The sequence below is a fragment of the Carassius auratus genome, chromosome 22 (assembly GCF_003368295.1).
Source record: "Carassius auratus strain Wakin chromosome 22, ASM336829v1, whole genome shotgun sequence".
NCBI lineage: Eukaryota > Metazoa > Chordata > Actinopteri > Cypriniformes > Cyprinidae > Carassius > Carassius auratus.
The window spans coordinates 26,430,732-26,574,910 of NC_039264.1; the positions used below are offsets into that span (position 1 = coordinate 26,430,732).

The window sequence follows — 144,179 nt, forward strand, 5'->3', positions numbered from 1 at the left end:
CAACACTATATGGATGATAGAAAATTAAAAAACTAACCATACATCTGACTGTCACTCTGTCCCTCTGTCACTGTGGGTAATGTGTGTGTGTGTGTGTTTGTGTGTTTAAGTGTGTGTGCTGAGTTTTGTGTGAATGTGTGGGAGAGGGGATGGGCTTGGTGTCAGAGAGAGAGAGAGAGAGAGAGAGAGAGAGAGAGAGAGGGAGGGAGACTTAATCATCTCTTTAATCACCAGCAGAAAAAAAAAGCAATTTTGTGTTGTTGTTGTTTTTTTCATCATTACAGCTTAAGAAATATCTTAGGCCTCAACATCAACTGTTGCTGCTTTATATAGCCATCTCCCAAAATTAATAGTCATTAGTAAGCATTTTATAAATACAGCTATAATTAAATTGTTCATGGTTTATATGCACATTTATTTTGAGGAGATTAAAGGCTGTAATCTTCCTAAAAAAATAAAAAAATAAAAATAAAAAAATAAACAAACACAGAACTCAGAAACATTTATTTCAAGATGCAATAAAAGAAAACTGTACACTATATATACATATATATACAATTGCATAAGTTTATATTTAATTTTTTTTATCAAGTGTACAGCTAATAATAATAATAATAATAATAATAATAATAATAATAATAATGCATTTTATTTAAGGCGCCTTTCAAACCTCTCAAGGTCACCGTACAACAAGTAACAACAGTAACAATATTAAAACAAAAAATAACAGCAAATAACAATGTCAATAAAAAACCACAATAATATTAGAATAGCACAACATATTGTGGAATACTATATTAAGACTTTATATATAGGCTTTATGAACAGATAGGTTTTGAGAGATGCTTGAAGTACTAGCATCACCTCCTCTTGTACGACGGTTTGAGGAATATATCTTCCAGATAGTACCGCCGCTCCCTATATGCAGAATACGCAGTCTTCGTAGGGCACCAACTCCCAGAGGAGGCACCATCCCAGTAAAATAAAACATGCGCCATTCTCCCATCCGCGCTCGCGACCGCTCGGACATTTGCGGATGAATGTTCGTAATTGATGGATGGACATCTATGCCCGGGTAAAAGTCATCAGCAATCCGGCACAGAGAAAAGAAAAATAAAGTAAAAAACAAAACAAAAACAGGCATAAAGTTGGCTTGACATTGGACATTCGAGAGTCTCAAATTTAGGGACCGTCTCTTAAGTTACATGTGATATTGTTATACAATTTTCTAACGTCAGTAGCATTTGAAGAGAATGACTTACAGTCATAAAAACAACTGTAATTGTTCATCTAGGTGACAGCTATAATGCACCATTAAATTGAATGTTTGATATTTATTAAAACAAACTGTAAGTCATATGTAAATTATGCTACTTTTTCACATGGACTCAAAAGCAAATTTGAAGCTCAATAGCATTTGAGGAGAAAGACTTGCAGTCATAAAACAATTTTAATGTGTTAATTTAGGTGTCAGCTACAATGTACACCTTATACATTTATATATATATTAAAATAAAGTGTTACTAAAGTTATATATATTGTTCTGTGTATGTGATTTCAAAGTCTAGACGGGTCGGATTAACCCTTTAACTGCCATATCCCTTAAAATTTGATTGCCAGAGGGTTACTGTAAATGCTTATGCCCGCTGGGCACAGTTTTCCCGATCCCACCGGGGTGGCGTTGCACTGACGGCTTGAGCCCGCCATCGCTGCTTGCAGCTATATTTCTTCTTCTTCTTATTATTTTTTTTATTTTTTATTAAACCTTCCGGGGGTTTTTGGAGGCCTTAACATGCTCAAAAACTCTTGAAAATTGGCACACACATTGGAATCTGCGGCCATCAGGACGCCACAGAGACTGGGACCCGGGCGTGGCACAGGGGCTCTACAGCGCCCCCTGGAACACAGTCAGAAATCTTGAACCATAGCTCACACACACTTTCATGTATTTATATGAAACTCAGTACACTTATAGATCTCATTGAGCCGAACAACTTTCGCACTCTATGTCATAGGCTCCGCCCAACAGGAAGTCAGCTATTTAGGGCTGTTTATAAAAAGCATGCTCTGGAATTTGATATACTTGTCATAGGTCTTTTACTTGATTGCCACCAAACTCGGTCAACATGATCTCAAGACATTGGGGATGGAAAATTGCGAGGGGATTTTTGATATCTCGAACGGTTTGCCCGTGGCGAGGCGTTGAAATTATGGCGAGAAATGAGAAACAGGAAATGTCTAATAACATCCACATACATTTCCTGAATTTGATCAAACTTCATTGGTTTGTTCGTTGTATGATACTGATCGTATATATGTGACTATTAAGAGTCAACATTATAGCGCCACCAACTGGCAGCAGGAAGTGTGTCATTTTCCAAATGCTTTGAATTCAGCATCTTATTTTTACTCTATTTACTTAAAACTTCATCAGAATAATGACAAAACACGGCCGATGTAAATCTGTTGTGGGGATATTGATATCTGGTATAGTGTTGCCATGGCAACGTGTCAAACTTGAATGTTCTGTTGTGGTGAGTTTAAGGCAGACAACAAGCTCAGATTTACATGAAACTCAAAACACATATCAGTATTAGTGATAGCTAGACAATGGCAAAAGCTTTTAAAAGGGCGTGAAGGAGGCACTCTATAGCGCCACCTTTTGTCAAAAGTGGGGGGGTTAGTTTTAGCTACAGACACCAAACTTGGTACATAAATTGTTCTTTTCAAGACGGACAACTTTCTAATTCACAGTCATCAGCTACGACCAACAGGAAGTCGGCTATTTTGATTTGAATATTTAAATTGAGCTCTGATTTAATGCATACTCCTCACAGGAAATGTTCACTATACTCACCAAACTTTGTCTACATGTTGAAAAAACATTGAGGAACTTAAATTGCGAACGGATTTTGGTTAGCTTGAACGGTTTTGTCGTGGTGATTTTTTGAAATGACAGTAAAAAGGGAATCATTAATTGTCTTGTATTTTTAAATTGCAGCTTCCAAACACTTAAAAAAAAAATCATACAGAGATCAAATCATTCTGAGGACATATGCATAGTTTCATGACTTTACAACACTGTATGACTAAAAGAAAATAAAAAAACTGTCAGACATCTCAACTCACTCTGTCCCTCTGTTTGAGCAATGTATGTGTGATGACTGAGTGTGTGTGTGTGTGTCTGTAAGTGGGGGATGGGCATGAGCTGAGTGGCAGACACAATGAGAGAGAGAAAGAGAGAGAGAGAGAGAGAGAGAGAGAGAGAGACTTAATCATCTCTTTAATCACCAGAAAAAAAATGTATTTTAAATTGTTATTTTTTGTTGCTTTTGCTAACATTGCTGTTTTCATTGCAGCTTAAGAAATCTCTTAGGCCTTATCCTTTTCTGACAGTTTCAGGAATTAAAAACAAAATTCTAAAAATACTTATTTGTGCTGCAAATAATAATTTCAATCTCATTTGATACTGACCTATTCCATCCTGTGACATGACATTTATCTTAATTTACATAATCTCATGGATGTAACAGTAAAACTGTTCAGTACACAGATCAAGACTAAGCTGTAATGCAAGCAGAACTTTAACAAATGCTTATAAGTCATTAAAGGATTTTATAACACTGTAAAATAATGTCTAATTTGTTAACATTAGTAAATGCATTGGTAACACTTTATAATAACTGCACTCATTAGTAAATAGTCAGTTCATGCTTTATAAAGTCTTGTCCCAACTTAAATAGTCATTAATAAGCAGCTTATAAATACAGCTATAAATAGCTTGATCTTGGTTTATAAGCACATTTATTAAAAAGGAGAGTAAAGGGTCAGTTATCTTCCTATGAAAAATAAAAAAATGAAAATAAACAAACAACAACACAGATTGATACAGAACTCAGAAATTTTATTGTGGATTTATGATCAAATCAGCCTGTAAATGAATCATACTCCTCCAAGAAGACACAAGTAGTTCACACCAAACTTTTTCAACATGATGCCAATATACTGAAGATGTTAAATTGCGAATGGGTTTAGGATACCTTAAATGGTGTGGCCATACCGATTTATTAAAGTAACATAAAAAAATACAATAGTTATTTTACTATATCTTTAACATTCTTCATTCCAACTCTTCATAATTTTTTATATACGTAGAAGTCATCATTTGAAAGAAGCACAGCAAGTTTCATAGCTTTATCATTTTCAAGAGCCAGCTTAAAATTTAAACTATCATAACATATAAATCAAGCTTGCAATTCTTAGTACCAATAATGGCCACCAGATGGCGCTATATGATTACTTTTAAATAATTATTGTAGAAACAAGTATGATTTAAATCATTTATAGAAATCTTTCAAAGAAAAATAATATGTATTTTACTGATAAAATGACCCTCACTTAATTAGAATAATATGCTGAAGTATTCTGTAATACTGTGTATTAAGAATAATTCTTTATAGGCTTTATGGACAGATAAGTTTGGAGTGACTCTTGAAGGATCAGCACCACATCCTCTTTTACCACTGTTTAAAGAATTTATCTTACAGAACAGCTGCGAATTAATTTTGGATAGCTTGAATGGTTTTGTCATGGTGATTTTTTGAAATAACAGTAAAAAAGTAACCAGTAAATGTCTTTTATTTTTTAAAGTGCAGCTTCTAAACACTTCAACAAAATGTACACATAGAAGTCATGCTGAGGAAATATGCATAGTTTCATGACTATACAACACTATATGGATGATAGAAAATTAAAAAACTACCATACATCTGATGTCACTCTGTCCCTCTGGGTAATGTGTATGTGTGTGTGTGTGTTTGTGTGTTAAGTGTGTGTGTGTTAAGTGTGTGTGCTGAGTTTGTGTGAATGTGTGGGAGAGGGGATGGGCTTGGTGTCAGAGAGAGAGAGAGAGAGAGAGAGAGAGAGGGAGACTTAATCATCTCTTTAATCACCAGCAGAAAAAAAAGCAATTTTGTGTTGTTGTTGTTGTTTTTTCATCATTACAGCTTAAAAAATATCTTAGGCCTCAACATCAACTGTTGCTAGCCTACTCCCAAAATTAATAGTCATTAGTAAGCATTTTATAAATACAGCTATAATTAAATTGTTCATGGTTTATATGCACATTTATTTTGAGGAGATTAAAGGCTGTAATCTTCCTAAAAAAAAAATAAAAAATAAAAAATAAAAAAAATAAAAATAAACACAGAACTCAGAAACATTTATTTCAAGATGCAATAAAAGAAAACTGTACACTATATATATATATATATATATATATATATATATATATATATATATATATATATATACAATTGCATAAGTTTATATTTAATTTTTTTATCAAGTGTACAGCTAATAATAATAATAATAATAATAATGCATTTTATTTAAGGCGCCTTTCAAACCACTCAAGGGTCACCGTACAACAAGTAAACAACAGTAACAATATTAAAACAAAAAATAACAGCAAATAACAATGTCAGTAAAAAACCACAATAATATTAGAATAGCACAACATATTGTGGAATACTATATTAAGACTTTATATATAGGCTTTATGAACAGATAGGTTTGAGAGATTCTTGAAGTACTAGCATCACCTCCTCTTGTATGATGGTTTGAGGAATATATTTTCCAGATAGTACCGCCGCTCCCTATATGCAGAATACGCAGTCTTCGTAGGGCACCAACTCCCAGAGGGGGCACCATCCCAGTAGCTCAAAAAAAATAAAACATGCGCCATTCTCCCATCCGCGCTCGCGACCGCTCTGACATTTGCGGATGAATGTTCGTAATTGATGGACGGACATCTATGCCCGGGTAAAAGACATCAGCAATCCGGCACAGAGAAAAGAAAAATAAAGTAAAAAAACAAAACAAAAACAGGCATAACCGGATTAACCCTTTAACTGCCATATCCCTTAAAATTTGATTGCCAGAGGGTTACTGTAAATGCTTATGCCCGCTGGGCACAGTTTTCCCGATGCCACCGGGGTGGTGTTGCACTGACGGCTTGAGCCCGCCATCGCTGCTTGCAGCTATATTTATTATTATTTTCCCCCAATTTTTAAATTTAAATGTATAGAATAATTAATCAATTAATTAATACAAATTATGGGAATGAACTTAACATTTGTTTTTCCATAATTTATAAATTAAATGCATAAATAGGATAATTACTAAATAAAGGAAGGAAAATATGTGATAAAACTAAAATCTACAAATGTTTTGTTTAATGTTAGTTTATTTTCATATTTTGTATCACTTCACTTATTGCCTTTATCATTTTACTTTTTTTTAATTTTGTTTTTCCATAATTTATTAATTAAATGTTTAGGATAGTTAATAAATAAATGTATTCAAAATATGGGAATAAATGTTCTATTGATGCTTTTAGTTAATTTTCATATTTTGTATTACTTTATTATTTAGATTATTATTATTAAAAAATTTTCCCCATCATTTATAAATTAAATGCATAAATAGGATAATTAAATAAAGGAATGGAAAATATGAGAATAAACTAAAATGTTTATGTTAGTTTTTTTCCGTATTTTGTATTACTTCAACTTATTATCTTTTTATTTAAATTTGTTTAATTTTTTTGTTGTATTTCTATATTTTATAAATTAAATGCTTAAATGGGATAATTAAGAGAATGCAAAACATGGCAATAAACTAAAATACCTAAATGTGATTACAAATATATATATATATATATATATATATATATATATATATATATATATATATATATATATTGTACTATGTTCATTTAGTATCTCTTTTGTTGTTGTTGTTCTTATAGTTATTTATTTTATTGATTAATTGCAGGTTTGGTCCTTTACAAGATCTGTCATATACACTGAAGATGTTTCACTGATCTGATTGTCTGGTGTCTGCTGTAAATATGATATCTCTGAGATCTCTGTTCTTTTGTTACAGGTCTCAAATCTCCCTGAAAGGTGGGTTTCACATATATAGCTTGATTTTTATATTGAATATTAATCTGCTGCTCAGATGACTGATTATTAACATTGGTGATGGCACAGTAATTGTGATGAAGTTGTCCTGAATGTCCAGCAGAGGGAGGCAGAGGTTTGTGTGTACTCTGACTTCACCTCTTGCTTTCCTTTTGCCTCAAAATGATTCTGTGTGTGGAGTTTTCAATGCGCTTTGTTGACATGTACACATCAGAAACTGATTTATGTAACTGAAATTGCAAGAGCCTTCGGATTTAGTCTAAGAACACTTTTTTGTGTTTAAGTTTTGTGGAGTGATTTATTGGACTGAAGCCATGTGTGATTGAGAGGTGAAGTGTGTGTGAAAAAGGAGGTCGCTATGTAGTGTCTACTTAAGAGGACTTGTTCTCTCAAATATCATTTCTGGTCAAATATAATGTTTTGAAACTTTATATAAAAGTTTATATTTTATAATAAAATGTATAAATTCAATACCAAATATATATATATATATATATATATATATATATATATATATATATATATATATATATATATATATATATACATATACATATATATATATATATATACATATACATATATATATATATATATATATATATATATATATATATATATACATATATACATATATATATATATATATACATATATACATATATATATATGTATGTATATGTATGTGTATATATATATATATATATATATATATATATATATATGTATATATATAATTATTTAAAAGTAGTTAATTTATCATTTATTTGTTAAAATAAATCATATTTATTTGCATTTTAATTGAACAAAAAATATTTCAACTTAAATATAATATTCATTTAATTTAATTTAACTGTATATGTAATGAAAAATGGTGTCGAATTAATTTGTATTTATTTTATAATCAATTTAATTAAAATAAATGCAATTGTAATTTAATTATGAGGTAAATGATGAAATAAATAAAAATTTACATTTTGATTTAATAGTTTAAAAAATATTTTATTTTTTTATTTTGTAAATTATGTATTTAATTTTAATGAACGCATTTTATTGAATTTATTTTACAATTTATAATACATAAATAAATATAATCTGTTTATATTTTAATATAATGAAACTAATGTCATCTAAAATGAATTTGTATATATTTAATTATATTAAAGTGAGGATTTTAATTCATTTAAATAAAATTTGATCTCAACTGATTTAAAAAGTGACTAATAGGAAGAATTGGTGAACAACAGATATCCGTCTTAATGTTTATAATGTCAGTCAAATTAAGTACATTAAATTAAATACACTCCTTAAGTATTTTAAATGAAATTGAACTCATTTTCTTTCAACTGAATAAATAGTCAACAATTAATAAAAATAATAGTTTAGTTGCATGTTGATACCATGGTGCTCTAATTATAAAAAATAAAATTCAAATCACATTTAATACTTAATCTTACTTTGAGAGGTTTGATTGATTTAAATGACTTGTAGTTAACTTTAATGTAGTAAAAAGGTGACTATTAATGATAAGAGTGGTCAACAATAGCTATTAGTGTTGAGTTGTGTTGCTAACTGTCAGTTAAATGCTGTTCTGTAAGCATTTGACTGAAGAAAGAGGCGAAGCTGTTTCAGAAACACGAGGGATCCACCCCTCCCTCTCTCTCGCTCCCTCGCTCGTGTCCGAGGTGACTTCAGAGCGCGAGATGTGTTCACGGTTAGTGTACGGCGCTATGGCTCAGAGTCAGAGCTGCTCTCCAAGCATGGGCGAGTATTACTGCCTCGTTCGCAGGAGGTTCAAGAGAAGACGCAAGAAACGATCCGAACGCAAAGGTAAACCCTTTTTCTTTCCACACTTTTGAGTCGCTCTGGATCAAAGTTCATTTGTGTGGACGTTTACTCGTGAACATGGACTCACAAATGTTTGTTGACGTTTTTTTTTTTTTTGCCACTTGTTTTTCTCGTTTTGATTTGATTGTTGTTATTTGTGATTTATCAATGCCATTAATAGAGTTCATCAAGGTTTACAATACTGGGAAACCTAAAAAAAATGTTTCGGAATTTTGAAACTTTTGGTTCCACAAAGAACCATTCTGTCAAAGGTTCTTTACAGAAGCATCTCTTTCATAACTTTTTAAAATCTGAAGAACCTTCTTTCAGCACAAGAACCTTTTGTCAAACAGAAATGTTTAAGGTTCTTTATGGAACCATTTAGACAGAAAGGTTCTTCTATGGCATCTTGAAGCACCTTTATTTGTAAGAGTCTATATATAAATGATGTAATCCTAAAAAGAGTTTTTCTTTTGTTAATAATGCGCAGCAAACATAACATTTAGAGTTGAGTGTACTTGATTTCTGTTTTGTGTTGTGCTTGTTAATTTTATTTCTGACACTTTATATCAGGATCAGTAACAATGCAAATAAAACTTGGTTTCAACTGCCATGACAATGCATATTAAATTAAAGTAAATTCAATTCAGTCAAGAAGTCAATTTGTCTTTGTGTAAGAAATTTATTTACATTTTAATTTAACAAAATTATATTTAATTTAAATGTTTAATGTTAATTTAAATGTATTTAATTTCTTTGTGATGAATTTCTTTTAAATAAATGTAATAATAAAATTAATAAAAAAGGCAGTTTTTAATTTGAATTGAAAATTTTATTATTTACCTCCTGACTTAATAAAAATACATTTTTAATGTAAATGCGTTTAATTGTATTTATTTTCTATTTATAGATATATATATTAATAAAATGAATTATACATTTAATTTATAAATGCCTTTTGTTTATTAATAAAAAAATCTCTTTGATAATCTACTAGAATGAGAAAAGTGAAATTCTAAAGGAAAAGACAAAAGCGTGTCTGAAGCGGAGAAAGCTGTTGTTGCTGTCAGTGACAGTATCAGGTCTCAGACTGTACACACTGTACTAGTTCCTCCGTTATTTCCATCTATCAGCGTTCTTTTCCTGTGTGACTCAAGGTTGGTACGGCGCGTGTGCTGTGGGCGCTGAAGGCAGCAGATAGCAGGTTCAATTCAGACAGCTCCTCATGTGTGAAGTTGAATCCGTCTCATTAGAGCGGCCGCTAATCTCTCTCACCGCGGCCACAGCCACGAGATAACAGATCGTTTAGTCAACAGATGACCTTTGAATGCAGATTCCTGATGCTTCTCTGCTCGTTTGTAGCTCACAGTCTCTTTAAGATTCCTGGACGGAGATCTTGATAAGCAACTGTTCAAATATAATACAACCCTTCTCTCGCCTTTCTTCCCACAATCCTCTTCCAGTGGCCAGCCTCTGTGGTCCAGGAACTCATTTTACAGCTTTCTAGCTGATAAAAGTGTTGTTAAGCAGTGTAAATCATAATAATAAATGTACATATAATAATATATAATACAATTATAAGTATATAAATAACAACTCTATATTTTAGGATTAGTATTATTAAATATTAATATTTATTATTAGTATTCTAATAATGGCTTATAATAATAAGTTAGTCATATTTTTATTTGAGATTGATTACTTTATACAGCCGTAATAATTCTGTTCATGACTAAATTAGTAGAAAACAAAGCCTGGTTATGACAAAATGTGGAAATTTCATATTTCAGTAATTCTTAGTTTATTAGATTATTATTATTTTTTTTTCTAAAGGCAAATTGAATTGATAAGATTCAATAAGATACAAGTTTATATTTGTTGTATATAGTAAAATATTTATATATTGTGTTTAGTATACATTTATTTTGTAATTCTAAAAAATAATTCGATTAATAAACGTATTATAAATAAAAAAAATGTTTTTTTCTGAAAAAAATACTCAGTTTTATATATATTATTAAAACTCTATTTATTGTGTGTGTATATATATATATATATATATATATATATATATATATATATAAACACACACACATATCTTTACTAAAACTATTTTTAATATTTTGTTGAGAAAACAGCTTTTTTTATGTATTTTTTTCCTTCTTTCTTTCTTTTCAGTTGACTGCTGTCTAGGAATAAGTCTGCGGTGGTAAATAATCCCCGAGCAAGGATTAGAAACTTTCTGGCATCAGCTGGGTGAAAATATTCACACACCAAAAATGCCAAATTATTTCTTTTTGGATGCCTGCTTGAAAATATTGAATTTTGAACAGAAATGGGGCAGAGTAAATGAGATAAACATGGTTACTTAAGCGTTCCCCACCCTGTGCCATCGTCTCTCATGCTCAAACATGGAGATAAAGAAACCCATTTCCTCCAGACCAAGTGTAGTGGAGTGAAGTGCTGAGGGACGGACTGTGAGTTTAATCTACTGGAGGGGGGAATAAATTGGGCATTAGCTGAAGCGGTTCAGGTTTGACCAGCCGTGTCCAGCCCACCTGTCTCCTCCTCTCACTTTCACCCGCTCTCGCTCTGATGGACTCGGCGATAGATCCGTCTCTGTGGCATGTGGTGTGGTCTGGAGCTCTGCTGATAAAGTGTGTTATCTGTCGCACCTGTGCTCGACCCGTAGCTTCAGTGGCACCTGTGTTTGCCCCTTCATGTGATAGGAATAATGCCTGCTTTTCACACACTTTTCAAGTTCGCTTCTAGTTTAAACCAAAATAAAAAGTGGTGTTGTTTGTCGCTCCTGTATGACTGACTTTCTTCTGCAGGACCCAAAAGAAGATCGTTTGAACAGTTTTATCTGCTTTAAGTCAATGGGGTCCAATATAAAACACAACACTGGACTCCATTGACTCCCACTGAAAGGGGGGGGGGGGGGGGGAATTTAGACTCGGTACAAACTTAATAGGAAAAAATTTCGGAGCATGAGTCCATTTTTCTAGCTCTCTCTATCACACTGCTGTTGTGTGTGTGTGTGTGTGTTTCAGTTCATGAGTGTTAAATGATGAAATCGCTTGATTGGCTTTACGAATTGACACGCAGCCCTGCCGCTGCCCGCCGAGTCCCTACGGAGTCGACACTAAACGAATGCTGTCATAAAGATTTTACAGGTCCTGCGGTGAAGACATGGCGATACTGGCAGCTGCTAATTGTCTGAAAGATAGCGAGCTTTATTTGATCAACTCTGATGCTAAAACCTGTGACTGGCTGTTAGCAGAGACCCTGACACATTTACAAAACTGGGCTCACAAATAAAGCAGAACTAGTTGTTTTTATATTACTGTATGTATAACTAATATTATGACATGTAAATAGGATGTATTGGTCTGACACTATCTATTTCTATGTTTATCTGTTTTTTTCCCCCCACAGGGATCATCAACAAGACAATGAATGAAGGTAGGCAGAATATCTTGTGTATTTATAAAAAATGTTATATTAGTTATATGTTGTGTTGGTTGAGTTCTCATGCATTTAAAACCTGTAAAAGTGGATCCTGTCAATGTTTTCAAAATTGATATTTATTAGTGCGGTGAAACGATGAATTGCATCCAAAATAAAAGTTTTTGCTTACATAATATATGTGTGTATATGTATATGTGTGTACTGTGTATATTTATTATGTGTATATTAATACACATACATGCATGTTTATATATTTAAGAAAAATATGTTATGTTTAAATATTATTAAATATATTTATATATAAATTATATGAATATAAATATATACACGTAAATACATGTCAATATTTTCTAAATATATATTGTACGTGTGTGTATTTATATATACATAAAAAAAATATATATATATATACACACACACACACACACACACACAGCACATACTTATATTACGTAAATTAAAAAAAGAAATATTTTGGATGCTATTAATCGCAATTAATAATTTGACAGGACTCATTTTATGCATTTTATTTTTTTAAAAAAGCCCTGGCCATAAAACTGCTCTTTAAAAGTTAAATGAAACCCTTTTCTAAGACTTCAAAATGTCTATAGAAATGTTCAGTCACCCTTGGTCAGTAAAAATGATTGGAAACACGTAATTTCAGTCTCACTAGTGTGACCAAACAGGTTTTCTGAACACTATTATTTTCTTTATTGGTCAGTCCAACAGAAAGCCACGCCCCCAAACTCACACCATTGGTTGAGCTTCTGTTGGACAGATCGAGATCTTAAAGGTATAGTTCACCCAAAAATAAACATTCTGTTGTTAATTACTCAACATCATGTCGTTCCAAAGCCGTAAATCCTGAAATCCGAGAGCTTTCTGACCCTCCATAGAGAGCAACACAACTGACACGTCTAAGGCCAAAAAAGGTAGTAAAGACATCATTAAAATAGTCCATGAGGCTTGGTACTCTTATGAATGTGCTTTGAAGACTGACAAGGAAAAGAACAAATAATTGAATAAAGTTGAATGAAGTATTGTTGTTTTCTTTGCGCACAAAAAGTATTCTCGTAGCTTCTTAACATTACATAACACATGGACTATTTTAACAATGTTTTTACTACTGTTCCTGGTCTTGACCATGTCAATTGCGTTTCTGTCTAGGGAGGGTCACAAAGCTCTCGGATTTCATCAAATATATTTTAATTTGTGTTCTGAAGATGAACGAAGGTTTTACGGGTTTGGAACGACATGACAGTGAGTAATTAATGACAGAATGTTCATTTTTGGGGGAACTATCTCTTTAAAACAGAGCAATGTTTGAGGTAGGATGAATGCAAGAATGAGTTTGCATTTCTGTTCGACGAAAGCCCTGTTAGTTGCGCTTTCCTTTAATCCAAGAAAACATGTAGTACTTGTGGAACGTAATACCTTATAGGCTGACACCGAAAGGTGGTTTCTTTACTTTTGCTGACACTTAGAAAGAATCAGGCCAAGTGTCTTTTTCTATCTGCACAGCACATGCACTCCACACACACGTTTCTCTGTCCAGATCTCTTTCTGCATTTCTTCAGCTCTCCCTTTGGTCTCTCTCACTCCTGCAGTGTTTCCTGATGAGCTGGAGGGTCGTAGAGCTGAGCTATTGCTCGCGTTCAGGCTGCGTCTTATGATCGTACATCTACCCTTCACTCAGAAATACCCGCTGTGCATTCTAAGCCGTCTGCTCTCCGTGGTCCTGAATTCATCTTTCTTAGCTCGCAGCTTTCCATGGTGCTGAACAAGAGGGGCGTTTAATGCACCGTCCCGTGCTGTTTTAAAGCCCCAAATGCAGTTTCCGACACGCTAACAGTGTCTGTGATGTCATTTCAACTTAGAAATGCCTTGAGCTGATAGCTGACATCTCCGATGCTCCGTTAAGAGAGCCAAGTGTTTTTATTTTTGTAACTTTAAGAACGGCGAGGATTAAGAGTTCAAGCCAAAAGTTCAGTTTTATGGTCAAAAGTAGTAGAAAATGCACAGAAAAACTGCTGTCAGGTAAAAAAGTCAATTAGTATAAGATGGAAACAATCCCATGAGGTTGATCTGTGTGCTTGTTCTCGTTTCTAAAAGCAGATGTCGAATGGTGAGTGGTGTTGGCCAATTTATCAATTCCGCTCACTAATGTGCTAGGCGTCACACTGTGAGAAATGCCTCCTATTATCCCACGGCTTTCATTTTCACGAGGGTTTGACATGGCTAACCCTTCTTTTATGGCATTGTAGCGTCGTCAACATCAATCGGTGATCGCCATCAACGAGCAGGTGCACTTATCTCCGAGTGAAACGTGGACCGATTTCGCATGCAGAATATGTGATTTTATCCAGCTCCCGACACCTTATTTTCCACTCCTTGCATTCATAATGGTTTCTAAGAGGGAAGGAATTTAGATTTCATGTTTATTCACCCAAGACATTTTCTCAGCTCAGTCCGGCATCAAATGGGACATTTCGGAAAGATTGAAAAGTTGCGATGACAGGAAATAAAATGGTGTTTATGTCTAGAGCGTCAGTATATCGGCTTTAAAAAGCTTCTGTTGAAGTGCCTGCGTGCGTCACTCACTTTAATAGCTTTGGTGATTTATCGAGCTTCTCAGGCTTGTTTATCATGGAGTCTCTTATCAACTGTATCCACTTCACTCAGCCCCTTCAAAGTCTCGTCTTGACGGCCCTGTCCTCGTTCAAGCCTTTACGTATGGACGCTTCCATATCTCCCTGCCTTTGGATTCAGTTATTTTGTTTCTGCCAATATTGGTTCCAAAATATGTTGCTACAGAGGTGTGGCAAAGCACGAGAAAGAAATATATATTTTTAATGCCGTTTCTAACTGGCATGACCACCGTTTTTAAGTATATTCAGGTACTGGGTTCAATTAAAAGACGTGCTCCTCCCCAACAGACGTTTAATTCCTCTAAAGTTTTGTCGGTTCTCACTCGAGCTGAGGCTTGAGTGCTAAAAGTGACTGTTTTCTCAAAGCGTGATGATCTGTCTGTCTCTTTCACTGATTCATTAGGGGAATGTTAGCATTTAATTGGGCAATAATTGCACCTGCACATTAGTTGTCTCCCGTCATTAAAGCTGGTTAATTAGCCTCATTAAGGGAGCAGGCGGAGGGTGTAAGTGGGAACAGATGACTTCAGTAAGCAGAAATCATGATTGGAGATGAATTTTAAATGTCCTTCCCTTGGTTTCTCTGCAATAGGAGCCGGTGGGCGGCCCAGGGGGCAGCAGAAGTTCTGCAGTCTGGAAGTGAATGAAGAAAAACACATGAGTGAGTGTTTTATCGTTTTTTTTTGTTTTGTGTGCGTGCGTTAGGTACAAAGCTAAGCCATTTTAATATTGGTTCCTTACTTCCTTAACAAATTCTACATATGTATTGTTTTGTTGCTGATGTGATAGCCTGTATACTCCAAAAACTGCAGTGTCACATTATTATTAGCAGTGTCATTGTCATTTTTTTGCGTTTAACTGTTAAAGATGATTAAAAACGAGGGGACCTGAAAGCTCTAAAAGAATCCGAGAATCTGCAACAGAATAGCAGATGTGCATTAATAGTGACAGCCCTCGAATTCTGCTCTCTTCTGCTTTTTTCCATCTTATCAGTGAGATCCTGTCACGTGTTTTCCACTCGCTTGTTGCCTTCGAGCTAGTGCACAATCCACAGTTTCCTCAGAAGTCTATAAGGGGGCATGGTCAGGAAGTTAACACCGTGCCCAGGAGGACGATTTGTAGACGGGCAGCGCAGAGGAAAAGTGAAGGTTGTTGACAACTCTGAAATTGGAGTGTGATGATTCAGTCTGGTGAGGATTATAAACTCTCCCGCTCCAAACGCAACACCTGTGTGGAGTTTTCAAGCATTATTTCAGCTTGCAGGTTATGTTCTGTGTCGTTCGTTTCAATGACGAAGGCCTTTCTTTAAATCTGTTACTGAATGTTTGCCAATGTTTGAAGTCAACTTTTTGTGATATATAGGGGCTTTTGCACTGGAGGAATAGTTCAAAGAACTCTTGGCGAAAATGTGCTTTTTGGTGGAACTAGGAACCACAGGAACAAGGAACGTATTTAGGAAACTAAATTACAGTAGCTGTGGGTGGTCATGTGTTCAATAGTTAGAAAGTTCAGGAGGATAGACTGAACTTTTGAGATGAATCACTTATTGTATTGGCTTTTTTTTTATTGTCTTTATTGAGATCGGACAGTATGTAGCCAGGAAAGTGGGGAAGAGAGAGGAGGATAGGATCGGGAAAGGTCCAGGAGCCCAAAGGCGCTGTATGTTGGCAGTTACAGAGAGATGAATGAACTTTTAAAATTCTTGGACCGAAGTTACTTTCTCTGGACATCACAGGTTTGTGTTGCTACTTGTACATATTCCATCGAAGATCCTGAAACTCCTTCTGGAGAAGGACGACGAGAGTTGTGTCTGCTCCACTTTCCAAGGCTAGTCTGGCTAAAACATTGTGTGATGGATCTTGATGAGACTGTACAACAACCTCAGTACAAATTGCTGTCTCAGGACATTCATTTATGTTCAGTGCGTGTCTAGAAGTTGCATGTTTGCGGATATAGGTTCAATGTAGAAGGAAGGCAAGATAAATGCTGTGGAAAACACGTTTACACTTTATAGTTATACCAGTGCATCTCAGACTCACATTTCCATGAATGCACATCACCTCCAAACATGCAGATCTTCCCAATCAGAATTTGGGAAGAACCTATTGACAAAATTGTCCCAAATTGACATCTGAGATTGATTTTCTGGTAGCACTGTCTACAGAATATCAGTTGTTTTTGTCTGTCTGTTCTCTCTCTTTTAACTTTTTTTTCCCCTGATCACCAAATAGAGTAACTTGTCAAGCTTTTACTGCAGGATGTTATAAATGAGAATTTACACTCATTTCCATCTGCTTTGGAAACTGGTTGATATGATGTCCTTTGTTTTGGTAGATTGCAGTTGTTCTTTAGTAAGGGTCAACAATGACCCTTAATGTATTTAGTAATATAATAAAAACATATATTTGGGGGAGAAAAAATCTGGATTACTAGGAAAATTCTATAAATATCTAAATAATGAAAATGTTAATGTCCTGCAAGTTTGGTGTACAATTTATATTTTTTAATTTTTTAATGTTAAAAAAGCAATTTGCCCTCAATCTAAGTGTTATATTAAAAAAAAATCTTTTGAAAGCAATATTCATATTTTTAAACCATATTTATATTATTTTACTATTTTAGATTAAATCTGCTTTTAGGATGGTATCATTCAATCCAGTTACAAAGAGAGATGAAAGAATCTCTAAATTTTACATTTACAAGGTCCTGCGTGGAAGGCATTGTAAGTTACTCTCTCTGGACATCACAGGTTCGTGTAGCATGGACGTTAAAGAAAACCGCAACCTGGACAACCTCTTCTCCAAAGAAGCGCTGGGGGAGGGGCCTCACTTAACCAATGGAAATGCTCGGGGATTGAGCAGGAAACGCCCTCTGGAGGAGGGCAACAAAGGCCACGGGCATTCCAAATTCCGGCCCAAGAAGCGCAGGAAACCCCAAGGGCCAGTCTTGCCAAAAAATGCTCTCATGCAACTGAACGAAATCAAGCCAGGACTGCAGTACAAGCTCCTGTCTCAGACGGGGCCGGTACATGCACCCGTGTTCGTCATGACCGTTGAGGTTAACGGACAGTTATTTGAGGGCTCAGGCCCAACGAAGAAGAAAGCCAAACTGAATGCGGCCGAAAAAGCTCTGCGCTCTTTCGTTCAGTTTCCCAATGCGTCCGAAGCTCATCTCGCGATGGGCCGCACGCTGACCGTTAACGCAGACTTCACTTCAGATCAAGCAGATTTCCCAGACATGCTATTTAACGGATTTGAGACGCCCGCACCGCCTGATGACACCTTCTACTTGAGTCTTGGCAGCAATGGGTCTCTCTGCTCCTTAAACGAATACCCTTTGCCCGTGGCGCTGAAAAACATCAACCGGTCACGTCCTGCTCTCCCAGTACCCCCTGCATTCACAATGCCCCCTACAGGCAGTGGCAAAAACGCTGTGATGATCCTAAATGAGCTTCGGCCTGGACTGAAGTATGAGTTTGTGGCTGAGAGCGGTGAAAGCCATGCCAAGAACTTTATAATGGCAGTGACTGTAGATACACAGATGTTCCAAGGTTCTGGACGGAATAAAAAGCTGGCGAAAGCGAGGGCAGCCCAAGCCGCTCTGTCAGGCCTTTTTAACATGCAACTGGACCAGACACCATCCCGGCAGCCAATCCCAAGAGAGGGACTTCAGCTACACCTTCCTCAGGTGAGAAATGTGTACCCCATCAATTTTTCCCCCTCTATGGTTTCAATCTCTTCCCCAGAATGTTAACATTGGGTGCCATTGTGTAAGTGATCATTGTTTGGTCAAAATTACCTCATGGTGGGCTAAGTTTAGACTACGATGAACGTAACTGATTACGCTATAAATTAATTCACTACGACCCCATACATAGGACTTCTGTCTTGCATTTTATCAAGCTTGATATTTGAAAAAGCAATTTTAATGCGATTTAAATGCCATGCTTCGGTAGCTTTACTTAACCATCATTTGTCCTTTATAAAGCTTCTGCCAGTCTTCATTTAACAGTTTTAATTAAATCAGAACCTACACGCGAACGTTTCAGCTGGATTTCAAATGAACTCAAGCATTAAACTTTTAATCGGTGCGCCAGTGTACACGGCATTATTTACACATTAGTTAATCCTGTTCATAATCCCTCCCATTCCCCCTTGATAACAACCGAAGAGAATAAACAGAATCTTAATTAAAATCAGATACAGAAGCACTCCTCAAACAGGAAAACACATCGCTCTCACCTCTCTGTCTAAAGAGATCTTTCAGTAAAAAGGTCTGTCACTCAAGCAGTTCATTTCTTTTGTGTTCAAGCATTTGCCATTTTGTCTGCCATTTTCAAATGGATACATGTTCTATTTTCAAAAGCATAAATTGAATGTGTCCTTGGAGTTTATTCCGTAATGCTGTAGTCTTATAGCAGTTGAATTCTTGCTGTTTAGCTTTATACAGTGCTTGCATGTCATTCAGGTGTTCACGAGTTCACATCTACGTATATTAATACCGTAAGTTTATGCGTATTTGGCGTGCTGTCCGGGTGGAGGGCTCCGAGCTCGGGATGTGGCCCGAACCCAGAGTACTCCCCCCGGTTGTGGTAAGAGTAGATGGATCTATAAGTGAGGAGAAATGGGGTGGAGGAGGGATGCTGAAAACTGTCAATGAACAGAGATATGTTCTGCTGTTATTTATACCTTGTCATGAGTTTGATTACTGATTGGTCTCCACTTGTGTTAATCAGGTTAATGAACTGCGACTGTTCCTCCCGAACTTTGTTATAAAACAGCATTTTGTACAGTTATGGTTGTGGGTTCTACAGGTCCTCGCAGATGCCGTCTCCCATTTAGTTGTTGAAAAGTTCAGTGAGCTGACGGATAACTTCACATCTCCACACGCACGGCGGAAAGTCCTTGCAGGTGTTGTCATGACAACCGGTAAGCACAATGCAAGCTTATGACTGGAATGTTGAACATGTCCTATATGGCTGAATGAATTTTTTTTTTTTATCAGGTACAGATGTGAAGGATGCTCAGGTGATTTGCGTCACCACAGGAACCAAGTGTATAAATGGAGAGTACATGAGTGATCGAGGACTGGCCCTTAACGACTGCCATGCTGAGATCATTGCACGTCGCTCCCTCATCAGATACCTGTACAGTCAGATGGAATACTTCCTCAGGTGAAACACATATACATATTTAGCTTACATTTGGAATTATATATTTGTAATCATTCTAAATTATAATAATAATGTTTTTTTATATAGTGCTTTCTAAAAACTCAAGGAAGCGTAACTATCATTCATTATTCACCGTGACAGAAGAAATAAAGGCATACATTTACACAATGTAGAGAACACAAAAAGCACAACCAGATCATATATGTTTTCAGGTGTTTAGTTGTGTGTCATCTGCATGAAAATTAAAGTTAAAGCCATGTTGACGGATGATGTGACCTAACAGAAGTAAATGATGAAAACTAGAGACCCGAGAACAGATCCCTGAGGAACACCATTAATGTCAAATTGACAGTAATGTATAATTTCCATGCTAGTATATCATATCTTAATGTTATTGCGGTTAAAATTTGAATTAAATTATTAACCAAATATACTTATAAAATAAATCTATAAATTATATATTTATAATAACAATAATAATAAAATATGTAATATTGTTTGTGTAACAATACTCTCTAATCATCCTTTAATTTTGATCATTAAAAAATGTCCACTCATTCACACTAGCCTGTGGATATGGACGATTATTTTTGGATCAATTTCTCAGATGCCGATTAGCATGAAATTATATAGACATGGATGTGTGTGTGTAATCAATTAGACACAACCTTTATTTGCTGTGAAATAATAAATGACAGATTTAATGACATGGGTGTCAGGCCAAGGACCTATTTTCAATTAGAGACATTTCAAAGCCCTCTTAATGGTCTCTGTTGACATCATAGATCTCACAAGTGTGTGTGTTTTGTCTTTAGCGACAGCACTGAGGAACATGAGAAATCCATATTCAGATGGTGTAGTGAACATGGCTACCGGCTAAAAGACGATATTCAGTTCCATCTGTATATCAGCACATCGCCCTGCGGAGACGCCCGGATCTTCTCCCCTCATGAGGCTGGTGCCGAGGGTATGTAAATTATGACGGATGGATGGATTTGCTCATTTTGTTGTTGTATGCCACAACAAAATATGGACCAGTTTTTAAAAAGTAGTAAATTCAATTCAACTCGCTCTTTCTAGACCAGGGCGACCGACATCCAAACCGCAAGGCTCGCGGACAACTGCGAACCAAGATTGAATCTGGAGAAGGTACAATACCTGTCCGTACGAGTAACACCATTCAGACCTGGGATGGAGTGTTGCAGGGAGAACGACTCCTAACCATGTCGTGTAGTGACAAGATTGCCAGGTATGATTAAAAATATTGTTTTCATAGAATATTTGTTTTCTCATGCCTCTTTAAAAATACATTTTCCCTAAAGCAGATATTTGTAAGTTTGTAACCCATTTCAATTCCATTGAAGGACATTTGTTTGATGCATTACGATGTATTTTCGAATCCAAATTTGTTTTTCGCAAAAATTCTGATTGTAAATAGGGGTGACCATAAACTGAATAAAAGAGCATTTTTTTTCCCTCTTTGCTTCGCCTTTTTTTTTTTGGAAACGATTTGGCTTTAATGATTAATTTTTCTTTTTTTGAGGAAAAAAAAAGCCTGCTAACATCAGGTGGCACACTTCTGTGGTGACACCTCTCCTTTATCTGCTCGATGTCGGATGCTTCCTATGACCATCTTACTCTTTTCTTAAGCCCCCTCCCCACAACTTTAATGAGTGTCGTTAGCATTCCGTTGCCTGCATCCAGTGGCACTCAAAAAGCAGCTGATTGGCTGTCGTCTTGGCTCTGAAACCCCAATCACTTCAGCTCTCTCCAGAGCGGGGGGCTCCCTGGAGCAGGGGCATTGGGCCCCTGATTAGGGCTCTGATTTTGGTCTCTAAAAAACAGCCGCCTGCTGAGGGAAGCCATACTGCCGCAAACACATCCGTATGCCTTGCATTGGATGCCAAGAAATACACTCCAGTTAAACACAGTCGTTATCATCCAGCTGTGAGCTAAGGCTTTTTGAAAGCTCAGATCTGATGCATCACCTTTGGAAAAAAAATCCCTCTGAAGGCTGAGGAAATCACAGTGATTGAGATTATAGACCGCAGGTGTTATTTTTCCGATCATTTCAGTGGTTGCCGTAAATATGACTGTGTGAGTGCACCCTTTTGACATCAGGATGTTGTTTTATTCCTTCATGATACTGTGGCATAAGTATCGTGCTGTATGTCCGCAGGGGGCACACCTGTACTTTTTAAAAACATCTGTGGTTTTCTTTCTCCTTTTGTAGATGGAACGTCATTGGAGTGCAGGGGTCTCTTCTGAGTTATTTTACAGAACCCATCTATTTCTCTAGTTTAATTTTGGGAAGTCTGTATCATGCCGACCATCTTTCCAGAGCCATGTACCAGCGCATCGCCGACATGGACGATCTGCCCAAGCCATTCGCCCTCAACAGACCTCTTCTTAGTGGTAAAACATCTCAAATAAATGATTGATTGTATCGGTTTTCTCAGCTCTTTGCCCAACCATGTCTGTTTTCTCCTTTCTCTGCAGGTATCAGTAACGCAGAAGCAAGGCAACCTGGGAAAGCTCCCAACTTCAGCGTCAACTGGACAGTCGGAGATCAGGGGTTGGAGATCATTAATGCCACCACAGGAAAAGATGATCTCGGAAGACCGTCTCAGCTTTGTAAACAAGCCCTCTACAGCCGCTGGGTCTGTCTACATGCCAAGGTAAAGCATTTCTGTAAAGGTGGATGATAGTTCATGGATGAATCTCAAGAATCAAGGTTGACTTTTTAGCAAGTATGGTAACTTATTCAACCCTCCACATTGCGAGTAAATCACTCACATATGCGACTAAATCTTCACTCTGGGTAATAAATTCTCAGAATTTACTCACCAATGTGTGAGTTGGAGGCTATAAAAGTGTAAGTATAGCACAGATATATTTTCACTCACCTAACACACTGACTGCATGATTTAAAGTTTCACTGTCCGTCAAGCGTTCTGTGCTATTTCTCAGTTAATCTCAATGGATGTGCACCGCACAACTCTCGTGTGAAGCCATGGCTTTGTCTCACGCACACGCAAAGAGAGAGAGCGAGAGAGACTTACTGTACATAACATGCAGAATTGACACGGTACATGTAAATGATATTGTTTCTTGTATTTTCCTGCCAAAATGACGGAGTTCCTTTGGAATTCTTCAGCTTTAAGAACTCTCAGTCGGGTTCTCTGGTAGTAGGCGGAGCTAACGTTCAAACAGCAATCTCATTGGCTGTTGCTCACCTATTATTGACCCTTTTTTTGCATACAACCTGATTAATATTCCTGAATCCAGTAACCCTTTATTTCTTAGTGTTTTTATATTGTTCTTATTAGTAGAATTTGTAGTATTATTTATTATTCAGTTAATACTGAATGACCAAAAAGGGGGGTAACAGTTTACAAAATTCAGTAAACTGAATTCGAATTCAGTTCGGTTCGATACGTCCTTTTAGGCTGCCTTGTTTGAGTGCAGTGGCACTGAGAACATTATATTTCACACACTTTAAGCTTTTTATTTTCCAAATGTAGTAGGATTAGTCCAACAAATAATTTGGTTTGTAATGCATACTGAACTGAACCGAAAGCCTCGTACCAAATGGTTCAATACGAAAAAATGTATTTTTCACCCATATCAGTCTGGCGAGTAAACTAAAAAATGTACTAGCCAGTGGCGATTCAATTGCTAAGGTGTTTGTAGAGGGTTGTTGGTATATTAAAAAGCAAATATCCTTCTACCTCTCTCAGCTCAGTGAGACTCTGCGGATCCGAGGATCTCGGCCAGGCTCCTACCACGAGGCAAAACAAGCGGCAGTGGAGTATCACGCAGCCAAACAGACTCTCTTCAAAGCTTTCTACAAAGCAGGACTTGGAGCATGGGTTGAAAAACCCATTGAACAAGACCAGTTTTCCCTTACTTCTTAAGATAAGCCAAGAGAAAGAGATTTTTGTACATTTACATGGAATGCAAGGTTTTAATCTAACCTCCATAGTTGTTGTTATTTTTTTTTAGCCTCTCTTATTACTGAGAGTTGCTTGGTTTCTTTTTATCTGTAAAAAAAACATGGTGTGTTTACTCAGAAAAAACGAAATGGCTGAGTTAAAAGTAACCCGGCTGAAATTTTACCTTTGGGTATGAACAAGACCTTGCTCTAATCCAATCAATCAAGGTGGCTTGCACAGTTAATCACATCGACTATAATGCTGCCTTAATTTTATCTCAAAATGATTTTAAGTTACATCTATAATTGCATTAGGTAGTGGATCACTGTTTTTACATTAAATGATTTCACCAAGGAAGTTCCCTGCAGGAAGTTTTCACTCAGGACAGGAGACAAACCGATCTATATTATGGTTGCTATAAACCAGCAGCTTGGTTGCACAAAAATACACATCATTGTGAAAATAACTATAGAGATGCGCAATACAACATGTATGTGCTAATACAGATTAAATAAAACCTCTTCTGACGCCGATAATTGGTACTTCTACCACCTTCTACCAGGTGCTTTCTGCCACCTTTTTAAACACCCTTACATTTAAATAACTTCTATTGGAATTGAATTATTTTATTCTCTACAGCATCTTTTTGACATTTAGCTAACTTAGGGTGCTTAAATAACAGTCAAGCTGTGATAATTATTATTAAGTGCTATTAATTAACAAACCGGAGATGTTTTATTCACTGCATGAGTTTTGTAATGGCCCACTTTTTCACCTCCCTTTTGATTAATAGGACATAATTAGCTGTTTAAATATTCAGCCGATGTCTAATAACTCCGATAGTTACAAATATAGGCCAATAGCAGTAATTGACCAATATGTGTAGCTAAAAACAATCCAACAAAAAGTTTTCTCAGCCCAGTTTTGGGTAAAGTCAAAACCTAGTGTTTTATTCTTTTTGTTGGTTTTTTTAATACTTATTAATGTATTCTAATGTACATGTTTTTTTTGTTGTTGCTGTTGTTGTTTTTTTTTTGTCTTAAACCACATTTCCACTTTATTGTAAATGTGACAATTTAGTTTTCTGTTTAATGTTAAGAATGTGATGCCATTTTTATTGAAAACAATAAAGACTGAACTGTATCATCCAAAATCAAAGTTAATCAGAGTGCGACTGGGAAACATTTATTGCTTTTAGAGAGAAAAAAGCGGTACGGTTGTTGTATGAAAATACTGAAAATACTGATCTGCAATATTACAGATTCCTGAAAATGACTTAAGATTTCATATTTATTACTTTGGTCTTGCCTCAAAAGGCTGCTTTGTGTTCCTGTTTGCATGTGTTCATGAAGCACACAAGACCGTAGGGTGTCTCATTCATCATTTTACATTTTAATAGGGAGTTTTTTAGCCACAAAGTGCACACTTTTTTTGCAAAGCACTGAAGTGAACTTCACAGTGGGTTTCAACCCAACAGTCTTTGCTGGATTACATCACCAAAGTGTTAAGTCTTCACTCCTCACTCCTCAGATGACTAAGAGCAACATTTGAGACCGGGCCTTTATTATTAAGTGTGTCTCTGCTCCGCAGGAGCTCTAGAATCAATGTAAACTCTAGTCCTCAACCTAGTTATGTCGAGAACATGTCCTGGAATATTCCCATGATGCCACTGTGTTCTACAATTCAGGATGCTCTTTGTTTTCTGAACTAGAGTCCCGCGTGAATTCAGTAAGTGCTGCATCTAAGCAAAGACTCGAACGTTAAAAGAGCTTTTACATGAGAGGAAAAGTATAAAAGGATCACAGTCTTTGTGGTATATCACTCTCTCAGATTTTGGTCTGTCAAACTTTTGTTTCACGAGTTCTAATGTGGTTCCCCAAACAACAAACGTGATTGCAACGTGTTTCTCTTATAATCCTGAAAGTTGTACTTCATTTCCCCCTCCCAAAAAACGGTATTTTGTGCAATTGTGCCGATTTATGAAAGCTTGAACGTTTTTAAATACCCAAACAATTTAATAGACTTGGTGAGGGATTAAAAACACATTATCAGTATTCTGTGGGTTCTTAAGAACAAAAGAGGTTCAAGTGGATTCGTTTCTGGAAGTCTAATTCCACTAAATTATGACCTTTTGTTTACCGGCAATAGCGACATAGGAAATGAAGCGATTAGCGGTGTGCTAATCGCAGTGACTAGAGTGAAATTGTGTTTATCTGAGCTCGCAGGCTCGTTGTGGTGGATTGGTCTTTGAACAATGGCACTTTCGACTAAAGTGCTTTTATCCGTGACTCCTTTAATTCATGTTCTAGAAATGCTTCCTCTCTTTTCTCTTTTTACATTACCATTCATCAGTTTTTGAGGGCTGAAGCCTTTGTTTCTCTAAAGAATGTGAAAAACGTCTAAAACATGCCTGTATCCTGTTTTATGTGCGTTTAGAGGCGTACAATTAATTTGAATCATCCCATTTCTAATACTTTACGATGTCCTTGAACATTGGATTTTTAAAAATGTTCACATTTATTTACAAATTTTTATTTTTTAGAGTTCAGGCAGGACTTTTTCAGAGTAATATTTTAAAGCGATTCATTTTTTTCTTCACCCATTCGTATGAAATGGAAATGGTCTGATCGTCTGTGCAAACCTGTGGCTTCCCTCTCACAGCTGTCCCGCTTCTTCCCATGGTGCATCGGGAGCATGTGGGTTTTTGGGCCATATCAGCTCTCCACACCTGTGCGAGGTGAGAAAGTGGAAGATAATCCCGGCACGGATTTGCCTCATCTCTACGCTTCACAGGAACCTGAACAAACAAAATAAAGTAACCTTATCGGCCATCAAAAGTTAAAAAAACTTTCACCATCTGTCAGCACCATCTTTTAACTTCAGAGAACTTCCAGCGCGAGAAAAAGAAAGCTGCCCTCCGTTGTGCGAACCGTGCGGATTTGTTTACGGTTCAGGGAAGAAACGAGAGATTTGCGGATGGTTTTCTGAGTTCGATCAGACTCAGGGTGAGGCAGGATTAGCGTTAGACGCCTTTCATGGCTTCCGGCTTCAACCTTTATCTCCAAATTGCCTTTCAGGAGGTGAAGTGTGTAAAAAGAGAAAAGCGGCGCTTTTTCTGCCCTTGTCGCTGGAGTCATAGATGTGCGTCTCACTCCACTTAAACTGTTTTTGTTAAGTGTAATTTGAAAGCATTGTGTGCGAGCACAACGTGTTGGTTGTTTTGGTTGCTTCAAATTGCCAAAGCGAGATAAGATGATTTGAAGCGTAAAAATAAAAAAATGTCAGGGCTTTTGGATGAAAGCATTTTACCTCAAAGAAAATTGACTCAAGTACTCCCGACAAAAATCTCGGACAAAGCACACAAAGTTCAATTTATGATGGACATCTCTATTTTTTGTTTCTTTTACTTCAAGTAAAAACGCAACTAACTAAAGTGATGCTAGTTAAAAGTTCACAAAGAATATAGTTTATAATAACTCGTTATATTCAATAGAATAACATAAATGAAGTTCAAACTGAAATTTCAGTTAGGAACGTAAGTAAAATTGGAGTAGAATTGTGCTGGTATTCGCTAATGCGATATATCACGGTTATGAATATGCATGATATTGTTATCGTGGGCACGTCAAAATACCGTGAATAGTTATATTACAAATTATTCTACATTTGGAATGCATTTTAAGAATACTATTCCCATCAACTATATATATATATATATATATATATATATATATATATATATATATATATATATATATATATATAATGTACACAAACACATATTTTAGTTTGGAAAAATTTCAGTATGCAACAGCGTACAAAGCAAAGTGGTTGCATTCAAGTTTTTGGCCCTAGTCAAGCTCTAGATGTCAGTGCTGAATGAGTTTGGCCTGCACTGTTGTGATAATGTATCGATTCGCCAGTGTCTTTGATTCAGAATGCACCTTGTTTCATTTGTCACAGCTCGTTTATTAGTTTGATTTGACACCATTAAACTACTAAATGGACCTTCCCGGGCCTTTTAACGTCAACAGATGGGAGAACAGACCTCAGAGCATCTTACCTGAGTTATAAGAGCATCAACGTCAATCTTTCACCTGGTGCTGCAAACGCGACCCACCTGCTCAACGTGTCGAGCTGAAGAAACCAGCTTCTGTCTAAGAAAGTGGAATCCAATGTGATAGTTCATAAACAGAGAGACCGTACAATTTAGTAGCACAGTTTCACCACAATGTCAGAAAGACATACTCATCATTAAAAACAAATATATATATATAGCATATCTTTAGCATAGACTGCATAAAAACAAGTCTTTAACGTTTAACATTTTGAAAATGGCCAAAGAATCTGCTCAAATTGAGATAAAGGTAAATCTATAACATAATAATAGTTTTTATACATTTATACATAGACCTATTGATTATTGCTGATAACTTCGGCACTGTTGACTATAGTATGGTTATTTTCAGAGGCAACTCAGGCAAGCCCTATTTCGCCTCAGATGCTGCGATATGGTATGTTTTCTTGTTGAGAAAATCATACTTATAATATTTTTAATTGGATAGTCTTTGTATTGCATATAATTGTAATTCTTATTCGGAAACAGCGTTCTACTTACGTTTCCCGCCTAGTTTAATCGTGTCGGTCACAGATTTTGGTCAACGAAAGAAGTAGCGCCTCAATTTGTGGGCGTGGCTTCTTTATCAACGGCTCAACAAAGGCGGCCTTTGGGCTTGTGATCGTTTGTTTTCAAACTGTAAACGTTATTAACGGTCTGTTTATGTTTTTCATATTGGTGTTTTATTACTTTATTTCATATGCAAAATGTTAGGCTTTAATATTAACCTTTTAAAATTAAAACAAGTTTAAAAAAAAAAACATTTATTATTGTTACTTTACTTTTTTGAATGTTTATTTGCTCGTATCCAGTTGGAAATTTTTAAGTTTGGTTTCTGGATATTATAAAATTAGGTTAAAAGACATGAAAAAACGGATGGTGAAAGCTTCGCTCTCTCAGATTCTCTTTCTTTTTCAGATAGACGTTTCATTTGCATGCTGACCTTCATCCGAATGTGAGTTTGCCCTTTCCAAACTAAGGCGGCACACTGCAGGAAGAGCAGCACGAGATGCCACAGAATCGGTGATTTTAGGAGCGCAGCGCCTGTGAAGTGAGATTAGAGCCTCAATCAGTGCTGTCTGTAACAACCGAAGCCACAGAAATGTTGGTTTGAAAGATTATGGAACTGATCTGTTGAGGTCTTGTTTGCATTATATGCATTTTTTTGTGTTCCACAGTAAATGGCAACTGTTTCTTTTGTAAAATATTATTATTAAATTATTCATAAATATAAATATTATTCTTGCATACCTTACAGTGTATTTACACAATATAAAATACCTAATTTTACATTTCTAGGTTGTCCAAATTCCAAAGCTCAGCCTCTGCAGCCATCTAGTGGCCACTAAGTAACACCACTAGTACTAAATAAAAAAATATAAAGAGGGAAACGCCTGTACTGAGGCACAAACGTGATGGGCGTGGCTTTTTTATTCTGTCTTCCTATTGGTCTAAACCCGGGAAGCGTTTTATTCGCGTCAGTTTCTGCTCTGTTTCATATTAAAGCCTAACATTTTGCATTTCTCGGTTCATAAAATGATGAATTGACGGTGGTGCTTTAAGGTATGGTATAAATGACTACAGCTTGAGACATTTGCTAATAAATTAAATTGAACCTGCGTTTGTAGTCACTGTTTGCCCTGCAGTATTTCTTACTGCTTATATTTTGTGTGTACTACAGTAATACCATGTTTTTGTACATTTTACCATTAGAATACCATGTTTTTTGGGCTTAATAAAAAAAACTTTGTGTATTTTTGTTCGTTGTTAAATCATTTACTTTCATAATATATTATCCAATGTGAAATTTAAAAAATGTATATGAAAATGTCAAGCAATTGATCCTTATAAAGCGTGACCAACTTCTAGTGTAAGTTCACGTTTTATTCATTTGCTAATTTTAACATTTAATTCCATGCATCAACTATCAAAATAATAATGTTCAATATTATGCAAGTTGTGTATCAAGTATTGCTCATTATTGTAAAGTGCATACTGATACAATTTATTGGTTCAGTTTGTGCAAGAACGGTTTAGGAAAAAAAGTAAAGCATATAGTTTTAACTTTTTAATTTAAAAGAACCTAAATTTGGAAATATGCGATTGCTTTGTCAAGTTGCAGGAGTGGGTTTCAGGAAACATTTTATTTTACCCCAAAAAGGCTCCTTTATTCATTTGTAAACTGCAGACAGTTGGTGTTTGTGTTGCATTTCACAGTCTCATCGTAAAGCTGAAGGAACATGAGGAATTCTTCCCGCTTTTCCACTCGTTCATTCTGGAACTTCTGCAATTGCTGGTAGAGGTCGAACCGTTTATCCAATAATATTCTATTGTACTAAAATCGTGATTTGTTTACCAAAAAATAAATAAAAAAATCTTGTTAGTCATTGTGGCACTGGTTGGGTTTCCTCTGTTTCAGATGTCCCGACTCTAGATGACGTTTTACACACAGTATGTTCTCTCAAAGGCTGCTGATGTTTTGTAAAGCACCATGTGGATTCACATCTGTGTTCAAATTATTTTTTTTTTAAATAAATTATAATTTTTGCTGTTTTTTTTAAATCCGCTCACAACCGCAGTTACTCTCAAAAGCTCATTTTGTAACATCACAACCAGCAAGTTTTATTCAAAAATCTCTTCTAAAAGAATCAGAACGTAGATTTGGCTCAGGTTTGCAAACGTCCATCAGTCCGTGTCCTCTGAGGCGCTGGCGTGTCCCTGAAGTTTCTCCATGATCAGACTGTTGGAAGGTGCGTTAGTGATGAGTGTTAAGACGAACGTGGACGTCTCCTTGAAGACGTGTCGTATGACCGTACACGCCGCCAGGTCCTCGATGTGAAAACCAGCGTGACGCTGTAGAATAGAGTCCGGCGTCTGAGCGCCAAAAAACTGCAACAGGAAACAATCAGGGTTTGATAAAGTTTGTAAATATTTGAAGTCACTCATGGACAGATAAAGATGAATTTGTCATCTGTTTGGACTGAGATGAAGGTACTTACAGCTTTTCCTGACAGTGGATTGATGAAATCGGCCCAGTATCCCCCTCTCCACAGCGTGAAGCAGATTTCTTTAGCACCTCTGACAAACTGCAATCAGATGTTTAAATCACACTTAAATACTTCGTTTTCTCATTATTATTTTCAGCAAGGATGCACTGAATTCACTGAAAGCGACAGTAAAGACACTTATAATGTTACAATAGATTTCTATTTCAAATAAACACTGTTCCATTAAACAAAAAAAATCCTAAAAGATTTCAACAAAAAATATTAAGCAGCATGACTGATTGAAACATTAATCAAATGTTTCTTGATCAATAATTCAGTATATCTGAAGGATTTCTGAAGGATCATGTGACGATATGGCGATATATCGTTGTCCGTCTCCATGCGATACGAGAATCGATATCTGGCACCAAAAATTTATATTTTAAATACTACAATAAGGCGCTCTATATAGATTTCCTGCACCCGGAATTCCACTTTACGAATATCCGTATTTTCTGACCTCAGTTGGTTGGATGTAAATTTGCATATTTTTTTTTATCTCGTTGGATGTAAATTTGCGTATTTTCTGACCTTGGAAGCATGCGTCGTCGACTTTTCATCCAGCCGGCAAACTGGATCAACCAGTGTTATCCATACATTGATTTATCAATGGCGACTCTCCACAATATCCACACTGACTTCCACAAATTTCCTCCACCCTTGACATCAGCTCCCGTGTCTCAGACACACGAGCGCAACTTTAGCACTAGATTTAGCAACTTTTTCCATAAAAGGTACATACTAACAAACCTAGCTATTGTTCAGTTGGAAGATTTCGTCAGTACTGGCCTATGAGAGTGAAGTCTGACTTTCCCGGCGAAGTATTGCTTCTCTCGGTGTCTGTTCTGTGCAGTGAGCCGCAGCAGAGACGAAGCGCGTTCAGTTTGCCGTACTGCAGCCGACTCGTCAATAAATGAGTATAAAACAGTGTTTCCAAGCACCTGTTGCTTAATGTATGGGCTTATAAATATCAGCATATTTCATCTGTTAATGTGCACATAGTTAGACGCATTATATAGACGTTCTTTATTGTAGATGTATGTGCATTTAATAAGATGATGTCGAGATTATAAATCAGGATTTAAGGAGTAAAGTGAGAGCGATTCCTGGCACGTAGTATTAATGGGTCAAGTTTAGTCACTATTTATACTTGTTTAATGTATGACTAAAGAAAATATGTAAATGAGAACAGTTTTGTTGGGCATTCAGTTGTATTACAGTATGTAACTGGTGCCGAACTTGTCTGAATGCAAACCCATAAATATGCTAATTAATATTGTGACATCACCTGCTGCCTCGTCTCACAAAATCCTGTGGGAAACACTGCATTCTGATATATAAGAAGGACATAAGAATATATTTAGAATTTTCTTCTCATTGATGATTTGAATTGTAATACGTTACTTTCAATAAAGATCAGCATAAAAATGGCTAAACATTTTTACATAGATACAACTATTTTAAACTATTTGAATCTGAGGGTGCAAAAAAATCTAAATACTGAGAAAATCACCTTTAATATTGTCCAAATTAAGTTCATGGCAATGCACATTACTAATCAAAATAAAGTTTTAATATATTTACGGTAGGAAATTTACAAGATATAAATATGCCATTTAATATAATAATGTAAATATTAAAAAAAAATGTTAATGTTAATTAATGTTTACTTCAGATGTTATCTGCAGTGTTTACAGTCTTTTGCGGCAGGATAAGCGATACATTTAAACCATTAAGGTGGGTGTGTCTGCTGCGCACTGATGACACAGGTAACTGATCAAACACAAAAAATGGCTTATTTCTTTATCAACATAATTATTTAGGAATTATTAATCATGAACGTATTAGTATCAGAAATTTATTTGAATATATTACAATGAATAATACAATTATGTTGTTAATATTGCTCTATACATGAAAAGCTTAACTTACTATCTTGTAAATAAAGCTTTATAAAGTTTATGTCTTTAAATCCATACTGTATATAGTCAGTTATTTCTCTGAATAAATTCAGATTTCAGAATGAGCAGTTTGTAGTTTGTTATACATGTTGAGGTCGTGTCAGTCTGATGTTTATCGTGTTCATGATGCTCACTACTGTAATGAATTTAGCTTTTTAATAAGTAGGGGAAATTCGCGACATTTAAAAAATAACCGTTTACATGCCTAGGGTGTTTGCATTGTAATAATGTACAGAAATACTTCAAATGTATAAATTCTGACTTGTTAGGTGATGTTTTCTAACTAAAATCATACAATTTCCTATTAATTCAATGGAATGTTTACGCACACTAGGGATTACCAATATGGCGGCGCAGCGGCTTCACTTTAATGACGTCATGAGCAATCCAGTTCTATATTATAGATCAGTGATCACAATACAGTTTAATAACTGATTACTAATATAATGCAACTTATATTTTATTTAGATTTACATTCTTTTGTTTGTTTGTTTTCGTATTTATGGATGATCCTCATTGCAATGCAATTATGTTCAATTTAAATCTGCATTAAAAATATAAAAAGTATCAATGCAATAACATATAATTTATAAAATGATGATTTTATGATGCATTATAATATTCTATAATTAATGATATAAGTATAATTGATAATCTATGATGAGAGAGAATGTGTGGTTGAATGTTCTAGTCTGACTCACATGATCTAGTAGTTTCTGTTGATCTTGGTTCTGATCTTCTGCGGCCGTCTTCTGCTTCCTCTGTGTTACGGTGACGACAGTGATGGGACTCGCAGGCAGCACTGGGAAAAACAGCTCCAGCTCTGTCCAAGACCAACAACCAATCGATTCAGAAACTGTCCGTGTGAAGAGGTTGGACATGTTGTATGAGACACAGTACCTTTCTTCAGCAGCTCTGGACAGGAACGCATGGAGCACTCCACATCTGACTGACTGAAATAGTGTTCAGCTTTACTGACTCTCTGCGCCGCACCCTGAACAAACAAACAAACAAACAGAAGAATCAGCACCACAACTGAAGAACCCAAGGATTCCTGAGCAGAGTTTTACCTGATACTCATTCACAAACTGAGAGAGGATGAACTCGTGTCTCTCTGTGCTGGATGGGGCGGTTAAAACATCCGGGACCGTCCTGTGTACCGGCCCTTTCATCTGTAACCCGGAACCCTTCAGGTGACAGTCGAAACCCACATTGCCTGGCAACTGGAAGCGCTGATCCTGAGGCCCGAACGGACCCATGGTCTCATCTGGCCACACTGTCCTGGGACCTGTCAGACAGACCAGTACTTTTACTTTCATTTCAAAGCACCGCAGGATAACAGTTGGCCATTTTAATCTATCCATCCATCTATCCATCCATCCATCCATCCATCCATCTATCTATCTATCTATCTACACAAAAAGACTTTCACACACATATCACATTATGTACTGTTACATTATAATATTAAACACATTTTTAACACTATACAGTATAACATTTTATAAATAAACATTAAGTACACGTATTAATAATATTAAAATACATCATATTTTATATTGTTGTATGCTATAATTAAAATATGAATAAATATAAATAAAATAAAAATAATCAAAAAATTTGAATGTTAATATCAACAAATTAGATATAGGCATTGTTACACTTTGGTATTAAACATTTAATGTTCAATGACATTAATAAACTATATATATATATATATATATATATATATATATATATATATATATATATATATATATATATATAAACAATATAATGTAAATATATTTATATTAATAATATTTTATAACACCTTTTATTATACATTTAATTGTATTATTTATGCATATTATATATATATATATATATATATATATATATATATATACACACATACATATACATACATACATACACACACACAAATAAAAAATACAATTAAAATATATATTTTATATTTTAAGCTACATTAAATTTAAAAAATAATAATAATAATCATGGTTACTATAGTTAAACCATAGTAACCACAAATTAACCACGGTTTTGCTTCACTAACCATAAACCAACGCTACTTTTGCGTCATCGAAGGTTAACGCCCCTTTTTGGGGGAAAACAAACGGATTCCCCTGATACAGAACTCGCTCTAATTTCTTGATAGCAAAAATGGCAGAAACATACACACTCTCTTTGCGGGCCGAGGACCGTGAGAGGTATTTAAAGAAGCTACTGGATACGGTGTTTACAGAGGTGTCCCTTTGAAATGGTCGAAAACTGGATTAATAACCCCACGCAGTGGCCAAATATGGACATCTAACGTTCCCATTATCTCGTGGAATCACCAAGTAGCCTACTTTTGTCATTAACATACTCACAGTATGATAAACTAGACGACGAGGCCATGTCAAGAGGAGTCGGTGGTTTACTTGGATCATATTTCACTTGATTTAAGCTATTGACAGTTTTGTTGTAGTTAGAAATACGAAGCTGCTAGTAGCTACGTGATTAACGTTAGCTCTCATTAGGCGTGCTACCTTGGCTGTTAACTGATTTTAAGTTTGAAATATTCGCAGGCTAGGACTAAACAATATAAATATTATACAATATCTGCTTGTAATTGTGTCTGACAGGCCTGTACACATCAGAAACAATGAAAAACAAAAGGTCCCTGGAGTGAGTTCTGTATCAGGAATCCGTTTGTTTTCCCCCAAAAAGGGGCGTTACCCTTCGATGACGCCAAAGTAGCGTTGGTCTATAGTTTAACCATGGTATTTGTAGTAAAACTGTGTTTATACAAATGGAAATCAATACTGCAAAAAAAAACACAGTTACTACACTTTTACTACAGAAAACCATGATGTTGTTGTAACAGGAGTGTTCATAATGTGAATTCCACACCTGAGTTTCGAGATGGCACAGCTATATACGGCTCATCTGATCCAGACGAACCCGCTGCTGAAAAACCTCTGACGGCCACGATCCTCTGAGCCAGTGTGTGACCCACAGACGACTGACTCACCTGTCTCACCCTCCTGCACAGCACCTGCATTAATAACACACACACACACACAGCGTTACAGCACACACACACACACACACACACACACGAAGGACTGGGGCTGCAGTCTGTGTAACACTCACACTCGCCATAATGTGTGCACAGCTTCACCTCACTGCAGTCTGCAACAAACAAATACAACACTCTTTACAAGAGAATAAGAAAAAATAGAATAATAAACAATTACAACAATAACTTACATATAGTCCAATATAAGTTATTATATACATAACTATAAATAAAAATATACATGTAAAATAGTTTTTTAATTAAGATGAGGATTCTCATAGTAGACTAATATTATTTAAAAGTTGCAAGATCCAAACCTAATTTTTATAATTCAGGACTGAAAACATTTTGTAACATGATTTTGATGTACCGTTTTCACTATAATGCAATGTTTGATTTTAAAATGGGTTTCAAAGGATGAATTTTGAGATTTTAGATTTCAAGTGATATATCATTTCTGATGATTTCTAAAGTGTGATAGAGAAAAAGGCAACACTGCCCCGTTATGATGTAGGTTTTTGAGGCACACTCCTGCCATAAATCAATCTATTACTTTTCCTACATAATTTTTAACAAAAAAAGATTGTTAATATGTCCATTTAATAGTCTTAGACCTTTCCAACGATATACAGTTTATCATGATTAGATTAGGATTTAATTGTAATATAGTGAAGTACACGTAGGTTACAGGTTAAATTATATTAAACATTATTTTAACAAAAAAAAATCCATAACAGCACCTTTACGTAACGTAAATAAACCTTACAAGACGTTATGCGTCTAAATCTGTCATATGCACAATGATTTAAGTAATTAATACGTGTAAACATGATCATGGAAGAGGTTGATTATGTTTGTCTTTTCATCATAAATCATCTTTTAATTAACGTTACGTCACACACCCTCCACTGTTATGATCCTCTCACTTTCACTTCAAACGCGATTGAAGAACGACACAAAACGCGACTTTAGGGTCAAACTGTGCTCGACACGCTCTTCTGGTATCATAGATCTACATGACACGGGTTTAATCGGGATCTGTCGTTGTTTTAAACGTGTTTTTAAGGTAAAGTACAGCGTGTCCTCCACTTAACGTTACTCACCCAGTTTGTCTTCACAAGGTTCTGCTGATCTCACGTTCGCACGCCGAGCGTCATGACGTCATGACGTCATGACGGAGCGCCGTAGAGCACGACATCTGATGAGGTCTCTGCCATAGACAGTAAAAGAAATGGACACAGCGACCCCATTGGAACTCAATTGAGACAAATGAAGCCCAGTTTTAGCGTTTTTTAGCACTTCCGTTTCTGACGCGCAGACTCAAACGAAGCTTGACGACGTCAGCAACCTTTCTGACAGATGTAAATCTTCTAGTAGCTGTGCGTGCAAACTGCCATCGTTAATCTTGCAGAGACGGCGAGCTTGAGCGGGGAGTTCTTTGTCGTGAGTGAGCAGGAGTAAGATCAGTATCAGTATTCTGATTAATTATTTTGAATAGTATTTTAAAATGTAACGCCAGTACGCCATATTAAGTTAATTGACTGCGAGCTTCTCCACCTGTCTGTACGGTAATGCGACAGAGAGCCGATTGGTTATGACGCAATCGTTAGCCTATTTTTTACAAAAACTGTTTATACGGGGCCATAATGTAACATAGAGGGTAATGGAGCCCTTTATACATTGTCGTGTATCTTTAGAAATAAATAATGGACAAACAGAGTCTTTAAACGCCTCAGATGTAAAGTTATTCGCTGTCAAATTGACGCCAAAATGAATGGGAGTCAATGGGAATGCTAACGCAAGTGAAGTTCTGCTAAAAGATGGCAGCCCCCACCCGACTTCAACTTCCGGTCGAGTTCCTTGCCCCTTGGTCTCTGCAGAGCATAAGTAGGCGTTTATATGATGTGTTTATCACCATGTGGGTGTTTTCAAACTGCTTGGTGTTTCTAAATCATGCAATCTAAATGACATGCAATGTCGAATATTAACCAACCCAACCCCTAAACCTAACGTCACTATGACGTCAACCAATCAGGCATCATGGTGTAAAAACACCCTGATCTGTTTCCAAAAGAATGTAAGTTTATTTTTGCACTTTTTATGTATCAATAATACTATAATTTTATATGCAAATCCAGAATGTCTATTTTATTTTATGTTTGCTTCTAATTGGAATGTATTTATATCTCGCTTCCCTGTGTTTTGTATATTTGTACAACTTTTTTTCTTGCAATAAAAAAAAAAAAAAAAAAAAAAAAAAAACACCCTGATCTGATAACTACTGTGGAACTCCCATTACTTTCCTGCAGAGACCCTGGCGACAGCTGCGAAACTCAATTCAATGCAATTCAAGTTTATTTGTATAGCGCTCTTTACAATACGAATCGTTACAAAGCAACTTTACAGAAAATTATGTTTCTACAATATTTCGTAGTAGCTTATGGTGGTCTGGTGACTGTCAGTTTGTGCACGTTTGACGGGATTTTTAGAAAAAATTAATACAAGACGTAGTCAGCTAGACGATGAACATTATTAATATTATTAATTAATAATTATTATATGGTGCGGTCACACTTGCAATAATTGTTAGTTCTGTTTGTTGATTCAGGGTCAGCATCATCTGGGGTCCTCTGAGGGTCAGCATCATCTCTTCTCAGGTGTTCTGATTCCAGACTGGAGCTTGTGTAAATCCTAGTTACCACGGGATGTGAAAACATCGAAAACATAGAAACAAAATACAGACATCATTAGCATAGCTGCTGATCCAACAAAGTAAAATTAGTTTAACCCAAGCTAATGAATAAAAATGCACCTTTGATCAGATGCAACTACACTCACAATTTAAAAGATACATTATTCGAATGCTTGGAGAAAGAGATGTGTTTTTAATCTAGATTTAAACAGAGAGAGTGTGTCTGAACCCCGAACATTATCAGGAAGGCTATTCCAGAGTTTGGGAGCCAAATGTGAGAAAGCTCTACCTCCTTTAGTGGGCTTTTCTATCCTAGGAATGACCAAAAGTCCAGCGTTTTGTGACCTTAGGATATGGGTTGTAACGTGGTAGAAGGCTAGTTAGGTACGCTGGAGCTAAACCATTTAGGGCCTTATAGGTAAGTAATGATAATTTGTAACTGATACGGAACTTAATAGGTAGCCAGTGCAGAGACTGTAAAATTGGGGTAATATGATCATATTTTCTTGACCTGGTAAGGACTCTAGCTGCTGCATTTTGGACGACCTGTAGCTTGTTTATTGAAGAAGCAGGACAACCACCTAGAAGTGCATTACAATAGTCCAGTCTAGAGGTCATGAATGCATGAACTAGCTTTTCTACATCAGAAACAGATAAAATGTTTCTAAGATGGAAGAATGCAGTTTTTGTAACATTGGAAATATGATTTTCAAAAGACAGTTTGATGTCTAATATAACCCAGATTTCCGACTGTAGAGGAAGTAACAGTACATCCGTCTAGTTGCAGATTGTAATCTACAAGATTCTGTGTAGTGTTTTTTGGTCCAATAATTAATATCTCCGTCTTATCCGAAAAAAATTGAATGTACATGTTGTGTCATTAAATGGTAAAAAAAAATTGTTCAACATATTAAATTAAAATATGTAAAATATGAAAATGTTAAAATAAATAAACAATTTTTTAAATGTTAAAAATATTCAAATTAATTTTAATAAACATTAAATAAACATATAACTAATAACAATAACACGTTAAAAGGTAGACATGTTATTATTTATATATGTATTTAATTGAAATATGTAAAGTTACTATATATTAAACATTTAATGTTGAACAAAATAAAAAATATATCAGTAAAACAGTAAAACAATATTACGATATTATATATATATATATATATATATATATATATATATATATATATATATATATATATATATATATATATATATATATATATATATATATATATAGTAATAATGGCGACTACTAATAATAGTACTGTAGACCAATGATATGATAGAAATGACAATAAAAAGTATTTTTATTTACTTTTATATTATGGAGGACTAAATACTAAAAATTAAATAATCAAATGTTGAAATAAATAAATAAATCGTTAAATACGTAAATAAATGAATACTTACTCATTCGTTTATTTATCTATTTATTGGTTTATTTAATTAAAGGAATGCATAAATGAATTAATATTTATTCATTTAATTTTATTTACATTCATTTATTTATTTCTTTATTGAATTATGCATTTAACGATTTATTTATACATTTCAACGTTTATTTAATGATTTACTTTTGAGCAGTTTGGCCCTCCACATTAAATAGTCTTGCCTTTATATTTAGTACACCAAGAAGACATTCTAATTATTGTAAATAATTTTATCGCAGCATCATTATATTTCATTATCCATAATTTCCTGTGACAGTCTTCAGCCATCGTGATGAAATCTCGCATGTGTTTACAGACCACGTCCACTAGGTGTCAGCAAAAGAGAAGCAAGCGCTTGCTATTCTGCAGCTGTGCCACTGATCTATAACAGAAATATTATTATACACATCACAGTGAGTTCTGCTAAAAATGTCATTTTAATGGCACTATAAGAAGACACAGACGAAACAAAAAAAAAAGCAAGAAAAAACTAAGAGCAAAGGAGAAAGATACAGCAGTGGCAGGGTTATAAAAGAGTGGGAAGCTGTCACATGAGGTGAATGTCGCTGCACAGGAAGGTTAGACGGGACGGGACGAATGTGTCAGCAGGCCAGAGAAATCCTGTTTGAAGGGCAGTGCTCCTCCTCCCTGAAGACTGACGTGTCCTCACGATGAGGCTTTAACTCTCTCAGATATTCACTCCCGCATCTGCATCACTAGCGGCCGCCCGCCATCTGGCACATGGACACGGCACGACGAGCAGGTCAGCAGGCCTTGGAGACCGGGGTTACCAGGTTTTTCACAAAAAAACTATTGCTGCCCAAACCAAAGCCACTAGAAGGCAAGCCCTTAACTATTGGCCAAAGAAAGCATGACATTATCACATCTTAAAAAAAAAAAAATTTACCTCAGGTTGTTAATCACATTTAAACATATCTTTCGTCCATGATATGAAAAAGAAAATCCGATAGGGGTTAATTTTCTGAGTTTTTCGCGTTAGCAAGCATTTTCTGAGTTTTTTTGACAACTCAGAGCCAACGTAGAAGCGAAAAGACAAAATTGTGTGCTGGTTTCAATGCCTGGCGTGAACCTTTATATACAGTATATATACTGCCAGTCTCTATTCAGGAACAACTGGTTCACGGTTAGTCTGCTTTTACAGTATTGCTAGTATTGAAGGGATGTTGATGGACGTGGGGCTTCACTATTCTGAATAAACAGCTTTTCTAGAGGAAACGGCTTATCGTCTAATGAATCGACAGACTGTAGGCTAATCTTCAACATGTTTTACACTAAACAATAATAAAAATGGATTGAGCCATTTTTAGAGTTTACGCTGAAAAAAAAAATGCTATTTAAAAAAAAAAAAAAGAGACGTCACTGACTTTATGTGACAGGTGGGATTCATCTTCCAGCACTTCTCATTTATTCCTATGGGATCTGTAAACGGCGACTGAGTGTTGCAACTTTGTCTGAAATTCAATATTAACTGTAATTTTTATGTAGCTGCTAGGGTATTCTCAAGGGTTTCAGGTGCTATGTGGCTCCTAAAGGCAGAATCAAACCGTACAGACAAACGCCAACAAACACAGTTGGCTGTTGGATTTTATTTTTAAAAAAACAAAACAACTGTCATGTTCACACTGCCCTAACAAACTCACAGAGTCACAGAGAGTCAAGTAACACTGTGTCTTTACAAAAATGTCTTTGCTTGTCATTCTTCGCCTGAAAAGACGTCAAATACAATGAAAGAGGCCGTGCTTGAAGCGCTTTAAGTGAAATATGCACATCATCATGGCAAGGGTTCGTGGTCACGTCAGAGTTTGTTGGAAAATCATTTCACACTACTCCGACATTACACAACCCAAAAACGTCAATTAAACATGTTCAGTCGTGTGAAAACAAACTCCACCTAACGCTTAATGGGATGAAGAGACTTCAGGGAACACTTCTGAGCCGGATGATTCACTGACTCGTTCATTAAAACCAACTGAACTGAATTCACCAAAATGAATCTGGAATGCCAACTTCTGTCATCCATGGGCTACTTTTTTCAACAAGAAGAAATAGCAAGGCCAGATGTTTCAAAGGGAAAACAATATGAGTGATATAAACAGGAGTGTGTGTGTGTGTGTGTGTGGAAGCGTCCTAATTCAGAGCCGTCGCCTGCTGCGCTCCAGTCTTAGAAAATGCGACATGGGAGCGGTTCTGAATCGTGTTCAGAATCTTAATTACTTGGCATTTGTCAATGGAAGATATTAAACTGTGTGTGATTATATCGGTCTTCTCATCACGCTAGAAACTGGAGTCTGAAGGACATGTTTAAGCTGTAGGTCACACAGTATTAAAACAAAAAACGGATTTAGTTGCTTCTGTGTGCTGAAAAAAAAAAAAGGAGTAGGAGATAACAGACAGCTTCCTCCTCCTTGGTCCATTCTCACACGTAAACATAATCAAATCAATGCTTGATGGATAGCATTCAAGTGCCCACATTCTCCACCGTAATTATCAAATTTTATGCAAAAATGTGTCACAGAACAGAAGTAAAATTGGCATTTAGCAAATCAAGTTATTTTTTATTTTTCCCAAATTCCGTTTTCTTCCATTTTAATTTTTCTGAATTCCATTTTTTCCCGTTTTATTTTTTCTCGACTATATTTTAAAGGTTAAATACAATTTTATTAAATCAAAAATACTTTCTAATTAGAGATCATGAAACTTGCAATACTAAACAGCTAATTTATTAAAAGGTTTAGCAAAAGATACAAATTTAAGTGCTAAATTAATTCTGCTAAATAATCTTTCTGCTAAATAATCTTTCTGCTAAATAATCTTTTAAAAATAATGTTTTAATAATCATTTTAGTAGTAACAGTAGTAGCGGTGGTATCATTACATTAGGTAATATTTCTGTCACATTCTCTTCAAGTTAAACCAAACTTTTATTTTGACATTAATGTTTCTGTTTGCATATGACATGACAATGGTTTTATTAAAAAGAAATGGTAAAATGCTCAGGAAGTGACTCTCAGATTATGTTCATGTGTTCATATTTAGAGTCGGTAGAGGCTGAAAACACAGTGAATGTCACGTGTGCTTCAGTAAGTGCGTAGTTTCGTAGTAAACGAAATCATGCGTCTGCGCCATTCATTCACACAGAGACACGCACAACATGCACCATTCATATTTAAATGGTATTTTAGCAGCTTAATATTCACAGACACTAGTTCATATCACATTTTTACTATAAATACTGTGATTGGATTCGGTCCGCATTGCTGAAACCATAGGGCCCTATCTATGGACACTACAGTAATAAAATGGGCGTTCAGCACAACCATTTTCCGAATGGAGCGTGTATTGAGGTCACTCTAATAGTTTAGACTTCAAACCCCTCGTATTTCTGGTCCGGAGCAGAAACGTGCGAGTCAGAACGGAGCCGTTTATTGCTGAGCTGTCAAGCTCCGAGAGCCCCAGTGCCAAGAATCAGCACTTTTCCAGGGCCGTTGCATTTCTCATCCTCCCTCTCGTCCTCTCTCAGGAGAGATGGTAGGGGGCTGCTGGAGCCTCATTAACTTGCCTGCTATGATTTCGCAGCCCTCAGAGGAGCGCGATGGTCGCTTGCTGAGAGAACTGACTGCATCTGTCACCTAAAACTCACAAGCGCCGCGGAGCCGCTAGAGAACTTTGGGACAAGTCTGATGTTGGTTTCACAAAGCTTAAAAAACAACAACTTTCCATGTCATTACATGTAAACAGAGCAATTGTAATTCCTGTTCGCCCCATGCAAGTAAAAGTGTAACCGCAGCTGGTCTTTGAACCAAAGCCGACTGACAGGAAACAAGTCTTTACTGTAATCTTCCCCCTCAGCAACAGGTTTTCCACACCCTGACTTGTTTAACCCTTCACTAGAAACTCTTGTGCTCTCAGAGAGATTTAGTAGGTGTTTGTGTGATGTTCATTGAGCTGGCTGCCGACGAAAGTTTACATTTTTGCAGTCTGGTCACCTCAGGACTGCCGGTCTAAACCGGGCCACTAGACTGCCATGAGTTCTTGGAGTTCAAGTTTGACATTCTTCTTTCATAGATCAATACATTATCTGATGACAGCATTTCTGGTTTTAACTCTTCCAAGGTATTCTGCCTTAAGCATGGTATAGGATTAAGAGGAATTTGACTATTCCAGTTCTAATAATAAGGGGGGGGGGGGGGGGGATGGGGAGTATATTATCAAAAATAATGATTAAAAATATATAAATATTTTTTATGGTCTTTTAGAGTCAGGTTTTGAGTTAGTAAAACGAACCGGTTCATAACACTGAATCATTCATAATCAGATTTCACTGATCGCGTTTCATGCTCGGAGTCACTAAAACGAAGTGTTTCATAAGAGTGATTCGTTCGGGATTCATAGACAATTAACTACAGAGACAACTCATGAGAGTCATTTTGTTCGGGATCTGAACTACACTGGTTGAGCTAAATGGGCTTAAAAGATGAATTGGTAACACTTTCTATGAAGCCCGTATTCATAATACATTATAAGGGTATTCTTAAGGCGTTATAATGAATGCATAATGCATTACTAAATAAAACAACTCGTATCATCTCATGAATATTCAAAAGAAACATTTAATATATTATAATATTTACTTATTTGTGGTTATATCTTTTAAGAGTATGATGTTTTATAACACAATGAGCATGTTGCATCCACTTTTACAATTAGTAAAGTAGTAATATAATAATAATAATACATCAGCTTATTAATCAGCTTAATAATACGTCAGCTTATTCTACCAAACTAGATTCTACCACACTTGAGCATACTGATACACTCATGAGAGTTAGTTGGGATGTATTGGCAAAGTTGCTTGTAATCGATTGATTAAGGGGACCATCAAAATAAAATGTAACCAAATAAAACATTGCATACATTTTTTTTTCAGTTGGAGTATTAAGCTGACATCAATTAATGAACATTAGCTCCACAGGAAACACTCAAGTAACACTCAACATCTAACCACTCACAAGCTGTAGTAAGATACTGTGCAGATCTTAAAAAAAACTATTTCAGGATATGATACAGTCCATTATACTGTAAATGAAGTAGATTTAATATGGTGTTCACTGGGTGTTATAAATAATCATACTCTTAAACGTATAACCACATATACATAAGTATTATGATGCACTATAATTGTAGCTATGATTATTCATGAACTGATAATACATATACGTTTTTTATAATGCATTATGCATTCATTATAAAGCCTTAAAAATACCATTATAATGTATTTTAAATATGGGCTTCAGTGGAAGTGTTACCAATGAGTTTCACATTTCACAAAGAGTCACGCGTTCATAATTGAGCTACACTAGCTGTGCTGCATCTCTCTGATTCACTGTAAAGAACGTTTCATAAGAGTGATTTGTTCAGGAATTGAACTGCGCTGGATGCACTGTAAGAGAGATTTACTAAAAATTGAAGACTCATAAGAGTCATTTTGTTTATTAGTACTGGTCGCACTGTATAGTTTTGATCTACAAAACGGCCTCAAAAGATGTATTCCTTCTGAACTGGACTATACTGATCACACTAATTATTATTTTTTAATTCAATAAGAAGTACCAGAGTTGTTCATTCAGGAATCAAACTGCACTACGCTTTTTATTTCATGCTGTAGATATATAAGCTGTGTCACGTCGCTGCTCAATGCAGAAACTCGTTCACAGTAGTACGAGTAAACACCATTGAAAACATTATAAAAGACTGTTTTTTTCCCCCCCAGTATAAACAGCCTAGGCAAAAAACCCACATAACACAATTCTGTGCTAGTCAGGACTTTATACTTTCTGTGAAAAAAAAAAAACTGCTGTCAGTTGAATTTGTGCAGAGTGCCGTGTCTCTGCTCCGGGGGCTGTCAGTTCAGCCGGTACCCAGAAGACCCCTCTCTGTCCCGGGGAACACAGCGCTCTGATCTGTGAGGGTTTGTTCTTTCCCCTGCTTTGATTCCGGAAGAAAAGCAGCGAGTATTTAATTTGAATTCTCTTAACAGTGAGGAACAGAAGAGATATATAGTGTGAGAGGAGGTGGGGAAGAGCGAGAGAACTCTGAAAAGAAATAGTTTGCATATAATTATGACTGATTCACTGCCCTCGTTCTGAACGTGGCTACAAAGTGTTGAAATATTGTTGTTAACTCTGTCCGACACAGCAAATACTCATTCAGAAAGAGAAGATGAAAGGGATAGAAACCCCAAAATGGAAATTCATGCAACTCATGCAGTGCATATAATGCATTATTATTCTGCTGTCACCTGCTTTCTGCTCTAATCACAAGGTTTCCTATGTGCTGGCAGGTTTGTGTGTGTGTACATCTGTGTGTGGCAGAACTGCCGTGAGCCAGATCTCTACCTCTAGCTTCACACACACACACACGCGCGTAGAGATGTGTTGAGGGAAAGAGAGCAGAACGGTGACATTTTGTAAGGCTGAAATCATTGTCACACTAAAGCATTCTGTCACTTTATGTCACACCAGCACAGAGAGAGAGCTAGACTGCGGAGAATAAATTGTTTTTCACAGATGGACGTTTACAGGTTTAGCCAGAACCAGAGCAACAGAAATAAACTATCGTGGACTCACATGTAGGATTCCCTGCACGGTTTTGACTTAAAGTAACCCACAGTCAGTACACCTGTTTGTACTTCGCTCCAAATTTGTTTGCGCTAGTAAATCTGCAAGTAAAACTTTAAATATTTTCTCCGGGAATGGTTGTTTTTATTTTATAAACTGCAGTGAGAATCCCAAACAAACAAAACATGTTTTAACAATTTGTTTTTTGTACTTTGTTCAGCATCTCACCATAATGTTTGAACAAAACGCTAAATATATGCATTTAACAATGTGTATTTTGTAAATTGTGGTAAGATTTCCAACGTACATCTGTTTTAAAAATAACAGTATTTTTACTTCGTTCATTATCCCTCTGCAATTTACTTTGTTCATTTTGCCAGCTCAATTTGTCAATAGAATTAGCAAATGAAGCACTACTGTATATATCCAATATAAAACATTCACTTATTATGAATTTTTTCGACTTCTTCCAACTATTTGCAAATAAAATGCTAAGCATCTGCCTTACCAGCATTAGTTTGTACTTCGCTTCACTTTTCAGGAGATGTTGCAAGCACCAAAAAATAAAAAAATGTGTTGGAGGCTTACTTAAAGTCTTTATGTATAATGCATTATAAAGATATTCATAATGTACATGGTAATGTATCTTTTCATAAATAATTTACAAGCAAGGTTTAATGCATTATACTTTCTAAATTAATAGATAATGTTTTATAATTTTGGTAAAAAATAATACAATGTATTATAAGGTGTATTTCAAGGCATAATTAATGCATTAAAACATACTTTTATAAACCATTATGCATAACGGTGTGTTACCGTAAAGTTACTGTAAAGTGTTACCGTATCCACTATAACAATATTAGAAATCCATGCAATCTTTAAATACATAACACATAGTTCACATATTGTAGTTGCTGTGATAATAATAAGCAAGTACTGCATAATTTGAATAGTACTGAAATAGTAAGCAGAATTGAGTGTTTGTGTGAGGGGTCTGATGGAGGCTTTGTGTTTGGTAGGAGAGGCAAGCCTTGTTTACCTGAGGGAGTTATTTAGACGGTGAAACTCTAACCCAGACACACAATGCAGCTGATGGCAGTGCTACTGTCAAAACACTCACCCATCCACACACACACACACAACCGCTTTAACCTCGCCTCTCAACATGCATCACGCACACACACGTTTCTGGGGTCCTAACCTGCCTCCATCAGCACGCATTATGCACGGCATGTATGTTTTGAACCCTGACAGATACAGGCGAGTGAGGCCGCCACACGACACCTCTGTACACACATCCCATAATAAATGCAGATTAGATTGACTGTCTCTTCCTCCAAGTGTGTCTACAAACAATGTAACACTTTGCGGACGTACAACAAGCGTCCCTCTGTGGCTATTGTCAACAGATATTTATTTTCCTTCAGCTAAACATGCGATTGTTTGGACAAGTCGAACAATGTCCAAACAAATGTTGAAACAAAACGGCTATTTAGTTTGTTTGCAAATTATTGTGACAAGATGAAAAAAAGTTGAACTGGATATTTAGTGTTGTAAAATAGTGCAACATGCGAACATTATTACAGGGGATTTTAAGAGCTTTGTTTAAAAGTTGTAGCGATAAATCAAGTACAAACAAACGTTTTTAAAAAAGATATTTAGCATTTTGTTTGTTTGTGGTGAGAAGTCCACAATGTTCAGTTACCGCATTTGTTACCACTGCAACAAAGCACAAAGAAATACTTTTAAAGGAGATCTGCTTTGTGCGCAAATTCTGTTGACAAATTTAACAACAACTTGAGAATAAACATCGTTAAAGCAGTTTTTGGAAAATTACGGGAAAAATTTAAAACAGTAGATGTTCAACGTTTGTTTGCACGTTTGTACTGAGAGATCAAATCAAGTACAAACAAACATTGTTAAAGAAGATATTCACCGTTTGTTTGTGACTTGTGGTAGTAAGTTCGATTACGTACAAGTACAAAAATGTCAAATGTTTTATTTGCAACCTGTGGTGACAAATTGGTTGAAGCACAAACAAACATTGTTAAAGTGGATATTTAGGGTTCATTCGCAAATTGTGGTAACTGAACAAATTACAACAAACAAGATTCAAGTGGATATTAAGTGCTTTGTTTGCAAGCTGTAGTGACAAACCAAACAATGAACAAACATAGATAAAGCAGATTTCTAAAGTGTTGCAAATTATGGAAAAGGCAGCCAAACATTGCAAAAGCAGATATTCATAGCATTTTGTTTGTTTGAGTCAGATGAAGGGCAAACAAACACTGTTACGGTTTTCTTCGTAAACTGCTGTTGCAATGTTGAAATACAACTATTGTTAAAAATAATAACTGGTGCTTGATTTTCAAATTGAACAAAATAAAAGCAAAAAAACAAACAAAACGACATTTTGTTTTTTTCAATACTTCTGTTGAAAATAATGGAAAAAGCACAAATTGTTAAGATTACTGTAGCTTAAGTGTTTTGTTGGTAAATTGTAATGACAGATCAAAGTGCAAACAAACATTGTCAAAGGACATACGAAGCATTTTGTTGGTAAATCGTGGTGCTGATTACAAACAATCGTTTGTTAAAGAAGATTTTTTAAAGTTTTTGATGTTTTGCAAGAAGGTATAAACAAATATTGCTAGATAAGATATAAAGCATTGTGTTGTTAAATTATGGTGATGATTTGAACGAAGTACAAACAAACATTAGAGTGAATGTTCAGTGTTTTGTATTGCGACAATGCTAGCAAATATACATCCTACTGAATGAACTGGAGTAAAGTTGAAGTACTGTAGACAGTAATATTTACTGAACTGGACTGCTCACCGTAACTCCTGAAGTCCATCGATTTCCAGAGGCAGTCAAGCAAGAGCAACACCAGGTGAACACACACACACACACACACACACACACACACGGCTGTTTTGATGCGGTCTTTCTCTCACGCTCCATCGACCAGCATCTGTAATATATCTCTGAAGCAGAAGAAACATCAAAGGTTATACAGTGGGTTTATGATTTCATATGGTGCTTTGTTTCTGGTTTTCCTGACCCAAGTATTGTGAAACACTAGCGCTGGGAGTATCAGCTGTACTCTGTGGACAATCAAAAACGGCCATATGTCCATACCATTAACTGAAACAGAGATATTTTTCTCTTGTTTATTTATTACAATGAAATTTAATGGTTTATTATTATAACATATTATTATAAAGATTTAATTTTACACATCCATCTGTCAAAAAGTTGAGACAAAAAAATAAAAATGGCAAAAGATGCTTCTGTCAATCTAAAACTACAAATACACTAGAAGTATTAATAATGACATGACATATGGTGATGGTTGCAACAGTACTTCAAAACTTGTTGACATAACTGGGTGAATCTGACTGCAGAAAGTATTAAAATCCACAACATGGATCATATGAAAAAAACTGATTGCAACACACATTTATACACGCAGAGACAGTCAGACACACACAGTGTGGTACAGTAGGTGTCCTGGGGCTGATGTCTAGGTACGAGCATTGACCTTTATTGTCCAGATGAGGGGAAATATTAGATTAGCACTGACCTGATTCAGCTACCGAATCATATCACCTGAAATTAACATCAGACGGATTACCCCAAACAAACACATACATGTAACACAGGCATGTGCAAACACACATCACACTTAACTCTTCAGAAACAACAACAGAAATTTAGCCCTTTAAAAAAAAATATATTTTTTAAATTTAACAAGATACAGATAAAAAAAAAAAAAAAAATATATATATATATATATATATATATATATATATATATATATATATATATATATATATATATATATATATATATATATATATATTTTTTTTTTTTTTTTTTGCCATTTTAAAATTTAGATTTTATTGTTATATTTTCTGTTTTCATCTTAATTTAAATTATAATAAATAGTATACTATGTATATTCAAACTTTACTAATATACATATTATTTTAGTAATAATAAATGTATGTTTTTGTCATTTTATTAGTATTTTTGCGAACGTACACTTTCGTTTTTTTAACTAGTTGCACGTAACGTAATATATATGCATTTCAGTTGAGTTAGCAGTTTCGGTTAACCTTAATAACGGAGTAAAAAAAATAAAAATAACAAAAGATGATGATAGCTGAAACTAAGATATGAGAACATCTTTTACCATTGAAAAACTGCTTTAAACTTAAAAGCAGCACAAAAGGAGTCTGTTTGCGGTCACGCCACATCTGGATGAAGAGTTCAACATCACATCCGATGTTGACTGAATCCTTCAACACGACAAAGCCAAGCAGTTAATGGATCTGTCTGAGAACTGCCATCATGTCAGAACTCGACTACAGAGAGAGAGAGAGAGAGAGAGAGAGAGAGAGAGAGAGAGAGAGAGAGAGAGACGAGCCAGAGGGACAGAAGAGAGAGTAGATTCGTCAGCGTGATTTGATTTGATATGGCTGGGCCACGAGCTCGTCTAATTGCAGGGAAGTTGATCTGACAAATGGATCTGGTCGGTGTTATCATGCTGTACATGTGCCTAGAGCGCGAGAGAGTCACTCTGTACAGCTCCATTGATACTAATGACGCAAACACAGACATTTAGATTAGTGGCGCTCCCTTCATCAAGCCCCACCTAAAAAAAATGACATTTCCTGACCGATCAGATCTCAGAAACTAAGTGAATACTATGAAATGAGTTGTTTTAGTATAATTAATTGATATTCTCTTACAGTTTTTGCTGAAAATGTATTCACCCTCGGGCCATGTAAGAGATAGATGAGTTTGTTTCTTCATCAGAACACGCATTGCATCACTTTCTCAGCAATGGATCCTCTGCAGTGAATGGGTGCTGTCAGAATGAAAGTCCAAACAGATGATAAAAACAATAATCCATTAGTAATTCATATAACTCCAGTCCATCTGTTAGAAGAGCTGTGTGTTTGTAAGAAAAAAATCTACCAACGTTGTTTATAATGGTTTTGTTTTCACTTCTAAAACAGAGCTTGATCTGTGCATAGTTCTCCCCTGATTCAGACAACATTCAATTTTCACTGAAGAAAGCAATATTATGGACAGAAGACTCATATTTTAGCCCAAAGCAACAATTTCAAGTTAAAAACATCTTTATGATGGATTTGTTTCTTGCAAACATGTAGCTTTTCACTTCACAAGATGTTAATCGATGGTGGTTTGGATAACACTGATGTTTTTATCAGCTGTTCGGACTCTCTTTCTGACGGCACCCATTCACTTCAATGGATCCATTGGTGAGCAAGTGATTTAATGCTAAATTTCTCCAAATCAGTTCCGAATATGAAATAAACTCATTTATAGGGTATGTTTTTGGGTGAACTTTTCCTTCGAAACTAAATGAAAAGAAGAAATGTTGCCTTGGGAAAAATCTAGCTGAAATAAAATAAGTTGTAATAGTGTTTCAAGCAACATTTTATAGTTCTAGTTTTAGTTATCCACAATAACCCTGCTCACTTAGTAGGCTCACAGCAGTGCACATACTAACACCCAGAGGACGCAGATTAAAGGGCATAAATGAGCAGACAGTGCAGCTACACTCATTTAAAAAGCCTGATTCAAACCTCAAGGGTGTTATACGCTAGAGATGCATTTAGTGTAGTTGCATGGCATGGATGCTAAACCATTGCAGAAACCAAAAACCGCAGTTAAGCAGTGAGAATTTACTATTTTCTACGGGTAACACTCAATACTGTTTCTTTGTCTTTAAGCAAACCCTATAAGAATAGCAAAAGCTGTCAACATTCACAGACAAACATCTCGCCAACCAGAGGTTATAGGTGACCGCACACACACAGTCGATGTCCTGTAAATCTGCAAAGAGGTGAACTACAAGGTCAGATATCTTTTCTAGGAGCATCTGTGGAGCGCTATGTCTCAACGGAGGTTAACTTAGAGGTCGCGGTGGCTTTCAGTTCTCTATTAGGAGAGAATAGCGCTTTGGAGAGAAGCAATGCTGCTCCGGAGCCCTGTTTAATAAAACACTGTCTGCACGTCTTTCAAGAGCTCCCGTTTGATCCGGACCCAAAACAAAGAGGTTTCTCTGTCTGATCTGTATAAAAGCGCTTTTATTTTTCTCAATTTTACCTTTGTTTACACACACACACACACACACACACACCACAGATCACGACCAACTCACACACATAAACATTTTTTTTGCTGTTCTCAATCTTGTAAAACGACAGATGCAACAGTATGTTAAATAAATCGATACTATTTTTACGTTATACTCCGTGTTTTGAGGAACTAGTTACATGTAGCGGAGTTACGTAATTTAATCACAATTAAGTAATTAAACTACAGTTAAATATGAACGCTAACGATTAGAAAGTGTGGGTGGGCGGGGTGACATCTGAATGTTTAAACATTCAGATACTGACGGCACCCATTCACTTCAATGGATCCATTGGTGAGCAAATGATTTAATGCTAAATTTCTCCAAATCTGTTCTGATGGAGAAACAAACTCAACTGCATCTGGGATGACCTGATAGTGAGCAGATTTCCAGCAAATTGTCATTTTTTTTGGTGTACTATTGCTTTAATATTGCCATGCGATATACAAAATTGGAAGTGTTTTCTCTGTGGTGTGTGTAGTTTGCTCTTAGGTATTGACGCGAGGTGTAGTGGAGTTAATTGTGTTGTGCTGGGAGATTGTTTAATCCTCTGCTGATGTTCCAGGAGCGGCCCGAGGGTCCATTGATCGTCCTCCAGGACAGGAGGGGTCGGGACTCTTCTGGAGCCCAATCGATGTCATCCGTTTCAAGGGCAGTGGGACTCGATAAAGGTTTTCTTCTAAATCCGGAATCTGCTGCCCTCCATCAACAAGTGCTGATAAACAGATGGATTCAGAGCAGGGATCTGCAAGGTCAAATTCAGATTAAAGTTTTGCAAACACTTTATGGTCTGACACTTTCTCACACACACACACACTCGTACGTCATGTGAAACGTTTCCAAACACCAACCAAACTTAATTAATTATATATATTTTTTTTAATTATAATATTGAAAATATTCTTGCAGTGATGCAAACTTGTGTGGTGTGTGGGATTTATATTTCTCTAGTTTATAGTGTCATTTTATCCAAACCACCTACAATATTTAACAATGTAATGGTACTTTTAATATATTTTGTACTAAAAATTGTCATATTCTGTAACGCTGCTTTGCAACAATTTGTATCGTGAAAAGTGCTGTACAAAGAAACTTGAATGGCATTAAATTGAATTTGCATTGTTGGTTAATAATACTTGAAAAAATCTAAATGTAAATATTAAATACATTAAATGTATTTAAAATATTTGTGTAGATAAATATTGTGCAGAATAAATTTTTCTAGCTTATACAAGGTCATATATTTGCTATATTAATTATCATTACTAATTGAAAAAACATAAAAATATAATAAAATATTAAAAGAAAACAAATACAGTGACCTTTTTTAAATCAATGTAAATAAAAAGAATATGAATAAAAAATACTATAAGTGTTAATAATTATTAATTAAAAATAATGAAAAATATAAACAATACATATATTATAGTAATTATATATAATTATTATAATGAATTTATGTAATTATATTACCATAATTATATATTTTATATTGTTAATTACAGTATTTTTGTGATTATGCAGCTACAATTAATTTGGATGCACAAGGCTCTATTTAATTTATTTTATTAAATATTAAAATAATATATATTTTTTAAATGTTTTAAACATAATTATAGAGTAAATATAATCTTATGTAATATATTAATTATTATTACATATATTTAATCTATTAAATTAAACCACATATTGGTTATTAAAATATGTTTGTGATAATGAACCTAATAATTATTTAGTATTCATATTAGTTCATATTTTATTACTGATTATTAAATATATTAAACACATATAAATAAAGGTGATTTGACTTGACACTGAATTAAAGCACATACACAGACAAACATAATGTGTGTGTGTGTGTGTGTGTATAGAGTTTGTACTCACTGATCTAGTGTTTACATCACGGCAAAAGTTAGTTTTTCACATCCTCTGACTCTTACTCTTGTCTGTTTGCATTTCCATGAGCCTAAAAAGACAGAGGGAAAAAAGAAACATATGGATCAGGTAGATTTTGTTTGCACAGGTGTCGCTGAGTTTTGTTCGGTGTACAAACGAAACAGGTGTGTTTCCATATATTGACAGATTGACAAAAGGAGAGCATGCAAATGGCGTTAAAGCAAAGGAAAAAAAGAAAGAAAAAAAAAACTTTATCTTAGCGAAGACATTCAATGTAAACCATAAGCAATTGACCTTCAGCTGCAGTTTGTTTCCAAATAAGTGTGTAATAAAACACAGGGGCGTAAAGGTAACCAGCCCAATAACGGCAAAATGACTTCATTTCAGTAATTGCTAGGAGAAAAGAAAATCAAGTCATTGGGTTTGGAGTCGTCCACAGATACTCGCTCTAACATCCAATTATTTCAGCTCTCAGAAGAGCACTCCAGTTTCCTTTCCACTAATTGCCAGGCGTGTGTCGTCCTGCACAGCGTTGCATTCTGGGAGCTGTTAGGAGACAGGTGAAAGACCCTCTGAGGGATTCGATGAACCGCACGCCGAGGCAAATCACAGAAACTTCCAGAAAGAAGAGAGAGAGCACAAAGCAGAGAGGGGTCAAGGACAGATGACCTGAACCAAACAGTCTGATGATGATGATGATGATGATGAGCGCTGACTGAAAGAGAGAGAGAGAGAGAGAGAGAGAGAGAGAGAGGGGGAGACTGTGTGTGTGTGTGTGTGTGTGTGAGAGAGAGAGAGAGAGAGAATGAGAAAATGCTTTGAATGCCGGGGAAGCGACTTTGAACCTGCTATAAATGTACTCATTATGATTATATGACTTATAATAATGATAACAATACTGATAAAATAATCAACTTTACTACATTTATGCTTTTTTAAGGTATCAGTATGAGTATGAATATCTCTTTCATTTATTAAAACTACTCAGTATGGAAACAAAGAGGATTTAATATGATACAGTTGCTTTAAATACAACTAATAAACTATAACCATAATATATATTTTTTTTATATAATAGAAAAATAGAAATATTTAAAAATCCAGCTTTACATCACAGGAATAAATTACATTTTAAAATAAATTTGAATAGAAAGCCATTATTTTAAATAATATATTTTAATAAATAATCAAATGTAATCATAAAACAATAGTAGCAACCGCTTTATACTAACAATATAAACACAGCAAGCAACATGCTGTAGCAATATAAATAAAACATTATTATACCACATATGTAAAACTTTATGCATATATTATAATAAACATGCAGTATATAAATAATGTTATTATATTAATGATTGTTGATTCAATTAAATCGTTAGTATACAGTATACAATTTGACAATGATATACATCAAATATAAAATATAACAAAATAAATAAAAATATGGCGTTATAAAATGTCTTTTATGAATATACTACATGCTTATTAAATAATGTATTATATCAATTAATTATTACATATTATAATTATTTATACATATTACTATTATGCTATATCATGATTATAATTTCTCAGTATGATTAAAAAATGTAAACTCTATTCTATGTATGTTGTATGAATTTATATAATTATTTAGTCATTACATATTTATTTATATAATTACATCACTATATACTGTATATATATATATATATATATATATATATATATATATATATATAAAAATTATTAAAAATATTAATAAATTAATTTAAAAAAATAATTATATCATTTAACTTTTTTTTTACTTTTTTTTTTTTATCAATTATAATAAATTTGAATAATCATTATCAGATTTTCTCGTGTTTTTGAGTTGTTGTTGTTGTTGTTGTTATAAATATCTTCCCCAACACTGAAGCTGTCAGAGCTGAACGGGTGAAACTGGATGGAGGATGTCCTTAAACCCCAACACCTTCCTCATCACCTTCCTCGTCTTCTCCTGACATCGGCTCCTCTCTTCATTACCATGCCATTATTTCTCCATATGACTCCAAATAGGGCTTGTTTGGAAAATCACACAAGTATGAAACATACCTCCAGGCTCTTCCATGACCTTGCCGAATATAGCCACGACCTCTTCTTTACTGTGTCCATGTGGAGTGTCTGGGGGCATCAGTCCCTGCAGCACTCGACATGTCTGTATGTGTGTGTGTGTGTGTGTGTGTGTGTGTGTGTGTGTGTGTGCGCTCCTCAAGCACTCTCCTCACTGTCCTGTCTATAGAAATAACTCACTGAACACCCTCCAAACTCCCAGCGACAGCCCACCCTTCCTGCATCAAAGCCGTCCCAACAGCTAACCTCAAGAAAAACTGCGCTGTCAACACAAAACAACACAAAAGTTGCCCTTTCAAAACCAAGAGAGGTTGAAGTAACCATCTCCACAATGGACAACTGCTGGCGGCACCTTGTTACAGTGACCGTATCTGATGCTAATACCATGGTACTTTGATCAAAACCCAGTGTACTGAAATTGATGTACTTTGATGAAACTGTTTTTTACATGGTACATGCCAAAGTAGTTTCAAGGGTACCATAGTATTCTGGTTACAGTAGTGAGCAGATCTTTAATTTGAGGGTATTCTCATCAAAATTGGAGGAAAGGTTTAGGAAGTACAGCTCTTTAATATGTACCTCCCCCCCTTTTCAGGGGACTTGAAGTAATTGGACAACTGACTCAATTGAGCTGTTTCATGGACAGGCGTGGGCTATTCCTTCAGTTTTTCTGGCTTCCAGTGGAAAAAAGTGGAAGGCCAAGTCAATCTCCTGATCTCAGCCTGATTTCATTTGTTTCATTTATGCATTTAGCAGATGCTTTTATCTAAAGCAACTTACAGTGCATTCATGCTATACATTTTTTTTTTTACCATTATGTGTCTTCCCTGGGAATTTAACTCACAACCTTTACGCTGAAAATGCAATGCTCTACCACTGAGCCACAGGAACACTGATTGAGCAGCATCTCACTCGCTGAAGACACAACTAAAGACCCACAAACAAACAACTGAAGTCAGCTGCAGTAAAGGCACGGAAAAAAAATCACAGAGGAGGAACCCCAGTCTCTGATGAAGTGAGTTACAGACTAAAGTCAGTCATCGCCTGCGAAAGATTCTCAACAAAATCTTACAAATTACATTGTATTTATGATTATATTTATTGGTCCAATTACATTTGTGCCCCTAAAAAAAAAAAAAAAAAAAAAAAAAAAAAAAAAAATATATATATATATAGTTAAAAAAAGTTGGAAAAGCATGTTTTATATAATACATATTTACAATTAATTATAAATTAATAAATTAAAGTTTAATTATATAACAATTACATATTTCATTGATAAGCCTTTTAAGCTTTTAGAAATACATTTTTTTTTAATAATAATAATAATAATAATTGGGACATGTACCATAAAAAAATACCATGTTTTTGTTGGATTCACATCACATTAGCAATTTACCATGTTATCAGTCATTAAATGTAGTCATTCATAAATTTGACATGTAACGTCACATTTTATCAAACTATACAATGTTGTTTTTGGAAATATACAGTACCATGATCTAACTACAATAATATTACCTTCTGATACCATCAATATACCACATTAACTATCATGTATATATGGCAAATAAATAAATAAATAAACAAATATTAAATGAAAACATTTATTTATTTAAAGGAATCTTAATACTTACTAATCTTACTACTCATATAATTAGCATAGTACATCGATAATATGGTAATAATATCATAATTATCATAAAACACATTACACGGGTTAGTTTGCATTAATCAGCTATTAAACTAAAATGAAGCCAAGAACAAAGAGTGTTTATGACGAATGTTGAAAAAGACACTTTGAAGAGGAATCTGAAAAGCTGAAAGCCTTTGTTTTTGTTTTGTCTGATGTCTGTTGTTATTTATTTTATTGTGTCTGCAAACGTGCAGGGCTTTATATCTATTTGCACACATTTGTTTTTGTGTGTGTGTGTGTGTTCTTTGACCCAAAAGCCTAAGCAGAGATCAAAAGATCAAAAACAAGTGAGAGCTGATCTTCAGGGCATGAACACATCATTAACATGCTTGCACCTGAGCCTGACCTTCAAGGTTAAAAACACACATAAACTGAACAGCACAAACACACATAAGCAGGGATAGTGAGGGTTTTAGGTCATGCTTACAGAGAAACGCACACACACACACACACCTGTCAAACAGTATGTGGCTGATCCAGGCAGATCAAACCCGCAGGTCCATCCGTCCAGAGAGCCTCACCCACCCCGAGCTGATGCCATCCCCGAAACACTGGAGCTACAGACATGAACAAAGGAAGAGATTGTGTGTGACTGGCATTTAAGTCTTAAATAGATACATAAGAAAGGAATTTGTGCATATACAGTATATTTTACTATACTTCACTGAATCAACACTATAACACAATACACAATTTAATATTTTTATTTTTTATATCATATGAAAAAAGTATATTTTATTAAGTTTATGTATTGTTTAATATTATTTAATAAATATTTGTATGTGATATAAATAGATTTAAATTAAAAAAGTATTTTATTTACTTTATTCAATAATTAAACACACACACACACACACACACACAAACAAAGCATACTATTTAAACAGAATTGTTTTTAAATAGAATTGTATTTTATAATATTCATATTTATAATTATTAGTACTAATACAATACTATAGTTATATTAGAAATATTATTAGTAAAGTTAAAAATAATATGCAAGCTTTAAAAATGGCAATACTAATATAATTAAACATAAATAAAATATATAAATAAATGTATAATTGAAACAAATTTGTATTATTAATATTATACAAGTTATTAAAAATAGAAACAATAATTATATACAAATATAAACTACATTATATATATATATAGTTCATTCAATAATTGTATTCAGTAACTATCATTTTATGGGACAAAACACACACACAAACATGATATTTATATATTTAAATATAATTGTTTTTGTACTATATTAATATTTATAAAAAATATGACTGATATAATACTGTAATTATATTATTTAATAATTATTAATAATAACAGAATATATGTAAATGTATAAAAAACAATAATGATAATTATATTTATTTTCGTCATATCGAACAATTATATTATAATTATTAATATACATTTTATAACAATATAGTTTTTTAATAATTGTATTGAATAACTAATATATATATATATATATATATATATATATATATATATATATATTATATATATATATATATATATATGTATATATATATATATATATTATTGTTTATATTGTTTTAAATTAGCATACTTTATTTGTACACATTTACAGTAAAACAATAATTTATAAAAATAAAAAATATCAGTATGTGCCATTCTACCTTGTGCTACTAGTTAGTAAGCTAGTGCTAGTAAACAGGTATTTCACATTTAGCGGTTACTATGTTGTGTATATTTCCAAAGGATAAAACTGACCAATCAGCTTTCAAGACAAGAGCTATAATTTGTTTGCATATGCTTAGCTTTCACGCCACAGGATTAAACAGCCTATTTCTTTCTGCGCGTATAATAAAAAGGCTAGTTTTAAAGACAGCTCTCAACAACCCCCAACTGTCCGTTCCAGAAATAATACGAGCTTTTTTTAATTTAGATCTCCAATGAAGATTTCGAAGCTCGGAGAGGCGAACAGCTGTGTTTCTGCCCTGATAAATGACTCATTTAAATGAGTTTCATTAACGCTACGTAGGAGTCTTGTTGAGCGCGGCGATATATTGTGATGTACAACAGCCGTTATGACAGCAGGGGTTTGTGCGGCAGTCCGTGAGTTGATGGAGTCAAATGGAAATTATCTGATGGCTAACATATCTCTGAATGTAAATCTCCCTCGAATATTGAAGTAAGGCTCGTCGTATGTCATAGCTATCAAATTACTCATTCTACACACACAATAGAAACCAGTTTACCTCATATAAAGGACGCAGAGAAATTAATGAGTTCTTTGGCATTGATATCTCCTCATGCTAGGTTGAAATCACTAGCGTGTGACTAAGTGTTTGACGATGTGGCCTGATCCGTGACCAGCTTTTCCGGTTTCTGTGCTGCTCAATTTGAAGGTTTGGGTGGTGGAGGTTTTAATGTTGGATGAAATGAAGCTAATCCCATTTCAGATCTGCACAAAACAAACACGCCAAAGCAAAGCCCTGCCTGAGGCTAACCGAGACACAATGCTTTAATCTTACAGGTACAGATACTGTCACAAGTGCTATTTAACGGACAAATGAACGCTAACAGATTTTAACATCCTTTATTAGCGTATATCCATTCCTCTCAAACCTAAAATCAATAGAAGTTAGTCTTTAACCATTTTAGTTTAGTACAAAGTGTACATGAATGCTAATCTAATGAATGCTAAACAGTAGGCCTATATAACTGCAAAAATGTTTCTTAACATCTTTTTAAAAGAAATGTTTCTTTTATCAACATCTGGGTTGATAAAAAATACCCAATATATGAAGAAGAAATGGCTTTATTAAAAACATAAAACAATGTAGGTTAGAATTATGAAAAGTTACAATAGTAACCTTAGTATTTCTGTGATATCTGTAGCAATTTTTTTAAAATGTATTTATGGTTTCTTGCTTCTGAAGCTACAAGTTCAGCTACAACATAAAGTAGTTGGTAACATCGTAATGTTTCACATCAAAAAATCATGGTAAAATCAACACAACTCTGGTTTCTGTAAAACAAAAATATGATATTTGAAGATTTAGCTTCTTAGGCTACAGCTAATTTATGCTAGTTTAACTACATTTTACATAAAGTAGTAGGTAACACTTTACAATTATGTTTTCTTAAAAATATAAAATCATGGTTAGATCAACCTAAATATGGTTTCTATAAAAGAGAAATATGATATTTAGAAACATAGCCACTGAAGCTACAGCTACTTCATGCTAGTTCAGCTACATTTTGTAGCTACATTTTACACCAAGTTGGTAATATTTGTAAAATCATGGTTAAATCAACACAACTCTGGTTTCTATACCACAAAAATATAATATTATGAGATTTAGCTTCTGAAGCTACAGCTAATAGGCTGTAATACGCATTTGATTTCTGCCTTAGTTTACAGTTCAATAAACGCAAACTATTTAGCATTTTGTTATGCTCATTGAAAAAGTGCATAGAGAAACGTTCACTTTTGAGTCGTACAGTGGACATAAAAAATTATGTAGGATTTACTTGAACTCATAAATTGCAAGTAATTACAAAAATAATTACAAGCAAATGGTAAGTAACTCTGGATTAAACATGGAAATTGGACATTTTTACAGTCTAAAATGTTCTTTATTGCATGTTAAAACCATTTTAGCTGCGTATAACATGGTAAATTATCTCTCTTTTTTAGATTATAGATTCAGCTTCATTGTCATTGCACATGTAAGGTACAATGCAATGATATTCAGTTGTGCAGCTACAGAACAAACACTTTAGCGTTTCATTTTCATACGCCATCGTCAAGTACTGGATAACAAAATGCTACGTGCTCATGTGACTCAGCGAATGAATTTCCATAATACGAGGTGAATTACGGTCAGAATTTAGTTCCCCTCAGAACTGAGTAGCATTTCAAAGGATGCTTATAAACCAGCACTCAATGTAGCCGGCAGCTATTTCATATAGAAAATACGGCTTATCACCGAAACGCAGACCTGAACACTCTTGCACGTACACTTACGGCTGCTAGACACACCAGAGAAACGTAAATTTCCCTGTGTTCATTTAATCTGCAGCAGCGTGTGGCATTTATTCAGAAAACAAAGCAAACTGAAAGGAAAAATGCTCTGATTTTATTAAAGTCAGTAAGTAAGGCAGATCTTGGAGCAAAGTGATCGATATTCATGATCACCAGCACATTTTAGGACACTCAAATGAAGAAAAAAAAACACCAGATGGAAGAAGAATTACACATTTTATATATATTTGGATTACAAATCTGTGTGCCTGACATCTTTTAGGACTAGAATAACCAAATGTGTCAAGCATTGTGCTTATACGTGTTTGCCTTTGCACAAACCCCATGAGCGTCGAGCTGTCGCATCCATCACTGTCAGGACTAATTATTGCTCTACACTTTTCTGTGTGTCGTGCAAACATACTGCAAGCCTCTGTCTCTCTCTCTCGAGATCGTTCTGTCTCGTTTTGAGGTCACAGCGACCGTCTTTAGTTTTAACAAACCCCCTCCCCCTCCCCCTTTATGTCTTGTGACCTTAAGGGGTCACGCGGATGCATTTAAAGGACAATATTCCACACCATTTAAGTCCACTTTTGAATTTAGTCAAGGTTTCTTGCACCAAAAATGTCATGTTTCACATAACCATTTCCCACTCTTAGAATTTAAACAGCATGTTTTTGCTAACAATTTTCTTATGTAAATGACTTCTGTTGGTATGACCTTGTCTAACATTCACAACCTGCACTTCTCAATTCTCTCTGAAAACTGTGGTATATTTTTAAGTGTCTGTTATTATTATTATTATTATTGTTGTTGTTGAATGAAACAAACAAACAAAAGCTATTTTTCAAGAGTTTGTCATTAATACTACTACTACTACTAAATACTACTTCTAATAATAAGATGAATTAATTTAATTAATTATAATTTATATATTTATTATTATTATTGAAACATTTATTGACATTTATTTTATGACCAAAAATGATTTTTCATCAATAATAAAATTTTTTCTTTTTCTTCCTCTAATTATTAAAATATATATATATTTAAAATTTGTTTTTAAATCATATTAAACACTACACCAAATAATTTAAATAAATAAATAAATATTTTTTCCATGAAAAGCTCTTAAAAAACAATTAAACAATTAAAAAATAGATAAACAAACAAAAGAATAACACAATTATCTGATAAAACTAACAATAACGTTCCAAAACTACCATGGTATTATGTGTCTTTTAATTACATTTAGCCTGGTATTCTTGGAAGTACCTTAAAATACATTGGTACATGAATTTCATCTTAAAGTATTGCATTGTTTACCAGGAATAAGGCAAAAAATGGGGCCTTATGGTAAATATTACTGTAAGAATATACTTCCAGGTAAGAGCTCTTTCACTGAAGGCATTCATTTGATCATTTTATATTTCCTAGCACCCTTATGAATTGCCAATGTAACTCTATATTTCTATTTTTATTAAATTGTCAGCTATACCGAGTGAAATTCACCCCGCATTTCATTCTCAGTTAATAAAGTTTCTAATATTACAGGCCTAAAGTTCTCCGAGGTCCACAAGGAGCGGCTGGAATCGATTCAAGACTTCTGGACTCCGGCCTGCGCTGTATTGATTCACCGTTAATGCCGTAATGACTGTTTTGGCAGCAGATTTTAAAAGTCGCTGTGGTGCTTTGAGACACCGGTCATTAAAAAACATGTAGATTGATTAAAATCAGGAAATGTTTTTCAACTGTACTGCAGTTTGAGAACAGGATCCAAATGAGAGATACTGTACGCAAGAAATCACCTCCAAACACTACGCACACACACAAATGGAAATGCAACGCACATTTCCGCCACCGCTGAGGTGCGATATCATGTTGGCAGTGAGTTTGTCACGGCGGGGGGCAGGTAAGTGTGAGGATTTGTGTTTTGCTAACACATTAGCTCTGTTATGTTGCATCCCGTTTGCAGCAATCATCTCAAAGGCACCATAGAAGTATACAATTTGAAATAGGTTACAGCTTTGCTTACGGGTGGCCAATTTTGGGCAGTTTTGAGCCTGTAAATAAATATTTCATCAGAATACACAGCTACTCTAAAAGCTAATACTTTTTAAATGGCTGATAATTAGAGGAAGATGCAGTTAAACAGAAAAATTGTTACTGAATTGCTAAACATAGCACAGAAACTTACAAATAATTAACAAAATTACAAATAAATAACTCTATCTAGTTAGTCCACTGCAATATTTCAAGTAGGTTTGCCGTCAACATTTTGCTAAGATAAAGCAATAAATCTCTATTTTCTAAGGATTATTTGGCATTTTTGCCTTTATTGTGACAGGACAGATCAGACATGACAAGAAGTGAAGTGGGAGAGAGAGAGGGGGGCGGGAAAGGTCTTCTTCGAACACGGGACACCAAAGCGCAATGGTGCTGAATGTCGACATAAATTTAGGTTTTCTAAGCATTAAAAATACACAGCACACAGAAATACTCATTAAATCTGTGCACAATTTACAATAAGTTATCTTCAGTTAGTCAGCCGTATTGAATGTATTTCCTCAGCTCGTTGCAGTGCATTAAGGGATTGCTTTAAAATGCAAAGCTGTGGAACACAGCTAATGTGATACTAAAAGAAGAAAAACTGTTCAGACGGACAGAACCAGAGATAAACAGTCAAAGATGTCTGACACCAGGGAAAACGAAGGACGATTCGTCTGACAACAGGAGTCAGATTACTGACAGACTCACTCGTACAGCAGCGCGCGGGTGTGAGGAGTGTGTGTTGTGTCAGTGCGCTTACCGCCTGCGTCTCTATTTGTGCATGATTACACACAGCATGCCCTCTGAGGCCACTGCCACTTCTACAATTGCACACAGAGGCCTTTTCTTTCCGTTCGTCACTTGTATGCCTTGGTAGTCTGACAAGGAATAATATTGTGAAAATTGCACGTTTAGAAGACGGCGTCATTATATCAGCTGTGGCAGGTAATGACATATCAAGGCGCGCAAAGTGTGTTTTCATCTCCTGTGGTGCTTTCAGAGCATTTCAATTCACACAAGCCCTGCTCATCACTGCAAATGCCTTGGTTTTTTCATATATGTTCTCAGCCAGAGATGCTATCAGAGACTGGGGACAGAGATCTACGAACGTTTACCCAGCTAACATTGCTTTTTGAATGGTTTTAAAGATGTAGTCTTCACATTTGTCCCCGTTAGGTTTGTAAACATTGGTGGAGTTAGCTAATAAATCTTTATTAGCCTTGCTTGCTAAGACTAACATCACTAGTGCTTATATTTATGAGGTTTAACAAACTTGTTTATCTCGTTCCAGACAGTTTGCGCTAAACGATTTTCGTTTTGGCGGACACTGAAATGACAAAAAATTAATAGATAGACATTCCTGAGCCTTATCCAAAGACTTTGGACTTGGGTCATAACTAGCAACCACGTAAAACACCCCAGCAACCAAAAGCACCCTAGTATTATGTTGGCAAGCACGTTTTGCGCAAAAATATAAACGTTTGTTGTTGTAGCCTGCTAGCTAAAGTAATCACAAATTGTCCATATAAATCAAGTTAAATTTCATTTTCATCACAGTCAACAATAGTTTGCGCGATTTCAGCTTGGCTTACTCTAACCAGCTAACAGTAAGGCTACGCAACCATAGTAAAAAAAACATACATAAAAAGTAAAAATTTTTGTTTGGATAATTATTATTTAAATTATGTACTTATTTATTAAACATTTGAAAAGTTTATCATATTGTTAGTCCCAACATTTTATAAAAAAATGCTACATTGTGCGTTGTTTAACAATATACTTTACCTGAGGTAAAATCACCTTAAAAAGGCCGTATTGAAAAAACTGACAAAGAAACTATTTTCACTCAGAAAATGCTAGTAAATTTCACACCTCTACACCGATGTCTACACTGGACGCAACAATTGTCGCGCAACGCCGCAACAACTTGGAGCCTAATTTATACTTCGCCTGTCTTTACATCGCGAGCCTCCGCTGAACTCCACAAACGGATGAGGTGTCTTTATACTTGTCGCATTTGATGTTGTTCTTTCAAACAACAGGGTGCAGCGAGGAGTAATTGTCCTCTAAAGCCATCGGAAATCAGCAAAGACGACGCAATTTTTCGGTAAAAGACTCAATACTTGACATCTCATGTCATGAATGAGTTGAAGAATCAATTTCTTTATTTACAAACTGGTTAAAAAAAATCTTCAGCTTTCGGGTTTATTTTGCATCAATCACAAACAATGTGTTACAAACAGTGTTAAATGCTATATAAATGAATTAGAATTTTATTTTTTATTCAATACACATAAAAAGTACTTCACTTAAAAAGCCTTGGAATAATTATGCAAACATTGTATTCATTGTTTTTCTGATGGAGTTTGAACTTCACATAGAGCTGGGGTAAGGGGTTGTGTTTGGTCCAATGTAATGTTTATAATCAGCATATGGTCCGGAGTTTTTACCAAAAATCACGTTTGCCATTTCGGACAGATTTGGAAGTGGATCAAACTTACAAAAAATGTCATGCACACTGTGGCGTGAAAAGGGGCCTTGTGCACTCAAAACACATGGCCACCCATTCCACGATGACGTTGTTTATGTCGTGCACACCTTTGCGCAGATGCGGAGAGTATAAACCAGGCTTGAGTTTGTCTACACTGGATGTGCCAAAACAACCATTGCTAATCATTTGAAATGTGTGTCTCGTACGTACGAGGCATCAGTTCACTGTCTGAGACTTGTCGTGTTGCATCCAGTGTGGACAGCATCACTGATTATAATGGGTTCTACTGTATTTTGTCGCACCGTGCCACTTGTGTCCGGTGTAGACACGGTGTAACTTTGAATTAAACGTGACATTTTGAAGTAGAAAAGAACAAAATAGCATTTACTTGTAAAATGTGCTCTGATGTTTCACTTACAATAAAAAAAAAAAAAAATTTAACAGTGTGATTGCTTTATTTCTAAACAAACTTTCATCATATTTACGCATAAATGAACCACTGAGACTTTCTCTAATAAACTCACCGTTTCTGATAGCTGACACACTCAAAATATGCCTCTGGCAAACTGGCACCGTCCCGCGCTTCCAAGTGTCACAAACCTGCCGAGAGAAATACAGATGCTGATGATGTCTGACATTAGCGAACTCTTAACAGCGCCGCTAATTACATGTAAATGTAGACCACCGCAGGCCTGTTTAACCCTGCGGCTATAATAGCTCTGGCTGGAAAAAATACACATTTATTCGAGTCCAGGGGAAGTTTTATCCAGCTGATGATGATGACGATGATGATGTATCAATTTAGAAGGCAACTAATGATCTGAATTTGCTTGCGAGTGGCTAATTACACATATATGCTCCTAAAAATGTGTATCAATTACGTTTACGAAGTTATTAGCAGGATACTTCAGAGCAGATTATCTGTCAGTCAGAAGTCAGGTGACTTTTTAACCATTAAATTTGTGCATTCACATGAATGCTTGCTTACATACACAAGTGTGTGTGTGTGTGTGTGTGTGAGTGAGAGAGAGAGAGAGTGTGTTTTTATTGGCATATAATCAACTGCAAAGGCAGCAGTGCAATTAAAGTGACAAATTGGTCGTGAGCATAAAGAATCTTCCCTGTGTGTTCATATCCTCCAGAGCCAACTACACCCGGGAAACACACACATACACACACACCATCTGAATGGCTGCACATTTAATTGGTAGCCATACTAATTGCAGACAGTACATCATTTTCACCGCGTCCTTTCAAGGGCCCGAGGCCTCACAGAACATTAGCGGGTGAAGACCATGACAGCCGGATCACACCTCCAGAATTACCACCTTCACTTAAAACCCTTATATAATCCTTCTGTGACTTATTTATAAGGTGGATGTTTACTTATGTATGAGAACAATACAGAAGAATACCCACGCACACCTGAATCAAAGGAGAAAGGTGCACTGGAGACATTAAATATTTGGAGGGAGAAGTTTCATTTAGAAAAATAAAGTTAAATAAAATAAATAAATATGTATGAATAGAAACAGTCAATGTCCTAACACATTCAGTTTAGATAACTAAACTAGTCACATGACTAAATGCATCTGTATTCTCAACATAAGTGATAGCTTCAACAGTGCAGCTCTACTGAGGCGACTTACACCACTTGCACATGAATAAATGGGTTTGAATGGTGCCTAGTTCCTATTTTTAAAACAAATAAGAGTCTTTAGACAGAAAAAGAATGAGATATAGAGAAATTGTTGAGTGTTTATCAGCCTTCTTGAGACCTATGAATGGCTGAAAGGAGGTACTATAGAATGAGTCAGGATTTAGAAAAAAGATCCGTGTGGAAAGATCAACGCTAGCATAATGCTCGTAAACAGCAACAGATCCGTCTTTCGCTCATTTCCCCCGTTGTCATTTTGAAAGGAGAACATCATAACAGTCCTATTTTTGTCTCTCTTGCGCTCTTTTACAAATGTACCTCCTTTTATAATCATTCTTTCACGCAGCCATCTGTATTTTCCCCTTCACAATTTCCCTTTTTTTACTGTTTACATGTATATTGAAAAAAGTTTCGTTTATTTGGTATAAGTCTCAGATTCAGGCCTAAAAAACACAGCAGTTATATACAAATTTATGCTTTTTTTTATTATTAATTATTTTATTAGAATTAATATATGTATACACTGTATAGTAAACACACACACACACACACATACATACATACATACATACACACACATATATATATATATATATACACACACACACACACACAAACTGTATAAATTTAAATAATTTATCTATTTTCTGAGTACTTCAACTGTAGTTTTTGAGCCGTTAAAAACAAAAAATACAAAAAGTTAAATAAAAATCAGCTGATGTAATATTATTTAAGATTATTAGATACTAAAGAGAGAGCAATAAAATGCACACACACACACACAAATATATATATATATATATATATAAACCCTGGCTAGCCGCAATCCAACAAGAATGTAATGCCCTACTTGGAGAAAAACCACCCTGTTGTTTATTACAAGAGTCAATCACATGACTCATTTCCTATGGAAGAATTCACTAAACCGTTTTAACTGCATCCGCTAATTTGTTTGTTCACAAATGTCCGCGATAAACAAACTAGGTCTACATAAACAACTTATCCAAAAGTCTCAAAACAACTCACTCAGACGAGCGAGTTCAATCAAATCGTATGTTTCAACAAACAGCGACACGTCAAACGAAAGCAAGCCAAATATTTACAATTCACATTTTCCAGGACCGCAGCATGTGGCGGTGAACGGTAAACATAGCTGTCTTGCGAATCGGGCCACGAATGTTCCCTGATGGTGTATGCGTTCATGATGTGCGTTTCCCGAGTAAAGGGTATTTTTAGAGGTGATCTGTGTGCGTGTCATTGCAGTTGCTGTCACACACTCCAGTCTCTGAGGAAACGCTGGATTTGGCCTCCACTACAAGTTCATTTCAGATTTGCAGACCTGGTTCAACTTGTTCAAACCGGTCGAGATTAAGTTTAAGTTCACGAATAGGTTAATTACCCCAAAATGAATATTTGGTCTAATTTCATTCCACACTCGACTTAGTTTCTTCTGTGAAACATACAAAGAACATTTCTAAAGAACATCCCCACTATTTCTGAATGTGAACTGAATCTGTAAGGTCTAAAATAAAATAAAAAATAAAAAAAACTTGAATTAATCCAAACCACTCATACGACTACATTCCACGTCTTTTGAAGTCACTGTTATCAAAATACAGAAACATAGTTGTATCTTTCCACTTATAGCTCTCAAATCAGATATGGACACTCAGTAAGGACAGTCATTGGAGAAAACACAGCACATGTTGCAAGTATTAAAAGTGATTTCCTTTTTCAAAAAAAAAAGTTTCAACAAAAATATCCAGGACAATCAGTTACGGGCAATTAACTCAGTGTCATTTGGTTGCTGCCTGAGGAATCAGATTGAGAGAGTTCTGGCTCAGCTCTCTTTATACAAAAACACCTTGTAGCTTTAGCGTATTTTATTTGTAGAATTGCTCTCAAACATGCCTTAAAGTCATGAAATCAAACCTTCTTTTAATGTATTATAATAAATGATTTATCAAACTGTCCTTATAAAGAATCAAATATTTGAATCTTTCTTCAAAATAAAAAAGTGATTATTTTCTGTAGATTACATCGTTACAGACGTAGGTGGCGCCAAATCACTGTGTTTAAGAGATTCATTGACACATTTACTTGATTTGTTAAAACATGCTGATTCATTTGGACGTAAAACAAGTAAAGGTGCAAATATTCGCATAGCGTTACTAGCTCTAGATTACTTGCACAATGTTTCACTCGCACGAATAAAAACATACTCGCCTCCATTTTCTGGTACAAGCGGACGTGAAGAAGCTCTTCACATAAGCAAAAACCTGTCATGTGAATTTCCTGTTTAAGTTAAACATTTTCAACGTGTGAGAAAGACATGATTGGGGCGAATATTGCACATTTGTGTCATTCGCACCTATTCGCACCTTTGCATTGATTTTGTAATCTAGTCGCGCAAAAAATTTAATTAACTACAAATGTGAAGCAGATATTCTCATTGCATTATCACTCTAGATTACACGTGGGATGTTTTCTGTGTCACTTGGACAAATAAAATCATTGCGTAATGCTCTCCTCTCCTCTATTTTCCAATACAACCGGACGTATCAAACCGGACTTGTCGGGAAAAGCTTCGCTGATTGACTTGCGTGACAATGCGTCATAGCTACTCTGTGTCGAAAACATTATTCAATATTAACTTTTTGTTTTCTGAACTGTTGTATAAAAGCAATGCTAAGGAAATGTCTATTTTTGCAGAATGGAAATCTAGAATATGCATAAACAGACTAATTCAACTACTTTATTATAAATAAACAGCAGATCTTTTCTGATGCACTAAATTTAATATCCTTTTCTGATCCTTCGGGAGTGTCGTACACTCACCGTGAACAAACATGTGGACATGTGTTCAAACACACACACACACACACACACACACACACACACATGCAAACTACAGCAATAAAGACCCCATGACAGAGTCACAGCATGCAGGCCTGCGGGCTCTTGACAGGGTGATTAAGAACACTGCGTACATGTTTGCATGCACACACACACACTCACACACACACACACACCAGTGTATGGTGCCTCTGACAAATACACACTACCCTCCGGAAAAGCTTAAGAAATAAGCCACCCCTTAAGACCTAGAATGTGTGTTTGTGAGTCTCTGCAGTTGCGAAACATTGCCGCAAATCTAACAGGCAATAGTTTTTCTTTTTACTTTCAATAGGCTTTCTTATTTGGAATAAAACTCTTCAAGATCATGAAGATTTGATGTTGGTGACCTACATGCATAAACACCTACAGTGACCCAGACAGCTGGCACAGAGGGCCAAAATGCCACAATGAACCACATTAAAGTGAAAATCCTGCACCTATCAAAAGTAAACTTTGATCCAGGCTCACTGCTAATGGTCACAGGCAGCGTCTGTAAAACACAGACTTACACGCAGTTAATCAGGCCACACAGGTAGATAAAGAGACTCACTGAGAGCAGTTAAAAGCTGTTAAAGTGCCATGTGAGAGCAGTTAACTTGACATACTGTTTAGTTGGTTTAAGAGAAACTCAAAGAAAAAAGTGCAGGATAAAGAATGAGTACTTATCCTGATGAAAACTACAACTTAAACCAGTTTAAGCTGGTTTGCTGGTCTTAGTTGTAGACAGAGCACACTATTGTATACTTTTATTATATACTTACTACACTATTTATTTTGTTTAGTGTTGGCTTTTCAGTCATTTTTAACAGATATATTTTACCTTTTTCTTTTTACTGTGTTGGAATGGTCTGAAATCTGGTAAAGGTTTTGTCATTAGGTAAGTGAAAAAAATATATAAAAAATAATCGATATGATTTGAAAAGGTTACATGGTCCTGAAAAAAATAATTTTGTGCTCCACAAAATGACCAAATTGAAAAAAGAAAAAAAAAAAACATCTGGGGTAAATGTTCGGTACTGTACTCAAGAAAAGTTTTTGACAGCTGTTTCTTTGTGATATCAACTTCAAATTTGGAACACAACTTGATTTTCAAAGTTTTAGAGCAAAGCATGTTACGAAAAAATAATTCATGTGCATGTTTTCCTAAAAATAACCTCAAACCCCTGTAACTTTTTTTTTTATATTTTTATTTATTTAAAGCTTAACCCTCTGTAACTTTTTTCATTTTATTTATCTATCTATCTATATATCTATCAATCTAATAATGTACAAAAATCCCTTTGGAGCATATTTGGCAGAATATTGCCCGAGCATTAAAGATTTACAACAGTTAAAGTTTTAATTAAAGTTTCATTTTCAGGTCTATGTTCAAAAATTATGATAAATTAAATAAATATAATTAATTGCCATAAAAGAGTACCCTAAAAGTTCCATAAATATCAGAAATATTAAATAAAAACTACCACCACACAAGGAGCACCAGGCAATTATATATATATATATATATATATATATATATATATATATATATATAATATATATATATTTTTTTTTTTTTTTTTTTTTTGCTAATCAGCATTAAAAATAGTCATATTAATTATTATTTACATAAGTGACTAAATAAAATGTTTTGATAAAGGGTAGCATGCATAAATTGACATGCATTTATAAATGATGCATATTAATCTTTAATTTCATTATTATTTAAATTTGTAAACAATGAGTACATTTGTATTTTTTTTACTTTTAACTTTTTTTGAAAAAAAAAGAAAAAAAAGACATTTTCTTTAATACAGGACATGACTTCTGTTCATATTATTGACTGGATCTGACTGGATTGTGAAAAGCAGGCTGTTATTACTGGACAGTATTAATTATTTTACCCATAAGGCATCTTTTATGCCAGCAGAATTATTATTATTATTTTTTATAAAAGGCAGAAAAAGTTATCAAATCTATCTATATGACCTGGACCACAAAACCATCGGGGTCATTACGTTACATTTTTTGAAACTGAGATTTATACATCATCTGACAGTGGAATAAATAATCTTTCTTGATGTATGATTTATTAGGATTGGACAATATTTGGGCGAGATACGACTATTTGAAAGTCTGGAATCTGAGGGTGCAAATAAAAATCTAAATTCGGAGAAATGTTTTAGTTAGCCTTTAAAGTTGTCCAAATGAAGTTATTAAGAAGGCATATTACTAATAAAAAATATTTTTTATATATTTACGGTAGGAAATGTACAAAATATCTTCATGGAACATGTTCTTTACTTAATATCCTAATGATTTTTGGCATAAAAGAAAAATTAATAATTTTGACCCATTCAATGCATTGTTGGCTCTTACTGCAAATATACCCCAGCGACTTCAGACTGGTTTCGTGCTGCTCCAGGGTCACATATATATTTGAATATTACACACAAAAAACTGTGTATAAAACTATAAGTAGGCTGTATTGAAGCATCTAGGCAATCTTAAACGTGTGGGGCAGCACAGCAGGGTGGATATTGTTGAGGCTTTGTACTGAGGGGGCCGATTCACATTGAAAGGAAAACAGCTCATGAGACGCTTTACAGCTGCTTTGGAGACATAAATCTCTCTCTCGCGCTTTCTTTCTTTCTTTCTTTCTTGTTTTACTCGTAGTTATCACGTGCAGTTCTGCAGACACCTGGCTCAAAGCCAGACCTCAGAGAAATGTGTATGTAACTGGATCCGCTTTACATGTAAATACATCTGTAAATGTGTGCTCATACTAAACGTCTGGATGGAGAACAGTCTCTCTGGCTGAGCTGAGGTCAGATGTCACATGTCTGTCAGGGACGGTCATATGTGTGTCCGCTTGTTCAGGTAAACACAGACTCGGTCTCTCCATCTGGTTCCAGTAAAGCTGACGCCTGCACTGTACAGTGAATGATTACACATTCCCCTGTGGGCAGCGGTCCAAACACAACCTGAAGGAGACCCGAAACATGACGTAAGGCACATGGTTACAATCAGATCTTTAGGGCAAGACCTATTCGGACTCGTTTTCCCAGAGGAAATCAGGTAAATTGTGTTTTACAGGTGATTTAAAGCCTGTCTGAGTTAAAAAGTGCCTGTTTTTTGCAAACTTGAGTACAAATATGAATTGAATTACCTAATGTTTTTTTAGCTTACAGCATCCTTTAAGAAATCTAATCCCAGTCGTGATGGAAATGAACGAGAAGCGAATTTCATCTAGTGGAAACCTTTGATACAGCGCCAAATCAAAATCTTACTGAAAGCTCATTTTTTCGCAATATCAACTTCAAATTTGGAACAAAACTTGAATTGCATGCAGATTTAAGGAAAATTTAGCATTTTGAAAAATCTTGCATAAGAGGCTAAACCTCTACTTGCTTATGATTTCATTATATATATTTTTACAATGCAAATTTTGTTTTTGTCATAATTAATACTAAATATGTCTTATGTAGTGTGATAGCTTCATTATAAAATAAATTAAAATAAATTAATAAATAAACAAAAACTGCATGTGTTTTTATGGATTAATTTTCTGTCTGAAACCAATATATAAAAAAGTTATATTAATAAAATTCTACACTCTAAAAAACTATAATATAGGTATATAACATATATAAAATAAATATTTAATATATCATTTATATTCACACTGCCGTTCAAAAGTTTTTCACTTTTTTTAAAGAATTTAAAGAAATTAATACTTTTATTCAGCAAGGATGTGATTAAATTTAAAAAGTAAAGACATATTGTTAGAAAAGATTTCTATTATGAATAATCTTTTCTTTTTAACTTTTTATTCAACAAAGAATCCTGGAAAAAGTATCACAAGTCTGCATTACATATACAGTGTGTGTATATATATATATATATATATATATATATATATTAGTGCTGTCAAAATTAGCGCGTTAACGCATTCGATTAATTTGAAATATTTAACGCGTTAAAAAAAATAACGCAATTAACGCGGTTGCAGTTTTTTTTTTTTTATTTCCAGTTGTGGCCTATGTGTGTTCAACGTGCAAATAAATATGGATAAGACCAAGGAAGGACTTTTAGACGGAAAGTTTCAGTATAAAACTCTGCCGGATTACTCTTCAGTCTGCCACAAGAAACATTACTCTTCATTCAGTCTGCCACAAGAAACAGCAACATTAAAATCATGAACTCAAATGTCATTGTTTAAAAAAAAAAAAAACAATGACTGTAACAGTGCGTAAATCAGACCTTTCTGTAACGCTAACGTTAATAAGCTTAAATGAAAATAACGAAATAATTGTGTAGCGGAGTATTTTTTGTACACAGTGCCGCGAACTGTCAATCACTCCTGTGCGCGTGCATCACTGTCCTCCTCAGCTGCAGCAACTTGCGCTCTCTCTCTTCATCAAGCTTTAAAACAAAAAGGGGACAAAAAGATCATATTGTCTTTGTGCATAGGCTATAGATTAATTAGATAAATTAATATCTAAATTTGTGCCTTGCCGTCTACGGTATTTTTTTAGAATTAAGAAAAAAGATGCTGCATCAAATGAACAGCCAGCGGGGGCTGCAGGACGACTCAACCTCCGCAGACAGTTTTTAATGTTTATCAGACAATAAATACTCAAGATTTTGCTGTTTTTGTATAACTCACAACGAGTTTCACACACCTTCTCCGGCCACGTTGAGTTGTTGACACTTAACAGTGGGGAAAGCGACACATGCGCTATTCACTTGTATAACTTAAGGGTGAATGGGTAATGTAGTTTCTGCTCTGGGTGGGATGAATTAGGAAGCTTGCATTGTGAAGGGCGCTCTAAAAATCGGCAGTGCAGGTAAAAGATTAAAACCTCTATTAAAACAGATGTCCAAATGAGCGTACCGTTACGCTACAAGCACGTTCTGGGCGCACGGAGAGGTGGCGGTACGCTCAAGAGCTATATTTGGAAGTGGCAGTACTGAGTATGGGTGCATACTGGCCCACTTAAAGCACTGGCAATGACTATACTTTGGAATTTTTTTGCAGTCCACTTAGAATTCAACATGGAAATCATTTTGGTTTTTTATTGGCATTGATTGTTTTGAAATTCAAATGGTACTTACATGCCTGTGTTTTTATTTCTGTAATAAATATGGCTTTCAAGCCAACAGTTAATTTGGAGGATATTGATGGTTTATTGCAGGTATGTTGTTTACATGAGAAAATCTGTGTTACAAGTTAAACAAAAATTCCAATAAACAATCATATTTTGAATTTAAATAGTTTCTTTGTCTTGAGTTTACATTAATTATTTACATTTTACATTTACATATCCAAAAAGTTTCAGTCTTTTAATTGCGATTAATCGCGATTAATCGCGATTAATTTTTAAAAATTGTGCGATTAATTAGTTAATTTTTTTTAATCGATTGACAGCACTAATATATATATATATATAGACACACACACACACATTCCACTAAAGGATGCATCACTATACGACCATGTAGAGCAAACATCATCATCACCATCATAACTGCCATACAGATCCCAGCAGGGGACATTGCAGGATGAATATACAACCTCTAACTTTCTCACAATGCAAATCTATAAGGATCTAAACCTTTTCATTAGATGTTTTTGTTATTTTAGTCACACCACATCCATAAATTTACAGAAAACACATAAAAAAACTTATCTTGCTTCAACAAAAGATTTCTTTTGCATGGGAGATGCAAATGGTCCTAATGTATATTTCGGTATACTGCTAAATCTTAATTTTGGGTTGAAATATGATTCAGACAGAATCCCACACATAATTTAGCACAAATCACATGGAGAGAGAAAGAAGGTCACCCTTGACGCCGCCGATGTTCAGGGATGTCACATAATAGGCAGTTCACTTTTTTTTTTCAGGGCATAAAGTTGTGGCATTTCTGGCCCAGATATGTCATAAATGTGATATTTTGAAGAAAATGTCATCTCTTAACTGAATCTAGTTCCACTCCAGTGACTGCGGGTTGCTTCCAGATTGGTTTGCTATAGATGATTCTGTCAGTCTGAGTAAACATTACAAAGAATGTGTGACGCCCCTGAGCCAGAGCTGCAGTGACTTTGGGCGGGTTCACGACAGGACTCTGGTCTTTCATTGGTCAGGAGCTATGAAATTAGGAGGATTGCCGACACGCTACTGGCTGACGAATCGAGCTTTTAAGGACAGTTGTGTAGGAAACCACAGGCGAGACTTGCTGTTGACATACAGTACAGTTCAGAATGTGTTCATTTCTCAAACTTAAAAAAAATAAATAAATAAATACTAGAAATAATCCAAAATGACCTTATTTATTTAAATTCAAATGTCTTTTTAAAAAAATATTCTAACTAATAAATACAAATATAATAATACTAATAAATATTTAAATGTCCATGGTTTGGTATTTACCAATAAAAAATTAAGATATAAAAAACAATTTTGAAAGATTTTATAAACTTTTCTGCCTTTATCTATCTATCTATCTATCTATCTATCTATCTATATATATATATATATATATATATATATATATATATATATATATATATATATATATATTCCGTACTGGTGTAAAAAGTAAAAAAAAAAATGCCTAATGGGTGGAAAAATGTGTATTGTCCAATAATAATAGCCTGTTTTGCATGATCCATTCAGATCCAATTATTAAAATTAATAAAAGTTATATTATGTATTATTTTTAAAAAGTAAAAATGTTAAATGTTTCTTGTTAACAGATACGAAACCCTTTTTTGTTACCTTTTAGTATATATATATGTGTGTGTGTGTGTGTGTGTGTGTGTGTATTGTAGTCTCATTTTCACAATTCCATCAAGTCCCTTTCTGCATTATTTTTAAATAATAATAAAAATAATAATACATTAAAAACAAATATATCTGAAATGTATCTGCATTAATACACATCCCTGGTTTTGTTATGCTAAATCCATTAGTGCACCTTCATTGTTACGTTTATTGTGTTCATCTTGTAACTAAATATAATGCTCTTCATATCTTAAATGACCTTTTTTTTTTTTTTTGCTAAAATAGCCTAATATTTAATGAGTGCAGCCTGCTTTTCACAATCGACTCCAATCAAAACAAAATCTATCCTGCCCTCCATCATTTAACAGAAAATGTGTTTTCAATGAGAAAACGTTTCATTAAAACATTAAATAAATCTTGGTTTTACATGTAGATTTAAAACAATACTAAATCAACATTAAGCCCAATTACTCTCTTAAAAGATGTCCCTTAAAACTGTCACTCACGTTTTTGAAGTTAGACTTGAATGTGCATGATACAAACCTAAATTTTTATATTTCATGAATGAAAACATTTTGCAACATGATTTTGATGTGCCATTTACATTGTAATGCAATGTCTGATTTTATGTTTTCAAGTGATATATAACTTCTGATGATTTCTAAAATGTGATAGAGAAAAAGGCAACGAGGAAGTATTTTTTTAAACAAAGGTCAAAACTCCTTTTGCAATGTAGATTTCTGAGGGTGCACTCTTGTCATGAATTAATCTATTACTTTTCCTCCTGTATTCAACTTGTAAAATGGCTTTTCGCTTCTCCTGAAGCCACGCGAATGTGGAAAAATAATAAGTGTACCCTGATTTTCATGATCCAATCAAATCCAATCAAATAAGCCCCGCCCACATTATTTCCATAGATTATTATTTTTACACTTAAAAATACCTTTTATCGAAAATGTTTAATGTCTACAATATGTATATAAATAAGATCAGAATAACAAACATAAATGGAGCACAAAAAAAAAAGGTAATCCAGATTTACGAACTACGACTCCACAATAACGCAAACTATCTTGGCTGCCAGCACTGATGATTTCATTCCCTCACTGATGCAACTGTTTGTCATTTTACCAATCTGGCACATCCTTGTTTTCTTGGCGCTCTGGATGAGGCTGAACTGCTGACACACAGATTATGTGGAGTCACATGAGCATGGTAATATCACCCCAATGCTTTTATGATACCGACGGGGGGAGAGAATTGCAATATTTGGTTCTTTCATCTTCTGAAGCTGAGGTGCTTGTCAGCAGAGCTGAGCCGCAGCTTGTGGCTTGGACTGTATAATGCAGCGGTGACAGGGAAAGGCTTATGAAAAATCATAAGCCAGAAACCTCTCACTCTCTCCTCGTTCTGTTCGTCAGCGCCAAGAAGTGCTCAGGATAAAACCCACCAAGCGTCAAACTGCTAGCAATCAACCCGGAAAAACACTGTTTGTCTGTAAACAAAGATACGGGAAATACTTCTCATGAATAACAAATCCAGTCTTTCACTCAAGGGTGTTGAAGTACTGGAAGTGAAAACACAGGAGTCGTATTAGTACTCGCAACTTGCATAGTGTGGCATATTTCTAAACGATATAAATAATAGACTTGACTTCATCCAGTGGATTTTGATTGGATTGTAAAAAGTAAACCGTTATATTATTAGCTATTGCGTTTTTATTCCTGATACGCGACCAATTTTGAGTCGCAACTACAGTAGCTTGTGACTAGTTTCTCTGGGGAAATGTGCCATGACAATACTGATTGGCTGATATCATTGGAAAAAATATGAGTGATTCGAAAGGAAATAAATAAATAAATAAATCTGATTCAAAAACAGTGAGAAAGATGCAGACCTTTCCAAATAAAAGTCACGACTTCAAAATAAAAGTTGATAAATAAAACAAGAACTAGGAAAACATTGGAGGGCAGCGAATTAAACATAATTTTATGTTTTGAACTAATATATGATTAAATAATCCAATATTCAATATTTTTATATTAAATATCATTAGAAAAAGACAGCACATGACAGATGATTAAATTTAGTAAAAATATTTAAGTAAATATTTGATATTATTAAATATTACATTTTAATAATAAAAACAGTCTACTAAGGGTTTTATATGCACATCTATGATTCATTAAATATGATAAATATTCTATAATTAAATATTGCTTTAATAGTAAAGACAGCCCATTAAAGATTAATACTGTAAAAAAAAATGTAAAAGTACAAATATGATTAAATAATGTAAATATTTAAAATATAAATCAATGTTAGGTTTTCACATTAATAAACAGCCCATTAAACACTATTATAATTAGTTTGAGATAACAAGAAAAAAGATTTTTAAAGAAAAAAGTTACTTTTCTAATTTCGCATTAATTTCAATGTGTGACTTGGCATTTCTGTGTAACGGTTTGTGTAATTTACTAGCAATTTCTGAGTGAAAGTTGATTGTACAACTTTTCTCGTTCGCATATTTCTTTTTCAAGCTCGACCACCACAATATGCTTCTGCTGTATACAGTACAAAGGAACAGCATGAACAACAGTGTTCTTCAACTATTCTCTTTTTCTCCTCAACAGAAGTCAGTCAGTCTCAGGTTTGAAGCGTCATGAGGGTGAGAGGTGAACTATAACTTTAAGAAGTTCCTCTCAAGAGTCCTGAGGGTGTTTTTGATATGAGATCACAGGCAGACCTTACCGTCTCCATATGTGCGGCAGGAAGCCGTAAGTTGTGTTTCCATGGTGCCATGAATCATTTCAGCCCTCACGCACATGCATAGCTCACGCTTTACAAGGTGTCGGAAAAAGTGAGCCGAGGGTTTGGCTACTCCAGCACCCCTCACATGAAGGAAAGCCTCCATTTCCTTTAGATGTACCCAGAAGTCATCAACATTCCTGCTCTTTTCAGGAAATTTCACGTTGAGAGTGAAACAATGACTCACCGATTTGAGTAATTGTTTCTAGATTGCCTGCGTGATTAACGCTGTATTTTCGCAGATGTAACAGCTCTCTGGACGTGTTCACATTGCCGCGTCTAAATCCAGATACACTCCTCTTCTGAGTGAATTACCCTGTTGTGTGTAAAAAGTTTGGTTATTGGTATGACGATCATATTTACATTCAATGTTCATACTGTAAAGAACAAAGCCGTCAATGGCCATTTTACCAAAAAATGTCAACATAATTGGTTCTTCGATATATATGTAGTATATTTAGGGATTGGGAAAGGTCAACTCAACAGCATTATATGTGCACTTCACTAGGCTATCAGTGCCAACATTTTATTACAACATTATTTACACTGTAAAACGAGCAGTTTTCAATAATAAACCATTTTATGCCTTTATTATTATTTTTTTTCACAAACAATTAGACATAAATGGCAAGTCACACATTGAAACGAATGTGACATTTTGAAGTAGAAATAGTGCAATTGTATATTCTTATAAAACAATCTTTCTTTTTTGTTTTCAACTTGACAAAAAGCATTAATCATATTTGTATATCTTAAACAAGCTAATTATAATAATGTTTAATGGGCTTTCTTTTTAATGTTAAAACCTAACATTGAATTGTATCAAATATTTAATTATGTAATCATATTTAAGTAAATAAATACCATAAAATAAAAAATAAAAATAAACAAACAAAAAAACTAAATATTTAGTTAATAAATCTGAGGTCACTAATTTACCTTTCATAAAAGTAGTTACAAATATATGATTTAAGCTGAAAGAAACATCCATGTTTCTTGTCACAAGATGTTCTTCTGTAAATCAATAAGGTGCCAGAAATAACTCTACACACATATAGCTATTTCAGGGTATGAAACATATTTGACACATATTTCTTGTTGTTTGTCAGAGCACTCCTACAAGTAAAGACTGAATTTCTGCGGTTCAGAGTTTCTCGGAATCCTGCGGAAAAGATGCAAAGCAAACAATTCGATACGTCGTGAAAAGAGCCAGTGCACGTCTGTAAAGACAGGGTGTAACTCCATGACTTCATCACAACTGACCAAGGCCAAAGTTTTCGGTCAAAATATTGGCAAGACAAGGTGGAGCCCAATAAACGCATCCAAATAAAAGATACGCGCACACACACACACACACACACCGAGAGAAGAATCCAGTTGGACTGCAAAACCCAGAATAAAACAGCTTGTATATTTGTGTTCTAACTGTGCCTGCTGGTTTTGATTATTGAAACATTAAATCATAACACAAACAGCCCATCAAGAAGAGAAACAATTAAAATGAATGAAGACGTGACTAGTTTGTTTCCTTGACAACCTGGTACGAGTGTGTTTTTCTGTCTAGTGGGGTCAGGAAAGGGACGGTCGCTTCCTCACACACACACACACACACACACACACATATCCCCAGCTGAGAAGGAAATAAGTATATTTTCCATTGTCTTCTTCCATTCAGCTAGAAAAGCCTGTTTCTAATCGCAGAGCGGGGTTATTAGCGATTAATCTGTCGATATTTGGGCGTTTAGAGATTATTGGCCAGTTATCTTGTGGTTAGAGCAAAACCTAGATTTACTGGCCTGGGTGATGTATTAATCTTTAATAAACCAAAAGAGTTGTAGGCTGAGATTTTGAGGTTTTCAATTGAAAACAGACTTCCTCCCACAGAGCGCGAAACTCCTGCGCAATGTGAGGCAATAACAACCAATTATACCATTTATTTTTGGTTAAATAACCAATTCTGTGAAGCAACATGTTTTTTTTACTGCCAAATGACCTGAAGAAATCATGAAATTTATGATTTATATATGAAATAACATTTCCTCTATTGAAAGCAAAACAATTCTGATGCAGAATTGTCTGCATCTAATGCAAGAGGCTGTTGTAATGAGCGTAAGTTTGTTGTGAGTTTAATGCTGCTGACCTAATTAAAATTAAAATTCTTTGTGCTAGATTAGTTTTTACACACCATCTTCATCTAAAAATTGAAAACTTTTTATTTGTTTTGGCCGTTCATTTACACAACAACCATGTGTCAGGTGCCTGAAAACAAATGTTTTGAGAATTTTTGAAAAACATACCCAAATAATAATGCTTTAGTTAAATGATAGCTAAGCTAAACCTAATCATTTTAAGTTGTTTCTGCAAAACTGATTTATAAATATTTTAATACTTTTGTTAGTAGCTTGTTGTGTACTTAACTACAGTTTTTAATAGGTAGCTTAACATGTGTTTGAAACTGTTCCTTGCTAAGCTACGAACTAATAAAAATGTAAAGTACGAGATGCAAATTTCTTGAGATTCTCCAAGACGGATTTCTAAATATCGTTATGCTTTTTTTAGGAGCTTGTAGTGTAGTTTATAATTGGTGTCTTAGCAAGTAACATTTTCAACTGTTAAGCTACGAACTAATAACAATGTGAAGTGCCGTACCTAAATTTCTAAATATTTTTCACTACTTTTGTTAGAAGCTAGTACACAAAAGAGTGGAAAAAAACTAAACAGTGTATGGTTTACTACAAGGAACGCATTGAATTAAACATGAAGTTTTAAAGTAGTAAAACTAAAATAGAATTTTCTTGTAAAACGTAATCCAATAAACTTTATTTGTAGTTTTAGTGTAATTTTTCCTAATTAAAATGTATACATTAGTTTAAATTAAAAGTAGCTTGTTTCTAAATGTCTACGTTTCAGTGTAACTTCCCGTTATTAAAATCTAAGTAAATTATGACCTCACAAATCCTTGTTTTTATTCTCCCACTTATAGTTTTCCTATCGGAAATATACAACACCCGGGGGTTACATCAGTGACAGGATATGACCTCACCAGATGACTTCCTGCATCCTGTGCAATTCAGCTGAAGGGAAGCACACCCTTTTGTTGGTTTATCGTTATGCTAAAAATACTTTCAAGCCAAAGGTCTTATAATAGCAATCTGGTGATGCTTTTTTTCCCTCGCACACAGCACACTTACACACATTTCTGTGATTAATTATTAATGCAACCGAGGCGTTTTCTCAGATTCATCTGAAGTGGTCGTCAGCAGCAGAAGATGAAGATGAATGTGTCTATGATCAGACAATAAATCACAATTACTTCCAAGTTTAAAGGGCCGGCAATATATTCACACTCAGTGGCAGAAAGGGAATCAAATTACTTCAGAATTCCAATAAATGCCACTACGTTTGATTTTTTGCAATGACAGATATGCATTTTTAAAACTGTCCAAACACATTTTGGGGGCCACTGTATCTACAATACACACTGCATTGCATATTAAAGGATCTAGCTGGGAATCCAGGGCAGACATGTACAGAAAAAGACGAATACAATGAAGAAAGTGCACACAGACACACACACACACTTACTCCTCGATTTGGTCGTTTGAGATGCATGAATGAGAGAAACCTGGCCAGAGAAGAGCAGAAATGAATCCTAAAAACAAGAGGAGATAGAGAACAATAAAGAAGATACTCGATGTTCCAGACTTATAATTCAATACCGTTTCTATATCAGGCAGAGGCACATGTGCTCCAGGTGGATTGAACTTGAAGCCTGTGTTTGAGTCTCAGGGGTCATGAGGGTCAAAGAATCACCTCCTTTGACGTCATAAATCCCCGCAGGCACCAGTTGAAGTGCTACTGTGGTACAACGTTAGCATAACCTTTATAAAACGCTTAAAAAGCGCAGTGAAAAGTTCACATCCATGTAGCTGGTCCAAAATGTTTGTTGTATAACTAGCACATGCAGTTTTATATGCCAAGTCATTTTGTTTGGATGAGTCCCTTACATGAACTCGTTCAAATAATTAAACTTGTGTTGCCATGCGGATGATAAGGCTTTCAGAGCGGTTTTAATGTTTGCTTGGGTTTTGTCACTTTTTCATCAAAGCAACACTTCTGACAAAGTGCAGCTGACAAAATTTTAGTATCTCGTTGTGTAATAAGTCTGTGCACCCATAAAACAGGAAGCCACAGATACTAATTGTTTTTAACCGTTTTGGATTATGAAACACTAAAGCTTCCTGAAACAAACATTGTTTATCGCCAACTGACGTTTCCAATTTGTTGTCATGGCCCCTGGACTCCCGACTGTGCTTGTTTTTAAACTGATAAACGGATTAAAATAGTGTCCGTCTGTACCGTAACAACGGTTTCATCACATCTGTGTCTCTCGGGAAACGAGGACTAGATTTGAGAACATGTGTTTGAAAACAGCATCATTAAAGCCGTTTCCTGAGCGTAGCTGCATGATGATGAGTCCGGCACTGCTTCATCAGTCTGTCCTGCGCTGGACTGGAGAAGCACAGTCTTGGACATCAGACCGTCATCAGACTGCAGCTTCTGCTGGCCAAAGAACTGCCCACTTGAGCCGTCACGTGACAAACAATACAGCTTTGCAGTTGTGAAGGTATTCAAAGTGGTTTTAGAGTGTAGTTATTTGGTTATTAGGGTTTTCGGAATGGTTTTAGTGTCGCTTCGCAGTTGTTAAGTTTTTGGAGTATTTTAGTGGGCCACTATGTGGTTGTTAAGGTTTCAGAGTAGTTTTAGTGCATCGCTATGCAAGGTTTTTGGAGCGGTTTTTAGTGCATCACTTTGTGGTTGTTAAGGTTTTCAAAGTGGTTTTAAAGTTAATCTATGTGCGTAACTATGGTATTATTAAGGTTTACAGAGTTGTATTAGTGTGTTGCTTAAGTGGTCATTAAAATTTTTCCATCCACACGGAAATGCTTTTAGCTGTATATGTATTAATTTTGTATTGTATAGGCGTTTTGTCCAGATGGATCCAGAGTTTTGGGATAGTGAAGCCGATATTTTTTTTAACTGGGTCCCAGAGTGGGAAAAAAAAACAAAAAATGCTACCCTTGTGGACCGCAAATCTGTATATATATTTTTAAACAATGACGTCATCAGCCCACGTCTCACCCTTATGGGGCGGTCACACTGCACTTTTCGTTCCATTGACTTCCATTCATACGCATGGGAATGCGTTAGACTGGAAACGCGTTAAGACTGGAAATGCAAGATCATGCGAAAAATTTCGCATTTCGCTGCGTTCCAAAGTTCAAGGTTGGTGAACTCTGACCTGCCAAATTCGGAGAGCAGAACACAAGAAAGGGGCGGAGTCAGCAGAGCTCATTAGCATTAAAGGAGAATCCCACAAACCAAAACTCTGTTTTGAAAAGAGTTGTTCTTGACAGGGTAAAAAACGTTTTTTTTTTTACACTAACATTGAGAAATTTTAAACAAACTATGGTACAGACTTTTCATTAAGACCCTAAAGAATCAGATCAACTTTGGCAAAATTGGCATTATATGACCCCTTTAACACAGATTAATAAACGTATTGTCTCATGTATGGTCGTATACCGTGTGCAAGGTTTATGCATGAGTCTTCCCCGTTCTTAGTGTGTCTCTGTGGCAGAATTACAGCGCCACATACTGCTCTGGCATGTAAACTACATCGTTTTGTGGTTTCATGTGGACGCGGATATTTCTTGAGACAAGGGGAAAAAAGATTGGATAGGGAAATCACTAGCTTTGTGTGGATGTAGTCTTAGTGTGCCGCTATGCGGTTGTTGAGGTTACAGAATGGTTTTAGTATGTTGATATGTGAATGCTGAGTTGTTCTGAGTGGTTTTAGTGCATTGCTATTTGGTTGTTAAGTCCCTTTGGAGTGGTTTTACGGCATTACTGTGTGGTTGTTAAGGTTTTGGGAGTGGTTTTAATATGTAGCCATGCAGTTTTTACAGTTTTCAGAATGGTTTTAGTATATTGTTATGCAGTTAAGGTTTTCTGACTTCTGAGGGGACGCTATGCAGTTTTGCCAGACTAGGTTGTTCTGTAGACTTGGTTTGGACGTCATCCCACCTTCAACCATACCAGTCTCTGGATTAAGACCAGCAGGTTTTAGGAGAATGTAAGTGATTTTTCCAGCCCAGAACCAACTCCCATCAGAATTAGTCTGCATTAATATCAGTCTGCATTCCAGCAATGGAAAAAGGGAGCATTTTATATGCAAAGACAAATTCAGGCCTATTCCCAAAGATTTTCAGAGGTACAGAACCCTTAAGATTGCAGGATTTAAAATACCCTATAGCTTAAATCCCTCCGTTTTTATCTCCAAATTCCCTCTTTTGACGGCAAGCTAATAGCTCAGCAGTGAACTAACAGGGTGAAGATGAAACATTGGGAGTTCTTCTGCTGAGCCAACCACAAAAAACGTGTCTGTACCAGTGTGGAACTCAACATCCGCAGAAATGAGGTCAACAAACCCTCTTGCTTATTTCAAATTTCCTCCAAAATTGCCCAACATCTTGCAGAGGCTCCCCGACCAACCGTTCCCAAACACATCTGGGCCACAGCAAGCCAGAATTCTCTCCTAATCCATCCAGTTTTCCTTGGCTCAGAGGATTTGCAACAATACTGCCAAAAACCATAAAACAAACAGAAGGTTAAACCCAAAAATCCCCTATTGCAAACATCACTATTCAAAAACACTGCATTTGTCTGAGAAAAAGAGAGGGCGATGTCTCAGATTTAGATGCAATCATGTCAGAGACGCTATCAGATTATTGATTAGTGGCTGGCAGGAGCTGATAAGACCCTGCGACAGCTGAGATGGCATCCCGGATTCACTAGTCTGGGTCCGAACGCTCCCAGAGAGTTGCTGTCATTGTTGGCATAAGGGGATACTGCAAGCATGTCACGGACAAATCTGATATCTCTTTGTTTATTTCAGGTGCACTCATTAAAATACCCCGACCAGATCCCCCCCCCGCCTCGGATCGCTCAGCTCTTCTCCTCCATTCCTCCCTGCCTCCGTCCCTGAGGGTGTAATAATCTCTCCCATCTCAGAGCACATTAGCATCACAATTAAAACCATATTTAACCCTTTAACACACAACATATTCTGCTGTCTGGAGGGAAGTGCTCACAGCTGAGAAAGATGTAGATGAGTCAGATCCATATTTGCAAAAACAAGATGATTGTGTTTGTTAATTAGAAGAGCTTAAATATGATGATTATGTTTGTTAAAAAGGGGTTTGGGGTGATTTCTATGCATAGGGTACAAAGCAGTGTCAAGTTTTTATTTTAAGCAATGGTTATAGAATTTTAAATGTAAGTGATAAAATTATTCTTTTTTTTAAATATTAAAATAAAAAATATTTACAATTACAACAGAATAATTACAATAGCTATTCAAAAAATAATTGAAATATTAAAGTTATTTGTAATAATTGAAAAGACAATTTATTTAAATTTAAAAGTTTTTATGTTTGCATTTTTAACTTTTTTAAATAAACATAAAAATAAAAACAATAAATAAACATTTGAATTTAAATATTATTTCAAATAAATGATAAAGAATTAAGATATTTTAATGAATAATAAAGTATATTAAAATATTCTTTATAAAAATGTATATTTATATTTGCTTAAATATAATGCAAAATATAAAATACCAAATAAAAATGAATATTTTGAAATGAACACTTATTTAAAATAAATGCTAAAAAAATCAGATATTTAGTAATACCTCCTTAGGTTAACAACCAACATTTCTCAAATACAAAGATATTTTTTAAGCAATACCTGAAACTTTTTATATATATATATATTAAGATTGTTAGTGTAACTTCCCGAGGTAAACAACTAACATTTTACAGTAGAAAAACTTAATCTCACATTTTTCTGTTCTAAGCACTATTTTGTGCCATAACTGCTCTTTCTTTCTCTATCAAACTGCACCGTATCAAACCATGATGGCAGGCATTCATAAACTGAATAAACTTATCTGAAAGGGGTTTTCTTCAGAGAACAGAGGCTGATCATGGCTATGTTTGGCAGTGAGAGTGAAAAGACCCCTTCCCATGTCTTTAATACTCTTTAGATAATAAAATCAGTCCAGGGTTAATGCAATCTGTCTTTGGTTAATGAAATCACTGCTTATGTTCCATTAGTGTTCCAGACTCCACCCACTCAAAGAATTCTCTGAGCCCTGATTGGTTATACCTTGTGTTGATGTGTTTCAGTGCACCGCCCATGATAGCAGTACCATTTTAAAGTCAAATAATTAGCTAATGCTAATTAAAAAATTCAAAAGGATAAAATTTTAAAATTTAGACAGAACTAGAGTTGATAATGTGTCATTATAGAGTTCACACAAAAATGAAAATAAAAGTTTTTTTTGTTTTGCGCACACACACACACAAACCTGATTTTTATCTTTGTTGGACTTTTATTCTGATACAGTACGTCATGTGTTATTTTGAAAATGATTGCATTTTGCCCTAAGTATTGCCTTGTTCTTTGTTGTGCGTTAAATGTGTGATTTCCAGACAAGTTTGTTTGAAATGCCGCGCAGAAACTAACAATTACAAGTAGAAACAAGTTTAAAACTTTTGAGACTATTAAGATTTTTTTAAATGTGAGGGTTTTTTTCCATCGCAAATAGTCATTTATTTATTCATTTTTTAAAAAAATTTTTTAATTAAAATAAAATGTAAACAAACAGTAAAACAAATACTACATGAATGTATATATATTGTATAATTTCACTTTTTTTTTGGTTTTTGTATGACAATAATGAGAATATACATTTTGAATTACTGTGATGAGAATTCAGCGATAACATTGTTAACTAAAACAAAAATTATTTTTGTTGAATTAAATAAAACTAAGGTATACACCACAAAAGTCGACTGATTTACCATTTACAATACTTCAATGCAAATTCCTGTGTCTTATTCTCTTATTCACCCACACTTTAAATTTTAAAGCAATTTAGCACTTTAAAATGGCATTGTGATCACAAATTGCACCCTGCAATAATATTTTGCATCGTCCTCTGACTTGCATAATTCCTGTAGTCCTAGACAATGCATGCGCAAATAAACAGTTTTATCAGTTGGTTCTTCGCAAATTCCTCCCCGGATCTTGAAAGTTGGAATGTTTGTCTTGAATTATTCCCATCCTCAGACATTTCCCTTGTAAGTCTAATCTTTTAAAAACAATAAACATTATTATATATTCATGACCGTCTGTTTGGTTTCCCGCACAGCACCAGAAACAGAAAACGTCTCTCTCTCTCGACGCCCACCAACCTCCCCCCATACACACACACACACACAGAGTCTGATCTTCATCCGTGGTTAACACACAGCATAATTACACCATTCCGTGCTTAATGAATGGATTAAATGTGAAAGCACTCTTCGGATATACAGTGCTCCTTTTCCGTGCCCTACAGGGTCACATGAGCACACCCAAACAGCTCTTCACACTGACAGCAGTTTCTAAAGAGTCCATTATTGGACTGGAGCTATTCATTAGCGGGGGAGAGACGGGCTCGTCTGCAGCAGGCAGACAGGAGGGCCGACAGACAGACACACTGAAGGTGAATATGGGGAATATTGTTGGAGACAGCTGGCTGATGGACTGATAATGACCCGAGTGTGTCTCTGTCAAGCTTTTTTCTGTCGCTGCATTTTGGTCCATCACTCCTCACTGGGGTGTGGGGGAAAACATGCATCATTTCAACAAAAAAAAAAAAGTCTCTATTAAAAAGAAGAAATCATATTTGGAATAAAAGACCATTTTGAGACCATTAAGATTTTTGGCATTGCAGAAATATTTTTATGGAAATTAAGCATATTTCAACCCCAAATTGTAATTAATGGGTTTACTTATTTATTACAGTTAGCTAAATTAAGATTTTTTTTAAAAATATAATTTAAATTAAAATACATTAACTGAAAACAGTACAACAAATACTACTAGGATGTATAAATATTATATATAATTTTATATTTATTTAGTTTTTGCATTACTTTCATGAAATAACGCTGACATGCGATATATATGTACACATACATACACAGTGTATATACAGTGCCTTGCGAAAGTATTTATACCCCTTTCATTTTTTTATGTTTTATGTTGCTGCCTTATGTTAAATTGCTTTAAAAAACTTTTTGAGCGTTTTTACTGACGAGATGCGCATGAAAAAATCGCATTACATTTTTTTGCACAGCCCTAACATCTAATTAACAAAGCTAAACAGCGTTGACCTTTGTGAAATAAGATACAGAAACTATTAAACGCACCAACTTAAATAATAAAATACACTTACCGGTTGTGGTCCATAAACAACGCCTTCTCCAGACAAAGAGGGAACTGCTCCATCTTTCAAGAATAATCTTTGTGCGAATCCGGCATTAAACTGATTGAGATTGAGGAAGTTGTCCTCAGCAAAATGTGCTGCTCATAGTTTTACATGTGGATTATAATTTTCGGGAACCGAGTTAAACACAAATTGTAACCATTAATCTCCAAGTACACCGTCCCTGGGAAGCCCAAACAAAGATGATTGGACTCCGAGATGAAAATAACAGCGTTTCAACGACATGGCAGTCACAAACGCAGCTCTTCCTCTTCTCCGTGCGAGCGCAATAAGACCACGCCCCCTTTTTTCTGAATTCATGTGGGCGGAGGTTAGTCAAAAAACTGTTTTAGTGATGTCATTACTGCAGGAACTAGAGGGATGTAGTCCAAACAGGTCGTTTTTTGTAGGCGAATTCTGTTAAATAAAATATCTCGCTTGACATTGAACTTTAAGCTTTAGAAATAAAAATTAAATAAAATAAAATAGGCTATAATTATTTGATGAAAAATAAATGAACAAACATTGTATTCAAAAACTAGCAATGTTGCCTTGCAGCTGTAATAAAAAAAAATAAAAAGTAGAAGTAGTAAAAACACTAAAACTGAAAAAAAAGTTATAATAAAAATATATTAAAAATAAAATAAAAATAAAAGCTCATTCAAATATGAATCAAATATATTGAATAATTAATAATAAATATTATAAATGTATTTAAATAACACTACAATAACACTGAGAATTTAAAAAAAATAATATCACAGTGCCAAAACCTCATAGTTAACAGTTTTCTTTAAGCAGAATAGAATTACTTCTTTTTCTCTTATGTTTTTGGTAGGAAATATGACCCTTGTCCTGTTCTTGACGGGCTTTGTGATATTGGCCCTGGGAATTCTTAGTTTCTTGGACAATCTCTCTCTACACCGATCCCATTATGATAAGAGACTCCTCGCTAATTGAGTCATTAGTGAAAAGCGACTGGTATTATCACACGCACACGCCATTTATTCCAGCATACAGCCTCGGAAATTAATTCGTTTTGTACAGAAGGGCAAAGAAAACCTCTCAGATAATTACACACGGTCACATCAGCAAACAGCAAGACACAAACATGCACGGCTCAATCCCCCAAAGGCTTAATGTTCAGTCATCGCTAAATTAGCATGACCTTTAAGATCTGCACATTTATCTCGCAATGACTAACTACTTAACTTATCTATCCAGTGTATCTAAATGAGAGCTTGACACTTTTAAATTAACATTGATGCATTTAACGTGAGCTCTTTTTTTTCAGTTCACGCTTTCATTAATAAAAATAATAATAAAAAAAGACATTGGTGATGCTATCACTATGCTCTACTTTTCAAGCTACATGAATGTATATTATTAAATTAAATAAAATAACAATAATGAACAATAATAATGAAAAAATTATTTGTTAATGACAAACAAAATAATTAGCTATAATGAATACAAACTACCTTAAACCATGCTTAATAATAATAACAATAATAAAAATAAACTACAGGATCAATGTATAATTAAATAAATGAAAACTATTTATTAATTAAAATAATAATAATGTATAATTAAAATATCTAGGACTACAAACTACACCAAAACGTATCCTTAAATTCTTCATTTTTTTTAACAAAAATAAATGTTGACATTGTTCTTGCTAGAACTTTGCTCTATTTTTAAGAGACATATTAAATTAAGTAATAGTTTGTAATGATAATAATAATAATAATAATAATAATAATGACTACTTATCCTAAAAAAAACCTTTCAATTTCTGCAATCAAAATAACTTTATTAACAATTAATTTTACTTCTGAGAAATTATTAGAAATTATATTGGGAAAAAGATAACCAAGACTGTTAAGATTTGTTTGCAATGCATTATAATTATGTATCTAGTGGAAATTTTACATTCAGCATCATATCTCATCTTCAGTGACACATAATCTTTCAGAAATCAGTCAAATATTATGATTTATTATCAATACTGGAAACTTAATATTTTTTTGGAAACCTGTGACACTTTTTTTCAGGATTCTTTGAATGTAAGTAAAAAAGAACAGCATTTATTTCAAAAATAAATATTTTGTAATAATATACCCTTCTCCACACTACCAATCAAGTTTTGGGTTAATCATTTTTTTCTTTTTTTTAATGAAATTTAGATTTTCCAGCAAGGATGTGTTAAATTAATGAATAGTGATGGTAAATACATTAATATTTATATTCTGAATAAATGCTGTTCTTTATACACTCACCAATAGGATTATTAGGTACACCTGTTCAATTTCTCATTACTGCAATTATCTAATCAAGCAATCACATGGCAGTTGCTTCAATGCATTCAGGGGTGTGGTCCTGGTCAAGACAATCTCCTGAACTCCAAACTGAATGTCAGAATGAGTATTTCACAATCTGCTCAGTTACTGGGATTTTCACGCACAACCATTTCTAGGGTTTACAAAGAATGGTGTGAAAAGGGAAAAACGTCCAGTATGTGGCAGTCCTGTGGGCGAAAAAGCCTTGTTGATGCTAGAGGTCAGAGGAGAATGGGCCGACTGATTCAAGCTGATAGAAGAGCAACTTTGACTGAAATAACCACCCGTTACAACTGAGGTATGCAGCAAAGCATTTGTGAAGCCACAACACACACAACCTTGAGGCGGATGGGCAACAACAGCAGAAGACCCCTCCGGGTACCACTCATCTCCACTACAAATAGGAAAAAGAGGCTACAGTTTGCACGAGCTCACCAAAATTGGAGAGTTGAAGACTGGAACAATGTTGCCTGGTCTGATGAGTCTCAATTTGTGTTGAGACATTCAGATGGTAGAGTCAGAATTTGGCGTGAACAGAATGAGAACATGGATCCATCATGCCTTGTTACCACTCTGCAGGCTGGTGGTGGTGGTGTAATGGTGTGGGGGATGTTTTCTTGGCACACTTTAGGCCCCTTAGTGCCAATTGGGCATCGTTTAAATGCCACGGCCTACCTGAGCATTGTTTCTGACCATGTCCATCCCTTTATGACCACCATGTATCTATCCTCTGATGGCTACTTCCAGCAGGATAATGCACCATGTCACAAAGCTCCAATCATTTCAAATTGGTTTCTTGAACATGAAAATGAGTTCACTGTACTAAAATGGCCCCCACAGTCACCAGATCTCAACCCAGTCTTTGGGATGTGGTGGAACGGGAGCTTCGTGCCCTGGATGTGTATCCCACAAATCTCCATCAACTGCAAGATGCTATCCTATCAATATGGGCCAACATTTCTAAAGAAAGCTTTCAGCACCTTGTTGAATCAATGCCATGTAGAATTAAGGCAGTTCTGAAGGTGAAAGGGGGTCAAACACAGTATTAGTATGGTATTCCTAATAATCCTTTAGGTGAGTGTATTTATCAAAGCATCAAAAAAAAAAAAAAAATAACAGGTCCCCCAAAAAATTGTGTTTCCTGTATTGATAATAAATCAGCATCATATTAGAATGATTTCTGAAAGGTCATGTGACTCTGAAACTAAAGAAATGATGCTGAAAATGCCGCCTTGCATCACTGGAATAAATTAGATGTCACAGTATATTAAAATAGAAAACCATTATGTCAAATTGTAATAATATATCACAATATTACAGTTTTTTCTGTATTTTTGATCAAATAAATTCATCCCTTTTGAGCAGAATAAACATCTTTAAAAAGAAAAAAATTCAAATGTATACTCTCTGTACAAAATAATTACCATATACATGTTTTATTTTGATCAGCAAATAGAAAGACATGTTTCACAAACTAACACTTAAAGGAATAGATTTGGTGTTTATCTGCTTACCCCCAGGGCATCCAAGATGTAAGTGACTTTGTTTCTTCAGTAGAAGACAAACTGAGATTTTGAACTGAAACCATTGCAGTCTATCAGTCATATAATAGAAGTGGATGGGAATCACGGCTAAAACATACAATACAACAAAAAAACAAACACAAACAAAACCTAATCAAACCCTACAGGTCGTGAGCTCATGAAGATACATTGATGTGTAAAGACACAAAGCGATCAGTCTGTGTGAGATACTGTATAACAGTATTTATATCGTTTTTTACCTCCGATTCACGCAATGTCCGAACCTGTTAGAACTCTCCTGAGCACGTTCTCAAGCAGGTGAATGAGTGGGCTTCTTCTTCTTGTCCGTGCATTACCGCCACCTATCTCTCAAGTGGACCATTGACACTCCTGAAATTGTAGATAAAGTTTCAATGGTCTATTTGAGAGATAGACGGCAGTAAGGCACTTATAAGTCTGCGATCCGCCATAAAGCAAGAAGAAGAAGATGTCTCATGCAAAGGCTGTGTTTTGAGGAGGTCCTTATACAGTCAATGACAGTTCAGGCATTGCAATGCATCAGAGGTAAAAAAAAAAAAAAAAAAAAACGATATAAATACTGCTCAGTTTATTGCACAGACCAATAGTTTTGTGTCTCTATACATCAATGTATCATCATGAGCCGTAGGGGTTAATATGGTTTTGTTTGTGCATTGTTTTATTGTATGCTTTGGCCGTGATTCCCATCCACGGAGATTACAGGACTGATAGTCTGCAACGGATTGTGTTAAAATTCCAACTGTTTGTGATAAAAATCTCAGTTTGTGTTCTACCGAAGAAACAAAGTCACCTACATCTTGGATGCCCTGGGGGTAAGCAGATAAACATCAAATTATCATTTTTGGGTGAACTATCCCTTTAACTAAATTAGCATGACCTTTAAGACGGAGACCACAAACACACACACATTCTCAAATGCAAACTGTGTTTTCCGAATGCACATTCGAAGCATAATTAATAGACTCCTTATTAAAATAACAAAATGAACAATGAAATGAAATGATGCATGAAGGAGTAGCCTATGAATGGGTTGAGAGTCACAATGCTAATGCTCACAGTAGCGGAACAAGTGTGTGTCGGCCTCATACATGTGAACATCTCTCACACACAGAGGCCAAAGAGCAGAGCAGATGGCAGAGATGAAGAGTGAGAGTGAATGTGTGTGTGTGTGTGTGTGGCCAGAGCAAAAGGCAGAGGCTTCAGCATATGTTCAACTGACTGCCCACTGTGAGAACATTTACCATTGTGTGTGAGCTAATGATGGCGTCCTTCATCCTCTGTAATCTACAGTGCGTGTTTACCAGCGTGAAATAAGGTGTTGTCTTCAGTCAGGGATACATAAACACAAGCAATGACTCATGGAAGGGATCTTGTAGTCAGCCGGTTAGTCATTAACTCCAAATAAATCCCAATGTGAGGCAGAGAGGTGTCGCATGACTCTGAGGTAGAGTTAGAAGCTGAGATCCGCTTCTTTTGCTTTAAGTTTTCCACTGATGCCAACGAAATACCGTACTAAAAATAGCCTACTCTTATAGAGTTTTGACGGGAAATATAATTCTCCACCAGTCTAATCACAAGTGGTTATGCTGTATGTTTTTGTACAGCTTGATAACTATAAAAGATAACGATAAAGATGAGTTTTAAAAAAAATTCTCAATAGCAGAGTCCACACCAAAGCTGTATCTAAGCTGTAAGCTTAGAATAAACAGATGATATTGTCCGCTAGTGTGGACGTTAATATCTTCATTGTTATCGTTCTTGGTGTGAACGGGTCTTAAAGGGTTAGTTCACCCAAAAATGAAAATTATGTCATTAATAACTCATTAATAGCTTACCCTCGTGTTGTTTCAAAACCGTAAAACCTCAGTTTATCTTCGGAACACAGTTTAAGATATTTTAGATTTAGTCCGAGAGCTCTCAGTCCCTCCATTGAAGCTGTGTGTACGGTACACTGTCCATGTCCAGAAAGGTAAGAAAAACATCATCAAAGTAGTCCATGTGACATCAGAGGGTCAGTTAGAATTTTTTGAAACATCGAAAATACATTTTGGTCCAAAAATAACAAAAACTTTGACTTTATTCAGCATTGTCTTCCGTGTCTGTTGTGAGCGCGTTCAAGTGTAGTTATATCCGGTTCGCGAACGAATCATTCGATGTAACCAGATCTTTTTGAACCAGTTCACCAAATCGAACTGAATTGTTTTCAACGGTTCGAATCTCTAATATGCATTAATCCACAAATGACTTAAGCTGTTAATTTTTTTAATGTGGCTGACACTCCCTCCGAGTTCAAACAAACCAATATCCCGGAGTAATGCATGTACTCAAACAGTACACTGACGGAACTGCTGTGAAGAGAGAACTGAAGATGAACACCGAGCCACATGGACTACTTTGATGATGTTTTTCTTATCTTTCTGGACACGGACAGTATACCGTTCACACAGCTTCAATGGAGGGACTGAGAGCTCTCGGACTAAATCTATAATATCTTAAACTGTGTTTTCGAAGATAAACGGAGGTCTTACGGGTTTGGAACGACATGAGGTTGAGTTATTAATGACAAAAGTTTGCTATTTGGGTGAACTATCCCTTTAAGAGTCATTAATTCATTAATCAGACATGATTTTAGTTCACCAGAAAGAATCGTTTCATAAGAGTCTTGACTGGCAATGACTGACTGCAGTGTCAATGTTTTTGATCCAAACACCAGATCATACGAGTCATTCAAGAATTGGACTCCACTGGTCTCCCTGTATTTTTGGTTCTAAAAAAGAACTGGATTAGGGTTATTCATTCAGGAATTGGATTGCACTAGTTGCACTGTGTGTTTTGAATCCACAGGATCAAGAATCACTCATTCAGGAATCAAACTACTGGTCGTGCTGTAGGTTTTTTTGAGAAGAAATTACAATAAAAACCACTGTAATCCATTTCTCGAACTAATGACTCTTAAGAGTCAGTTCTTTTCAAATCATATAATTCTGATATATATATATATATATATATATATATATATATATATATATATATATATATATATATATATATATATATATATATATATATATATATATGTAGACACACACACACACACACACACACATACATATATGCTGTATATGTATAATTTACAGGACAAACTGCGCATTTAGTCCAAAATCATTTGGTGTGATATAATTCTAAATTTAGGGCCCCCTCTAGAACGGGCCCTGGCAGGGAGACCAGCTAAAACCACCTACTTCCAGTTTGCTTTAATTTGAAACAGTTTGTTTGTTATGTAAGAAAAACGAGCACAGAGCAATATGAGAGACAGGGAACTCAGAAATCAATAGCTTGTGAATTATAATCAGTAACAGTGATTTATATAGTTTAGTCATTTTATCTAAAATATCTAATATTTTATGTATATAGACTGCAGTATGCTTGACCAATCAGATTCAAGTATTCTAGAAGGCTTCACAATCTTTTTTTCATATCCACCTGCTTCCGGTCTTATTCGCTTCCAGCTTTTTTGCTGTACTAGCTAAACTGCTTATTTTGCAACTCTATTGCAAATTAGTGTGTCTTATCATATTATTTTAATGTATTATCTTAATTATGAACACTGGTTTGTAATACAAACAGGTTTCCTGCACTTTGTTGTTCTTCTCTTGCTAATGAGCCGAAAGTCTCGCCCATAGGCATAGAGTGGATACAGAAAACTAATTTCAATACTCAATTTTTATGATGAAAAACTTATCGAACCGTTCTTTCTTCAATCATTTCAAAAGAAAATCATTTAATTAAATGTTGTATGCGAGTGCAGGGTGAGCTTGGAGGCCGAGTGCGCATCTTTGATGTTATAACTCCCAGGACTAATACAAAATGCGCACAATAAACACGTACTCATGAGAAATGTAAACTCTAGCGCTCGTCACCTGCCTTTGAAAGTCTTTGTGAGCGTTTAATTGTACAGGTAGCTGTTCTGCTTTGTGTTCAGACGTTTTGATCGCACAAATCTATACACATACACGGTGGCTATTGTCTGTTTGCTCTCTGTCTGTATTCTGCAGCTGTGCATGACTGATTCTCTCAGCCTCGGGATTTACAGAACAAAGCTTTGCAGACAGCACCTATTGATCCTGCATCTTCTGTGTGTGTGTGTGTGTGTGTGTGTGTGTGTTTGGTCTAGGTTACAGGGACAAGGAATGGGAAGTGACATTTCTAACCCTTGCGAGACACTTCCTGGGGAAGAATCACTGTTTCAAACCCTGGTGAACTGCCTTGGTGTCTTTTTTTCCCTGACGTTACATACGCAGCATCCTAACTCAAATATGACCTCATTGTTTTGAAAGTCTACATAGTCTTCAAACAAAGCGAGTGAATCACGCTCGACTCTTACCTTACTTTTGAATGTGATTCTGTCGTAGAATCTGATAAATAAATAAAAATCACTTCAGAGCAGCTTTCGCATCGGTAGCGCAATTTTTCAGTTTATACCGCCTTTTAGTGGCGTTTCTTTTGATTATGAATCTTTTGAGTAAACGCATCAACCTGCGTCATATTTTGATTGACATATTTGGCAACACGACCAATAGCATTCGAGCGCGGGCTTTGAGGGAGCGTTTTCATTGGTTGGATGTACTGAATGGCTACTTCCTCTTTGCTGTGATTGGAAAATTAAATGTTTTGGTTTACCAAGGCTGTTTCTTGTATCTGAATTTTAAAAAAGATACAACTTTTTATCTTAAAATTTTGACTTTCCTTCTAGCAGTTCTGTGTCGGTTTCACATTTCAGAACTTTTTCCTCGCAATTTTTTTCCTTGGGTTTTCCCTCATGAAAATTAACCACGGCTTTATTATAGTAAAATTACTTACTATGTTTTTGGTGTATTGATTACTAATTATAAAACCACAGTTTTACTACAAATTTCATGGATAAACTATTATTAGTGTAGCAATACAATGGTTAATTTGTGATTAAAATGGTTTAACTATAGTAGCCATGTTTTTGTTGTTGTTGTTTAGTTTTATTTTTTGAAGTATATAAACTCAGAATTGTTGGAAATAAACTTGCAATTACAAGAAAAAGTCAGAATTGTGTCAAATTTGTTTCCGCAATGGAATAAAAAACATATATATAGTAAAAGGTAATTGCGACTTTTTGTCTCACAATTCTCGCAATTGTAATTTTATATCTCACAACTAATCTTTTCTGCTCAGAATTGCGACTGTTTATGACTAACAAAAAAAACTTTTCTTCTCAGAATAATCTTGCTATTAATTTTTTGTTTTCCTCATAATCGTGTTAATATCGTAATTCTGAGGTTAAATCATGCAATTCTGAAAAAAAGAATAATCAGAATCAAATTTGTGAATTGTCAGATAAAATGTTGCCATTGACTTAACCAGTGAACAAATCTTTTTAGTAAATATTTGAGCCACTGCGATGCATGACAATCAGTTTTAGATTTCCATGTTGTGGTTGTATTTTATATGTATAATCTGTTTACCTGCTCTCTCTATATTTTTAAAACTTTGTTTGACTTGAGCGCCACATTTAATGCAAGTGTTCTCATAAACTATTTTGTCTCCAAGCAAACAAATCCACAACAAAACATGATAGAAATGTCCAGATGAAACATCTTGCGTCAAAACTCAAGTCACAGCAGCTACTGGAGATGACAAATTGAGCTATTTCATGGAAAATAGTCTCTTGCTAGCTTTTCCCCCAAGGCATCATGGTTAGGCAGGTCAAGACAGACAACAAAAGCACAATAAAAGTCGATCACCCGTGCGGCCCATTGCTGATCCGCACTTAGGGGCCATTAAGAATGGAATTTCAATTAGTGCCTGTCTTATCAGCGCTTTATGTGCGTTTGGGTGTTTGTGTTTCTAGCGGTGGGACATGATTTAATTTCCTGTCTGTCTGACAGGTGTTAAAGCGATATGTGTGAATTCACACTACCGTCTCTATAGAGGTTACCGCATACATGTCTCAAAATAGCAGTACAAACGACTAAATTTCCATATGAACCCAATATGCTCTGTATCCAGTCTGAGACACACACACATGACCTTTAACCTCACAAAAGCATTAAAAAACGCATGCAAAGAGGTTCAGATCTGAACATATAGATTGTTTTGCTGGAATCCCAAAGTGCTAAATGGTTTTGACTTTCCGAGTTCACCCAAAAGTGAAACGCAATTCATCCAGAGATGTTTTGATCGCTACATATTGCTTGACATTTCATTTGTCACGTACAGTAACCTTGGTCGATTAATGCAAAATGTGGGAACAACGGCGGTGACATTTACGGGTACCTGAGCACACACGCTATTAAAGCCCGGCAGCAGTTCGTTTCAATATGTCGTCAAATATTCAGAGGTGTTATTAAACAAAAAACCCCAGAGCAGACACAACACATCGACAGTTCTTGTTATCGAATCGGCCTTGTTCGCTGTCTTTGATATTTCCCCTGACTGCAGCCGCGTGTTCACACATTAGAGCGTCCAGTCAACCAGAAAACACCCAGAGATACACACTTACACTAAACACATTACAGCAGAGACGATTGTAGCTTGGCTAGCTTATTTGGGCAGGTTGGCTGAAGCTGCAACTCTAAAATTTGTGTAACTTTCTGATGTTAAAGTGTGTAAAGTTATAATGTAGTATCTACTGTAGAACTAGACTGGATTTTCTGAAAAACTTTGATGTGTTCTAAAGTGATTTTGGAAAGATTGTTTTTCATTTATTTTATTTATTTATTTATTTTTACCACTTAACTGTATTATGGTAATATTGTGGCTTTTCAGACATGGTAGTTGCATGATTTTTTGTACATGTACCATGGAAATACCCTGTTTTTTGGACTTGTAGCTTGGTAATATAATGATATTCCTTGAAAATTCTGGGAATATATTAATACCATAGTATATGAATATGGTACTCATTCAAGCACTTGGAAAAAGTATTATTATATTAAGTAAATATATATTATATTACAGTGTAATCTGACATTTACCATGGTACTCATAGTATGTACAGTATAGGATCTTGGTATATAAACATTTTTGTTTAAAATATTATTTATTTATTTAATAAATAATATATTTTTTACAAATATTTTATTATATTATATAAAATATTATAAATTAAACTATTACTTTTGTTTGCTTTTATAGTATTTATTAATATTTGAATTATCCTTTTTTATATTTTATTAAATTTTTTAGAAATTTTATGTGCTGCTATCATTTTATGATGTATAATATTTAAATTTAGCCTTACATTTATTTTTATTTCAGTTTTAGCTGAAGTCATTTTAGGTTGGCTTAGACTTATTTTATTTCAGTAAGTTGTCAAGGTAAAAAAAAAAAATAATAATTTACAAGGTTTTCAAGTTCCAAGTTTTTCTTTTTCAGCTTTATTTCAATTAATGAAAATATTTAGTTTGAACAATAACAAATAAAATTATATTATTACATGATAAAATGACATAATTTTGTGTATATAAAATTATAAAGTCATATATAACAAAAATTTGCGAAATACGATATTCTAGGTTAATTCTATGATTTTTAAACAGAATATCATTTTCATTTAAATATAAATACAAATTTTTAAAGTTGCAATTCATAATTTAAATTTGTATCATTTTATCTAGCAGGTTTTTACAGTACTGTGTAAAGATATTAAATGTAAATCCTACACCGCTACTGTTCCCTGTCTTAGTACTGTTTTATACGAGATTTTCACCACAACTGTCTTTGTTTTTGTTTTTAAACGAAACATTTTTGTTTATAGCACAAAAACAGCCATCTGACAGGCCTGTGTTATCATTCATCATGTTTTGCGTGAATTTATTCCATGTTTCTGCCCGTGATATATGAGCTATCATGCGTAAAGGAAACACTATTAATGTGTGTTCCAGTCAGACGCTGCTGTAATGAATCACTTTCACTCTGCGTTGTCTCAGCGTAACAACAAAGCACTTTCACAACTCGCACAATTAATCAGGGCCACAGTGTGTGCTAGTAATTGCCTGGATTTATCTCTGCCATAGCTGTCTGTCAGAAGCGAAAATATCCCCATGCTCTTGACAGTAAAAAAGTGTGTGTGTTTAGTCTGCATTCACACAAAGACGAGACGACGGCAAAGGAGAAAACAGTGAAAATTTCGGCCTTGACTGAAGCTTGTCGATGTGATATCTCTATACCTGAATCACAGCTTTCATATTCAGTTGAATAGTGTTTGCATATAGACTATTTGATGCCATTTTTGTCTCAGGAAACAAGGTAAAGCACTCCTCTTTGCATCAGCGTGACTAAACCGCAATACAAAAATAAGTTGAGCAAAATCATGGCCATATATTGGCTCAAAATGAGTAATGAAGCCACACAGCTCTGAACTGTAGGCCTGTGGGGTCTATGAATGAAGGCTCCGGAAAGGGCTGGGTGAAGGTCATCTGAAGGTCACATCCTTCCTCAGGGGAAGTGACCCGAAACCGCGTGAATGAATTTGAGGAGCACACAGGAAGAGATCCGATGCCCAAGGCAAGTCACACATACTGGGAATGTAATAAAGGAATGAGACGATGAACCTCAATTTATCTGCTGGCTTTATGAATATCATATATTTCTAAAAGTTATATTTAAAAATGAAAAAAATATGTGTTTATACAGTATATGCAATTGGAAAAGAGGAAAAGATTTCATATGAAAAATCCATTTTCATTTTATTTTTTCATTTATTTTTAAGGGGAAAAAATATATAATTCAATAAATATTATGGCAACATCAACAAAAACAGACATACATGGACTTCAACACACAAGAGGCATTTAAAAGAAATTACAGACATCCTACATTTAGGAAACAGTTTGTTTTTTAACAGCAACTACACATTTCTGAACATTTACACACACCAAAACTGTTTAATACTGCCTATGGGAAAACAAATCGAGGAAATGCTCTCGGACCCGTTAAAAACGAATGTAAAAAAGACTGTTTTTGTTTGTTTTGCGCAAGTTTTAACGAAAAGTGCAACTACAAACATGCAGCAAAAGAGACTTTGCAGCTAGCTTCAAACTTCTGAAGATTTGTTTTGAGAAACTTTTAGCACTACAAAAGGTGAGACGCATTTGTTTTTTTCCACGGCTCTGCAAGGCAATACACTGAGTCGCAACCAATGTTTTTTTTTTTGTTGTTTTGAAAGAGAAAGAATGTCCATTAGTCATTTTTGGCAATCCTCTCGCATGTGTTCAGAAGCTGACTGCATAGTTTAGTAGAGAGAGGAGAGAATGTTTTTTGAAAACCTTTTTTTTTTTCCTTGACTGGGCAGACAGAAGTGCAGATTTAATATGACCTTGAATTTGATCGGTTATTATTTCAACAATTGTGCCGAAACAAAATTTCACAGATGTAAGAAAAGGCACAAATGTTCATGTAACATTTTACTGATAAAGACGCTTTACAATAAAAAGCTGGTTTTGTGCTATTTTAATAGTGTTAATATTATTTGTTACGGCAATAGTGATGTTATTCTAACGCAGCATTCACACTGACAGAAATTACCAACTCGAGTCGTTATACTATTGGTTTCTAATATAAAGTTGAACTCTAAGCAGTCAGGCCTCAAATCACCAACCCTCATTGCAAATTAATGACTTCCAGATGCTTTGTCACTGCAAATGGCTGTCAGTGTGAATGCCCCTTCAGGGATAAACCCAATGCAGATGAATACTAAATGGTTAGGTCAATTCTCAAAGGTCGTATTTGCACTTCCATATACCTGGTCTATAAAGAGAAGCGGAACCATGTTCTTACAGAACCGTGAAAGAAATTGTCATTGATCCACCGAAAGCACTCAAATACACATCCATCATGCACTTCAGAAATTCAAACATTGAGTCATCCGACTTGAAAACCTTCCAGTTCTTTGGTTTTTCTTTTTCTGAATCCTAATGAGCCGTAATGTGATTATGAGGAGTTCTGCAGAAAACGGTGCGAGTTCAAATATACCAGCGGCGTATCCATGGTGACAGTTTTAGCTGAGCTTAGCATAAGAAAAAACGAAAACCACGCACACACACGAACTCGTGCTCTTGGTCTACAGAAGGAACAAAACAGACAAGAGGAGGATTGAAGGAGGAAGTGATCCGTAGCCACAGTGATACGCTCTCGTTTCATATCCTCGTTTAGCTGTACGGACTCGAAAAAGAAAGAAGCGAGAGTTGTCTTTATCCGAAATTTCGCCATTTTGGAAGTCATCTTCCCCTTCGCTGTTCCGCCATGTGACTGTTAATGCCAACCGAAACGTGCATCTTTTAAAAATAACTGCAAGCCAAAGCTCAGCGGAACTCTGGACTCAATGGTTCTGTGATTCTACTTCCTCCTTCCTTTCCTGCAGGAGAAGCTTTCAGAAGGAGTCCTCTAGAGAGGAAGCAGCTTCACGTCCAGGAGCAGGAAGGAAGGCCTCTTATTGGCTGAGAGGGTGGTGACATCCTCCTGCTGAGTGGCTAAGTTTTAGGAGAGGTGGTTGGGGACGTTATATGGGTTTACGTCCACAAGCTAGCCAAGTTCTGGCAACAAGAATTGGAACCCTCAAACTGGAGAGACCTTCAGGGACATCGTGCAAACACTCCCGCTCTCCACTTTTGCTTCCTTGCTTCCACAGTCCGCCCTCACCGTTTCCCAGAATGAATCTTTCCCCCAGAACGCCTTTCATTACATTACTGTGCAACTCTTCGCTTTGTCTTTGCGTAGGTCTGTTGCGACGGCAGCTAGGTCTGGTCGACTGGGCATATGCGAGATGCGTTTGGTGGAGCGTGACGATTTGTTGCGCTTGATGTTTTTGTTGTTCTTATTTACGCAAGCCAACGTTGCCACATGGAAAATGTCCCGCACGCTGTTTTCTGACTGCACTGCAGAGCATTCGATGTAAGGTGCGGATATCTGCTTAGCCATAGCTGAACCCTAAAAGAGAAAGAGAGGATAATGAGTTTTGTTATGAAACAAAATCAACAATTAGCAGTAAATAATCACGATTTGCGGTTAGTGTTACGATTACCACTTGCAATTTAATCAGAAATAAGTTTAGCTTTGTGCTCAGGAAGATTTTGCTCTCTATAACTCTATCACACATTTAATGCAAGGATCAGATTAGTAACCTTAACCATTGCAATGTTGCCGAACTGCCCTTGCCGATAAGCATAATTGCTGGTAAAGTAATAAGATGGGTGTTAGATATCAAGCCAAAGTTGAGTGTCTCACTGGCGTCCAACCAAATTTCAAAAGCAGTTCATAAGAACCTCTCACCTGATCATACGACACCGGTGTCTGCCTGTGATTGGACAGCTCCACTAAAGTCGTGAGGTCCGTTCTAAGGTCTGACTTGCATCCGACGAGCAGCATCTTTGTGTTGGGACAGAATTCCTGGATCTCCCCTTTCCACTGTGAGAGAAAGAGACAAAACCAAAAGGGAAAGATGAAACCAACTGGCCTTGATCCATCCCTGTCTGAGAGAGGACAAAAGACAAGAACAAGTGTTTCCTCTTCCAATTCTCTAAGCATATCACGTTTCATCCCATCCCTTTTTTTTCACGAGCACAAAAGTATTAAGCTTCCTTGCTGTAGGTAAGGGACATGCTTCCTGCCAGTATAAAGCTTGCACTGTCATTACTGCTTTTCAGGGTGTGTGTATCTTCCGAACATTGCTTCAGGTGATCTGCATTCCAGTCCTTCCCAAACAAAGCATTTTATTTGTCAGTGTGGCATTAAATCACCTGATTTAATCTGGCAGGAAACAAGCGGGTACAATACACTCAAACGATTGTTCACACAGACACCCTACATTCCCTTGTTCCCATGATCTTTTTGTGCACACATTTGGCTCCCAGAGGCCTCAGTCCAACACTAGCTTATTCCACCAGGTACTCACGTGTAGCCTGATCGTATTTCAGATTCTGTGACCTAGATCGCAACAGTTTTAAGACAATCCACCCAGCTGAATTTCCACTCACATGGTCTAGTTAATGCCAGCATAATACTATCAAACCAGGGGCCCACCCTAACCGAGTGAAACAGAGCCACAGGCCATTCCACACACCTGACCCCAGACTGAAAGTCTACCAGAAGATATTCAACCCCGCTGAACAAATGACGACTTTATTGGGATGCAACAAAGAGTGAGCAGATCACAAAGGATTTGTAGAAGTATTTCTCTGAATCACAGGCAAGGCATTTAACAGCCAATTAGACTGTCAGGAACCAGATAGGTCAAGCCTATAGTTTGATATCCAAGAAACTCCCAAAATATAGTGCATCACACCCATATTCTGCCCCAGGCGTTAGCAGTTTAGACAATTTTTTTTAATTTCAAACATCAAAAACTGTAACATAAATGTACCTCCTATCAAGATTCTCAGGTTTTCCTTTTGGAGCCCTGTTTTGGATTGGTTGATGGGAATATTGTTAAACATCTCAACCTCTCCAACACTCAAATCCGATTGTTTGATTGGAATGTTGTTCAAGACTCCAATCCCAGTCCTAAAATCTAGTTGGTTGAAGGGAATCTTGTTCAAAACCCCAATCCCAGTCCTAAAATCTAGTTGGTTGAAGGGAATCTTGTTCAAAACCCCAATCCCAGTCCTAAAATCTAGTTGGTTGAAGGGAATCTTGTTCAACACCCCAACCCCAGTCCCATAATTGGACTGGTTGATGGGAATATTGTTCAAAAACACAACCCCAGTCCTAACATCTGACTGGTTGATGGAATGTTCTTCAAAACCCTAACCCCAGTCATACAACTAATTGGTTGATACAGATGTTCACCAAGACACCATGTACAAACAAAGAATTTGGTTTTGCTTGTTTAAGTGTGTTGAATCAGTTATTACAGATTGGGAAAATGTTCACCTTCTTTAGGACGCTGTCCAGGGTCTCTGGTCGGCTGATGTCAAAGCATATGATGACGGCATCGGAGTCTGGATATGAAAGCGGCCTGACATTGTCATAATACGGGGAGCCTGTAAGATAAAAAGGTGGACTTGTCAGGAAGAGCAAAGGTAATTTTAACATTAGCAACTAGAAAAAGAGTGGATCTGTCTGGAGGGCTGTCAATATATTACTTAACCTCATTTAACTTTCACTCTGTGACACTGTATAAGTTATTTGAAATCACTCATACATTTTTTAACTAATGAAGCCCCTTTTCAGACACATTAAACTTTTACACATTAATGCACACTTTTGCTTTCAGAAGGAATAAAGCTTTTAAATAGGTTTTTATAATATATATATATATATATATATATATATATATATATATATATATATATAAAAAATATCAGCAAACAGAACACTTCCAGTTCTCTGTCACTGGTGCAATGCTAAATGATGATTTACACAAACACAAGACGATTCTTCAAATGTCTAAATCAAATAAAATCCTGACACTTGCCTTAGCAAACACTGCTAAAAACTAGACCCTAGCCAGATGTTGCATTTCCTTCCCGGCTTAAACTCTGGAGATGTTTTTTTCTTTTGTGATTACGGTACAGTCCAGGATTTACTATGACAGAACGAAGCATTCCCACCCACCGCTAACTCTGTCAGACACGGTATGTACAATCCACACAGGACAAACACATTTATAATGTGCCAGATTCCAGGACAGGGGTGATGTTTATGAGAGAGAGAGAGAGGCAGAGGGAAAGGAGGGTTCTTTAGTTTGACACAATGATAATTCCCAGTGCCAGAAGTTAAGTAGAAAAATGTGAAGTTGAAAACACATGCAGCCGCAGGACTTACAGCTCAGGTTTCAACCACAGCTACAGGCCAAAAGACGAACAACAACGTTTTACTGTTTTTATTTTTATGGTTAATCATTTAAATTCTAATTTGTAATGTAAACTAGTAACTACATCTGTATGTCGACCTAATTATGAAACGTTTTGAAAGTTTTTGTGTTATTTTAGTGTTTACTTTGTTTATGTTGTTGTTGCTGCTGTTGTTGTTTTTTTTTTTAGTGTGGCCTTCTGCCTTTTCGGAGAGACACACAATATATGCCCACATACACACACACACACGTTTGTTTTTGAGAAAAGTGGGTTCATCCCATAGGAGTAATGGTTTTTATACTGTACAAACTGTATATTCTATAGCCCTTCACCATCCCTGCTGTTTGTGTGTGTTTGTGTAAGTTATAGCTAACTGGAGCGACACACACACACACACACACACACAGACAGACACACTTGTGGAACACCATAGCTATCACAACACACACACACCACATTCCATAATGTGTGTGTGTGTGTGTGTGTGTGTGTGTGTGAAGGATACTGACAGCTGATGGATTCCCCAAGTGTTCAAATGCTTCTCTAAACATGTGGTGACCATGCTAATGCACACACACAGTAAAGAATACTTAGCCACTGGTTTTTTTGGCTTGGATCCCTCAATGTCTTCCTAATCTACATCAAGACAAAGCAATAAACAGACAGGATTCTCTGCAAAGTACATTTAACCCCTAAGCTATGCTATGAAATCATTTGATGCTGATCAGTGTTTTGAAAAACTGCTAACACGCCATTACAACTATTACAAAAAGGCCTTTTAGAACTCTGCTGAATTTAATTTCCTTCTTGACTAACAAGGTAAGAATGATTTCAGAGAACATAACGGTTCACATGGCGCTTTTTTTCCCTGGTGTCCCACCACACAATAGCTGCTTTGTGGAGCACGAGAGCAAACCTTTCCTCACAGGAATGTGAGGCATGCAGGCCCAAATCGTTGAGGTTAGAAATATGATCCGGCTGACATTAGTTGACCAGCTTTAAGGAGTGGGTCTGAGAGAGCCTTTCCCAGCAAGGGCCCATTGAAATGAGCCCGGGAACGTTTTGTTTTCAGGGGTCAGCTGATACTGAGGTCTCCCCTTGCTGATAATAGTCAAGGGTTGGATTAAGGAGGATGGATAGCAATGTCTTAGTTCAGGACTTTAAAGAGACATGCAGTAGCTGAATGATAATTATTTACAGAATAATTGAATAATGTGAATGTACAAACAAGATTAAGAATCTGTGTATTAGCAAACATTTAATTTAATTAATATTTATATAAATAATTAATTTATAATTTAACTTATAAAAAGAAACTAGATTTGACATATTGCAAAGAAGGTTGGTATTTTCCTGTGCAAAACTTGGCAATGAAAGTGTTATCTTATTGGCCAAAGTCAAAGAGCCCATCCATACCCTAAATCTCTAAGATATTTTACTAGTAGTGATTCTTTAAACATAAATGGCCACTTTTCAAGATCCAATCAAATTTCAAGCCACACATTCCATTATTTCCCCATTCACTTGGCAATGAAAGTGTTATCTTGAAAGTGCCCAACCATAGCCGAAATCTCTAAGATATATTTGACTAGCAGCGATTCTTGGACATAAATGGCCACATTCCATTATTTCCCCATTCGCTAGCTTGTTTCAATTTAAAATGCATCACATTGTTGGGTTTAAAGCATAACGTTTCTGTAAGGAAATACCTATTCCAGCTTTCAGCCCACAACCCCAGCAATCTGATCAAGAAGTCTGATAAAAATTTCAGCTGCAAACAAGTGACATCTTAGAAGGTCATCCTATCAAACTTGCCAATTGAAAGACACCATCCAATCGAACTATGCCATGACAGCATATCCGTCACCAGCCCTGGGGGAGCAAGGAGATAGGACGCTTGAGGAACAACGGGCTGAATTTGGCGATATAATTATCTGAAACGATATGCTTATTGTAAAACTTACAACTCACAAAGGGACAAAAAAGATCCCGAAGCAGAGTGTGCGTATATTGATTAATCATGGTCCGACTGGTGGATAAGGAAGCTTTTGAGACAGGCATGTCAAGATCCTGGCTTCACATCTGCAGGGGGTTTCTGGTCAATAAGTGTCTGGAAGAGTGGAGTTGGGGGAAGGGGGAAGATTCCATGGAGGATCGGCTTTTAGGGGGATATACACACTCATGCTCATGGCCATCGAAAAGATCAGAGAGCATGTGCGCTCTTGTCTCCGGTAGGGCCTTATCCGGACACTTCGCCTCTTGTGTATCACATAACACACAATACATGCACATACACACTTGGGTTTCAGATTTAGAAGGACTTACTAAGCCATAGAATCAATATACACAAGACAAGCCTAATGAAACATTCATGCAGCAGAATGGCAGCGGCACTTTGACATTGGAATAATGACCAAAGAATACTCCCGTTTTTTCATTGGCGGGAGTGGGAATCGTTTTAACAAGCGCAACAATGGGCAACAGTCCTGAAAAGATGGTTGTTACGCAAGGCTTGAGCTCAATCAAAAGCAAAACAAACAAAAGGAAAAACAATCGTATTCCCCTTCTTTTGTATCGGACACAAAAAGTCTCGGTCGTACCCTTTCGGAAGCCAACTGTTTAAATTCTGAATGGTACGCATGTACTCTACTGTATCAGTGGGTTCCGTGGCAGATCAGTGACGGATGCTGCCAGCTGAATGGTGAATGGGGTCGTGACTCAACAGCTGATTGCTGGACAATGACAGGAGCAGCCAAGCCTTTTGGTTGATGGGGGTGGCAGCTGTCGCAAACAAAGCAGCACTAAGAAGAGATGCCAAGAAACTATCCATTTGGGCAATTTTGGGAGCAACCCCCGGACGCTTCAGAAACACTCGAGGCAAGGAATTTGACATTTTCTTCAAGGGCAAATAACCAAGGTTTCCTAGTCCGCATGTCTCTTTCTCTCATTATCTGGAATGTGCTCAGGTGTGTTCTGAACTTGTTAAACCCTAGACTTAGGCATTTGAGAGGAAAGACCACACACTGGGGAGACCTTGGAGCCTGGCTCTGACTCAATAACTTACACTGTAATGAACAGCAGGCTGGAAGCCCACAGCCTGACACAAGCAACTAACTACATATCCAACTGCCAGCATCGGACGGGCGGTCCTGCCCGCAGACGCCCACCTCAGACATCTGTCAGCTGAACACACTCCTGTACCTACATCATGAACCGAACTGAACCACTGTGCATTGAATTATCATCAGATATAGCTCTAGTTTGAGTTTTAAATGGCTCTAGATTGAGGAAATGAATGTCGATTTATGCAATAACTCTAGATTTAGCACTTCCCTGTTCAAAATTCCAGCGTATGCTGATTAGGTATGTTTTGAAGCCTGACTGATGGTTTGAGCTGGTTTAAATTGGTACTTAGCTGGTCATCGGCTGGTTTAAACTGTTCCTTAGTTTTTCATATGCTGTTTTTTTTTTCAACAGCATTGGCTCAAAATTTAGGCAATTACTTCCAGAATCTGATTCAGGATATTAATCCAGATTGAGAACATTACTCCAAAATTGCAGGAATTTTCTTTCAGGATTGTAGCACTACCTCTAGTTTTAGGGAACAGCAAAAAAAAAAAACGTAAGACCTGGAATTATGATATAGGTTCACATTTATGACTATTCATATTCAGGAAACTGTATACTGAGAAAATGAGAGATTTGACTCTTCATTAGCTCAGTTCTCTAGATCTAGGGCTGATTCTACCATGCAGAAAAAAAAAGCAAATGTCTTTTTTTGGCAATGTCTGGATTGGTGCTGGTATAGTTAATCTACAAGCATGGCCATGCTGTTCACAAGTATCAAGTTTTGCTGGTTAAGCTAGTTAAGAAGCCTAGACCTCTAGAATACCAGCATTGGAAACACAACATAAGCAAGTGACCAGCTGTGCTAGCCTTTCAGCAGGTCAAATTAGCACATGGTTCTTGATTTATGAAATTACCCTTGATTCTATAAGAAATGGATCCAGATTGAGAATTTAAGAAACTACTTTAGATTTGCAAACCATGCATCTTAGCTGATTTGGTGTTGGTCTGACTTGCCAGGCTGCAAAACATAGCTGGTAAAGTCATACCCTAGCTTGATAGCTTAACATATACTGGTGAAGGAAATGTTTAGCACACAGCTTTACATTTCAGACCACACATGGCACCAAACAACCCAAACCCCCAGGTCCAGGTCTGAATGCAGTTTGCCCCAGATCATAGCTAAGCTCCAAACGGGCCATCGTCTAAAGCAGTCTGTCTGGCTGGATGCTTTACAGGGCCTGTGATTACCTCCAGACGGCATGTCTGATCTCACCGGGGCGATCCGAGCGCGAACTCTGGAAACGTACCAAAACCCTACACATAGACGGAGTGAGCCAAGACCCCACTCTCATTTGCCTGTGTGGTCACGGCTGTTTGGTTTTGTTGAACGTGTGAATTGCAGCTCAACCCCAGCTGTGGCAACAGTTTCGGTTTCATTTGTTTATCCAAAACATGACTTACAGCAACGTTCCATGTGATGCCATCCTAACATTCTTTAAAAGTGAGGTGTCCATGGATCATATTCCACAGATGGGTGGAGTGAGAGAGAGTGTATTAACAGGGTGTGTGTGTGTGTGTGTGTATGTGTGATTAAATGCTTGGCAGGCTCTTGTACTGACTCAATAACCGAGAATCGCTTAACTGCTCAGAAAATGAAAGAAAAGCTATTAAACAAACCCAGATTTCCCTTCAGGCATAAACATGAGAGCTAGCAATCACATCATTACCCTGTACAACACACTGATGCATCACAATAATGAAGTGTCCACTGGATCTATGAAAAATGACAACGAGTCTGGACATGTTTTGGACCAATAGCATGTAAATGAGCTAAACTGACATAAAAGACACTAAATTAAGAACAAAAAATCATTGCATAGGTCAAATTCTAAATATATATAATTTGTGAAAAAGCTTGCATTTACTGACTGCATTTTATATTAACAGCCATTACATTACTCTTTATATGCATATACTCTTTATGCATATCGATGTAACTATTTATAGCTACTGAAGGGAGTCTGCAAATTATTTTTTCTGTTCTCAAACTCATTTTTATACATCCATTAATACATTAAACACCAGCCAAAACTAAAGAAAAAGAAAAAAAGCTTTAATTCAGCATTAATACATTGATGCGGGAAAATACATATAGCAGTATAGACCAAGCATTACATGCAGCACTCAGTTTTATAAAATATGTAACAAGGAGCCCAAGTTCTGGCTCTCCATCCACCCCCAAAGGGTCACGAGAAATGCTGAAGACCCATACTTATTTAGTGTAAACGCAATATATTTGCACTATAAAAAGCAATTAATACTAAAATATCCAGATGCATGTAGAACAAATACATAATTTGAGACTCACCTGAGGTGTCCCACAGGCTGAGCTCTATTCTTTGCTTGTCAATCTCAAAACTTGCTGTGTAATTCTCAAACACAGTGGGTACATAATTCTAGGGGGGGGGGAGGACACATGAAGGAAAATTGCAAATATTATTAAACAGGTCTATTTTAAGAGATTTAAGTGTAAAAATGAACGCACATGCTACAGATCTAAAGCCAATAGCGTAACATCCAACTGGGTTTTACGCATCTCACCTCTGGGAAACAGTCCTTGGCAAAAACGTGGAGAAGAGCGGTTTTCCCACACTGACTGTCCCCCACGACCACGATCTTGCATTTGAGGCTCTGACTCGGATCCATACCGGGCTGAAGGGACAGTTTCTGTATAGATCTTCTCTCCTTCATTGATTGTCTTTACGCGCAAGTCCGCGGAGGCGCACAACGGAGAAGACGGGCACACACGCACTTTCTGTAATCACTCTGGAAAGGGTGCGGATTCCCTCTGCCTCTGCCCGTGTCCTGATCTCTCTCTCTCTCTCTCTCTCTCTCTCTCTCCCTCTCCTGCAGGAATATACATCAACTGCCTGAATTCCAGCCCTCTCACTTTTAGGGTATGTGCTGTGTTTTATATGAGCCCGGTGAACCAATGGCTGTCCTTGAAGACACCCAGGGATCCTCCCCTTTCCTTCAGTAGGGAGAGGGAAAGAGCGCACCCTACAGACCTTAATAAAGATGACTTTGCTTCTAGCGCTATGAAACTCAAAGTTCCAATAAATAAATAAACTTAGTAAACTGTAATAGACCTACATTTTAAATGCAAATACTGTATATTATGAAATGTGGCATTATTTATTACTTTAGATGTCGCAAAAAATATATGTTAAATGTACTCTCTCTCTCTCTCTCTCTCTCTCTCTCTCTCTCTCTCTCTCTCCCTCAAAAATAATAAATAATAAATAAAGTAATAAAAAAAATGCTTTGTTTTTTTTAAATGTAGTTTTGCAATGCCTGGTTTTCAGATTTGTTCAGCTGCGATTTGAATGTGAAGTAATCAATTATAAAATGATCACGGGAGCAGGTGTATTTTAAATGAGGCACGAACACAGAGACTGTAAACTGATCTAATAATCATATCATGTTGGCTGTAGAGCAGTTACCCAGGTGTGGAGGCGCTGGAGCAGAAACAGGCCTTCTGGAAGACATGGAGTCAGCGGATATTTATCTGCTACATATTTGTAACACATTCATTCCATCAGCATGTCATCAGCTCTTACAGTAGATGCTGTGAATGTGTGTCAGACCGAGAGAGGAAGAGAAAGAGAAAGAGAAAGAGTGTGAGCGAGAGAGAGAAAAAGAGAGAGAAAGAGATTACTACCAGACAGAATGATGCATAACACCATAGACACTATGATAAATAGATAGATAGATAGATAGATAGATAGATAGATAGACAGACAGACAGACACACAGACACACAGACAGACAGACAGATAGATAGAAAGTCAGACAGACAAATAGATAGATAGATAGATAGATAGATAGATAGATAGATAGATAGATAGATAGATAGATAGATAGATAGATAGAGTCAGACAGACTGATTATAGTTTTTCTGTCGTCTTCAGTTTATAGATATCATTTATTCTCTGTGCAGAAGCAGAGCCAGTATAACAGGATCAGCTCTGAGGATCTGCTCACCCACAACCCCACACAAACCCCCGAGGCCTGATGACTGTACTTTCTGATTCCTCTGTGTGTGTCGAGGGAAGGTCAGTCTATACTGACACACACATTCTTTCAAGTTTGTTCTGTGAAATGAGAACAAATATTGATCCAGTGTATTGCTAATAATTTGAAATCTACCTTGCTCCTGTCTCCAATGGTTACCGTCTGAAACCCCTCGTCACACAGCTGTAACATCTCTCGTAACTCTGAGATGAAGCAGCGTGATCTGACCCTTCTCCACACATCCCAGCTAAAAGATCATTACATGCGTCAGTAGTGACACTAATTAAAATCGTGGATTTGGGAGTCTAACGAACCCACCTACTCACTCTGTAATGCCATGCCACATATTCTTCCTGCAGGTCAATGGTCAAAGTTTGAGAGAGCTGAAATAAACCCACTTAGCCATCCTAGCTGAAACACACATAAAACAATGTACATTTTAACAAAACACAGACTATTCTAACAACACTATAATCCTGTGTCATTATTATTATCAAATAAGGTTTGATTAGATGAAGATAATAGTGTATTTTAATATATATATATTTTTTAGTATAGAATGAATCTCTTTTCTTTAGGAAATATGAGTGATGCTAACCCATAGCAAACTTACCGCCACAATGCCAATGTGATCTGAGTTCTTTCTAGGGTGTTGCTATGTGATCGCCAGGGCGTTGTCAGCTCATTCTGGGTGTTTGCTAGGTGACTGTTTAATAACCAAACTCAGAAGAGACTTCTAATGCTAACTATTAGCGATAGTAATAGCAAAGCTTGCCTTAGCAAAACACAAATAGAGCATTCAATCAATGCTATAATACTAAACAATTTGCACAATTAAAATTTAATGGTTAAACAATTCCTGCATGTTGACATCTTTTTTCTTATTAATTTAATTTCAATTAAATATTTGTATTAGTAAAAGGTTGATTAAGATATCAGTGCATTTTAATATTTTTGTGTACAGAATTTTAGCAATGCTAACCTCTGCAAAACCACCAAGTTTCAGACACACCCTCCATCAAGTGTTGATGCCGAAGCCCGTGTGAATGTACCGTTTGGGAAATGCTAACTATGCTAACCTCTTCAAAAACTAACCACCTCAATGCTTACATGTTCTGAGTGGTAAAAGGCCTGGATGGTTGCCTAGGCATTCTGGGTATTTTATAGGTGGTTGTTTACTAGCCAAACTAATGAGAGACTGCTAGGAATTAGCAATAATAGTGCATTAACATAATACTGACCAATTAGCAGTTGATTAAACACAACTACCCTTTAATGTATTTGTAGTACTATCAAAACATTCATATTTTTGTGTACAGAAAACATTCAAACCTTTTCTTAACAAAATGCTAGCAAAAACGCCACAATGCTAACAGGTTCTGAGTAATTGTTAAGGAGCTCTAGGTATTATAGACGGTTGTTTACTAACAAAACTTATGTGGGACTGTTCACACTAAATATACTAGTCAAAATAATAAAGCTTACCCTATTGAAAAAAAGACAGCATATACTGGTTAGTATGTTTTGAAGCATGACTGCTGGTTTGAGCTGGTTAAAGGGTTAAAGCTGGACCTTAGCTGATTGAAGATGGTTCTTAGCTGGTCCTAAGCAACTAGCTCCTGCTCAGGACCAGCACATGACCAGATTAAACCAGCTCATGGCAAGCTAAGAACCAGCTTAAACCAGTTCAAACCAGCAGTCATGCTTCAAAACATACCTAACCAGCATATGCTGGATTTTTCAACAGGATAGCAAGACACAAATAACACTTTAATACTGAACATTTAAGCACAAATAGCAGTTAATGATTAAACACAACTGCGGTGTGGTTGACATCTTAATTATATTTATATGAGTATCAAATAATATATTAGTGCATTTGAATATTTTGGTGTACGGAAAATCTTCAAATCTTTTCTTAAGGAAATATAAGCGAAACTAACCTCTCAAAAATGTTCTTCCACAATGCTAACATGTTCAGAAGGGGTTGCTAGGTTGTTGCTAATTGGCTGATAACTAGGTAAACTTACTAGAGTCTGCTAATGCTAAGTATTAGCGATAGCAATAAGCTTGAATGATTTCTTTGTGACAGACTGCCCAATTTCAACTCCCTTCTGGTGGTTTTATCACAGTAAGCGACTTAACAAATCTCTCTCATACTGTTATTTGTTTGTTTACGCGGCATGTTCATTGACTCGTGTTTAGCGATAATGGCTGATTGTCGCGATAAAGCGGAGACACAGACTGACAGTAAAATGGCCCTTTTCTTCTTAAATTGCTTTCTGCTTCACAGATCTTTCTGTCAATAGTTATTCAGGCAGAAAGCACCCTGACATTTTCCTCCGGCTAGCACTGCTCGAATCCTGCTCGCTTTAAACCCAAGATTCATTTTCCTTGAGTGGAGGTGACTGCAAGGGAGAGCCTAAATGAGATCAGGAACTGAGATGAGGTAGTACATTTGAAACGTACATCAGCAAGCAACAAGCCGATGTACACAACTGGAGAATGAAATGGAGAATTGTGGGAAACATGTTGCTATTTGACATTTCCCCTGAGTAAGACTTGCAAAACTCTCTCTCTCTCTCTCTCTCTCTCTCTCTCTCTCTCTCTCTCTCTCTTACACACACACTTGTTGGGGCCGGTCAACTTTAAAAGGTGTCGGCTTGCACTTGGAATGGGAAACACATATTATGTACAGTGGCATGTGAAAGTTTGAGAACCCCTTGGAGAATCTGTGAAAATGTGATTCATTACAAAATGAGAGATCATACAAAAAGGCATGTTATTTTTTATTCAGTACTGTCCTGAGTTAGATATTTGTCAAATATGTCAAAATGTCAAATAGTGATTCAAATACAATAGTGTGAGAGTAATAATATTAATACATGGCATTACATAATATTATAAACTTCATATTAATACTTTATATATTAATATGAAAACCTTTATTATGAATACATTAAATAATATAAAACACTAGATATTTACATTTTATTATAGATAAACACATCTAATTATGTGTTTTTTGATCTTTCGCTGTCATTCAGTTGTACTGCGGAGCTTCTATCACGAAAACAAATTCCTTGTATGTGTAAACATGCCTGGCAATAAAGATCAGTCTGATTCTGATTCTGATATTTCCCATTGAAATTTACTTAAGGAAAATGTTACATTATGGAATTTATTTCTGTTCTAACTAGAAGTTAATGGCTGTTCAGCTCCCTGGTGTCAAGGATGATGAATCCTACATAATATATAATGATGAAAGATTTCAACAAGCATACAGTGTACTCATACTTTACGAGATCATTTATTACTATGGTATCTTACAGTATGTTTTTACATGTTTTTGTGTTTTTAGGGAGTGCGAGGTACAGAATACTGCTTTGACTGTGGAATGAACCCAGAGGCATTTCCCTGGCTAATTATTCCACCTGTCAATCACAGTGTAAAGGGGAAAAACAGAATATCAAAACCTGTCTCTGTGCTGGCTTTAAAATCTGTCCTCAGAGGATGAACTGTTCATTAACAAGAATGCCAAGTTTCGTCAAGACATGAAACACAGTGTAAATAAGCGGATGCTGCTGTAAAAACCTGTCTAAAGAAATGAAACACAATGTGTCAGACTGACATGAGCAACTTCCCCGAAACACCAGGTGTTTCAAATAACTACACTCTAGCCTTGGAAAGAATGCATTTAGGTGCAGTTTATCAAAAAATGATTTGCGTTCACACAAGGTTCACAAAATGGTCTGAACTATTCATTCACAAACAGAACAGAACGATTTGTTTTCAAAAAAGTGGACACGATTCATTTACAAAGTGGATAGAAATTTGTTCAAAAATTTGGAAAAAGCATTTGTTTACATTTCCTTTTTTTTTTTAAATGGACTGACCAATTTGTTCAGCAAATCAGAATGAATGAGTCATTCACAAATCAGGCTGAACAGTTTAGACACAAACCCACACTGAAGGAATCGTTCACTAATCAGACTTAAAAAATCATTCTTTAATGAATTGATCAACTAGCTGAATGATAACTAGGATAACAGGAAATAATTTTAACATAATAAAAATTCTATACTTCATGTGTAATTGTAATTGTAATTGTAAAAAGCTAAATCAAATCATCAGGATTTGTCACTGCAGTGCTCAATTTGTGTCTCTGTTGGCGGCTGATTTGTGCAAGTTCCCTGTAATCATCTACATACTGTATGTGACATTTTACGCTTTTGATCCACAAAACGTGTGACAAACTGACTGGAGACTTCATACAGTGCTTGTGAGTTATGCTTGTGTGTCAAAAGTCCCATAATTCCCTGGGTGTGGACAGTAGTGACAGAGGGGAAGTCTTTTGTGGTAAATCTTTCCCTGAGGTCTCTGATGTAGAGTCGTAGATGTGTCATTTGTCAGTGTCGCAACAATAAGAGCCAAATCTCATTACCAGTCCATTCAGATCACACTGTAGAAAGTCGACTGCATCAAAACGGCGTTGCAAAGATGATTGTTGGCTCGCAAATCTAGGAGCCCAGGATTGAACCTTGTGGTACTCCAGAATGAGGACGCAAATGATGTGGAGGGAAATGTCTGTGGTAAATGCCATAAAACTGCAGACCGTGAGAGAGCAAGTCGACAGCTGCGATGCAGATTTGCGATACCACACACCCAGATAACAGAGACGAAAAGAAGCTCAATCCACTTCCACCACGATACACAAGAATCGTGCACTCTTCCATATAATGAAAGTCAATACAAAATGGAGATGTTAGGCATTACATTCCATTTAAATTGTAATACGATTTCATTAAAAATAAATGTTGAAAATATGATTTTTAACAGTGACGTGTTAAGCAAAAAATGAATTTGTATACACAAAATGGTTTTATTTACAAATTTTACAATAAGAAATATTTAAATATCATTAAATACTATTGTAAATTGTATTTTGGTACTTCTACTGAAACTAACTCAAACCTATAATGTATTGCTTTAAACCTATAATAAATTATATAAGTAATAATACTTACATAACTATGAAACGTTGACTCAATTGTTTTTCAATAAAACATACTGATTGCCTAATTAACACCTTATTAACTTTTTTTGCAGCATAAATGTGATGCTAATTGCACTGGGAACCAGTTTTGTGCTGTGGTGTGAATTATTAATAAAATTATTTTTTTTTCACATTTGGAGACTTATTTTTTGATATCTAGTACTTTCTGATGCACAATTCTTCTTAATTCTCTATTCTTGTTCACTACTTTTCTTTCCATCAATCAGCCTTTGTTTGTACCAGTCTTTTGTTTCACCCTCTTTCTGTGAGCTGCAGATGGGGGCCGTTCCCTCTGGAGCAACAGCGTGCCAGTCCCCGTTGACGACGGTGGCAGTCTGCATGTGTTTAAGGGGCTCAGTTGCGGTTCACGCGCCGGGAGATCGCATTGGCATGCAGCCTTTGATCCTTTAAGGATTTTTAGAGCGTCCTCTGGGTTTAGGCAAGCATGTAAGTGTGTGTGTGTGTGCGTTAGTATAATTAAGTTATGGCTCACAATTGGAAAGGGTCAATGGGGTCACAGTTTTGGGTTCTTTTACATTTCTCACACACAATTCTGACAACAGACAAACTCCAATAAGACAAGAAAGTTGAGGAACTCTGTCCTGAACCCTAGAGAGCTCACTAAGTAGGCAGCATATTAAGATGGCAAACCTGAGAGAAATATAATTCACTAAAAACCAAAATTATAAATATAAAAATAGTTCAATCCAAATAAAATGTAATAATATAACTACTTTACCCAGTCTTTGTGTGTTTTATGCTGATTAGAGTAACACATGGTTAGCTTAGCAACTTGCTAACACCATACTCTATTGAAATCAATTGTAAGTCAAGCCTCCTTTGATGAATCCTAACTGTAACCTACGTTTCTACTTGTTACATGTCTGTCTTAGACGGCTGCAGACAGCTACGCAGCTCGCTAGGTTTTGGAATGGCATCACACTCTCTATAATTTTCTACTTAAACTCCATGCTGCGATACAGATGCTGACACCGCATGCTGTCAGGGCCCGTTTTAATAAAGGCACTACAGCAGGAATCCCTTTGAACTGGTCTTTATGATGGAAGTTCCACATTTAATGATTTCACTGACATTTCCTGTAACATTTTACTACAGCAGCTTGTGTTTATTCGCTAGCCCTGTGCGGAAGGTGTGGCCGCACTTCTGGAAAAGAAAAAGACTAGAATCATTCACAATAATAATATTATTTATTACCAAAACAATAATTTTATTCTTCAGAGAGGTGTCTAAGAATGTCTTAGATAAAGTTAAGGGGTTTATATTTACGAGTTTTTGATTTAAGGTGCAGTCACATTGGTAAAATTGAGCAAAAAAGGTTTTTCAAAGTAATTTCAAAGTGTAGTGATGGATGAAGAAGTCAAACCTACAGCTTTCTGTTGGTCAACATGGCAAATTTGCATGATCAAATGAAATCTATACTGGGACATCTTTCGCCTAATAAAATAACTGGATTTCGCCAAACAACAGGAAATGTGACTACACCTTGAAACATTCATGCTGAACTAAATAAAATGGTGCATTCAAAAAGACTATATTTACAAGTAAATTGCACATAATCACCACCAAAAGTTGATAATTATAACTGGTAAAATCAGTATTTTATTTGAACACTTTCCAAATTAGCGCGGGTTCGTGAGAAAATATGATGGATGCAATGAATGTTATATGAATGAAATATGTTAATTTATTTTACAAACTGCATGTACAATATATATTGTACAAGTATAGTAGAAGATATAACGATTCAGTGTGCAGAACCTTCATAAATTATATAAAAACTAAGCGGATAGATTCGGCTGCATTATTTATGCTGTAAAAGGAATTAAATATTTGGGCTGCATTTTTTTTTTTTTTCAGAAATAGCTATGATTTCTCAATTTAGGGGGACTTCAAGGCAGCAATCGATCCATTCAGTTACTTGGCGGCCATCTTGTTAATGCTCCTGGACTGCATTTCCCAAAAGCATCATAACATAAGCCTAAGTTGATTGTAGCTCCATTGGTTTCAATGGGTCTACGATGGACTTAAGCTTAAGATGCTTTTGGGAAACACAGCCCTGGGCAGTTATTTTCAAGTCTAAACACGTAGAGCTCAAATCGACTTGAAATAGTTCTTCCAAAATGTTTGTCAAGATTGTATTTCACTCACATTTAAAATCAGCAATACAATCATTAATAGCTTGTTTAGCTCAAATAATGCTAACAATCTAGTCAAGTCTAAACCATCCTATTTTCTTTTCCCAAACATTATTTTCCTCTATCTATTTTCCTATAAATTAAAAAGAAATGCTAAAAACTCGAACAAATTTCTACATAAAGCTACAAGACTGGCATTAGCTATTAATTTTTGCCTGTTAGCGCAGCAGCTAACTTCACAAAGCCGGAAATCCAACAAGCACCAATCCGTTCATCCGATTAGCACTTCCGCATGCCATTCCTCAGTATTTCAACTCACAGGATCTTAACAGAGGATTCTCACGCAGGCCCAGTGGCCAAACGAACGTGATTATGTGTTAAAACGTCTGAGCTGGACTCAAACGGGGACTTTAGCCGTTCACGCTGGGTCCTGACCCAATTCAGATGATTGCCAGACTTAATGGATGCTTTATTTTGGTCTGTGCCACATATTGTCTGAAACATCAGAAATAGTAGCACAATTTACATAAGAATTCACTAATAATTTCTACATTAGAGTGTTTGTTCCAAAGCTAAGGCTGAACAATCTACATTTCAATCCAAATATTTAAGCCAATACTACAATTCTTGGATCATCTCCAAACATTTGGTCAGTTGGCTCTTGCAACACCCAATCTGGGCCGTCAACAGCGGGGCACAACCGGGAAAGCTGTCCCGGGGCCTGGCAATTGCTGGGACTAGGACCCCCTGAGGGCCTACTAAGTGGGACCCACCCATCTAAAAATGTTGTTGTGAGCAAAAAACTCTCAGTACAATGAATGACTTGAATGATCAAATCTTCTGCCGAATGAATAAAGTTTAAGGACCTAGTCTTAAGTTACTTTTAGCAAAAATAGATATAGGCAACATGTCAGCCATTAATTTCTCCCTAAGTAGCTCTCAGTCTCTCACACCGAATATTTCATTAAAAGCCAATTAGCAAGCGTATAATCATTTATTGAATTAGCAGTTTTGAATTCTGTGTACTTGCGAGGGAGCTGCTGCGTGGGTGAGTTTCACTCGTGATAAATAACAGAACTCTTAATGTTTTTTTCCATGGTTAATAGTTCTGAGAGACACCTTATGAACAGCACGCACACCAAACCAACCTCAAGAGAGATGAACCACACAAAAACGATGCTTTTATGCAAATACGGGCTGTAGCTCGGCGCTTTTAAACTTGTATAAGGCGTACTTTTAATAACTCGGTTCCATTTACAGACCATTTGAGAGGAAATAGAAAATATAGGCAAACTGTGATATTTAAAAACGGCTGTTTTAATCATACACTGAGACTTTTTATTCAGAAAAGTACTTTAAAGAACTTGCATCAACTTGACCTAACTCAAGAACGAAAAATTGGTGAAAATGTACTCACTCTCAGGCCATCAAACATGTAAATTAATTTGTTTCTTCATGTGAACAGATTTGGATAAACTTTGCATTGCATTACTCGCTCACCAATGGATCGTCTGCAGAGATTGGGTGCTATCAGTATAAGTTAAACATATCTTAATAATGAATTTGTTTGTACAAACATGCAGTTATTCACTTCAGAAGACATTAATAGAATTACTGTGGTGTTTCTAATCAGCTGTTTGGACTCTCATTCTGACGGCACCCATTCACTGCAGAGGATCCATTGGTGAGAAAAGGATGCAATGCTAAATTTATCCAAATATCCGAATATTCCTACTATATAGTAGGTGAAAAACACTATGTGAAATAGTATGTCTGAACACATAGTATTAACAAACACACAATTTTTTTTTTCTAAACGCATTCCTTTTTGAACATGCTTGTAGTCATCCACTGTATGACAAAATGTGTTTGTGCTCCATCAGGAATTCTTATTAAAATCTGTCATGAATCGCACCCTTTGTACTGATGCATACTGTGCCTGGTATTCCCTGTAAAAATCCTGCCTTTGTTTTTCCATATGGCTTTGGCATGTTAACATCATTTCGCTAGAATTGTTAGCCTGCAGCTATGGGCATTAGCATAGCAGGAAAATCCAGGCCGGCTGCCAGTCGCCCGCAGACGCATCTGTGCGAGCTGTTTTCCAGGCAACTAGCGATGTCTCCGATGAAATCTCTTCTGGAGATCAAATGTCCCAGATAGGTGGTTGATTGAGCCAAAAGCTGTTAGGAAAGTAGTATAAACTTTCGGAAATGTATTGTTGTGAAATGCTTCAGGACATTTGTACAGTATGTGCTTTTGACATATGGACTTTTAGATGCATCGTGACTGGGAAAGAAAAGGTTCCTATCATCCTTACCCATCTGTTGCCTCAGGAAACAGTCTCATTTCTCTTTTTTCCTCTGCCAGATTTCTGTGCAGACACAACGGAAAAATACTGAGGCAATGAAATGCGTTTTCAGCAGGGTGCGCCATCACTCAGCCCAATAAACACCAGCACCTGGGGGATTGCATCTATCAAAACCTGAGGGGAGAAGATGTTGCAACTACCTCTGATCTATCTATCATTTAATTTATAAAAGCTATTGAAAACCCGTCGTGACTCGTGAGAAAGAAAGATAGAGAGATATGGGTGGTTGGGTAACCACTGCAGAGAAATTGCAACTCCTGCAGCTGATCTGTGACCTGCTGTTGCACATTGAGAAAGCGTTTAAAATGTCTGGAGCTAGTGCGTTTAACCCCAGTAGAGGACCTGAGTGAGAGCAGGACCTGGCCAATAACTTTACTAATGATTCATAGCAGGAAAGCACACTGGGATAGCACGAAGGCAGTTCAAATCAGCAGGTACACCTAGCTTCGGCCAAATTTTAAGGCAGCATTGAAAAAAGCCAAGATACTGTAATGCAATGTGTAATGCTAGAATACACAGCATTCGTAATTCGGATAAAAAATTTGTAATTTTGTACATTAAAATGTAATTACATTTTACTGTTTAAAGACAAATAAATACATAAAAATAAAGAAATAGTAAAAATAGAAAAATACAAATAAAATACATAATAATGTATATAGAGTTAATTATAATAAATTACAGTGATTTGAAAAATTCTACATTATATAAATATAGTTTATATATTTATCTCTTTGTACTCGGCTATATTTCCATTTGTCATATATATATATATATATATATATATATATATATATATATATTATATATATATATATATATATATATACACACACACACACACATATATATATATATATATATATATATATATATATATATATATATACACATATATATATACACATATATATATATATATATATATATATATATATACACATATATATATATATATATATATATATATATATATATATATGCATTTAAACAGTAAAATAAAATTACATTTTACTGTTTAATTAAGCAGCAAGAATTAGCAAATAAAAATGAAGAAACATTAAAAAATCTAGAAAAATGTATTCATTGATGAACGTAAAATGCATAATTACAGTATGTATATACAGTGTATTATACATTTCAAATAACTGATTTAATTTTTACATTATATATATGCAGTTTACTGTACATTAATTCTTACATTTACATGTTTTTAAACTCTCTCTCTGTATTTAGTGTATTAAAAATAACAATTTAAATAACATTAAAAAAATTAGTGTAGTGTACATTTTAAATACAGTAAATATTTAAAAGGATTAAACATTTTGTACACACAGTACAGTGTATGATACATATGAAATAATATGCAGTAAATTGTACACACACACAATATATATATATGCACACACACACACACACACACAAATTGGCGTTTTTCACAACCTAACATAAATATTGATCTGTAAAACCTTTAATGTCCATTCTACGACCTCTCCGACCCCCTAAAGAAATCAATATGAGTAAATAAATAATAAATTAACAGTGCGTTTTTCTGCTGGTCGCCTTCAGGTCCCTGATTTGAGACCTCTGACCTCCAGAAGCATCCGTGAGGCCGCATGCACACATCCCATGACTCTTCACAAGGACAAAAGAGGAACTACGGCTCAAAGAGTCGGCAGGTTTTGAAAAGGGACAAAAATGTTGGCGAGGAAGTCAAAGAAATGGAGAAATGACGAGAGCCTTGGATGGACAAAAGCAATTAGGATGATGGTGGGGGTTCAACATTGAGAGATGGAGAAACATATCAATGAGCTGGAGGCCTTGAGTGAGATGAACGACCCTCAGAGTGAAGGAGAGGCTCCCGAACAACAGCACTGGAGTGTGTGCGCAGGGGGTGTTTCTGTATCCCACACCGGCTGTAAAGCTCTTATGATTACCCCCCTCCCCCCAGAATTGTATAGCTGGGATGGCTTCCATCACGTCGCTATGGCAACAAAGAGTGGCCCGACGAGGGGATTGAGAGTCACGGAGCAGACCGACAGATTTTCACAAATAAATATGACTAGAAGACTCTATTAAGAGTCAATTCCCTAGCTTTGTTTTATATGTGGTTAATTTTTTAATGAATTGATTCATTCATAATGGTTTATTTCTGTGTGCTGAAATGCATGTTAGTGGACAGCTGTGAGCGAGATGCCTCTGGTGTCCCACAGTAAGGTGGACAGTTGACATGTGACCCCTGTGGGAGCAGGGTCAAAGGTCAACAGGGTCAAGCTACAAGTCATTATCTGTCCAAGCTAAAGCGCTACACTGATTACAATGACAGATTCACCATCTATCTATCTATCTATCTATCTATCTATCTATCTATCTATCTATCTATCTATCTATCTATCTATCTCAAGTTTATTTGTAGAGTACTTTTCATGATAAAAATTGTTGCAAAGCAGCTTTACAGAAAATTACGTTTCTATAATATTTCGTAGTACCTTATCATTAATTATGTCAGTTAATGTACATATGGCAGAAATGTATGGAAAAATCAAAGAGGTAATCAAACAGATGATGAACAGTAACAGCAATTATTATTATATATTGTAATCAAAATTTGTTAGTTTTGTATGTTGTTTCAGGGTTAAAATCATCTGAGGTCCTCTGAGGGGTTGGCATCATCTCTTACACACACACACACACATATGGATCCAGACTGGAGCTTGTGTAAATCCTGTTTGAAAATCCCGTGGCAGAAACAGAGAAGCATATAAAGCCGTTGTTCCAACCACACAAAACTGATTTTTTTTTAGCCCAAGCTAAAGAATAATAATGTGCATTTGATCATATATAACTGCAGTACAAGATTAGGGGATGCATTATTTGAATGCTTTGCCAAAGAGATGTGTCTCTAATCTAGATTTAAACGGAGAGAGTGGGTCTGAACCCTGAATATTTCCAACACGTATATTGAAAATAGAAGGGGACCTAGGATGGATCCTTGTGGCACTCCATATTTTACTGGCGATAAATGAGATGACTCCCCATTTAAATAAAAGAAATTGTAGCGATTGGACAAGTAGGATCTAAACCATCTTAGAGCCTGCCCTTGAATTCCTGTATAGTTTTGTAATCGATCTATAAGTATGGCATGATCTATGGTGTTGAACGCATGACTAAGATCAAGTAAATCTAGCAATGAGATGCAGCCTTGATCTGACGCAAGCAGCAAGTCATTTATAATTTTAACAAGTGCAGTTTCTGTGCTATGGTGGGGCCTGAAACCCGACTGAAATTCTTCATAGAGATCTTTATTTATTTATTTTTTTTTGCAGCAAGGAGCACAATTGAGCAGAAACAACTTTTTCTAAAATTTGGGCCTGTAATTTGCCAGTTTACTAGGATCTAGTTGTGGTTTCTTAATAAGAGGCTTAACATCCGCTAGCTTGAATGGTTTTGGGACGTATCCTAAAGATAACAGTGAGTTAATATGGAGAGGCGGTTCTTCTGCTACAGATAACAACTCATTCAGGATCTAATAAACAAGTTTATTTAGCTCTTCCTGTCCTATAGTTGTAAAGCACTGCAGTTTATCTTTGGCTGCAATGGATGAAACTGAACTATTAGATGCTGTAGAATCTACATTTGTTATTGTATTCCTGATGTTATCTATTTTATCAGTTAAGAAATTCATAAAGTCATTACTATTAAACGTTGAGGAAATATTTGAATCGGGTGGTGTCTGGTTATTAGTTAATCTAGCCACTGTGTTGAATTGTTTTAATTATTTTCTATGAGTTTGTGGATATGCTCGGCCCTGGCAGACTTTAGAGCTTATAGCTGGACAATTCAAAAAGTTTCCATCCATCCATCTATCATAATTGTTATTAAAAGGGTTTGTGGTGTAGTTTCAGTTATAATTCTTTATTTAATTGTCTCTATTCTCATTGACAGTGATAAGTGAATTAGGCTGGCCACAGCGAGTATCAGGTGAACATGTCTGGGCATGCAGAAACCCTTCTCTCTGACTGAAAGGAGCGTGTACAGACAGCTGGTCTGTTATCACACCCTCGTCCCCTCCTCTTCCTCCAGGCCCACAGCCACCAGCACGACACAATTATCCATCAAATCCAAACCGACAGCACTTCAACCCTGAAAAAATCAAGGCTGTGGACACCGTCCTGGGCCAAACCGATTATTCTGAGCCCTAAACATTGCTTTTCCGATCTGGTCCCATGCAAACATCTTGCCTGACACCTGCTATAATGGCAAGACTGGCTTGTGGGCTAATTTATGCAGGACACACATTGACTCTCCACTGGCACAGAGCCGCTGCCCCATATTTTGTCCTGACAAATTCTCCATCTGGCATCAATTACATGACAGAAAACCAGGGAACCGAGGTTTAAACACTTAGCATTCATATAAACACTAGTCTTATTAATTTATGATGCTATTGAATGGATAACTGTAGTGTAAATCAGAAAGTGTATATTTCGAATATACAAAGATGACTTTGAATCACAAAACTGCTGACATTTTTAAATGAGGTATTAAAATCCTATTATTACTTTTGAGTGATGAGGTCGTTTGTATCCAACACCTACTGTCTTAACTGCATGAACACAGACAATAGCACAATGATAAAAAATGACCATACAGCTTCCAAAAATGACTGCATTTGTCAAAACGCTCAGTATACAGCAGAATAAATGTAAACTGTAGTCGATTTCCATCGTGAGTTATGCGATTGTGCGGTCAAAGGTTAAGATATTAATATTATTTTACACAAAATATATTAAAACACAACATATCTGTTTTTAATGAAACATGCAACGTCATGCAGGCATGGCAGTAAAAACTGCACGAAACTCTTGCAGTTTCTCATTATGTTTGCCATTGTTTAGTGTGCAGTTAACAGTTATTATGGCTCAGTACAATGGCGTCCTCTGGTGGTCTTCTGAGGAGTTACAGTATATTTATATACGGTCTGATGGTCACTGCTCTCTAATGTAACTTGCTTGTTTTCTGCACTATAGTCAAGTGTATCTATTTCGTTTGAATGACACCTTTTTAGAATGGTTTTGATCTCTTATTTAAAACTATACGCGCCTTCTTTGATGTAGACCACGTGTTTCTGAAGAAAATTCATTTCCGAATTAAAAGTAAATTTTTGTTGGTCCAGAGATAGCAAAAAGGGGCAGAATTGACGTCTCAGAAAGGAGACAAGTAGTGTTTTATGGTTATTTATTATTAATAATAATCAATTTATATTTCCTTTTATTTAAAAAAAAAAATTATGAATATTAAAATCAGATATTTAAAAAAAACCTGTTTGGGTCTTCATGGGTTAAACTGAAAAATATTATAAGACAACATTAAATTACACACACTTTATAAATATTAAGTCAAACCAAAATGTATAGACACCTTCAAATTTTCTCTCCGTTTATTTGCTAGTAAGCCAATGTGACTAGTAAGACAATTCTCAAATAACCATTATGACGAGTTTTGTTCCACCCGCTTAAATGCTAAAAGTACTTGCGCTGTAAAACCTATTAAGACTGTGTCTGTTCCCCGAATAGTGAGGTCAAAACATAAATATAATGTAGGATCTAGAAAAAATCTTATCGTAATTAAACCAGAAAAATGTAAAGTAAATGAACAAAAAAAATTTTTAAAGTTTGGGCTCATAAATATTAGATCACTCACACCAAAAGCAGTTATTGTAGATTAAATGATCACAGATAATAGTTTTGATGTACTCTGCTTGACTGAAACCTGGCTAAAACCAAATGATTATTTTGGTCTAAATGAGTCGACTCCACCAAACTACTGTTATAAGCATGAGCCCCGTCAGACTGGTCGTGGCGGAGGTGTTGCAACAATATATAGTGATATTCTCAATGTTACCCAGAAAACAGGATACAGGTTTAACTCTTTTGAAATACTTCTGCTAAATGTTACTCTGTCAGACATGCAAAAGAAATCTAATGTATCTCTTGCTCTGGCTACAGTGTATAGACCACCAGGGCCTTATACAGAATTCCTGAAAGAATTTGCAGATTTCCTCTCAGACCTTCTAGTTACAGTTGATAAGGCGCTAATCATGGGAGATTTTAATATTCACGTTGATGATGCAAATGATACATTAGGACTTGCGTTTACTGGTAAACTCCTTTGGAATCAAGCAAAATGTCAACGGGCCCACTCATCGTTTTAATCATACACTAGATTTAATTATATCGCATGGAATCGATCTTACTGCTATAGATATTGTACCTCAAAGTGATGATATTACAGACCATTTCCTTGTATCGTGCATGCTCCGTATAACTGATATTAACTATATGTCGCAGCGTTACCGTCTGGGCAGAACTATTGTTCCAGCCACCAAAGAAAGATTCGCAAATAACCTGCCTGATCTATCTCAACTGCTATTTGTACCCAAAAATACACATGAATTAGACGAAATTACTGACAACATGGGCACTATTTTCTCTAATACATTAGAAGCTGTTGCCCCAGTCAAATTGAAAAAAGTTAGAGAAAAACGTACTGTGCCATGGTATAACAGTAATACTCACTCTCTCAAGAAAGTAACTCGTAGTCTTGAACGCAAATGGAGAAAAACTAACTTAGAAGTTTTTAGAATTGCATGGAAAAACAGTATGTCCAGCTATAGACAGGCTCTAAAAACTGCTAGGGCAGAGCATATCCACAAACTCATTGAAAATAACCAAAACAATCCTAGGTTTTTATTTAGCACAGTGGCTAAGTTAACAAATTACCAGATGCCACCTGATTCAAATATTCCACCAACGTTAAATAGTAATGACTTTATGAATTTCTTCACTGATAAAATAGATAACATTAGAAATACAATAGCGAATGTAGATTCTACAGCGTCTAACACTTCAGTTTCATCCATCGGCCCCAAAGATAAACTGCAGTGCTTTACAACCATAGGACAGGAAGAGCTAAATAAACTTATCACTGTATCTAAACCAACAACATGTTTATTAGATCCTGTACTCACTAAATTACTGAAAGAGCTGTTACCTGTAGCCGAAGAACCGCTTCTCAATATCATTAACTCGTCGTTATCTTTAGGTCACGTCCCAAAACCATTCAAGCTGGCGGTTATCAAGCCTCTTATTAAGAAACCAAAACTAGATCCTAGAGTACTGGCAAATTATAGGCCTATTTCAAATCTTCAATTTATGTCTAAAATTTTAGAAAAAGTTGTGTCTGCTCAATTGAGCACCTTCCTGCATAAAAATTATCTGTATGAAGAATTTCAGTCTGGTTTCAGGCCCCACCATAGCACAGAAAATGCACTTGTTAAAATTACAAATGACCTGCTCCTTGCGTCAGACCAAGGCTGCATCTCATTTCTAGTCTTACTTGATCTTAGTGCTGCGTTCGACACCATAGATCATGATATACTCATAGATCGATTACAAAACTATACAGGTATTCAAGGGCACGCTCCAAGATGGTTTAGATCCTACCTGTCCGATTGCTACCATTTTGTTTACTTAAATGGGGAGTCATCTCATTTATCATCAGTAAAATATGGAGTGCCACAAGGATCCGTCCTAGGTCCCCTTCTATTTTCAATATACATGTTGCCCCTTGGTAATATTATTAGAAAATACGGAATTAGCTTCCACTGTTATGCTGATGATACTCAGCTATATATCTCAACGAGACCAGATGAAACTTCCCAATTATCTAAGCTAACAGAGTGTGTTAAAAATGTAAAAGATTGGATGACCAATAATTTTCTCCAATTAAATTTGGATAAGACAGAGATACTAAGTATTGGACCAAAAAACACTACACAGAATCTTGTAGATTACAATCTGCAACTAGACGGATGTACTGTTACTTCCTCTACAGTCAGAAATCTGGGTGTTATATTAGACAGCAATTTGTCTTTTGAAAATCATATTTCCAATGTTACAAAAACTGCATTCTTCCATCTTAGAAACATTGCCAAGCTACGAAACATGTTATCTGTTTCTGATGCAGAAAAGCTAGTTCATGCATTCATGACCTCTAGACTGGACTATTGTAATGCACTTCTAGGTGGTTGTCCTGCTTCGTCAATAAACAAGCTACAGGTAGTCCAAAATGCAGCAGCTAGAGTCCTTACCAGGTCAAGAAAATATGATCATATTACCCCAATTTTACAGTCTCTGCACTGGCTACCTATTAAGTTCTGTATCAGTTACAAATTATCATTACTTACCTATAAGGCCCTAAATGGTTTAGCTCCTGCGTACCTAACTAGTCTTCTACCACGTTACAACCCATCACGCACCCTAAGGTCACAAAACGCTGGACTTTTGGTCATTCCTAGGATAGAAAAGTCCACTAAAGGAGGTAGAGCTTTCTCACATTTGGCTCCCAAACTCTGGAATAGCCTTCCTGATAATGTTCGGGGTTCAGACACACTCTCTCTGTTTAAATCTAGATTAAAAACACATCTCTTTCACCAAGCATTCGAATAATGTATCTTTTTAATTGTGAGTGTAGTTGCATCTGATCAAAGGTGCATTTTTATTCATTAGCTTGGGTTAAACTAATTTTACTTTGTTGGATCAGCAGCTATGCTAATGATGTCTCTATTTTCTTTCTATGTTTTCGATGTTTTAACATCCCGTGGTAACTAGGATTTAAACAAGCTCCAGTCTGGATCCAGAACACCTGAGAAGAGATGATGCTGACCCTCAGAGGACCCCAGATGATGCTGACCCTGAATCAACAAACAGAACTAACAATTATTGCTAAATGTGTGACTGAATCATATAATAACTTAATAATATTGATAGTTCATCGTCTAGCTGACTACGTCTTGTATTATTATTATTTTTTTTTTCTAAAATCCTGTCAAATGTGCACAAACTACTAGCTACTACTAAATATTGTAGAAACATTATTTTCTGTCAAGTTGCTTTGTAACGATTTATATTGTAAAAAGCGCTATACAAATAAACTTGAATTGAATTGGCTATGATTTAGAAAATGGTAATAAAATATGACAAGAACTCACGAGTCCGACCAGATTAATCCTAATAATGTCAGATAACTTTAATAGAAAGATATGTAATGAGTTCAGTTGAACAGCTGTTATAATAATATTGTATTATATTATAATAAGTACAAAATTACATATTACCAATTTATGAAAAATGACCAAAAAATACTTAATTTTGTTCAGTTTGTGGTGTAAAAAAAGTCACATCAGCATTTAAAGAAAAACACTTATATGGTAAGCAAAATATGGTCTGGTCAAAGTGTCTGAATAATTTTTGGTCCTGAATTTTCATCAGTTTTACTAGTAGTCCACTGTATGAAGATATTTTGGGTATAATGTGTCACAATTTTAATAACAATAATAATAATAATATTAAAATATAATAATTGTGTTTTTTTTTTTTTATCATCTCACTGTGGTAACGTTGTTTGAACGTTTATAATCTTTCAAACACACCCGTCATTCACGGATCAACCGGGATCTGGGAATGAGGGTCAGGAGATCAGGAGCTTCGACAACAATCAGAAACTCCACACAGAAATATGATTATATTGATGTTATTAATTTGGTTTCTTATTATTCAGATGTTTTTTTTCTTTATTTATATGTTTATGCTTTATTTAGCAAATAAGACGCAGTTAAACATTCATTCACGCATGGCCTACACCCATTTATAAAATGAGTCCTTTTCTGCTATTGCCTTAATTTCTATTAATATGTCTATTTATTGTTTTTTTTTTTCATCTCTGATAATTGGGTGATTTTAGAAAAATGTGGGATTTGTCGGACTGTTTAATGTACTGCAACTAGCTAATTATTTAATTATATTAATCGAATTTCAAATGTAAAATAAATTAATACAATTGATTCATTCATTGATTCTCCCCACTTAGTTAACTGGAGTTTGGACAGTGGTGTCTAGCAACAAATCATTTTGTCAATGTCAACTCATCTTGTCTTCTTCAGAAATGATCTGACACATGTGCCAAATATACACATTTATGGACTGAATTAAGATCCTTTTCTGCTCTTCAAGAATTGATCAAATCTACGGGAAACAATTAATTCTAAAAGAACAACACATTTTGTGAGGATCTAAAATAGAAGCTTCACAATCAGATATCATTGAGGGCCTTTGGAAGTGGAGATTGACCAGATGTACAACTACAACTATTCTCATTTAATACGAGAAAGACACGGCCAACACAACCTTTCATATTTCACTTGATGCGCTGATTTAGAGGTTTTATATATATATATATATATATATATATATATATATATATATATATATATATATATATATATATATATAAAAACTCAGTTTTGACGAGATTTATAGTTTCATAAAAGAAACAATACAATTATAACAATTTAACATTTTCATTTACACAATGCAGTAAAAAAAAGGTTTAACTTAAAAAAAGAAAAAAAGTGTAGTTGAAATGTATTTATGATATGTGATATGTTTATATATATATATATATATATATATAAATTTTAATAAATATATATATTTTTGTTTTTCGTTTAAATAACTAAATGCGTATATATATACACATTTCCTAATTGTGACAATTCATGTCATTTAACAGCTTAACTTGTATTTTACTCCCAATTTTTTAAAAAGTTGTAAAATATATATTTTAAATATACTTATTTTTTGATTCCATGCATCTTTTAAATTTAAAATCAAGATTTATTAAGTATATTTAAAATATATATTTTACAACTTTTTAAAAAATTGGGAGTAAAATACATATATATATATATATATACACACACACACACACACACACACACACATTATGTAAAATGATGAAATATATATTTGAAATATGTATTTTTTATGTTTGTAGTCAATAAGAATGTTAAAGAGGGGGAAAACCATTATGTGTAAACATTTATTGGTTTCAAACTGAGATAAAAACAACTTGCACCAGCAAAACATTTTACAGCCTTTCATAGTCCACACATCTTGCAACGAAAATAAAATAAGGGAGGGAAAAAAAATGCAAGAGAGAGAAAAAGGGGGAAAAGACGTGAGAGAGAGTGCAAACTTTTATTCCAGTGACTTTTAATGAGATAAGAATCCTAAAAACCTGTTGTCCATCGTCCCCAAGACAGAAAATGAGAAAGAGATAAAACCTTCCATTTGGCAGCTGCGCCGTTTTCATCGTTTAAATTAAGTTAAAAATTCAAAAACACTCAGTCCATATACTGGAGAGCCAAAAAACCAAGACGACACTCGGACGAAGAAAAAAAAGACTTGCTTATTTGGATTCGTCTACAGTATAAATTATACATTTTTGGACGTTGTTTTTCTGGCTTTGTCGTTGTTCGGCGTAAACAGTGCGTCCCTGCTCAAAGGCACAGGTCGAAAAGTGTTCCCTTGTGTCCCGTCTTCATGTTCATGGGTCAGTTGTAGCATGTTTGCTTGTTTATTTCAATTTAAGAAAAAAAAAAATTGTTTCGTATGATGTGACATTCGCGTTAAAAAACCCAAACAACATGCTCGGTTTCAGTTTTGCGATCCTGATCTATTCAAGATGAACAGAAAACAAGCCAAACATCTCTCATTTGAATTCGTTTTGGTTTTGTGTGTATAAAGCTAGATAACTGAAACCGTGAAAGAACAATTTAACTACAAAAAATAACAACATTATTTTTTTTTTAACAAACTAGCGTGAAAACCCCATTTGAAAGAAACCCGTTTTGATCAAGCCATAGTGGTGCAAAAACAATCAAACAAAGACGAAAAAAGAAACAAAACCACGAGGGTGTGACTGAAATGGCAGGAAGTGAGCCTGAGGCAATGGTGGTGATTGGTGGAGAGCGGGGAAGGGGCGTGGCCTCACTGAGAGCTGGATCTGGCGAGCGTGTGCTGTTCGTTATGTTCCTTGCTAGTTCTCAGTTTGAATTTGGCGATGGAGCAGCTGAGTTTCTGAAGCGCGTGCTGTGCCATGTATTTCGACGGGAACAAGGCCAGGATGGTGTACGTGGACGCCAGGTCGTGAGGGGGCAGTTTGGGAGGCTCAGAGTTCGTAACGTCCGCTCCCTCTGATTGGCTGGGGGACGGAGGTTTGGGCAGCCACTTTATGAGAGCACCAACTTTACTCAGTTCTGCCAGAATAGAGTCCGCTTCCACTCGACTGATGCCAGCCGGAAGATCGGTCACCTCCAAAACACGCCCGGTGTCTGGACACACAGAAACATCTTAGTGAAAAACTGATCATGCTTAATAAAAGTCACAGTGATGCATGAACTTATTTCGATTAACTACAAAAATGTTCAGTATTGTTATTTTTTGGGGTATTATTATTATTATTATTATTACGATTGCATATTATAAACATACATTTTATTACCAGACATTAAATTTACATTACACTCCAATTTTAATACCAGTATTGTAATAGCATGTTTTTTTAATATATATATTTGTATACATTTTAAACATAGCAAAAGATTTATTTCCATTTAAATATGACAACATTTAATCTATTTCAATTTTTATGTTATTATTCATTAGTGTACACATATAGGATGAGCTCCAATAAACAAACAAATAAAATACCTACAGTTTTTTCATAAATAAATATGAAATAAATAATTTTTAATTAATTTATCTTATTTTTTATATTCATATCTTTATTATTATTGCAATTATTCAAAAGTAAACATGGTTTAATTAAATTTTAAATGCATAAACTTAACTCTTTCTCCACCAGCATTGTTGAACAAAATCATCCTCAGCGATTTTGGTAATTTTCCATAAAATTTGATGGCCTACACTATATTTTGCTGTATGAATATTTGAATACGCAATACACCGAAATAAAGATATACTTAAAAATAATAATAATCCAGTAAATCGTTTCGATCAGCACCTCCAAAGCTTGCACAGACATATAACACTTCCTGGATCAATAAGTTACTCCATAAAATTATGCAGTTTTCATTTATATGCTGTCTATTTCTGATGATCGCATTATTTTTAATACGCATCCGTTTACATAAGAGATCGCTCGTTTCTCCGTCCTGTCCACGTATGTTTTTGTTTGGGAGGTTTTGTACTCATTCAGAGGATGTATAATAGCGCCCCCGTGTGTGTAACAGTGAAAACATGAAAAGCTGTCTTTTTAAATGGCGAGATAACTCGTCAATGGCGGGGAAAGAGTTGATTATAATGCAAAATATAATATAAGCGTAATGGAAAACTAATAATATTCAATTTAAAGGAATAGTCAGTTCAAACATAATATTACGTTTTAGGAAAAAACTTTAATAAAACAAACCCACACACAAACAGATATATACATATATAAAATCTAAATTAGTTTATGGATTTACAGAACGTGGGATTTTCCTTTATATTACTATATTAAAATATTTTTAATTATATAAAGGCTATTTAACAATACACAGCACATACATGTTTACATGCTTAAAAGATGCTCTTAAAGGAGACATATTATGCCCCTTTTTGCATCATGTAATACACGTCTCTGGTGTCCCCAGAATGTGTCTGTGAAGTTTCAGCTGGAAATACCCCACAGATCATTTATCATATCACTGTGGAAATGCCTATTTTGAGTGGAGGCAGACACACGCTATTTTTGGGCCTGTCTCTTTAAATGCAAATGAGCTGCTGCTCCCAGCCCACATTTCCAGAGCAGAGCTGCCTCATAACAGCTTGTACCTGCTAAAAAAACATCTGTTTTTTTGTTCTGATTATCTGATTATCACGTTTATCATGCGTTTTAAACCATATTAATTTAAACTTCTGATAAATGGTTTTCTGGGTGCACACATCTGAAGCACATGGACAGAAAGCGGCTGTTGAGCAGCATTAGAGTACTAAACTAAGTTCTTTCACACACAAGTTTATGTAAAAAACACATACGAGTTACAAAAACAGTCGGTTATGTCTGTGAAGGTAAACAGTTGGGAAATGAATCACATGTTCATTTTAGATCTGTGTGGCAGCAGCACTATTCTCGTCTGTGCAGACAAAGACAAAACCTTTAGCATGTTTTGCTCAAGCTTTCACCATGGCATTAGAGCTGGTACACCGTTGTCACTTGCAAAATGATATTGAAGCACCCTAGGTATAAAACTTAAGAGATTGAGGGTTGGTAATATTATTATGAGATCCTTTTGCCACGTCACTAGAGTAGCGCAATCAGACGCGCTCGTTTTCTCAGACGCTAAGCTTACCAAAACAAAATGACCGTGTTAATCTTTTAACCTTTTTCTGGGTTGGTAGATTCACCGGGGACCTGATTATAGCACTTAAAACCTGAAAAAGTCAGAGTTTTATGATATGTCACCTTTAAAACATCTTTCATGACACTCTGATACTAAACTTTAAATTACAAGGCAAAAATCCCACAACATTTTTGGGGATATGTTTTAAATATTCAATATCACACACCCAGTGTGTTTATGTTCCTGATAAAAATCATTTTAGGAATGTCCTCAAAGTTGATATTTTTTAATGAGCTGTAAACTTGGTCTTTTAGGCATCAAGGACTCTGTATTTATCTAACTGTATGCTCATAGTTCAGATTTTCATACCCATTTCTCCTGCACTCATGTCAGTAGACAGTGATTTCTTTGCGGGTCTTCGACTGCGCATGCCGTGCCGGACAGCCACAGGACCCTGAGACACGACAACAGAGCTGAACGTAAGCCAATGTGCATGAAGAACGAGAAAGTCCCGTGTTTAACGTGACAATGGAGATGAAGATGATGCTAGATGTGCATGAATGTCGTTAGATCACCTGATCGTGAGTGTGACAACTGTGTATGTGTGGGTGTGTGTGTGTGTGTTCAACCTGGTGGTGATGAAGATGATGATGATGGTGGTGGTTGACCACATGAGAGCCGTGCATTAGTGGGGGTCTGATGGGGGGGTTATACTGAAGGGGCTGCCCAATCAGAGGAGGATACCTGCCATCACCTGTGGACACACCAACACCAGTGTTATCTAAACTATACCAAAAATATACAACATATACCCAAACATATATATTAAAAAACATATCAAATATAGAAATAAATATAAAACCAGGATATACAATTTTTTTCTTAACAAAATACAAAAATATACTGGAAATGATCCAAATAAACTAAATATATACACATTTTTATAAAAAAAAAAAAAAAAAAAATATCCCAAAAAACCTACAAGTTATACCAAAATTATACCAAATGTATTTAGAAAAAAAAAACTAAAGAAAAAAAATGCAGGATGTACAGGATATACCAAAAATATGCAAAATCTAACAAAATATAAAAAGTACCTTAAATATACAAGAATAAACATACAGAACAAAAATACCAAAATGTACCAAAAATAAATAAAAATAAAAATGTGGATGCACTCTGATCGACCCACCTTGGCCTGGAGCGTATGCGCGGGACAACTGAGGCATGATGGGAAAAGGGGCGTGGCCCGGACGAGGCCCCTTCATATGGGCCTGATGGGTGGAAGCTGGCGATTGAGATTGAGCCAGAGAGGGGGAGGGGCTTAGCAGCTGCTGTGGATTATTCTAGAAAGCGAGAGAGAAAGGTTACGGATGTTGTGTCATGTGAGAATGAGGTCACATGGGGCGTGACGCAGGTTACTGTACCTGTGTGGTGTCCTGCGGCAGCAGGTCGCTGCTGGTTTTGTAGTAGCGGTTGTGTTTCCAGTGCAGTGGGGACGGGGCTCTTGGCTGCTGGCTGGGAGGAACACTCAACTGCATCATCATTACGCCACCAGCAGGGGGAGGCGGAGGAACAGCTGAAAATCACAACGCATACTACAGATTTCAGTACATTCAAATAAATGTGAATTAAAATATATAGTGTATTACAAAAATATGAGATGTAAGACGCATAAAAATAATAATTACTAAATTACAAACTACAGTAAAATTATGTGTAAAATAAAAACCTTTACATAAAAACACCACATGCATAAATACATAAAATTAAAAGAATATTACTTGCTATTTTAAATTATAATTGTTATGCAGCAAAATGCATTATATATATATATATAAAAAAAATGTATTAACTACATTTTTAACTACATATACACACATTTAATACTATTTTTTTAATATTTAATTCCGAACGGTTATGAATAAATGTAATGTTACTTTTATGAATGTATTATTTGTATTAATAATATTAAATTATTTGATAATACATAGTAAGAAACAACAGATTGTAATAAAGTAAATAAAATAGAAATGGCTTTACCATTAAAAACGAAACTATGTAATATTCATATTTTAATATAATTGAAAACTAATGATTTTCATCCAAATTTGCAGATAAATGAAAAATATTTAAAAATAATTTACAAACATGCACATATGTACACACAGTGTATATTATGTGTAAAATATATTATTAAAATATGAATTGCATCACAAAACAGTATACTATACTATATAATAAATATAAATTTGTATATGAATACATTTCTCTAACACTAAATGTAATCATTAGTCAAACAGACACATTCAATTGTTCACTTATTCTTAATATTATTATATCTCATGCACACACACACACACACAGCGCATTATTATTCTTATTAACCTTTAGAGTTGAGAACTGTCACTAGTGCAGACACACATCATCTCTAGTGTTAGAAATACAACGCTGGCTACTGAATTATTCAATAACAGACAAAAAATGAGGAACTGCTACACACAATGCACACACAGACCAATTAAAGTGCTTTATTAAACAGTGTAAGGTCAAAGAGTGTGTGGGTCTCGCCTCTTCCTCATTAAAAACACCCTCTTCTTCAGCAGCATAATCACCACACACACACCCACGCACACACACACACACACACACACACACACGCACACACACACAGCTGAGCGTTCATTAACACTGAGGTTTATTCAAATAAACACCGATTGTTCTCACTGCTTCTCAAACCTGTGATGAACTCTTCACAAACGCCGTAAGGAACGAGCAGAAACCAGAATTGTAAACAACATTTAATTAAACGGCCAAGTAAAACATTTAGAAAATGAGAAATAAACTTTTCAAAGCTCGTTACGTGCGCTCAACTTATTAACCGAGAGATAGACTTAGTATCTAATTAAAAAATACCTGCCTTTAGTAAATGAAGCAGAGCTATATTCATTAACCTTTAGAGCCAGTTTCAGTTTACACCATTAAAACAAGTTTACATCGATAACCAAGAAATGATCAAGAAAATAAAAATTATAGAAAAAATTACTATTGCGTATTTAATTATTAAATTACTACAATTTTTCAATAGTTCATATTTAGTCATTCATTTTAAATGCATATCTTAATTTTCTATTGAGGGATTTTTTAAATTCTTTTTTAATATCATACATGTATTTTTTAATATGAGTTATCATTTATTTTATTTATTAATATAAGTTATAAATGTGAGTTATATAGTGATGTGTTTTATTTTTATTTTTTGCATTTGACAGTCAAGTGTGACATCTGCAAAAAAATTGTCGGCAAAAAATAAAATAAAATAAAACGTGTGTGTATATACATTAAACATTACTTTAAAAAGGATAAATGAATATAAATTATTGAATAATATAAAACCGCAAACAATATATATAAAATAGAACAGTAATTATTCAATTTAAACATTTTATTTAGAATATTATCTCTCTCTCTCTCATATAAAATAAATAAATAAATAAATATACACAATTTTAACTATATATTTATATAATTTTATATTAGCTTTGTTTTGAAAAAATTCT

The 144,179-nt window shown here is 35.5% G+C and overlaps 4 protein-coding genes and 2 long non-coding RNA genes across 19 annotated transcripts in view; 1 reads left to right on the forward strand and 5 right to left on the reverse strand.

Moving 5' to 3' along the window:
- The first annotated feature begins 8,407 nt into the window (after window positions 1-8,407).
- Window positions 8,408-25,203, forward strand: LOC113040187 (double-stranded RNA-specific editase 1-like). Of its 4 annotated transcripts, none has more exons than XM_026198492.1 (11): window positions 8,408-8,816; window positions 12,252-12,278; window positions 15,525-15,593; window positions 17,682-18,619; window positions 19,746-19,860; window positions 19,937-20,105; window positions 20,921-21,072; window positions 21,186-21,354; window positions 22,339-22,520; window positions 22,605-22,783; window positions 23,846-25,203. In XM_026198492.1, the coding sequence occupies exons 1-11, from the start codon at window positions 8,570-8,572 to the stop codon at window positions 24,020-24,022; spliced, it is 2,424 nt and encodes an 807-aa protein (XP_026054277.1). In that variant the 5' UTR covers window positions 8,408-8,569; the 3' UTR covers window positions 24,023-25,203. The 4 variants fall into 4 exon arrangements, with proteins under 4 accessions (XP_026054277.1, XP_026054278.1, XP_026054279.1 ...); XM_026198493.1 differs by lacking the exon at window positions 8,408-8,816 and adding an exon at window positions 15,926-16,122 and having other exon boundaries at window positions 11,761-12,278; window positions 23,846-24,022; XM_026198494.1 differs by lacking the exon at window positions 8,408-8,816 and having other exon boundaries at window positions 11,761-12,278; window positions 17,635-18,619; window positions 23,846-24,022.
- Window positions 25,204-25,358: 155 nt separating this feature from the next.
- On the reverse strand, window positions 25,359-28,783 carry LOC113040190 (uncharacterized). Its single transcript, XR_003275162.1, has 3 exons — window positions 28,659-28,783; window positions 28,104-28,197; window positions 25,359-26,837 (listed from the first exon to the last, which is right to left on the reverse strand). It is a non-coding gene; the product is annotated as an uncharacterized LOC113040190 (long non-coding RNA).
- Window positions 28,784-30,298: 1,515 nt separating this feature from the next.
- LOC113040189 (methylmalonic aciduria and homocystinuria type D homolog, mitochondrial-like) lies at window positions 30,299-37,437 on the reverse strand. Of its 2 annotated transcripts, none has more exons than XM_026198496.1 (8): window positions 37,333-37,437; window positions 36,304-36,342; window positions 36,061-36,205; window positions 34,236-34,453; window positions 34,066-34,159; window positions 33,867-33,988; window positions 31,157-31,243; window positions 30,299-31,046 (listed from the first exon to the last, which is right to left on the reverse strand). In XM_026198496.1, exons 2-8 carry the CDS (start codon window positions 36,310-36,312, stop codon window positions 30,843-30,845), a joined length of 879 nt encoding a protein of 292 aa, XP_026054281.1. In that variant the 5' UTR covers window positions 36,313-36,342; window positions 37,333-37,437; the 3' UTR covers window positions 30,299-30,842. The 2 variants fall into 2 exon arrangements, with proteins under 2 accessions (XP_026054281.1, XP_026054282.1); XM_026198497.1 differs by lacking the exon at window positions 37,333-37,437 and adding an exon at window positions 37,132-37,290.
- A 14,915-nt stretch (window positions 37,438-52,352) lies between these two features.
- On the reverse strand, window positions 52,353-68,012 carry LOC113040696 (uncharacterized). Its single transcript, XR_003275286.1, has 4 exons — window positions 67,935-68,012; window positions 59,324-59,427; window positions 55,069-55,150; window positions 52,353-53,929 (listed from the first exon to the last, which is right to left on the reverse strand). It is a non-coding gene; the product is annotated as an uncharacterized LOC113040696 (long non-coding RNA).
- Window positions 68,013-104,688: 36,676 nt separating this feature from the next.
- On the reverse strand, window positions 104,689-115,640 carry LOC113040191 (rho-related GTP-binding protein RhoE). The gene is made up of 5 exons (XM_026198499.1): window positions 115,319-115,640; window positions 115,086-115,173; window positions 108,726-108,835; window positions 107,127-107,261; window positions 104,689-106,784 (listed from the first exon to the last, which is right to left on the reverse strand). The coding sequence occupies exons 1-5, from the start codon at window positions 115,466-115,468 to the stop codon at window positions 106,536-106,538; spliced, it is 732 nt and encodes a 243-aa protein (XP_026054284.1). The 5' UTR covers window positions 115,469-115,640; the 3' UTR covers window positions 104,689-106,535.
- Window positions 115,641-137,293: 21,653 nt separating this feature from the next.
- Window positions 137,294-144,179, reverse strand: part of LOC113040192 (R3H domain-containing protein 1-like) — a 43,779-nt gene continuing 36,893 nt past the window's right edge. For 8 of the 10 annotated variants that reach the window (XM_026198501.1, XM_026198504.1, XM_026198503.1 and 5 more), the window contains 5 exons: window positions 142,047-142,198; window positions 141,812-141,965; window positions 141,249-141,373; window positions 140,989-141,073; window positions 137,294-138,606 (listed from right to left, as the gene is read on the reverse strand). In XM_026198501.1, the coding sequence (XP_026054286.1) occupies window positions 138,263-138,606; window positions 140,989-141,073; window positions 141,249-141,373; window positions 141,812-141,965; window positions 142,047-142,198 (860 nt within the window). In that variant the 3' untranslated portion in view covers window positions 137,294-138,262. The remainder of the gene's footprint in view (window positions 138,607-140,988; window positions 141,074-141,248; window positions 141,374-141,811; window positions 141,966-142,046; window positions 142,199-144,179) is intronic. The other 2 variants (XM_026198509.1, XM_026198508.1) reach the window with 2 other exon arrangements.

Bases quoted from the DNA above. Each gene is read 5' to 3' on its own strand.
- LOC113040189 (XM_026198496.1), bottom strand. The intron at 34,160-34,235 runs GTAAAACTCTGC...TTGTTTGTTCAG, and splicing joins AGTTTGTGAATGAGTATCAG to GGTGCGGCGCAGAGAGTCAG. The intron at 33,989-34,065 runs GTACTGTGTCTC...GGTCTTGGACAG, and splicing joins TCCAGAGCTGCTGAAGAAAG to AGCTGGAGCTGTTTTTCCCA.
- LOC113040191 (XM_026198499.1), bottom strand. From the start codon at position 115,468: ATGAAGGAGAGAAGATCTATACAGAAACTGTCCCTTCAGCCCGGTATG. The intron at 115,174-115,318 runs GTGAGATGCGTA...CCCCCCCCCTAG, and splicing joins CCAAGGACTGTTTCCCAGAG to AATTATGTACCCACTGTGTT. The intron at 108,836-115,085 runs GTGAGTCTCAAA...TTTATCTTACAG, and splicing joins CAGCCTGTGGGACACCTCAG to GCTCCCCGTATTATGACAAT.
- LOC113040187 (XM_026198492.1), top strand. From the start codon at position 8,570: ATGCTGTTCTGTAAGCATTTGACTGAAGAAAGAGGCGAAGCTGTTTCA. The intron at 19,861-19,936 runs GTAAGCACAATG...TTTTTTTATCAG, and splicing joins AGGTGTTGTCATGACAACCG to GTACAGATGTGAAGGATGCT. The intron at 21,355-22,338 runs GTATGATTAAAA...CTCCTTTTGTAG, and splicing joins TGTAGTGACAAGATTGCCAG to ATGGAACGTCATTGGAGTGC.